Source organism: Balaenoptera borealis (assembly GCF_965194805.1).
Source record: "Balaenoptera borealis genome assembly, chromosome: 13".
In the NCBI taxonomy this organism is placed as follows: Eukaryota; Metazoa; Chordata; class Mammalia; order Artiodactyla; family Balaenopteridae; genus Balaenoptera; species Balaenoptera borealis.
Genome location: NC_138870.1, coordinates 95916570 through 96054803, shown reverse-complemented (window position 1 = coordinate 96054803; position 138234 = coordinate 95916570). Strand labels below are relative to the sequence as shown.

The window sequence follows — 138234 nt, the reverse complement described above, 5'->3', positions numbered from 1 at the left end:
GCATGAGAAAGGCCCCAGGGAGGAGCTTGGCCGCACCCTCACTGTATGGGTGTAGGGGAGGTGCTGAGCCCAGAGGGTGACAAGGGTTTTTCCAGGGTCACGCAGCAGGTTTGGGGCATCCTTACCCCGGTGCGTCTGCGACAGCTCATAAAAGGCCCGTAGGAGGTTCTTGGTGTGCTCTGTCATCCCTGTGGGAGAGACCCAACCGAGGGGGCTGGGGGCACATGGTGGGGACTACACTGGCCCAGGACACGGCCTCCAAACACCCACCCCACCCCGAGGCCCTCACTGTTCCTGGGTTTCAGACTCTTCTTGCTAGGTTTACATGTGCCATTATTTGATTTTTATGGGCATGTATTACTTTTACAATCAGAAAAAGTATGTCTTGGGCTTCCCTGGTGGCGCAGTGGTTAAGAATCCGCCTGCCAATGCAGGGGACACGGGTTCAAGCCCTGGTCCGGGAAGTTCCCAAATGCCGCGGAGCAACTAAGCCCGTGCGCCACAACTACTGAGCCTGTGCTCTAGAGCCCGCGAGCCACAACTACTGAGCCCGCGTGCTACAACTACTGAAGCCCGCGAGCCTAGAGCCCGTGCTCCGCAACAAGAAGCCACGGCGATGAGAAGCCCACGCACCGGAACAAAGAGTAGCCCCCGCTCGCTGCAACTAGAGAAAGCCTGCGAGCAGCAACGAAGACCCAACACAGCCAAAAATAAATAAATTTATTTAAAAAAAAAAGAAGTATGTCTTAAGATTTTTTTTCCTTAAGAATATTTAATGGCCATGGTCCTAGAATTGTGTAGGCTGGCACTCTGCCCCCACTGCCATCATCTTTAGAGCAGGGCTCCAGAGCTCCACACCAGGGCAGAGCCAGTGCCAGGCACTTCCCAGATTGGGATACCCAACCCACCACGGGGCTGCCAGCCAGAGGGTGCGCCTGCCCACCTTTATACAGCTCGGCGGTCCGCTCCAGCTCCTCAAGCCTCTTGACAAGCCCATCTGTGGGGATCAGAGAGCCACAGGGTCAGGCGAGAGACCCACAGGTCACCTGAGCCAGGCTTGGGAGGGGCAAGGTCGCCCCCAGAGGAGCAGCACAGGACGTGGTCCCAGGGAGGGGGATTTGGCACCTCAGGGTCAGCTGGGCTCACTGGTGTTCTGCAGAGAGCCCGACACGCCCAGACAAGTGGGGGCAGGCAGGGCAGCCCTCAGGATGCTCCTGAGATAAGCGCCACCCCAGCAGGCTGGGACACAGCAAAGGGGCAGAAAGGTGAAGAGGATGCGGGTACGTCCAGAAATCAGGAGTGAAAACCAGTTGGGCCCTCCCCAAGGCCAAGCCCGCGGGTGGCTCCCCACGGCCAGCAGAAGGCAGGCCCATGCCTGGCAGTCAAGGCCCTGGGACTTCTAACATACTCCCTGCTGATGGCCGAGGAGCAAGGCAGTCAGAGACAAGCAGGAGAGACGGGACGCCTTGACAATAACTCTAAGGTAGGCTCAAAGGCAGCCCCTACCACCACCGGCCGGCTCAGAGGCGAGAGCAATCCGGGGAGGGGAGAGAAACTCAGCGAGGGCTTCGAGGAAGAGCTTGCACGGGAGTGGGCCCTGGTGATCATCTTCGCTGGCTTCACAGGTAGTTTATTGAGCGCCCACTGTGTGCCGGACCCCGTTAGGCCCAGGAATGCCCGTGGTGAGTGAAATCTGAGTTGTGCCCTCAAGGCTCACAGTCCAGCAGCGACAGTGGCCAGGCCGTGACTGGCAGGGACAGTAAGGGCTGTAAGCTGAGGGGCAGGGGCAGCTGCCTCACCTCAAGGGCTCAAGACGGGAGCAAGCGGATTGCCAGGGAGGGGGCCGCATTCCAGATCGGGGTGGGTGGGACTCCCACCAGCACCGAGTGGCACCCTCCTCCACTCCAACAGGGCTGAGGTCCACCCCCGACTCCCCACCGGAAGCACCGGCAGCAACTGCAGGGCAGGGCCCATGCTGGTGGCGTCCTTGCCCGGCACCTCCTAGACAGGGCCTGGCCTTACTGAGTGCCCTCCACGCAGCTCAGTCCTTCTTCCACATGAGCCTTGGAGGCAGAGACTACTTTGCTCATCTTGTAGAGAAAATCGAGGGACAGAGAGGTAAAGCAACTTGCCTAAAGGCACACAGTGAGGGCCGTGCAGGCTGGGGTGCCCTCTGCCCCCCAGTCTCCCGTGCTGACCTGGGCCAGGGTTTTCAGAGTGGCAGGAGAGAAGGGGAGTAGCAGAAGCCGGGCCTGGGCCTTTCTCTGGGCAGAGAAGGCGGCTGTGTGTTGGGCTGTCAGGGAGGAAGGCCCGGGCTCTGGGGGCTGGAAGGGAGCACCTCAGAGGTCTTCAGGAGGCTTCGGCCACCGGGCTGGCCTCCAGGCCCTGGCTCCCCAGAGCCTTGGCCCCTGGCCAGCCTGGCAGGGAAGGAGCCACGTAAGTGCCCTGCTGTTGTTTTTAGCTGGGTCATGGGACATCATGACAGCTTCAATTTTAGAAACCCTATTTAAGGCTGGGGAAATTGCAAGGTCTGGGGGGAAAAACACAACAACCAGTTCTAATTTCATCCCAACGCATGGTAACTACAGTAACAGGGATTTATAGACACCAAGAAGCTGGAAATAGCAGCCGCCACTTTTGTACCCCATTTGGAACAAGCTCAGACCCCACCCCCCAACCCCGCACCCCAGCCAATAAAGCCCAGTGTGCTCAGCTGAGCCTACAATGTATGTAGGTATTTATATCTGTCCCCACACGTACACAGCAGAGCTGCTGCTATTTATAAACTCAGGCTGGTGACAGCAGGAGCAGGACCGAGTGTTTCACTGGCCCCCTGGGGAGAGAGCGCGTGTGTGTGTGTGTGTGTGTGTGTGTGTGTGTGTGTGTGTGTGCGCGCGTGTGTGTGTGTGCACACATGCGTGGGCGCGAATGTGCGTGTACGCGGTTTTCCCCCAGCCCGAGGTGGGCAGCCACCTCCAGCCCTGGGATGCGGGCAGCAGCGCCACCTCCTGGGGAGAGGCGGGGCAGAGCGGGCAGTGTGGGAGCAGCGCAGTGCATGCTGGGGTGACAAGAGGGCACAGGGTGGAACTGGGCTGGCGGGGGGTGGAGGGGGTGGGGGGTGGGGGGGGAGGCCTTGGCTGTGTGAGAGCAGCTGGGGGCAGTGGCGAAGGCACCAGCCTGGGGAGCTGGAGGGAGGCACCTCCCCACCATGAATTTGTCTCATCTGTGACCTGGGCCTGTGAACCCTTGCTGGGGAACGGAGGACACTGGCTGTAAGACGCCTCCGCTGACTACTGTGAATGCTCTGGGAGCGGGAGAGGCCTCCAAGGATGCAGCCTGGTGGGCAGCCATGGTGCCCCTGCCCCTGAGGCCTGGGCCTGAGTCCCCCGCGACCGAGGGTCAGGGGGTGGAAGGAGGGGACTCACCATTGCACAGGATGGCCCGGCTCAGGCCCAGAGCATCTGCGGTCCCCGAACTCATGTTCTCGACCAGCCGATGCTTCACCTTCTTCAACACTGGGACCAGGTGAGAAAGGGACTCAGTGAGGTAGAGTCTGGGCCCCCAGGCCATCCCTGCCCCATCGCGATTCACTGGGAGCGACACTAGGGGCAGAAGGGGCTGAACTGGGGTTTGGTGTGTGGGTGACTGTGAAGCAGGGAGGGTCCCAGTGAGGGGTTCTGGGCCCCCGCCCTGTTCACTCTCTACCTGAGGGAGGCACTGGGAGCCTGGAAGGGGTAAATATGTAAAGCGCTTAACCAAAGGCCTGGACTCAAAGTGGCTACTGGCTACCACTGAGAGCCCAGAGCTGCCCAGGCTTGATACGAACTGACAGGCCGACCGCGGAGAACCTCTCCTCCATCTCTCCTCCACTTCCGGGAGCAGAGGCGCCATCAGTGACAGCTGGCCTCAGGCTCCAGACTCGGTTACTGCATATGTGGTCACACACTCGGTCCTTGGAAGGGGACTAGGATGGGACCAGAGGGTTTTAGAGGAAGAACCTCCAGGACAGACCTGATCTGCCCTTAGCCTCTTTCCTTAAAAACCAGGAGGAGGCTCTGGCCCAAGGGTGTAGGAAAAGGGTGCTGGATCCCAGAGCCAAGAGATCTGGGTGTGCCTTCACCCAGGGGACACAGCGTCTCTCTGGATCTCGGGCCTTGATCTGGAATGAAGTGGCTAGCCCAGAGGACCTTGAAGCTACTGTCCAGCTCTTGAGCCTTGAAGCTTCCACAGAACCAAGGCCCAGACCCTCTAGCAGGAGGCAACATGTTCCAGGGCATGCTACGGGCAGAAGGGCTGGCTTCTGCCCCAAAGCTGAGGTCCAGTTCAGACCCTGAGCCTTTCTGGGAGCAGGTGCGTAGAAGGGGCCAGGGCTGAGGAGGGGTATGCAGGTGGGCATGAGGTACCAGGTCCAGGCTGGGCTGCCCTCCCTTTCAGAAGGGTGAGGGACTGGGCCTGGTGAGCTGGAGGGCTGCCCTACAAAGGACAACCCTAGGGCAGCAAGGTCCCAGAGGAGGTGGCTGGGGGAAGCGGGGTAAAACACAGGGCAGGGAGAAACCAGGGACAGGTTCCTGGGACCAGCTGCAGGGGGAGTACCCCTGGGTCCTCCCAGGCCCTTTGGATCGGCTTGGTCAGAAGAGTCAGAGACCACAGCCATGTGAGTACTGATGCATTGTCATAAGAAGGCAGGACAGGGGCTTATGGGGCCACTGGACGCCACTGCCCCAGCCCAGCTTACCAATGTCCAGGGACATGCCCTGCTTGGGGTCTGCCTGCAGCTTGTTGTAGTGGATAGTCACCTCCCCCTGGAAAAGCAGGACAAGCAGAGTTGTGACGGAGTCCCCCGGACCCCAAGCCCCTTCCCGGGGGAGGCCTGTTTGCCCTGGAGTTTGTGGTCATGAAAAAATCCTGAGCCCTGGAAAAAGGTCCCTCCTTCTCTCACCACCCGCCAGGCCCTGGAGAATCAGCAGGGACAAGGGCAGACAAGGTCCCTGTTGACACTGAGCTCGCAGCCTGGCGATCTCTGATGTCCTGTGCCCCTGCCACCCCCATGCCATGGCCACACTCCAAACCTCTGCGACATCATTTTTCCTGCCACACAGAGGATCTTCTCCCGCGCTCTAAACCATCCCCATCCTCCCTCCATTCACTCCACAAACTGTCCCGGCACGTTCTCTGTGCCTGGTGCTGGGATGGAGGAAGCAGGTGCAGGGGCAGCCCCAGCACCCAAGGGCCTGAGGCCAGCAAGGGAGGCCGATGCAATTCAAGGAAATTACATGAATTGCAGTCTAGTGACTGGAAGAGAGGTGGCGCTCCTCCTGAGAAGCCTCCCCTGACCACGTGAGGCCACCCAGGTCACTCTTGTTCTTGAAATCCTAAGACCTTTGAACTTGGGACAGAATCCATTCAAATGCAAAACAGGATTTCAAAATTGCCTCCTAAGTGACCCGATGCAGTGAATCAGGGGTAGATGCAAAAGGCTCAGCGCAGTGTGCTCAGGGCCGCCTTGGAGAGCAGCTGTGGGGAAAGGAAGGAGCGCTGCGGTGGCAGTCAGACCTGGGCTCTGGTCCAGCTGTGTGACCGCAAGCAAATCCTTCCCCCCACTCTGGGCACCAGTAAAATAGGGGCCGTATCTCTGCCTGGCACCCAAACGTGGGAGCTGGGGAGTCTGGGTGCAATGGCAAGGCTGTGCTCACACACCAAAAGCTCCTGTTCTCGTGGGCAATGTGAGGGGCTGGCGCGACACAGGCCTGGGAGGATAAGGAGGGTTCTGGTGAGTAGAGATGGGGGGAAGAGGGAGGGGATCCAGAGGGGGCACATGCACCCCACTTCTGTACCAGAATGAAACACGGTACAGAGGACACAGAGGACAGATGGGAGGTGAGGAGAGGTTTGGATGGATGGGGTGAGGGAGCTCAAACACTCGGCCAAGCTCAACATACAGCTGGGACGCTTGACTCTCAGACTTTTAAATCATCCTGTGGCTTTGCACCTCCTTCACTGTTTTGGATTCCCAAGAGCTACTAGCAGCAAAAATCTCTAGGAAATGGCAAAAGGGCTGCATGCTTCCGGGACTGGCCGGAATGCTGCCTGCCATTCAGGGAGAGAGGGGCCCTGTGGGGAGAGGCCTTGGCCTGGAGCAGCGGCGGCAGGGAGGGGGAAGCCGGGAACAGGCAGAGTGCAGTGTGGTCTGCAGAACAGGAGACCATCCGCTGGACCAGGAGCTGCCCAGGGCCCAGGGGACTGGAAGTTCCTACAGGGACAGGGGTTAGGGGGAGGGGTCCCTCTTTCCCTCTTACAACTTCCTGGGCCCAGCATGGCCCCTGGACATTTACTGGATGTCTACTGACCCAGGTAGCTTCACCTCAGACTTCCAGCTTCGCCTCCGGCCCTGACTGGGGACACACTGGCCCTCCCTGAGGTGTGGTTCCAAGTCTGACAGCTCCCCTGGGAGCTCGAGGACGGGGACCTTTCAGTCCTGGTGCCCACTCTCTCACCAAGGCCCAGCACAAGTCCTGGATCATAAATAGTATCTACTGAATGATCACGGAAGAAACCCAGGGAGCCGGGGTGTGACCCAGACCCTGATGCACCGAGGAGGGAGCTGTGAAAGGGCCAGTCCCCCCTTCCAGGCCCTCTGGCAGGCTGGAGGTCTCAGAAGGGCCTCTGTGTCCCCAGTCCCGCAGCAGCCCTTACCTTCACCTCCTGAATCATCTTGGCCACCTCCACCTTAGTTTTTCCTTTGATTGACCTGCCATTGACCCCGGTGATCTCATCGCCAGCTGCCACGGTGCCGTCCAGCGCCGCTGGGGTGTTGTCAAACACCTGTGGGTGCATAAGGGGGGGTGGGCGGGGGAGAAAAGGAAAGCTGGGAAGAAACCTGGTGGGGGACAGTCATTCCCTCCACCCCAACCGGCACCTGGCTCCGTCCTGGTCTCTGCCCTCTATCCCTTAAGTGGTGCTGGAGAAGGGCAAGGGGAGAAAGCACCCTAACAGCCAGAAACAAGTGACCCACATTCTTGGGGGAGGGAAAGGGGGAACTGGAGGTAAATGCGACTGATGAGACTTTCCTCTTCTGGTATCAAATACACCAAACCTCACACGACCACAGGAGTGTTTGCTCCTCCCAAGCCATTTCTTGAGATTTTTTCCAACAACGCTGCACTGAGCTGACTCGGAGCCCCAAGGCACCACTTATCAGTTCCTGCACTTCATCTCTGTCTCCAAGGAGCAAGGGCCCCACCACACACGTAAGCCCCTTCTCCCAAGATAACCCCTAACACAGGGTCTGCACTCACTGGCTGAGTGCAGCTGAATGTGTCTGTTAAAGGACAGATGTATGGGGGACGCTCGGGGCGAGGGGTGAGCAGGCTACACAAGTGTGTGCAGAGCCGGACCCAAGAATACAAAAGTCCCATCAGGCAAAAACCGCTAGGAGAGACGCCAAAATTATTAGCTGTCTCCCCTATACCTTATCTTTAGTTTCCAAGTTTTCTATGCAAAGCACGTAGAAAGAATATTTCATGATGTTTCATATACGTTAATATTATAAGAAAATAATGAAATAATTAAGACAAACGTTTCTTTCTGCTACCTTCCAGAATCACAATAAAAACATCATAATTATTTGAAAAAGAATGGTAAAGGAGATCACAACAATAAAAGATATATAGCTGTTTCTGGAAGATGGAACAGTGGGGATCCAAGGGCCTGCAGAGGGGGTTGATGAAAGAGAGCTAGTCTTTGCTGGAAACGGCCAGCAGGCCAGGAAACAGACCTCTGGGAACATCCTTAGGTGGGTGGAAGGCAAGGTAGAAAGTAGGGGGACAGACTCAACTCCAGGCTCCCTCCCCACCCACACAACCCTCCACGACCCCTTCTCTGGGGAACACGGAGGACACGGGAATGCCACTGCCTCAGCGCCAGCCACTGGCTCCCTGCCCACATCCTGCTGGAGCTTCAGCAGCGGACGTTTCCCAGACCGTCACGGATTTTGGCAGACAATCTGCACTGAAGCCTCTGGGCCCCCCGAGGCAGCCGCAGGGATTAAGGCGGGGGGGCGGGCAGGGACCAGCATTTCTAGAGTCTTCAGGCAGTGCCATCTGGTACAGCAGGAGAGCACGTGGATGCTTTGGAGACTGTCAGATCTGCTTTCTAACTTGGCCTCTACCACTTAGCCGGCTAGGGACCTGGGCCAGGAGCCTGGGTCTGCTCACCTATAAAACCACACGAGGGCTTCCCTCGTGGCGCACTGGTTAAGAATCTGCCTGCCGATGCAGGGGGCACGGGTTCGAGCCCTGGTCCGGGAAGATCCCACGTGCCGCGGAGCAACTAAGCCCGTGCGCCACAACTACTGAGCCTGCGCCCTAGAGCCGGCGAGCCACAACTACTGAGCCCATGTGCCACAACTACTGAAGCCCGCACACCTAGAGCCCGTGCTCTGCAACAAGAGAAGCCACCGCAGTGAGAAGCCCACTCACGGCAAGGAAGAGTAGCCCCCGCCCGCCGCAACTAGAGAAAGCCCACGTGCAGCAGCGAAGACCCAACAGAGCCAAAAATAAATAAGTAAATAAATAAATTTATTTTAAAAATAATAATAATAATAAAGTATACGGGAGGATGTGCAGAGGTCATATGCAAACACTATGCCATTTTAAAAAAAAGACAAAAAAACAGCAATGTTACTAGGCTCCAAGCTCTCTGAGGGCAGGGTCTCTGTTTTCTTGCTTTCTTTTCTCTAGTGGCTACGAAAAAGCCTGGCCAGGCCCTCAGAAAATATTTCCCGAACATAATATCTGTTGTACTGATACTGATTTAACCAAAATTGACACGATAACTATGTTGGGAAGATAGAGTGAGAAGAAACAGGTTTTGGAAGGAAGCTAAATTTTTATCTCCTAGACTGAGAGAAGCTGACAGATGTTTACAAGCGATAGACCAAAAAATAACAGGGTAAGCATCTTACTGAGAAAAATGGGACCTCATACCTGAATCAACAGCTAAAAGGGTGGGAAGCGGTGTTGCTTCTGGGATTGGGGTGGGGGTAGGATTGAGGTGGGGGTAGGATTGAGGTGGGGGAAGGGCGGTGAGAAGGCGTCGAGCAGAGGGGATTGCTTATTTGACACCGGCCTTTTAGTACTCTTGACTTGTTCAAAGCAAGTCAGTCTTTGAATAAAATTAAAATTGACTTTTGAAAAAAATCAATTCTATTATTTTATAATCACAGTTCATATTAAGTACAAACCTGGCCCCCCACAGGTGGCAAGGGGGAGGTGGCAGGGGAGGGAGGCTGGGCAGGGAGACGGCAAGGAGGCCAGGCCTGGGGGAGGCCTCCCTAACACCTCCTGGACCAGAGAAGGCCAAAGCGCTCGTAAAGGCCACACCCTAAGCAGGCAAGACCAGATCCAGGGAATCTCCATCTTCAAGGCCTTAGAAGTGATTCTTTTGCAAGATCCTCAGAGAAACTGCAGTTTCCCATCTGCCACCAATGGCTACATAGCTGAGAAGGTTAAAACATAGCTGGAATCCAGGTCAAGTTTATGTCTGAGTGGGGCAAGCTTCCTTCCAAGGCTACAGAAAGATCACTGACTCTGACCAGCCACATAATAAACGAGGCCTGTCCCCACTCCTGCGTCACAGCTGACAGAATATCACCAGGGCAGCCCTTCTTATAAGGACCACAGAATTGTTCAGTATCGCTGGCAGATCATCTGGGAAAGTGAACTGTCATAAAAATAATAGCAGCTGCTATCGAGGGAGTGCTGCTTAAGGGTCGGACATTGTGTGATATCATTTTGTTTAATCTTCACAACAACCCAAAGATGCCCAGACCTACATATTTTATATCCCCATTTTCCAGGTGAGGAAACTGAGGCCCAGAGAGCTTAAGTAACTACTTAATAAGCAGGGAAGCTTGCATTTGAACTCAGGCCATTATTATTTCATAGTCTTTTAGTCTTCCCACTATGCTTCACTTGTGTTAGTACCAAAGGCTGATGATTTTATTGATTCACTGATGACATTTTTAGTGAAGGTCCGCTATTTGCCAGGCATTGTACAAGGTGCTGACTGCAGTGAAAAAGCAAACTGGGATCCTGCCCTCATAGTGCAGAGTCTGGAAAAGAAGTTAGATACAGAACTAATGAGCAAATCCATGAGTACAAGATGGCGATAAGTGCTGAGAAGGAAAAGAACAGACTGAAATGACAGAGAAAAACAAGGGCGGACCTACTGACAGTGGGTGTTTGGGGAAGCCCCTCTGAAGAGAATGAGGAGTCAGCTGTGCAGAGGGGAGAAATGAACCTTTGTCACGCCCGAGCAGGGAGGTGGCTCGCCCCCTCCAGCACCTCCCTTCCACCTCCAAAGCACTCAATACCTGGACAATATACAGGCAGGGACAGTACTGGGCTCCTCCTCCAATGCTGATCCCAATCAGGTTCTGAGCATCCTTCTGCAAGGTCACCTTCCCAGGTACGGTAGGGATTCCGCTGGAGAGAGAAGCACGTGCAGCTGAGTCTCCTGGAGAAAGGATGACTGGAGGGGACGGGGACAGACAGGCCTTCTAAAACTCCCAAGAGCCTCCAAGTGCTGCACAGCTTTTCTCTTTCTCACCTGGCCAAAAAGACAGCATTTTGTGCTGGAACGTCACAGAGCTCTTGGAGCCATGCTGATGGGGGATCAAATCCCAATTCAGCCATTTATCAACTGTGGGACTTGGGTAAGTAAGTCACCCTCTCTGCATCTCAGTTTCCTCATCCATAAAATGGTATGGATAAAAAGCGGCCACTTTATCAAAGTTCTTAGAAGAAAGTACATGGAAGGCACTTAACACCAACCCAGCCCAGAGCAGGCACTCCGTAAAAATAGGTCCCCCTTCCCTTTCCTTCATTCTCCCTCTAAGATTTGAGTCAGACTCTATCCTTGTCACCTTCTCAGGCACATATGGAACATAACGGCCACCTCCTCCAGGAAGTCTTCTCCTGTTAAACTATCCATCACCCATCTGTCAATTGCTGTACTCAATTACCTCTGAGTTTTCACTATACATTAGCACTTATTTATGTTTTGTGGTAAATATTCTCATTTATTCTCTTATTCACTTGACAAACATTTGCTAACAACCTATTGATGCTGAGCACCATACTAAGTGCTGAGGACACAGAAAGGCATTGGACCCAGTCCTTGCTCTGAGAGAGGATATATTCTATTAAGGAAACTAACTTAATTTTTGAAAACCTGCCCCACTGATCATCTACGCTGGGGAGGAAGGTATGTTTATGATATTCCTATTCATCCTTCAAAATCTGGCTCAACTGTCACCTCCTCTATGAAGCCTTCCCTGAACACCCCAGCAGAGGCACTGCTTGGCCTGCTCGGTTCTCCTCGTAGCCAGGTCATTCTCCATTAGCACCCTTATGGCCCTGACTGTATTTATCCATCAATGTGTCCACAGCCCCCTACAGATGGTGAGCTCCTGGAAGGGCAGGATTCATTTCTGCTACAGTACAAGACCTAATCTTCTGCTGAGAAGCAAGGGTCTGTGGAACTGGTAAGTCCAGGCACCTGAGAGACCTGGGGCTCCTGCACTAGTGGGACTTGGGGTAACAACATACTCACAGTTTATCCTCCTCGATGTCATAATCCAAGTCTGCAAACATGGTTCCGAGAGTTCCAGTGGGCTGGCTAACTGCCCAGCTCGGCAGGGGAATGGGGAACTGGATCCGGGAAAGAAAAGAGCGCAGGGCTTAGGGAACCAGTGCCTAAATGCCAACCCCAACCCCGGCGATGTGGGAGAGCCGGGCCCTCCCCTCCCTTCCGGACGATGGGGGTAGTCCCCGGGGTTGGGGGTGGGTAGGTGATTCTTACTAGGTACAGGGGGGACTCCAGGCCAGGGCGGGGCCTCAGATTCCAGAGCCCGCCCCACGGGTCTCCAGGCCGTTGGGAGCTCGCCTCTGTCGCTCACCGGAAGCGTCAGTACCACAGCCGGGTCCGGGCCAGGCTGGCACCTGAACCCACCTGCCGTTCCACCTGTCGGCGGCCGCGACTGTCGCGTCACTTCCGGGTGGACGCGGAAGTCCCGTCTTCCCGCACTGGGTATTTGCCCGGGTCCCTATAGGCAACCCTTCCCTCCCTGCCTCCCGGCGCTCCCAGAACGAGGAAAAAGAACAAGTACTGACGGAAGCTCCCCTTTAGCATGAAAAAGCGGAAATAGAGGAAACGTCCGGACAGGCCGACGGCGCTCAACCCCGCCCCTTGCCCTGTGGTCGCCGCCATCTTGGTAAGGTCAGGGTTCTTCCCAGCTTCCTCAGCGGGACGCCGGGGGACCAAGCCGCCTGGCTGGTTGCCGTGGCAACGGAAGCATCCTTAGGCGGGGACACCTCCAGAGAAGTTCAGCGGACTACAAACCCCGACACTTTCCCTTTCACATTTTCAGCACCCCCGTCCTAGGGTGCCGTCACTCCTCTACTAGAATGACAGTGTCCGAGCTGGAAGGATACTTCGAGATGCCAGCCTAACAGGAGTTTTGCAGGCCAGGAAACTAAGCGCCAGAGAGGGGAAGAGATTTTGTCCAGAGCCACCCACGGTTAATATAAGATCCAGATCTCGACCCTGAGACTCCTGCCACCTAGTTCAGTGCCCGTCTTAACACCTGCACACCTGTGGTCAATGGCTCTATTAACAGATTGGATTCCCTTCCCTTTCCTTTACGAGCCTCCTTTCTCCAAATGCAAACTAAGAGCACTGAGGCAGATGCTTTCTGTGATACTTAGTGAAAGACTCCTCACACCCCCACTCCTTCCTTAGTCTTGAGCAGCTCCCCTGGGGTCCCCTTGAGAGTCACAGCGCCTGTGTACCTGAGGTTCAGGGAACGCCATCAGTGCTTCCCAGCCGAAGGGTCCAAATCTCATCTCCCCAACAACCTCTGCTGCCACTGGTATTGTGTAAAGTAAGTTCCCTGGAGAGGGTTGGTACTCCCAGAGACCCAGCGCTGGCATCTGCCTCATCCAGGCAGCATGGGCCCAGGCCTGTCCAGTTTCCTCCCAGGGGCAGCAGAGGAAGGAGAGATGCAGAAGGATGATTATCCACATATCCCATGGCGTGATGGGAGCTGCACCCCACCCCCTCCTTAGGGAACTATCTGAGTTTCGGCAGTTGTGCAGAACGCCACAACAGTGACGACTTTCCCACGTACCCACTGCTCCACTGTTCAGATCACTTTCACAGGATTTCAAAGTTCACCTCGACCCTGTGAGAGAAGAACAAGTATTGTCAGCCACATTGAACAGGTAAGGAAACTGAGGCTCAGAGAGGCACTTCCCCTTGTCTCCCAGGTGGTCAGCGGCAGAGCTAGGGCTGGGACCTCCAAGCCCTGTTTGCAGGCCAGAATTTCGACGCTAAAAAATCAGCAGTCTCCAAACCCAGATAATTTAACAAGGACTGTGGTTCTTCCACCTCACAGTAGCCCTAGATCAAGCCCAGATGCTGCCATCTTGTAGCTAGGGGATCTTGGGCAGGTCACTACCTGACTCTGAGCTTCAGGTATCTGTAGACTGGGGACAATGACTCTCCCAAACATCAAGATAAAAAGGAGAAACAGGTATGAGTGCTTTGTAAACAATTCACATGACACAGATGTCCCTCAAGCCTCCTGACCACCCCCCACCCAGCCCACTCCAGTCCCTCTTCTCAGGTGAGGGCAAGATGCCCAGCCTCCTCTTTTCTTCCTTGTTCTCCCCATCTCCCAGGCCCAGCTCTAATCCACCTCTCGCAGGCAGAAGTAGTGCTGCTATGAACATAGGGGTACATGTATCTTTTTGGATTCTAGTTTTGTCTGGATATATGCCCAGGAATGGGATTGCTGGATCATATAGTAATTCTATTTTTAGTTTTCTGAGGAACCTCCATACTGTTCTCCATAGTGGCTGCACCAACTTACATTCCCACCAAGAGTGCAGGAGAATTCCTTTTACTCCACACCCTCTCCAGCATTTGTTATTTGTAGACTTTTAAATGACATCAGAGGTTTTTATTGTCATTCCTCATTATAATCATTTTGCCCAGCTACTTCAGAGGGCAGGGCTGATGGCACACTTCAAGGGCCTTAGGATGCTCGGGCCCCTGCTTCAGACTCACCTGGGAAGTATCTCACACGTAGGCTCCTGGGCTCTATCTCGGACCTATTGGATCAGAGTCTCCGGGGAAGAGGGGAATCTTGGAGGCTGCATTTTCACAAAGCTCCGTGGGTGGCTTCAATGTCTCCTGCAGTTTGAGGACCACTGTGTCACAGGCTCAGAAGGTACAGTGTCTGTGCACCCTCAGGGTGGGCCTGTTCAGCTACACCAACGATCCCTGCCCTGGGGGCCTCACCATCTAGGAGGAGCCCATAGGAGGGGCTTCTGCCCAGGACAAAGGCCAGGGAAGGCTTCCTGGAGGAACTGACATCTTAGCTGAGTCCTGAAGGAGGTGCTGGTGGGACCCGGGTCGAGAAGAGGGGCAGGGTGACCCAGGCAGAGGACATAGCTGGTGCAGGCGACAGTGGGTACAAGGCACAGTCCCCTGTCCTCAGAGAATCACAGTGTGGCAGAGGAGACAGACAGCAAGGGCAGTGACAGGCACGATGAGGCTACCACCGAGTCCTGGCCAGAGCACAGGGAGAACTACTCCTCCCCCTCCTGCTGCTCCACAGTCCATCCAGGCAGGAGGGTGACCCCTGGCCTGGCCCAGCCACTGAAAGCTGTGTGACCCCAGGCAAGTCCTCTCTGGGCCTAGGTCTCCTCCAAGATTCTAACCTTTGTGTTCTGAGCCTCAGATTCAATCAGGAAAAGCTTGCCCCCCACAATCCCATATTCCTGGGGAAGTGCTGCCACCCAGTGGCCATTGGGAGAAAAACCTCCTGGGGCACCTGAGTCCCCCCCCGCCCCATTCCTGTCACTGTCACTGCCCCGCCTAGCTCAGGGCTGGCTGGGGAGCCTTTGGAGTCTGTGGGCAATGGGTGCTGACCTGTGCCTGACGTGCCCACCCCTCAGTGCTGCCATGGCCCCAGAACAAGGCCTGACTCCTTACTGACTCACCCCTGGCCTCATGGGCCCTTGTAAAGGTCAAGGAACCAGAGGTGGGTGGGTGGAATTCAGTTCAATTCATCATCAGCATAGAGATTTAGAGCATGGGTTTTTTGTGTTTTTTTTAAATGTCTTTATTTATTTTATTTATTTATTTTTGGCTGCGCTGGGTCTTCCTTGCTGTGTGCATGCTTTCTCTAGTTGCGGCGAGCGGGGGCTACTCTTCGTTGCGGTGCGTGGGCGTCTCATTGCGGTGGCTTCTCTTGTTGCAGAGCACGGGCTCTAGGCACGCGGGCTTCTGTAGTTGTGGCTCGTGGGCTCTAGAGCGCAGGCTCAGTAGTTGTGGCGCACGGGCTTTGTTGCTCTGCGACATGTGAGAACTTCCCGGACCAGGGCTTGAACCCTTGTGCCCTGCATTGGCAGGCGGATTCTTAACCACTGCGCCACCAGGGAAGCCCAGGGCATGGGTTTTTAAAGCAAACAGATGATAGCAGTGATACTAGAAGCTAACACGTATTGGCCATTTCCACATCAGGGGACAAGAAAAGCAAGGTCCTGCCCTGCCAGAGGTCACATGAGTGGGAGTGGCAGGCATTGACCCAGGTAACATTCCCCTCTTCAGAGCACTGGGCAAGACCCCAAAATAAAAGGGGAGCCCAATGGGAAAGGGTGTAACTGGACTCGTGGGAGCTGGTGGATGGGCTGGACAGAGCACTGGCTCCATGGCAGCTGTGTGACCCCGGAAATGTCCCTTGACCTCTCTGAGCCTTAGTCTCCATGGTTAAAATGGGTATCATAAGAGCCTGAGTGTTGATTTTAAATTGAAGTCAGACCATGACACCCCCTGCCCAAACCCCACTAATGTCTTTCCATCACAGGCAGAATAAACTTCAGGTCCTTACCTAGAGATCTGGGCCTGGCTGCTCCTCCCTGGTCACATTCTGTTCAGGGCCTCTGGCGGCTTGCTGTTCGTGGAACATGCTGGAATGTTTCCACCTGAGAGCCTTTACTCTTGTAGCTCCCTCTGCCTGGAACGTTCTTCCCCCGGGTATGCTACTCCCTCACTTCATCCTCATCTCTACTTCCGTGTTACCTTGTCGCTTTCTCCAGGAAGCCCTCCATGAGCACCAGCTAAAGCACAGCCCTTGGCTAGTCTCTTTCAGAACATCCATTCATCTCCCACCTCACATGGAGCACAGTTTGGGTTATGCATTTGTTTGCTTCTTAACTGGCTTCTTGTCTTTCTCTCCAAACTGCAAGTTCCCTGAGGGCAGGAACCTGGCCTGTTTTGGTCACACCTCTATCGCCAACACTTAGCATGGCGCCTGGCAAGTAGTACATTCAATGCATACCTGATGAATGAATGAATGAATGAATGAAAAACTGTGTCACTAGGATCCCAGAGACCAGGCAGTGGTCAGAGGTAGTGGAGGTCTCCAATTTCAGAATCAGAACCCCAGACCCTCTCAGCCTGGCACTGAGGTGCCACAGGAGACTAGCAGAGGAGGGAAAGAACAGTCAGATCTGTGCGTTGGCTGGAGTGCACAGGCCACTAGCGACAGCTTGAGGGAGCCAGAGACGCCTTTCGCGGAGGCGGGGGCATTGCCTCCCCCTCCCGGAGTCTGAAGTGAGGTGGGGAATCAGAGTGCAGGGGTGGCCCGACTGGGAAGCTGGGCTGGGGAGGCAGAAGGGAGCCCTGGTCTGGTGGGGGCCAGATCCCCCTAGGGACAGGGAAACGTCTCCCACTAGGGCGGCAGTGGGTGAGCAGGGGGTTAGATTGCATCCTTCCAGAGGCCCGTTCCTAGCTTTGAGGGAGCCATGGCCCTCATTCCGTGGGCAGCTCTCGCCTCTCTTCTTGACCTGCCTCCTCTAATCGGCTGCCTCTGGCCAGAGGTGGGATGTGGGCTCCCGTGGGGCCCCAAGTTCCCCCAGCCACCCCCAAAGCAGCTCTATTCCTAGTTCTGCTTGGCATATAATGGGCTGACCCCTGACCTTCCCCTCTCGCCCCCGCCTAGTGCTCTGCCCCCCCGGGTTAGGTCAGTGATGAAAGCCAGTGGGAGCCCGGGGGGCAGAGGGAGGCGGACAGTGCCTGATTGTTCCCCGCCCCTGGCAGCGCAGCCATGCTGGCTGCTGAGGGACTGACTTTTGCTCTCTCGCTCTTTCTCTCCCCCTCTCTCCCCCTCTCTCTCCCTCTCTCTCCCTCTCTCTCCCTCTCTCTGTCATTCTCTCTCTTTCTCTTTCTCCAGGTCAGGGATTCTCAGACTCAAGTGGGAAGTTAATACCCATGTAGTTCCAGGAACCCCCCCCAGAGATTATATGAGTCATCAGGCTCAGCACGGGGGCCCATGATTCAGACACGGGGCTGGGAGGTCTGGTAGGACCCCGCTTTGGAAAGAGACTGGGACCAGAGCCAGAAGACCTTGGGCATCCCTGGCCCTCTTTGAGTTCCAAGTGTGAAATGGCATCTTGGGATGCTAAGAGCAAAGCCAGCCCCACAGGAAGGTGTGGGGATGGCATGTGACACAGCTGTAACTGTGTCTTCTCCCTCTTTCCCCTCTGACCTGCCCCCCACCCCGCCCTCAGGATCCATACGTGTCAGGTCTGTGTCAGGCTCTCTGTTCTGTCCCATCGGTCTAGCTGTCCGTCTTGCACCGATAAATACCACACTGGCCAAATTACTAGAGCTTTATAATAAGCCTAGCTAGTTGGCAAGTGCCCCTACCTTATTCTTCAGGAGTATCTCAGCTATTCTTAGTGCTCTGCCCTTTCTTACTGCTTTTAGAATCAGCTTGACAAGCACCACCAAAACCCTGTTGGGGTTTGATCAGGACTGAACTGAATCTAGACATTAATTTGGGAAGAGCTGACATCCTTAAGATATTGAATCTCCTTATGCAAGTTAGTGGCTGTCTCTCTGCATTTATTTTAGTTTCTTTATTTTACTTCTTATTAAGGAAAATTTTCAATGCACAAGATTAGACAAAAAAGGATAACGAAGCTCTTTTTACCCAGCACCAAGCTTTACCAATTAAACCTCTCAGCCACTGTATCTTCAGCCATAATCCTGCCCACTCCCATCCCAGCATTCATTTTTTTTCCAGCCAGTCTTTGGGGTCTTCATTAATGTCTTCCAGTAATTTTTTTGTCTTACTTTTTGTTTTGTTTTCAAAGGATTATACATTGACAGGAAGTTGCGAAAATAGTACAGTTTCCCCCAATGGTGACATCTTACATAACCACGGCGCTTTACCAAAACCAAGAAATTGACATTGGTACCATCCACAGATCTTGTTCAGATTTCACTAGTTTTCCACGCATTCCTCTGTGTGTGTGTGTGTGTGTGTGTGTGTGTGTGTGTAGGTCCATGCAATTTCATCAACTGCGTGAATTCATATAATCACCACCAAAATCAAGATACAGAACTCTGTCCCACAAGACCCCTCGTGCTACTCATTTATAGCAACACCCATCTCCCCCCTTCCCCTCCCCAGCTCCTCCAGTCGCTAATCTGTGCTCCATCTCTACAGTGTTGTCATTTTCAGAACATCACCCCACAGCATGCAACCTTTCGAGACAGTTCCTTTCACTCAGCGTAATTCCCTTGAGCTCCATCCATATCCTCACATGTATTGATTGTTAATTCGTTTTTATTGCCAAGTAGTATTCTGTGGTCTGGAGGTACCAGTTTGTTTAATAATTCACTCACTGAAAGGCATTTAGTTTGCTTCCAATTTTTAACTATTACCAATAAAGCTGCCATGTACAATCATGTACGTATGTCATTGTGGATATGAGTTTTTGTTTCTCTATAATAAATGCCCAGAAATGGGTCATATGATTAGCAGATATTTTCTTTTTTAAGAAACTACCAAACTATTTTCCAGCGTGGCTATACCTCAGTAATATTTTACGCTTTTCTCTGTAAATATTTTGTTATATTTAATTTCTGTTATTATCATAAGTGGAGGATTTTTTTAAATTATATTTTGTTTGCTCTGTTGTTTATAAATGCAGTTACTTCTTATTGATATGATTTACACACTAGAAAATTCACCATTTTAAAGTGTACAATTCAGTTTATATTCACAAGGTTGTACAACCACCACCTCAATCTAATTTCAGAATATTTTCATCACCCCAAAAAAGAAACTTACATCTGTTAGCGGTCACTCCCCATCTCCCCCCTCTCCCCTGCCCCTGGCAACTATTAAGCTACTTTCCGTTGCTATGGATGTGCCTATTCTAGGTGTTTCATATCAATGGAATCATAATATTTGGCCTTTTGTGTCTGGCTTCTTTCACTTAACATCGTGTTTTCAGGGTTCATCCATCCACATGTTGTAGCTGCAATTTTTTTTAAATTAATTAATTTATTTATTTTGGCTGTGCCAGGTCTTATGTGGCACATGGGATCTTTGTTGTGACATGTTTAGTTGTGGCATGTGGGATCTAGTTCCCCGACTTGGGTTCAAACTCGGCCCCCTGCATTGGGAGTGCGGAGTCTTACCCGCTGGACCACCAGGGAAGTCCCTGCAATTGGTTTTTGATATTGATTTGATATAGGAATATCCTATCTCTAGCTCTGTGAAATTTCCTTCATAGTTCTAATAATTTGCCTGCAGATTATTTTGGATTCTCTATGTAGTCAATCGTATCACCTGCAAATAATGCCAGTTTTACTTTTTCTTTTCCAATCCTTATACTTTGTTGTTATTGTTTATTTTTTTCATGTCTTACTGCCCCAGATAGAACCTCAGGTGCAATGTTGAATAGATGCATGGATGAGGGCAAACTTGTCCCTGATTTAAGGAATGTATCTGTTGGCCCTTTAAGAACTATGTTTGTGCTGGTTTCTGTAGGTAATCTTTATCAGTTTAAGGAATTCCTTTCCATCCCAAGTTTGCTAAAATGTTTTTATCAGAAGTAGATGTTGAGATTTATTGCCAGTGCCTAGATGATCATATGAATTTTCTCCCTTAATTTATTAACGTGATGAATGGCATTATAGACTTTTGAATGTAAAGCCACGGTTCCCTTTCTAGAATAAACAAAATTCTGTTATGAGGTATATATCCTTTTTATTCATTGCAGATTTGTTTTGCTAATATCTTACTTAGGGTTCTCACATTGAATTTCACAAGTGGGACTTGTCTGTAATGTCCCTTTGAATGTTCTGTGTAAATGGAAAGGAGCCATCCCTGAGTCTAAAGTGTGTCTCGCAGAATCTCTCCGTCCCTATCCCTGTCTCTCTCTCAGGGTCCCTGTCTGTCCCTCCTCATACACACTGCTTTGGCTCGAGGGTACTCCCGTGGGTGGCAGAGGGAGGAGGCACCACCTGACCCCCAAGGTGGCCACAGAAGATGGAGCTGGAAACCTGGGACCTCAAGTTTTGGGAGGGACACAGAGCTGCGACTCCCCAAACCAGCCAAGGGGCCATAGCTCCTGGGCCCCTCATTGAAGAGGGAGGCTTAACAGAAATCCTCCCCTCCCTTCTCCGTGGGGAGGGGGAAAGCCCTCCAGAGGAAGTGGCTAAAAGGGGGCAGGGGGCAGGGGTTAATGGCCGCATTGTGCTGCGGGCTGACGGATGGCCGGCTTGTCAGTGGCAGTGGCCCAGCCTTAGCAGCCCCAGGGAGATCCCCTCCCCCTCCCAGTCATCTTCCGAGGGAGGGGGCCCTGCTGGCCTTTGATAAGTGCTGGGGGCTGCCCTCCCTGATGCGGGGACACAGGGCCAGCCTCTTTGGTGGAGTCTGGTCTGCTGAGGCCCAGAATGCAGCCCTCCACCCCAACCCGGTCCCTACCATTAAGCGCTGCAGGTGACCGCAGGGGACGTCCATCCTGACCGAGGGCCCCTTGCCCCACCGGATCTCGGGCACCACCAACAGCCCTGCCTTCTTAAGGATGACTGGGTCTCAGAAGGGACCTGGTGAAGCCCAACTCCCCCACATTTGGGGCAGGGAAACGGGGCTATGACTTGTCAAGGCTCCTGCAGGAGCAGAGGGAGAGCCAGTCCTATGACTTCCTGCTCAAATGCGCCCAGACTGGGGCCAGGCCGATGCTGAGATGAATCAGACACACTCCTCCCTCAAGGGGCTAGAGGCTGGTGGGGAGGGGAGTCAGCACGTGAACAGAAAAGTATAACCAAGTGCGGTAGAAGCAGCAAGCACAGTGTGCTATGAGTGCCAGAAAAGGGACCACTAGCCCAGCCAGGAGGTCAGGAAGGCTTCCAGGAGGAAATGATGCTGGGGCTGATTTTCAAAGGGTGAGTAGAAGTTAGACCAAAGAGGGTGGGGGCAGCAGGGAAAGGCATTCCAGGCAGAAGGAACAGTATAAGCAAAGGCTCAGAGTAAAACCGGTGAGGTGTCTGTGAGCCACAGCAGTTCAGTGCTGAGTAAGTAGGTCCGCAGGGCCTGGTTTTCCAGGTCCTCATGTGCCACGTCAAATGGTTCGACTTGGCGGTTTGGGGAAGAGCCATGTTCTAATCCGGCCTCCATGTGACCATCATCCTTTGGTCATTCAGCTCACTGAGCAGCAGTGTGACCTTGGACAGGTCACTTCCTCAGGAACAGCCTCCCACAAGCATACCCTGACCTGGGCTGCCTGGTCCACCTGAGGTTCTCTAACATCCTAATGTTACTGGTCTGGGGTGGGGCAGCGTGTGCATAAGCTCTTCTCAGTCCCAGAATATTGAAAAACAGCATGGTGGACAGAAGCTTGAAAGAGATGGTTTCTGGGTGGAAAACAGGAGATCCGCTTCCACAGTGGCATCGCTGAGCACATCAGCCCTGGCTGGCCTAACAGGGACTGCCTGTTATGGGGAAAAACCAACCCCCTCTCTGTTACTTGTAGTCAAATGCATTCCTAAACTGATTCAAGCTCCTTACCTCAAGCTGAAAAATATAGATTATTAAATACAGTCCAAGATCTTTCACATTCACATAAAAAGATTTTCCAGAGAAATGAGACTCTTTCTTAAATACAGGATACACTCTTTGCCTTTATTTCAAATAACTTTCAAACTTGAAAGTGTTTATTGTAGAAATTTGGAAATACAATAAAAGACAGAGTACTAAAAATTTAAAAATCACTCAAAATCCCACCACCCAGAAATAAATAAGGTGAGCGTTTTTGTCTGTTTTTTCCTTATATGTTGTGAAATGAAGTCGAGCTCACAGCAGTTAGTTTTTCCTTTTCTCTTTTTATTGATGTAATATATATGCATATACCATTGTGTATCCTGGTTTTATACCAAAAGCATTTCCTATGTCATTACAATTTTTCATAAGCATCATTTTTAGTGGCTGCATCGCATTCTGTCATAGGAAGGTGCTGTGATTTGTTTCACCAAGCCCCAAGCCCCCACTGCTGAACACTGAGGCAGTGGCCAGTTTTTCACTATTCTGTGAGTTGCAATAGACATCTGCGGGCATAAGTCTTTATTTATACCTAGTTTGCTTTAACAAAATGTCCTACAAATGCAGCCTCCACTTGTATCAAGGCATTCAGCAGTGCCAGCCAGGACAGCAACCATGGGTCCCGTGACCAGCCGCCTGGCAGTGCCCACAGGTGGCCTGTGGTTATACAGTGGCTCTGGGTCCTCCCTTAGAGTGCGCTACAAATGTTGTTAAAGCCAACTCAGCAACTGTGGTTTGTGTTTGTTTTATGATAAGAATACTTAATATAAGACAGACCCTCCCAGCAAATGTTTGAGTTTTAGCAACTATTTCCCTCTTTCTGGACCCTCCCTCCCTCCCTCCATGCACGTTTCTAATGATCTTCTTCTATTCTCCTCTGATCTAGGAAATCAAAGCACCACAACTGCATCAAAAAGGAGAAGAAATGGGCTCTGAGTGGGGCCATGAGGGGCTCCCCAGGGAGAAGTGCCTGATGGGGGTGTGGGGACTCCAGCAAGACCCCTCTGAGCCTCAGTCTCCTGAGAGGATTAGGCGTGATCCGCCCCCCTCACGGGATCCTGGCCCCATGGAGGTCCTGAGCGCAGGACTAGCCCAGTCTCCCCGCCAGCCTCCCGCATCACGGAGACAAGTCCTGAGGCATGGGGCGGGGGTGCAGCGGTGCTGAATGGACCCTGAACAGAAGGGGCACGGCGGCTGTGGCCACAGGAGGCCTGGGGAGCTGCCCAGAGCCGCCTCATCTCCTGCTCTTCAGATGCCCCACGCCTGGCTCATGCCCAGGGGGCCCCTCGAGCCTCTGCACGCATCCCCATCCTTGGCTGGGACCATGGGTCAGTCACAGCCCTGGGCACCAGGGCAGTTTGGACTCCCATTCTCAGTCGGGAGGCCTGGATGTGATCCTGGTGGTGACCACCATCAGTGCCGGGAGGGAGGGGGACCGCCATACCCCAGCCTTCACCTCACACCCTCCCGTCCTCCTGGACTCCCAGCAGACTCCGGGGCCCTCTTGTGGGAGAAGCTGAGGTGCGAAACTTCTGGGTGAGCTGTTGACTGGGGGTCTCGCTCTTTCAGGAAAAGCAACTGAGGCATTTTCCTACCCTCATTCCTCCCCAGCCTCCACCCAAAGTCAGGGGCAGCGAGCCTCCAAAACTTGCTGGTTGGGGGTTTACTGCTTCCTGAGGTGGAGAAATCTCCATCCAGGGGCAAGGATGTCCAGGTCCCAAAGGATGACGCACTCCTTTTGTGATCTCCACTGCCAGAAGGGCCCGTCCACCCACAGGGCCGGGTCCCCAACCAGTGTGGACCAGGTCACCAGGGAACCTGGACTGACAAACCCCAAGGAACGTCCCCGTCTCACACCCTGGACCAGTTGGGAGCGGCTGATGCTGCAGACAGCATCCTGCCCCAGCTTCTCACCCAACCTGCCTCTGCACCTCTGCCCTCCTTCCCGCTTCTGAGGCTCCCCTGCCCCTCCAAGCCCTGCTTCCCTCTACTGGCTGGGCGCCTCTCTCTCCCCCAGCTTTATTGACATGTAATTCACATACCATACAATTCACGCGTTTAAAGTACACAATTCAATGTTGTTTAGTATATTTATAGAGTTGTACAGCCATCACCACAATCATTTTAGGACACTTTCATCACCCCCCAGAATAAACCCTGTACCCTTTAGACATCATCCCTTAACTCCCTTAACTCCCCAGCCCTAGGTAACCACCACTCTACTCTCTGTCTCTACAGATGTACCTATTCCGGACATTCCAAACGGAACTTCTCTTGCCTCAGTTTCCCCATCTATAAAATGGGGATGGTAATGGTTTTCCTTCACAGAGTTTGTTGGGAGAATTTAAATAATACCAGGGCTTAGGATCATGTCTGGCCCAGAGTCAACGCTGTGTAACGTCTGCTGTCGACATCATCTCCAGGGCTGGGGCTCCTCCACCCACCCACATGCCTTCCACTTGCCCTATGAGCTCATTTCGCCCTCATCCAGACCACCCCGCCTAGACTCCAGACCTCCCGGACATCCCCACCCAGACACCCTAACAGCCCCTCAGACTCAGCGTGTCCTTCCTCCCCAAGCCTGCCTATCCTGCTGTGTCCCTCACTCAGGAAATGGAATGACCTTCCACCTGGTCATCCAGGCCAGAACCTAGGGGCATCCTTGATGCCTCCCTCTCCCAGGCCTGCCCCCACCATCTGGTCCATCAGTCTGACTCTGTCCCCCCACCTCTCCCTCCCCTGGCGGCTGCCCTGACCTGTGCCCTGACCTGTCTCCATCACCAGCTTAGTGGTCACAAGCGGGGCTCTGGTGTCCAGTGCAGTTCTGTCCACCACTCACCGGCCTCGGGGCCTCGGGCCAGTCACCTCACCTGTCTGATCCTCAGTTTCCTGGACGATAAAATTGGGATGACCTACAAAATACTGCCTTCTCCATTCACTTGTCTTGAAGATTATATGAATAAAATATGTGAAGAACTTAAGCCCTTTTTTTTTTTTGGCCACACCACGCGGCATGTAGGATCTTAGTTCACCGACCAGGGATCGAACCCACGCCCCCTGCGATGGAAGTGCAGAATCTTAACCACTGGACCACTAAGGGAGTCCCAGAACTTAAGCCCTTAATAAACATTATTGTTGTTGTTAATATTATTCTCTCACCTGGGTGACTCCACCACTCCTGACCCGAGTCCCTGCTTCTGTCTTGCCCACAGCACATGCTGCCTGGGTCGTGACGGGCTGACCACGTGCAGGACACCGAGGGAGGCCTTGCACGTGCTACTTCCTTTCACCTCCCAAGAGGCAGGTGTTGTTACCCTAGTTTTACAAGTAAGGAAACTGAGGGCCCAAGGTCCCACTGCTGGAGTCAACCACAGCCTCAGGGTACACTGTTGGCATTCGTGTATTGATTGAAAACATTTATCGAGCCCCTACTGCGTGCCAGTTACTGAGCTGGGTGCTGGGAAAACAGTCATAAACCAGACTGGCATAGATCCAGCCCATAAGATCTTTCTAGAACACAAATCCGACCCCTTTAAAATTCTTCAGTGACCACCCCACTGCCCTCAGGATCCAGTCCAGTCTTCAGGAGCCCTTCTTCCCTGCCCTCTGCATCCCACACGGCTCTTTCCCTCTGCCCAGCTCTCCCACCTTCCCTGCCCCAGCTCTGCTCCAGCACACGGGCCTAGTGGGGCCTCCCCCCACCAACACATACCGCTCGCCGTCTTCCCAGCCTCACCGCCGACACCAGCTCCGTCCCCACCTTCTCTCTCAATTTCTTTGCCTGGTGAACTTTCACTCATCTTTTGAGGCTCCATGCACGGTCACCTCCTCCAGGAAGCCCTCCTTCCCCACCTCCCAGCCTGGTGATGAGCTCCCAGGCTGCCTGTCTTGCAGCATGCTGGCTCTTTACTGATATGTCACTCCTCCTGGACTGTGGCTCCTTGAGGGCAGGACTGGGGGCTTCCCTCTCCCTCTGGCCCCCTTGCCCCCCCCCATCCCATCCATCACCATGTCGACCGATTTTACCTCTTCTTGCCATGGCCCGAAGGCCCCAGCCCAGCACAGGTGAGGAGGTTACAGGTGACCGCACACTGCTAGCCCCGTGCGGGTGCTCCCCGAGCGGTCTCTTTGCTCTGCTTCACGTCACTGTAAATTCGGGGACAGCATGAGATGGAGGAATTGGTGAATATTTGGAGCATCTGAGCACAACCTCCTCAGGCCTCTGGCTTCTGCGATTCCAGACGAGGGAACCAGCGTTGCTGGGATCTGCCTAAGTCCCCTCCCCAAGGCCCCAGACCTCTCAAGGGGTGCGTGGGCAGCAGCGCTGGAGAGAGATGACCAGGGCAGGAGTCACCTGGGTGAGCCCCCAGTCCTGGCTGGGCAGCCTCTCTGTGCCTCAGTTTCCTCATCTGAAAGATGCGTCGTCAGCCCATCCTCACCTGCCTTGCAGGGCTGTCAGGAGGGGAAAAGGAGGGGACAGTAGACAGAGACTGTCTTCCCTGAGAGCAGGCACTTCAATACCGACTGGCTTCCTGACACTCCCATCTTGGACACATTCTGTTTCATTTTCAAAGGAATTCCAGAAAACTTGGTTTTAGGTTTTCGCTGGAGGCTCAGACCCATCTCGGTGTTTCCCGTGGGACGGGGTGCATCCTGAGGGCTCTTTCCCGGGGAGGTTTTGGGGGGAGGGGCACACGGCTGGGTCCAGCCGCAGCACCTGGTTAGGACACTCACCCTCCGAGCCTCAGCCTCCGCCTTGGGGGGAAGATGGGTCGTCACTCCCACCCCACGGCTGCTGTGCCGTTGGAGCGGGATGGTGGATGGGAGGGGCAGCTTGTCTGGGAGCAGGGAAGAGGCCTGGGGTGGGGGCGGAGGGTCCCCCCTCCCTGGGGACACGAGGTGCACCACAAGAGCTCACATGGTGCCCCAGGCACCCCGTACCCTGCCCCCCATGGCCTCCCAGAAGCCACCTGGCCGCCCGCAACGCGGTCGCCTCGGCCACCAGGCCCTGCGCCCGCTCGCGGGGCGCCAGGGGACGGAGGGCGCCACGGCCAGGCCACGGTCACTCCTGGCGGCCCGGGGGTGCAGCGCAGGGCGGGAGGCGCGGGCAGGAGGGAGTCGGAGCGGGTGGGTGTGTGGGGGGCCGGGGAAGAGCCAGAGAGAGGGGCAGGGAGGGGAACAAAAGGTCCCTTTGTGGAGCAGCCGGGAGAAGAGGAGCACATTACCCAATGCCCAGAAGCCATGTTGGTAACAAGAGAACCATTCTCTGCCTCGCTTGGAAAACAACTTGGAGCAGAGAGAGACAGGGAGAGAGTTAACCCCATGGGCGCGGGGCGCAGGAGCCTGAGGCCACTTTGGGAGGCGGGAGGGAGCGAGGGCCCACTGGGGGGCCTTTCCGGCCCTGAGCCCGCAGTTTCCTGTCTCCCAGGCCTGGTCTGCGGTCGGAGGGCCCAGAGCCCCAAGATGGCCGCTTGGCCGAGGCCCAGCTACCTTTAGACGGGGGACTGGAGCCATGGCTTCTGCTGCCTGGGCCTGGCCAGACGTGTGACCCCTGCCTGCTTCCAGCTTCAGGGCCGGCCCACCCCACCCCGAGGGCACCCCTCCACTCTAAGTCCTGAAAGTATGGCCGCAGGTCCTAGGGCTGGTCCCGGCTCCAGGGCTGCCCAGCCTCCACCAGCCTCCCTCTGCTGACAGGCGGTATATTTCCTCCTGAGGAAGTCCCTTCCATGTTTGCATAGTCTTGCTGCAAGTTTTTTCTAAAATTTAATTCAATCTCTTTCAGCCCCACCCAGCTTTCTCCCCTTCCCACTTCTACCCACGAGCCCTGGTTCTCAGGCTTCTAGAGACCACATCTCTTATGAAGGCAAAGGATACCGGAAGAAGTCACTGTGCTCTGGGCTCTTCACGTGCACCTTGGGGCCAGCCTGGCTGAGGTGAGCTGTGGTCCCTTCTGCTGATGTCCGTCGTTCTAAAAGCACCTAACACTGGGCCACGTGTGGGAGGCACCCCATGAATAAGCAGAAGAAAGAGGTCCTTCCTTCCTTCTGCCTTCCCTTCCTTCCTTCCTCCACAAATACACACGGAGCCCTGTGCCCAGCACTGACCCGGCTCTGGGGCTCAGCAGTGGACCAAACAGACCACCCTGCCCTCAGGGAGCAGATGATGAACAAGTAAACAGGCTAATGGCAAGTGGCTACAAGCTCGATGATGACAAAGCAGGACAAAAGGAGAGAGTGACAGGGGGGGTTATTACATTAGAAATGGTGGTCAGGGAAGGCCCCTGCAAGGGTGTGCCATTCGACAAAGATCTGAATGGAGAGAGGAGGAACATCTGGGCAGAGAATATTCCAGTCAGTTGGTACAGCACATGCAAAGGCCCTGAGAGGGACTGTGCTGGTAAGTCTCAGAAGAGCTAGGAGACCAGAGTGACTGGAGCAGAGTGAGCCGGGGGTCAGACCACCAGGAAGGCTGGAGGAGCCCAGGTGTGAAGGGCCCACAGGAGCTTGGAGCAGGGCTCGTGTCGTCTGAGTTCCATTTCAACAAGGACCCTCTGGCTGCCGTGTGAGGGATAAACTGCGGAGGTCAAGGGCGAGAGCTGGAGACATAGCAGGACTTTTGCCGCAGCCCCTAACCCTGCGCGCTCCCCTCCCTCGCACTCCTCCTCCCCAGCTTCCCACCCTCCCATCAGAGATGCAACCATTCTCTGAGTAAGTGCTGGCCCAGCACCTTCTAGGTGCTAAGAATGGCGCACATGGTCCTTGGGCCAGGCAGGGCCCTAAAGAGAGCAAGGTTCCCCACCCCCGGGGGGGGCGGTTCACAGATGGTGGGGTCCCAGGCGTCTGAAGGGGACCCACTGGAGCACGATCCTTGCCTGTGGACCTGTGGTCGAAGAACGAAGCCTCTTCTTCGGGCAGTTTTTCGAGCTTCACAAAGGGCTCTCGGGAGCCCCCTCCCCCCAGCCCCACTGTGTTGTGACATCAGCAAACAGCCCAGAAAAGCAGGGGCTCAGCACCCTGCCTTCCACCTCAGGCAGGTCCCTGGCCTCCCAGAGCCTCAGATTCCTCATCTGTAACGCCACATGCGCCTCGCAGGTCTGGTGGGTACAGATCAATCCTCAGGGGGTGGAAATAGGCTCTAAGAGGTGAGAGATGGCACATGGTCACCAGCTGAAGGGGCAGTGCCTCCTGACCCCTAATGCTAGGCCCTTCCCTGCACCTCTGCGTGTTCCGATGCACCTGTGACCCCAGCTCAGCCCTGTCAAGTGCCTGGAGCTGTGAGGTGGGGCGGGGCAGTTGCTACAGAAAGTAGTGACAGTATCAGGGGGCTTCAGACAACAGAGGGGCCAGTGGGTAGGAGAGGGAGGCTGTGAGGCCCAGAGGGACAAAACAGGACAGATTTGGGGGTTCCAACTGAACAGAAAGCACCCCAGCCATGGTAGGCACCGTGGGACAGGTGAGAGAGAGACCCCTGTGATCCTGTCTGCCCTCACTGACTTTCTGTAGGCAGCCCAGGCCTCTCAAGCCTCTTCATCCTCATTTGTCAAATGGACCTCATCCTTTCTGGCCCGAGAGGGTGGTGGTGAGGATCAGATGAGGTGAGAGCTGTGCACGCACTGGGGTGGGTGTAAAGCTGGCAGGGAGGCGCTATTGACGGCGGTTAATGGTCACGGGGTCCTGCTGGGTTCCAGGCCTGTGCACCACTTACAAGATGGTCTAACAGGGTGGATTTGTGCAACAGGCAGGGCTGCAGAGAAGTGAGAGAAAACAGGAGCAGGAGAGAGAGGGAGTGGGGGAGGGAAAGGGGCATGACCAGGGCAGGGGGCCCAGAGGCTTCCTGGAGGAAGCAAGTTGTAGTTGTACGTATCATGGGGGATGGGTAGGGTTTGCATAGGCCCAGAGGCACCAGGAGGGCTTGTAGGTGGAAGGACCAGCATAATAAAGGCACGGAGCAGGGAAGCAGCTGGGAGAGCAGGAAAGATGAGGGCAGCGCCCTAGCTGGCAAGGTGGGGTGGGGAGGCTGGGGTGGGATCCTGGGTAGCCCCAGCCCCTCCTAGGCCAGAGCTCCGAGTCTCACCTCCACCTCTTCCAGCCTCGGGCTTAAAGCTCCCAGTTTCCATCTCCAGCCTCTGCTCAAGCCCTGCCCTCCCTGTGGAGCACCCCCCCCCCCTTGTCTTTGCGGCTGATTCTGACCCACCGTTCAGAGCTGTATGGCACAACTCCCTCTAGGGAGCCTTCCCTGAGCCCCAAGCCAGGTTGAGAATCCAGCCTGTGGGAGTAGTTCATTCCGTCCCAATGGGAAGGAACTATTATTATACCCATTTTACAGAGGAGGAAACTGAGGCTCAGGGAGATGTCATCATCATTGTTGAGGGGTGCACAGCTGGTGTCAGAGCTGGGATTCTAACGCTGGGAGAGGCCTGGCTCCTTTGAACTCTTGCGTTACCTCCCTCACCCCACCCTGTGCCAAGCACCTCTATCTCCTTAGATCCAGCACCAAAGCACAGAGAAGGGCTGCAATTCAACTGCTGCCACTCAGCCAGGAGGTGGCGGAGCGGATCCTGAAGCCAGGAGAAGCTGACCCCACTCCTCGCGCCACCAGTCTGAGAAGGTGCAAATAGGCCCAGGACGCAGGGGGGAATGAAAGGGGAGAGGCCAGGCCTGAGGCCAGGGACCGGAGCGAGGGCAGCCCCGGAAGGCAGGAAAGACAACCAGTGGGGACGTGAGCCCAGGGTGGCCAGGCTGGGGCAGTCAGGGACCGATGGCCCGTGGCAAGGCAGCGGGAGGAGGGGGAACTGGCCATGGAGCTGAGAGGGGCAGCTGGAGAGGTCGGAGGGGAACTGGGAGAACTGGGGTCCTGGGTGCCCGGCTATGGGGTTGTGCTGTAAGCGGGGTCAGGTGGCTGTCGCAGGCACTCACAGTCTAAGGTTTGGGCCCAGTGGAAAGAGCACTGGAGACGCTGCGGGTCACGCGGGAAGTCACCAAGCGCGGGCCCGGTGCCCTGGCCCACGTCACACCCTCGCCAGGACGGAAGCCTCGAGGCGCTTCCACGCGGCACTGTCGTCAGTCAGGGGAGTCACGTGGGGGGCGGGCAGGGGGGCCGTGGTGCCTTCCGGTGGCCTCCTGCCTCCACCCCGCCCCTGGGGATCCTGCCACCGCTCTTGGAAAACAACTGAGGAAATCAAGTGGAAACACAAATCCGCCACCCAGTCCCTCCCGCTTCCTCGGGCCAGACCCCCGCCCCCAGCGCACCCCAGAAGGGGGCTCAGTGGCAGAGGCCGCGCCAGCCCAGCATGGTTTGCCCTGGCGAGACCCAGTGGGCACGATCCTCGGTCCTGGGCTCCCAGCAGCTGGACCCATCGGCCCATCTAGTCCCACAGAGGCTGCCCCTCCCCAGGAGGACCTGGGGCACCAGGCTTGAGCCCCCTCCCTTCCTCCCTCTCTTCCCAGCAACCTCTAGACTCTGGGATCCAGGACCAGGGAACTTCCAGGCCTGACTCGGCCCAAGACCAGCTGGTCACCCTGGGCAAGCTCCTACCCCTCTGTGGGCCTCAGCTTCCTCATCTGTAAAATGCGAGCAACAAGCCCTGTCCAGTCCCACCTCACAGGAAAGAAAGACAAGGGCCTAGGGAAGGACAGCACTGTGTAAACTGTAAAGTGTCAGGCCCACAGATTGTCACTTTGATTTTTTTACAGAGGAGCTGCCTCTGTGGCTGGGGGAGTCAGCTCCATTCAGGGGACATGAATTACAGATGGCGATAAGGGGTCCCTGCCGTTGCTTGCCCCTGAGCAGCGGGGAGCCCGTCCCTGGCCCACCCGGTCCCTCTCAGCACTGGCCACGCCAAATGCCTCCCAGCCCCTCTACCCACGCCATGGGCAGGCTGCTTGCCCCGCCGGAAACATCGTTCCTCAACCGAACTCCTCCTCGTCCTCCAAGACCCAGCTGAGCGGTCCCTCCTCTGCGAAGCACCCTGATTCCTGGGGACTGAGCAGCACACACTGCCCCTGGTGTGTCCGGCCGGAAGAACGTGATGGGTGTGGCATCAGCCATCTTAGTGTCCCAACAAGTGCGTGAGCTCCATGGAGGCAGGGCCCGTGTCTTAACCATCCTGGGGTCCCTGCCCCACGCTCAGCACTAGGCATAACAAAGAGCAGAGTCAACAGATGTGACTGAGCCAATGTGTGCGTGGACATGTGTGTGCGAGCCAGGAGGGCTGGCTCGGGAGGTGACCCACTCGGGACATGACGGGGAAGGGTCGGCGTTTACTATGTGCACCCCCAGACTCCACCCGGGGCTACCTCTAGCCCCAAGACCGAGACCCCAGTCTCCCCCCGGGCCCACTCAGCCTGAGGGAGCAGGCCGGCTCGTTGCTGACAGAGTCAGGGCAGCTAATCCCATGCCGGTCACAGGGGTGCGTTCCTAGGAGGAGCGTACTTGTGGCATTTCCGGAGCTCTGCTGGGTGTGATGGAAGGTGAGGGGACGCTGGCCAGTTAGAAAGTGGACGAAGTCATCCAGACTTCAGACAGAGGGGACTAGACTACCAGGGAGGGACAACGGATGTGAGCAGCGTTTTGAAGGCAAAACTGTCGTGGCTGATGATTAGCTGCAGGGGGATGAAGGGGCGGATGAGTCGAAAATGACTCTGAAGTTTCACGCCCGGGTCGCTGGAGAACAGTGGAGCCATTGATGGGGCGGGGAAGCGGGGTGGGGGCTGGTTTGGGGGCAGGATGGTGACTTGGGTTTGGGACATAGACTCACAGCATTTGGGGCTGGAAACAACCTCAGAGATCATCCAGGTCACAGGTGAGGAAACGGAGGCTCCGGGAGGAGCAGCCACTTGGCCGGGACACTGCGTGGGTCGATGTCACGGCGGAGGCTGGGGACCTGGCCAGGATTAGTCCCGGAGGCAAATCAGACCCAGTCCCCACCTTCAGGGGTTCGGTGTCCCCTGGAAGAGACAGACATGGCCATAATTGCAACCTGATCGAAGGGGTATCCACGAGGCAGTGTGGGGACGCAGAGGGCATGGGGGAAGGGGGAGTAACAAGGAATAATAATATCACGGTTATCAGAAGTGGGGCCCCTGTGCCATGTGCATCTCATGTAACCCTTGCAACCATCCTACAAGCTACTAGCCTCCTTGTCCCCATTTTACAGGTGAGGTTGAGAAAACTGAGCAGATGGTCCAGGGCCTCATAGGTCTGATGAAGCCCAAACTCGTGCTCTTAAGCTCTGCTTCTTGGTAGAGGTGTTCTGGAACTGAGGCCTGATGGGTGAGTAGTTTTCCAAGTGACAGAAAGGGAGGCGGCAGCATCAGGCAGAGGCACCAACATGTATCAAGGCCCAGAAGCCCACCCTTCCATTGTCAGGGTTTGAGGTGTTGGTCTGTAAGCCCACCTTCATACCTCTCTCCCAGGGCCTCCTACCCTGCTCCCCACCCCCCTTCCCAAGCCCCTCACTACACAGGACCTCACCTGTGCCACCCCCTACTGATGATCTGATGGATTTGTCAGGCGAATGAGCTGGGGGTAGAGGGGTTGGGGGTGGGGCTGTCCCCTATCCCCAGGGAACCGTTGCCCCTGCTCCCATGGCCTTCACAGCCCAATCCTGCCCCATCCCCTCTTCCCCACTGTGCCATCTTCCCATCCCAGGAGTGATCCTGCAAAAGCGAGTCAGCACAGAGGAGGGAGGGGTTGGCCTGAGTCACCCAGCATGTGAGCAGCTGAGCTAAGGCTCAAACCCACAGGGCCTGGGGTCTCAGACGGTGGCGGAGCCCCCTGAGCTTGGACAAACCACAGAGTGCTCCCTTTCCGTACTTCTCCATCCTTGGGCTCCCATTTATGGTCACCTTGGGAGTGAATCAGGAGAGAAGGAGGGCTGAGGGTGCAGTAGTGTGCTGGTGTCAGCTCCTACCAGCTCGTGAGAGCCAATTGCTAAATCTTCTGGAATTTTCCAAGCCTGTTGATGTCACCTTGGAAGCTTGAAATTGGCCCCGGTGGGAGTTTTTACAGTGTGAACACTGGCAATTCATCCCTCTATGGCCACCCCCTCCCTGACAGAGCTGGTTGTTAAGCACTTACCAGCACACCACTGACCAGGAGTCCCACCTCCGTCTGGGTTCTCTCAGCCCAGTCTTGGGCTCTTGAGGGAGTTGCTCTTGTGCTAAATCCAGTGGGATCTCCTTCTTGCCACAGGTCAGTCCAGTCCCAGCATCAGCCAATCTTTCCTGTTGCATCTTGGACTGCTCCCTTCCTGCCCCTGCACTCCAGCTACAGAAAAGCAGATGATGCTTGCTGAATAGGCATTTGCTTATGTTGTTCCCGTCTTCTGGAATGCCCTTCCCTCATCTCTGCTTCTTGAAATCCTCCTTACTCTGTCAGAGCCTGGGGCTCTGGGAAACCCTGAATCCATTCCCCTGCCTCAGGACAGAAACACACCAATACCCTCCTGCCACCCCCAGCCTGCTTGTGGTCTCCAGCGGAATGGGGTGTTAATGGAGGACAGACTGGTTGCTGCCCTCAGGGGTGGCAAAAGCAAGAATCGACTTAAACCACCCAGGTTACCTGGAAACGAATCCCTTCATTCCCTGTTCGGCCTTTTGAACTCCTCTTCATCCTTCAAAGCCCAACTCAGATGCTACCTCTGCCAAGAGGTCTTGCCCAGATCACAGTCCTCCATCACCCCCTCACCCCTCTGCCTTGTACATGCTTTGATGGTTGCGCTCATGGCGCTGGGCAGGGCTTATCTGTCTGTGTGTCCATCTTTCCACTGAACCACGGCCAACTGAGGCATGACAGGCCCTTATTTAAGGCTGAGCCCGCAGCCTGGTGCCCCACAGGCTTAGGAACTGCTTGTTGAATTGGCTCCGTCGCTGTCTTGGGCAAGTCCCTCTTCTCCCTGGGCCTCAGTTTCCCCCCTGTATGAGCTAGACTTGAACGAGGTAATCTCCAAGGACCCACCTCTCACATTCTAAGGGTCTGTGAATATATCCCCCTCCCGCCCCCCATCAGTCTCTCACCTTCTAGTTTCCTTCCCTAATTCCCCAGTGGGTGACACCCCTTCCTCTGCTGCCTTCACCTCTCCCCGCAAACACCCTGCAGCCGACACACCGCTCAGGCTCAGACCTCTGGACTCCATCTTCCTGGGTGCTCTTTTCCGTCAGACCAGGGGTTTCTCCGAAAGGGCAGGGGCCTTGCGCGCCCACCCCTGGCCCTGCCCACAGGCCAGGCACGCGGTCAGCATCCACAAGTGCCAGTCAGCGGGCCGTGATGGAGCAGCCAGGACTTGCAAGGCCTTTGGCTAGTTTCAGCGTCCCTGTTCAGACAGGCCCGGAGCCGCCTGCCCCTCACAGCCGGGCCCCCCCTGGAGCCCCCGGGGGTCAACAGCCGCATCCCGCTCTCTGCCCGTTGTGCTCCGACCTTCATAGGGTGCGTGCGTCCGGGAGTGCGTGTGTTGGGGGGGTGGGGTACACGACAGCCCCTTCCTCCCCAGCCGGCACAGAGGACTCAGGTGGCTGTGGGGCCACTGTCCCTCTCACTCTCTGCCCTCTCCTCCCCTCCCGAGAGCGCGCGCACACACACACACTCAGAGAGTCCTGAAGCGGCAGAGCGGTCAACCTGCGCCGGCGTTTGGAGCACAGAGAGGTGTCACTTGTGCCATCGGGCGTGTTGAGCAAGAGGGGACCAGATGGGATTGTTAGAAGGGGCTCTGAATCCCTTGTTGGTTCCGAAACCCAAGGACCAAAGGCTATCCCCGCCCCTCAGGCAGCACTGTACAGCCAAGCCTCCCACCCCGGCCCTGCCTCCTTGTCTAAGTCACCAAGCCCCTCACGGCTCTCGTGGGGCGACACCCTGAAGCTCAACGCAGGGTCTCACAGTCTCTCACAGGCACACGGGGCAGAGTCAGGGCCCAGGGATGAAGCGAACAGAGCAAACCACAGGACGTGGGAAGGAGAACCCAGTGTGGGCCAGTCCATCCCGGAAGGCTCCAGGGAGCGGTGGCTCTTGGGCGACGCTGGGTTTACAGCCCAGACTCTGACGGCTCCTCTCCTGGGAGCTGGACGATCTTTAGCAAAATCCTAACCTCTCCGTACCTCAGTTTCCCCATCTGTAGAACAGCGGTAGGTCACAGCTCCTACCTTATGTAGTTGTCACAGCTGAGTGAATTGACAGATGTGCCTGCATCTGGTGTCTGGCACGCAGTAAGTGCTCAGGAAACATTAGCGCTGCCGTTAGAAGTATAGCAGAGGGGCGCCCAGCCCTCCTTGCTCCATTCCTGAGCACGGCCCCTGTGCTGGGTGCTGGGAAGACACCCAAGGCCATGGCCTCCGTGAGCTTCTGAAGGTGGGGGAGGGTGCAGACAGGGAAAGAGCGGCTCTCGGGCTGTCTCTGGGTGTGCCGAGGAGACAGACCAGGACAGCTGAGGGCCCAGCCCTGATGGCAGAGGGTCAGGGGCCAGGAGAGGTGTGGTCTCAGAACAGAGGAGAGTGCGAGGAAGGAGTTCCAGGTGGAGGAACGGCCTGAGCGAAGGTGCAGATGGTGCACTCTGGTCAGGGAGGGCGTGCTGCAGAATCCCCCGGGTTTAGAACCATCACCACCAGCACAGGAGGCTGCTCTTGACCCCCTGTGCCCCCATACGCACAAGGCCCCCATCCCCATGCAGGACGACACACCTATTTGCATGCCTCTGCACCTTCGATCATGAAGCCCCCTCCCACAGGTGTCACCTCCTCCAAGCAGCATGTGAAGTTAGTGCGCTTCATTGTAATCATCGGGGCCTCTCTATCCCTCTGAGACAGGCGCACCCGAGACCTGCCCATGGTGGGGACTCAATAGTGATTAGTTGAATGAATGAACAAACGAATGAACGAGTGAACAAAGCAGTGACTGCCGTGTCCCCCTACACACTGGCGATTCACCCGATGACGGACACCATCATGCACCCTGTAACCATAGGGCATAAGCCGCAGGAACTCTGACACACACCCCGCCAGGCCATCACCACCCCAGCGAGCCACGTGGAAAGCTGCTCTCTCCCCGCATGCCCCCGCCCCATCCATCCTCCCACCCGCGCACACTTTCCCTCTCGCCTGGGGCAGCTGGTGGGAGGGCGGGGGGCGGGGGAGGGGCAGGGCCAGAGGGACCTCAGAGGCAGTGGGGGCAGGGGGCTGGGGGAGGCTGGGAAAGGCCAGGCTGTCTCTCCTGGGGGGCGGTGGGCGGCATGGCGGGGCGCTCGCAGTGATGAGGGAGGGAGGAGGGTCTCGGCCCGGTACAGCTGCGGTCCCCTCCCCAGCAGCCTGCCCGGGTGCAGAAAGGCCTCTTTGTTCTCCGCCTTTAAAGGGTAAGAGAAACACTTATGCATGGCAAATTAGCCCCAAAATGTATTTCTCTAAAACACCCAATTGTCTCACCAGGCCTGCAGCTGCAGGGAAGTTCCAGGGAGCCGGGGGAGGGGGCGTCTTTGGGGTGACCCTGAGGGACAGGGAGAGGTGGTGGGGAGAGAGGGGCCATCGCTCCTTACCGCCTCTGCTCTCAGAATCTCACAGTCGAAGAAGGGCACAGCTGGGGAGGGCCCGAGGGTCAGGGAACCCCCCTCCAGTGGTACAGAGAGGGAAACTGAGGCCCAGAGAGGTGGCTGGTGGCAGAGAAAGGGCTGATCCCAAGTCCCTTGGACTCTTGCGTCTGTACCCACTGCCTTGTCCATGCTGGAAGGGAAGGGGACCCAGAGAAGGGGCCCCAGGTCCCCAAGGTCAACCAAGCCAGCTGCCCTAGGCATGAAGGAGAGAAGAAGAAACTGGGCGGCTCTGCTCGTAAGCTGCCCACTCGGGGCTTCAGTGCCCAGGAGGATGGCCAAGGGCACCCACCACGCCCGCCTCCTCCCCAACCTGGTGCATCTGAAGGCAGCATGCCTGGGGCGATGGGGGATTCAGGCAGTGGCACCTGTAGGGAGGCCTCCACCAAAGCCTTCCCAAGAGCAGGCAGGAGAGCCCCCCTTCGTCTGGACCTGAACCAAATGCATGTTCGGAGAAGGTTCGGGATCCTGCGTCGTTCTCCCACTCGAGGCACATCCCCGAGGAGCCTGATCTGTGTGGCCCACAGGAGCATCTGGGCTCCCACAGTTGAATCAGAGACAGCCCTGTCCCCAAGGAGCTCCTAGTCCCATGGGGGAGACAGATGAGCAAACAAACAACTAGCATGAAAGAGTCCCATGGGGAGGTGAGGTCCAAACTGAACGACGCAAACATGGAGGACGAGGATATTGAGGGGCTTCTCCCGACGATGGCCCCAGGGCCGGGCCCTGAAAGGGAGTCTGAGAGTGGGATGGGGGGACATTCCAGGCAGTGGGGACAGCACAAGGACACAACTGAGGCTCCTGAGACCACCCCTTGACATCAGAATTCAGAATCATTGATTTAAGAGAATTTATTTTTGTTTGTTTGTTTGTTTTTGGCTGCGTTGGGTCTTCGTTGCTTCACTCGGGCTTTCTCTAGTTGTGGCGAGCGGGGGCTACTCTTGGTTGCGGTGCACGGGCTTCTCGCTGCAGTGGCTTCTCTTGTTGCGGAGCTCGGGCTCTAGGCGCGTGGGCTTCAGTAGTTGTGGCTCACAGGCTCAGTAGTTGTGGCTCGCGGGCTCTAGCGCAGGCTCAGTCGTTGTGGCGCACGGGCTTAGTTGCTCCGAGGCATGTGGGATCTTCCCGGACCAGGGCTCGAACCCGTGTCCCCTGCGTTGGCAGGTGGATTCTTAACCACTGCGCCACCAGGGAAGTCCTAAGAGAATTTATTGAGCATCTTCAGAGTTCCAGCCCACGTAGGAGAGACAAGAGGAGAGAACGTGGCTCTGACCCTGGGGTCAACTCGACAAGGTGAGTCTATGACAGGGAAAAGCTCTGATCTGGCCATGAAAAGTGCCACAGGGAGGCTGCAGAGTTCGGACCCGGCAGCTCCTGGGGCACCATCAGCTCCCCAGGTGTTTGTGCACCTGTACGATGCGGGGATGGTAACCACCCAAGAAGACCGTCGTGAGGAGACGTGGGAAGAGCCAAACCCGGTGACTGACACCCGTGGTTTCTCAGTAAATGTTAGTTCTGCCCCCTCACCCCCCACAGAAGTCTGGAAATGAGAGAGATGGGAGGAAGTGGGGGAGGGGAGATTGTGTGTGTGTGAGTGTTGCAGTCACATGTGTGCACGCGTATGAGAGAGTGTGTTTATGTGTGTGTGTGACTGTGTGCACATGTGCACATAGGAGTGAGGGGCGTTGTGAGTGTGTGCACGCACGTGTGTGCGTGGTGCTGTGGTTGTGTGCAAGTGCACAGTGAGTGTGCATGCACATGTGTCTGCAGAGACAGAATCACATCCAGAATGCTTCTTGGGGAAGGGGACTGAGCTAAGACTGGAATGTCAAATGCGTGAAGAGGTCAAGCAGCCGGAGAATGTCTTCTCAAGGCGGCCGGAGAGACCAGAAAGGAGACCAGGCCCCTTGGGTGGGCAAGAGGCCGGGAGACACCAAGAAGGGAGAAACCTACTGTGGGGCAGAGGCCTCCTCTCCACCCGGCCTCCCCTGGTTCAGGGAGGCACCTGCAGTTGAGCCTGACCTTGGGGTGGAACAGTCTTACCTAGGTCCCCCTCCCAAGCTTATCCAAGAATCTCCCTGGCTTTCTCTTCCCTCCAGGAGAAACCCGGGTTCTTCGAAGGGTCGGCTACACCCTCCACGGCCTCGTCCCCGCCCCCCTCTCCCCACTCTTCAGCCAGGTCGATTCACGTGCCCTGCGCAGATGCACCACCTTCCAGCCACCCTCCGAGCCGCGCCCTCCCCACACCGTCGGCCTGGGGAATCCCGAGTCAGCCACCAAGTGCCTGTACCCCCCCACTTGCCCCTTCCCCTGCCTTCCTGCGGCCCCATAACGTCTTGTGCTCCCACATACAACTGAGACCGTCCTCACAGCATGCTGTAATTTACAAAACTGTTATCACTGGACCCAGAACCACGGGAAAACTTGTCAAAGAATCCTCTCTGTAAAAGGCACCGGGATTTGAAAGCAGGGATTCAAACAGGTATTTGTACCCCTGTGTTCATAGCAGCATTATTGACGATAGCCAGAAGATGAAAACAGCCCAAGTGTTCACTGACACATGAACGGATAAACAAGGTGTGGCCTATACATACAACGGAGTATCATTCAGTCTTATAAAGGACGGGAATTCCGACACATGCTACAACGTGGTGACCCTTGAGAATGTAATGCTAAGTGAGAGAAGTCAGACACAAAAGGAAAAGTAGTGTTAGCTTCCACTCATATAAGATACGTAGAGTAGTTAAACTCATAGAGATAGAAAATAGAACAGTGGTTATCAAGGGCTGTGGGGTGGGGGGAGAATGGGAAGTTATTGTCTAATGGGTAGAGTTTCTGTTTGGAAGATGAAAAAGTACTGGAGGTGGATGATGGTGACGGTTGTGCAACATTGTAAATGTACTTAATGGCATTGAATTGTACAGTTAAAAATCGTTAACATGGTAAATTTTATGTCATGTGTAGTTTACCACTGGGAAAAAAAAAGGCACCAGGCACAGACAGTTTTTCAAGGAAGTTCTTTTTAGATTTTAAGAAACCATTTTCTTAAAGGGAACCCTCCTACACTGTTGGTGGGAATGTAAACTGGTGCAGTCACTATGGAAAACAGTATGGAGGTTCCTTAAAAAACTAAAAATAGAGTTACCGTATGATCTTGCAATCCCACTCCTGGGCATATATCCAGAGAAAACCATAATTCGAAAAGATACATGCACCCCAGTGTTCTTTGCTGCACTATTTACAATAGCCAAGACATGGAAGCAACCTAAATGCCCATCGACAGATGAATGGATAGAGAAGATGTGGTATATATATATATAGACAATGGATGGACCTAGACATTATCATACTAAGTGAAGTAAGTCAGACAGAGAAAGACGAATATCATATGATATCACTTACATGTGGAATCTAAAAAAAAATGACACAAATGAACTTATTTACAAAACAGAAACAGACTCACAGACATAGAAAACAAACTTATGGTTACCAAAAGGGAAAGGTGGGAGGGAGGGATAAATTAGGAGTTTGGGGTTAACATATACACACTACTATATGTAAAATAAACAACAAGAACCTGCCGTATAGCACAGGGAACTGTACTCAATATTTTGTAATAACCTATATGCGAAAAGAATCTGAAAAAGAATTTATGTGTATATATATATAACTGAATCACTTTGCTGTACATCTGAAACTAACACAACATTGTAAATCAACTATACTTCAATTAAAAAATAAATAGGGCTTCCCTGGTGGCGCAGTGGTTGAGAATCTGCCTGCCAATGCAGGGGACACGGGTTCGAGCCCTGGTCTGGGAGGATCCCACATGCCGCGGAGCAGCTGGGCCCGTGCGCCACAACTACTGAGCCCGCACATCTGGAGCCTGTGCTCCGCAACAGGAGAGGCCGCAATAGTGAGAGGCCCGCACACCGCGATGAAGAGTGGCCCCTGCTTGCCACAACTAGAGAAAGCCCTCGCACAGAAACGAAGACCCAACACAGCCAAAAATAAATAAATAAATAAATAAATATTTAAAAATAATAATAAATAAATAAAATTAAAAAAAAGAGAAACAGTTTTCTTTCTGTGTAACCTGTCAAGAACAATAGAAATAGATGAATAGACATCACCGACTCCCTTCAGGCAGATGTTGTGTCTCCTCCTTGACACCTCAGACCCAGCACAGGGTGAGGGTGGCACAGATGCAGAGTGAAGTGTGTTGGTAACCGACGGCTTCTATGACTAGGTTCCCTCAGACCCTCTGGGATAACCACTCTGGATGCATCCTTCCCCCTCAACACCCCTCATTTCAGCCTAGGGATCTTCCAAGAGGGGTAAGGCACCCCAGGGGAAACACAAAATGACCCAGTGGGGTGCAGAAAGAAAATATTAGCATTTCTTTCCATTTAAATTTTGACTCTCTTGGGCTTCCCTGGTGACGCAGTGGTTAAGAATCCACCTGCCAATGAAGGGGACATGGGTTCGAGCCCTGGTCCGGGAAGATCCCACATGCAGCGGCGCAACTAAGCCCGTGCGCCACAACTACTGAGCCTGCGCTCTAGAGCCCATGAGCCACTATTACTGAGCCCGCATGCCTAGAGCCCGTGCTCTGCAACAAGAGAAGCCACCGCAGTGAGAAGCCTGCACACCACAACCAAGAATAGCCCCCGCTCACCGCAACTAGAGAAAACCTGCATGCAGCAACAAAGGCCCAATGCAGCCAAAAATAAATAAATAAAATAAATTAATTTAAAAAAATTTTTTTGACTCATTTTTTTGGAAACTTCTACTTTGCATATGTTTAATATAGAGTACACGTATATAATTTGTAAATAAATAAACAAACAGGTACGCCTTGAGATCTGACTTAGGAACTGAATAGATTCTGTTCTATCTGTTCTGTTCTAATAGATTCTGTGATATCTTTCATACCCCAAACTCAGGAACCAAACGTATTTCAATAATGGCCTCAGTAATCAAACTTGGCATCGGATTCTTGCCATTCAAACTCAGGAGCCAGACAGATTCTGATAGTGAGGAATATGTGTACATATTTGGGACATTGTGCCCCCTACACTTTTACTGAGAAGGACACACAATCAAAAAAGTCAGAGACAGGGACTTCCCTGGCGGTCCAGTGGTTAAGTCTCTGCACTTCCACTGCAGGGGGCACATGTTCCATCCCTGGTCTGGGAACTAAGATCCTGCATGCCGTGTGGTGAGGCATGGAAAAAAAAAAGTCAGAGACAGCTGCTTGGACCATTAGAGTAGTGAAGTCTGTGGCCCCATTTAAAGGATGGAAGAGGTGAGACTATCATTTTCACACCTCTCCCAGGAGACAGATGCCATTATGCCCTTTTATAGATAATGAAACTGAGGCTCAGAAAGGTTCATTAGCAGGACTTCTCCAGTGGTCCAGTGGTAAAGAATCTGCCTTACAATGCAGGGGACGTGGGTTCGATCCCTAGTCAGGGAACTAAGATCTCACATGTTGCAGGGCAACTAAACCCGCGCTCTCTCAGCTAGAGCCCACGTGCTGCAAACTACAGAGCCCACGTGTCCTGGAGCCCGCGCGCCACAACTAGAGAGAGAAAACCCGAACACCACAACTAGAGAGAAGCCCGCACACCACAATGAAGAGCCCGCACGCTGCAACGAAAGAGCCCACGTGCCGCAAATAAGACCCAACACAGCCAAAAATAAATAAAATAAATAATAAATAAATCTTTTAAAAAAAGAAAAGAAAAAAAGGTTCATTAGCTTCTCTAAGGTTACAAGGCTAGAAAGCATCACCTGGGTCTAACCCTTGAACTATACTATTTCTTCTGGAGTTCCTCCCGAGGAGCCATGAGGAGGAGCTTGGCAAAGCAATCCCGAGGCCAAGTTCCCTCTTTATCAGCAAGTTCTGGGCCACTCCCCGACAACACATACACCCTGCCTGCCCTTTTCCTCCTTATCTGCACACCTGAATAAGGTTCAAGGTCGCCTTTCCCCAGCTGGGCAGTCCCCTAGCCTAGCCCTCCCTTGCTGGCTGTTGTCCCCCAAGGTGGCAGTGGGCTCCCCGAGGACCCTCCTCTGTGCCCTGGATGCTTGGCCGGGGGCCTGGTACACGATAGGGCTCAGTGAATGGTTGAGTGAAGGGGCAGGAGTGACATACACAGAGCAGCCCTCTTACTCGGGCCGCACGTGTGGTTGTGGCACTCAAGTCCCTTCAGACAATGACACCCTATAATGACCCTGAGGTAAGTGAATGTGCAGCCGACCTTTGGATGAGAAAGAAACCCCAGAGATCTGGGGGTAGGGGGGCTAAGAAAAAGGAGAAGGAGAACACAAGAGGATGAGGGCATAGAAACGTCCAGGGACCATATTCCACCTATTCGGCTCCTGGATGGTGACGGCAAAAAAGAACCAAGAAAACAGTGGCAATGTGGTGGGGGGGGCGGATAAGCAGGAGACCTTCAGATCGCACCTGACCTTCTCAAAAGGCACTGAAGATCCCGGCTGCAGTGAGCCGCCACACCCACGTGATGAAGGGATGCCGCCTTCCTCCCTGACAGTGGCCTGGCCTCAGCTGGTGCCCCCACTCTGTGCCCACCCTTGTCCTCCCATAGGACCCCCTCTGTTTGCCTTGGGCTGGTCTATTTCCCTCGACAGGTTCCTGTGAATTTAGGTTGAGCTTGGGTGATCTGGGAGGTGTGTGGTCCACAGGCTCATAACCAGGACCCATAAGCTGAGAGTCTCACTCTCCCACCGCCTCCTGAGGATGCTCTCGGCAAGGTCATGGACTGTTCCAGAGAGGGCTGCTCCCGGAGCGCCTCCTGCTACCAGACAGTGGGTCACGGGCTCTCAGCTGATGGGTTGTCAAGGGCTCAGATGCCAGTCATGTGGGATGGCCAAGACCCTCGGGGGATGCAGAGGCTGAGGGCTGAAGAAGGGGCACCAGCAGCTTGGGGATGGAGGGAATGTAGAGGGTGGAGGACAGTGTCACCCTACCCCCATGTTGACGCCACCCACAGCCATACACGTGCCCCCCAAACACATGCATGCTGTTACCATCATACTCCCAGACACAGGCACATCCATACACACAAGCCCACAGGCACAAGTATTTCCCCATCGACACACTCCCAGCCCACATACCTGCACACATGTCTACACACACATTCACGATTCACCATGCAAGGCATGTCTGCACAGAAAGAAGGGCCAGATGCGCCTGAAATTGCGCTTTCTCTCCTGTTCCACCCCGCCCCACCCTGGCCATTCTTCTCCACATCAGCCATGTTTCCCAACCCCAAACCACCCCCAGGAATCTGTTGGAAATCCTGAGGGCAGTGGCCTGGTTCTCACACCTCTGGAGAGTCTGGAGAGGATTTCACCTGCCCAGGCCATCTTGACCCTGACCCGTATCTGACCCGCAGCCTCCCCTGCTCACATGTACCGCACTCTGGTCTTCTCCCATGGGCTGCATGGAGAGATGTTGCCTCGCTGGCAACCCTTGTGCTGTGCTCTCCTGGCACACCCTGGTGCTGCCAGCTCTGGTGACGGCTTCTGGAGATTGGGGTCTGCCATGAAAAACCTTGGTGAGCTGAGCCATTGGAGAGCAAGATGCAAAAAAAAAAAAAAATGCATGTTCAGGAGTTCAGCCCCAAACAATGTCACCTAATAGTAAAAAACACAACCTCCGACTGAGTCCTGACCCATATCACAGCGGAGCCCTGATCAGCCACAGACAGAGCCTTGACTCCAGTTAGAGATTGTCCATCAAACCTGGGTGATAGTCTGAGCCTCGACCCCAGCCTGCGCCTGAGGCCTGACCCTGACCCTGACCACAGCCAGAGGCCTGACCCTAAACCCAAAATGAATGCTAGTAAGCCTTCTTGGCCACAGAGTGGATCCTGATCCTGACACCAAAAGCGAACACTTCCCCTGTTCACAGCCTGAGTCCTGACCCCAGACTGAGCCGTTACTCTAGCTCCAGGATAAACTATCTCAGACACTATCTATAAACTGAGCCCTGTTCCAAACCATAAGGATTCTGATCTTGACCCCAGAATGAACCCTTATCCTGGGTCAAGCTTGAATCCTGATCTTGACCCCAGACGGAGCCCTTACACTCTCCCAGAATGAACTCACCCCAGCTACAGCCTGAGCCCTGACCCTGGCCCCAAACTGAGTGCTAATCTTGACTGCAGCCTAGCCCGGATCCTGACCAAAGCCTGGGGCCTCACCCTGAGCCAGTCCTCTCAGAAAACTCTGCCTTTATTCACGGAAGCAACGGCCCCACCTTCCTTTCCCAAGGACAGGAAACCCTAGCTGAAGTCTAGGAAAATCTGGAGAACTTTCCACAAGAGCCACATGACAGCCTTTGCCACGTGGCAGGAGGGCAGGGACTATCCTTCTCATTTTACAGGCAAGGAAACCCGATTCTCAGGGAGGCTTAACTTGTTCCCTGTGGTTCCAATGAATAGAACTGGAACCAAAAGGCAGAAGCTATAGGGAGACACATTTCAGAAAGAACTTCCCAAAATTCTGGGCTGGGCAAGGACAGAACTAGCCACGTGCAGAGGCCTGAGCTCCATGTCACTGGAGGTGTGCCAGCAGAGGTGGGTGACTTGTTGGCTGGTGCTACGGAGAGGCCTACAGGAAGTGGAGGGCCCCTCCAGCCCCGAGATGTCAAGGAGGCTTCATGCCTCATTCAGATGCTCTGAACTCTTCCTCCCAACCCAGCAGCCCCCTAGATACAGCGCAGGTGGCCATACCTGGAAGGCCCAGAGTCCCACCATCTGAGGAGGGAGAGACCCAGCCCAACCAGGTGGGACCAGAGCTCCACCGTCCCCTGCTCAGGCTCCTCCCACCAGCCCTCTACATTGTCTGGACCAGGCGTAGATGGGAGCTGAGGCCCACCTTCCCAAGCTGGCATCAGGCACTGTCACTCTCGGGCAGTGCCAGGCTCTCTGCCCCAGTGTGAGTCCCCACTCCGCCGCAGGCTCAGAAGTACACACCCAGGACTGGGAGGACATGCCACCGTTTTCAAAATGCCAGAGCAGCCTTTCTCCCCCATCATCCTCATTTTGTAGACCTTGGACACCAAGACCCAGAGAGGCTCAGTGGCCTGCCGTGGGTGGCACAGCAAGGCAGGGGCACATCAGGATGTGGACCCCAGACCCTGGCACCTCTCCCACTCACACGGCCCCACAGCTGCCCCAGGAGGATTGGAGGATGGTGGGGGGACCTGATGCCAGGCGGCAGAGGCTGGCATGGGGGGCTGCATGGCCCCTTGCGCCACCGCCCCCCAGGCACCCCGGCCTGGCTCCATCCACCGGCCGCCCAGCTGCCGGCACATCCGCCCAAGCCCAGACATCAATCCACACCAGGGCCCTTGCTCCCTCTTTCTCTTCTGCCCTCCTCTTCCCTCCCCAACTCACGTCTTTTTTTCCCTCCTCTCTCTCTTCCAACATGTCATTACAGTAGAAACAAAAAGCGCGGGAACAATGCGGGCATTGACGAGGGCCCCCTCCCGGCCCCCTCCCCCCACGGTGCGTGCCAGCACTCTTTCCACCCGCCCAGGGCTGGAACCACTGCCAAAGGAGCCCTGCTAATAAACAAGAGGAACCAGATAAACCAGGAACACAATAGAGGGATTTGTTGCACTTAGAATGGTGGGAACAATGTCAACGTCGCGCGCAGCTGCTTCTAAGCCCCCACCCCACCAAGTCCTGCCAAGCAGCCCCCTCGTCCCCTAGCCCCTCTGATTTATGAAAGGTCAGAGGGCATCATGGCTAAAGGGCCCCTTCCTCTCATCCCTCGTTAACCCTTCGGACACAATGGTCCCTTCTCTGGGAGGTGGCGAGTGGGGGCGGGTGTCATGCACAGCACTTCCTGGAGCATCCTGGAGTTGGCTGGCGCAAAGGGAGGAGGAGCAGACTCCAAGATGCCTTCAGGCCAGGGGCTTCATCTGGAGTCACGGTCTCATTGGCGGAGGCCTTCTTCTTAGTGACCCCCCAAGGGTGTGACCAGAGCCACAATTGGGTCTACAAGATGGCGACCTGGGCTGCTGCCTGAGCAGTGCATTCAGGGCAAAGGATTCATTCTCTGATGTCTTAGTGGGTGCTGAGCTCCTCACTGGATGCTGGGATGTGAGGATAAGCCAGACATAGTCCCTAATTTGGGGAAGCACAGGTGATGAGTGTGTGGGAGCCCTGGGAAGTGGGCCTGAGACTGCTGGTGCACGGCAGGTAGTAAGGAGGACAGTCAAGGGAGAGTTCCAGGAGGAGGTGATGCTTGAGCTGAGGAGGCAGCACCGGCACGACAGAGAGTTCCCAGCGGGTCTCAGGAATCAGACACCCTCCTGCACCACTTTACCACAGCTTTTTCATTAGCAACTTGGGGATAAGAAAAATACCCATCTCACAGGGTACTTGGGAAGATGAATTGATCCAAATAAGGTACTTAGAAAAGAGCCTGGCACAAAGTAGTAAGTTTCAATAGCTGTGGCCATTTTTATTTTTGTTGGTGGTGGTGATGGTTGTGGTGCTCACAGCCACCCTGAGCTTCATAACATGGTCCCATAGACGGGGCAACTTAGGCTGGGACTCCCCTTGGATCACAGCTGGCATTTACAGAGCCAGGATTCCAACCCAAGTTTCCATACTCCAAATCCAGGAATTCTGCCTACTTAACTGCTTTGGGATGGACACTTAAATTAGGAATATGGGATTATGGGACAGAGGAGTACTAAACGACCTATTTGGGAGCTAATCCCACAATGAACTTCAGCCCGTCTTCCCTCAAAAAAAAAAAAAAAAAAAAAATCACATGGAATCCTCTTAGTCCCTTCACATTTAAGCCCAAACTGGAAGAAGTAAGCTGCATAGGAAAGTCTCCTGTTCACCCACCTCTCACCTCTGCTAAGCAGGGACCTCCTGACAATACCCTGACCATTCCTGCCCCCACAACCATCCCTACTACTCCTGCTGGGGCCTCAGGCTCCTTCTGTGGGCACTGACTATTCCTCCAGCAGAAGAAAGCCAGTGTTCATAATAATCACTAAATATCAATCCTTTAGGAAATCACCTTAGCTTTATCTTCAAAAGATATCCAGAATGCCCAATCTCACTTCTATCCTACATTGTACTAGAAGTGCTGGCCAGTGCAATAAAGCAAGAAAATGAAATAAAAGCCATACAGAGTGGAAAGGAGGAAGGATTACTACCTTTATTCACAAGCAACATAATCATCTATATAGAAAATCATAAATACTCTACAAAAAAAAACTACTATAAAAAAATGAGTGAGTTTAACAAGGTTGCAAAATACAACATCAATATACAAAAAAACAATTATATTTTTATATACTGGGGAAACAGAAATTAAAATTTTTTACATATTATTTAAAATAAAACCATAAAATGTGAAATACTTAGGTATAAATTCATATTACAAATGCATGGGACTTCCCTGGTGGTCCAATGGGTAAGACTTCACACTCCCAATGCAGGGGGCCTGGGTTCGATCCTTGGTCGGGGAACTAGATCCCGCATGCATGCCGCAACTAAGAGCCCACATGCCACAACTAAGAAGCCCAAATGCCGCAACGAAGATCCCACATGCAACAACTAATACCCAGCACAGGCTAAATAAATAAATAAATAAATAATTTTAAAAGATTTTAAAAAGAAAATGAGTACTCCATTAAAAAAAAATGCATGATATAATAAGACTTAAGAGGCTAGAGAAGAAAAGACCTGACCTAAGTAACTTTGTACAATGGTATATTTACTAGATACTGTAAAGCAAGAAACAAAAGGAACTGTATACAAATACTATACGTTGGTAAATTAGTTTTTCACAAGGCATGGGTTGGCAATTCTGAGGCAATTTTATATGTACACTAAGTTTGAACAAATAGGTAAATATGCTACAGATAATGAGAGCCATATTTCTCACTGTTAGAGAAAGAAATTACAAATAAGCAATGAGGAAAGCCTAGAATAAACCCTGTGGTGCTGGAAGAGGAGCTTAATTTCCCTCTCCTTGTCTGTGAGCCGGACTTAGTGACTCACTTCTAACAGATAGAGTACGAATAGGAAAAATAGTATCTTTACAGTGAAGGAACCTGGCAAACACAACCTTAACCAAATGGTCAAAGTTGACATCACCATTAATAGGGCCTATCAATGTCATGTTCCCCTTAATATGATGTGATGAGAAGGAGACATCCCCTATGCAGTGGTTTTCCCCAAAATTCATACCCTCAGATTAATAATGAGAAAATATCAGAAGAACCCAAATTGAGGGACATTCTACAAAATGCCTGACCAGCACTCTTCAAAAATGTTGAAGTCATGAAACACAAGGAAAGACTCCTGAGGAACTGTCACAGATGGGAGGAGACTAAGGAGGCATGACAACTAAATGCAATGTGGGATCCTGGCTTGGACCCTGGAACAAAAAAGGGCATTAGAGGAAGCTGGATGAAGGATATATAAGGACTCTTTGTACTGTCTTTACAACTCTTCTGTAAGTCTAAAATTATTTCAAACTAAACAAATTTTTTAACCTTATCACTTAATATAGCATAAAAATACAAAATACTTAGGGATAAACTGGACAAAAGGTGAAACCTGTAAGACATTGTTGACAGAAATTAAAGAAGGACTTCCCTGGTGGCTCAGTGGTTAAGAATCCGCCTGCCAGTGAAGGGGACACGGGTTCGATCCCTGGACCAGGAAGATCCCACGTGCTGCGGAGCAACAAAGCCCACGCGCCACAGCTACTGAGCCTGCGCTCTAGAGCCCAAGAGCCACAACTACTGAGCCCGTGTGCCACAGCTACTGAAGCCCCCGCGTCTAGAGCCCATGCTCCACAACAAGAGAAGTCACTGCAATGAGAAGCCCACGCACCGTATCGAAGAGTAGCCCCTGCTCGCCACAGCTAGAGAAAGCCCGTGTGCAGCAACGTGACCCAATGCAGCCAAAAATAAAAATAAATAAATAAATTTATTTAAAAAAAAAAGAAGTTAAAGAAGACATAAATAGAGGGATATAACATGTTTGTGGATTAAAAGACTCAATATTGTTAAGATATCAATTCCCCCCCAAAATTACTCTATCGGATTAATTGAATCCTAATAAAAATCCCAGCAAGCTATTTTGGAGAAATTAACAAGCTGATTCTAAAATTTATATGGAAATGCAAAGGATCTAGAATAGTGGAAACAATTTGAAAAAGAACAAAATCAGAGGAATTATACTGCCTGATCTCAGGACTTATTATAAGGCTACAATAATCAAGAGTGTGGTATTAGCATAAAGAAAGACATATAGATGAACGGAAAAAAACAGAGAGCTCAAGAATAGACCCACACATATGGTCAATTGATTTTCAACAAAAGTGCAAAAGACAAGTCATCAGGGAAAGGAGAGTCTTTTCCACTCAAACAATTGAATAGCCACTTGCAAAAAAACCCAAAAAACAAAAGGCAAAACAAAAAAAACAAAAACAAAAACAAAAACCTTGACACTTATCTCACACAATGTGCAAAAAACAATAAACAAAAATCAACATCTCATCATCTCCAAACAGATCACTATAAAACTTCTAGAAGAAAATATAGGAGAAAATCTTGGGGACCCTGGTCAGGCAAAGATTTCCTAGATACAACATTAAATGCACAACCCGTAAAAGAAAAAATTTATAAATTGAATTTCTTCAAAATTTAAAAATTTTGCTCTTCTAAAGGCACCATTAAAATAATGAAAAGACAAGCCAAAAACTGGGAGAAAAATATTTGCAAGTTGTACATCTAACAAAAAACTCTGATCAGAATAATGAAGAATGCTCAAAACTCAATAATAAGTAAATAAACAACCTCATTTTAAAAATGGGCAAAAGAGTTGAAGAGACACGGCACCAAACAAGATATACAGATGGCAAATAAGTACATGAAAAGATGTTCAGGATGATTCGTCATTAAGGAAATGCAAATTAAAATCACTACACATTTATTAGATGGCCTAAAATTTAAAAGGCTGACCATACCAAGTCTGTGGAGGAAGTCGAACTCTCATACACTGCTGGTAGGAGTGTAAAATGGTACAACTACCTTGGAAAACGGTTTGATAGTTTCTTTTCTTTTTTTTTTTTTAATAATTCTTTACTTATTTATTTATTTTTGGCTGTGTTGGGTCCTCATTTCTGTGCGAGGGCTTTCTCTAGTTGCAGCAAGCAGGGGCCACTCTTCATCGCGGCGTGCGGGCCTCTCACTATTGCGGCCTCTCTTGTTGCGGAGCACAGGCTCCAGACGCGCAGGCTCAGTAGTTATGGCTCACGGGCCTAGTTGCTTCGCGGCATGTGGGATCTTCCCAGACCAGGGATCTTCCCAGACCAGGGCTCGAACCCGTGTTCCCTGTATTGGCAGGCAGATTCTCAACCACTGCGCCACCGGGGAAGCCCTGATAGTTTCTTAAAAAGTTAAATATACACCTTGCATACAACCCAGACATTCCACTCCTAGGTATTTACCTTCTAGAAATGAAATCATATGTACACACCGACTTTACATGAAAGTTCACAGCAGCTTTATTTGTAGTAGACAAAATTTGGAAACAACCCAAATGTCCATCAACAGGTGAACGGATAAACAAATTGTGGTCTATCCATACAATGGCATATTCTTCCATAATAAAAAGAATAAACTGTTGATACACACAATGACATGGATAAACTCAAAACAATTATGCTGAGCGAAAGAAGCCAAGCCAAAAAAAAGAGAGTACACACTGTATGATTCCATTTAGATATAACTCTAGAAAATGTGAATAAATCTACAGTGAATGAAGCAGATCATGGTTGCCTGGGGATGGGGTGGGGGTGGAGGGAGGAATGACCCAAGGGACAGGAGGAAAGTTTAGGAGGTGATGGATATGTTATTTTCTTGACTGTGGTGATGTTTCACACGTGTATGCAGGTGTGTCAAAACTCATCAAAGTGCACATTTTAAATATGTGCAGTTTATTGTATGTCAACTATACCTCAATAAAGCTGTTAAAAAATAGTAATTTTTAAATTTTTTTTTTATAAATTTATTTTTATTTTATTTATGTATTCATTTTTGGCTGCACTGGGTCTTCGTTGCTGCGCACAGGCTTTCTCTAGTTGCAGCGAGCGGGGGCTACTCTCCGTTGCGGTGTGTGGGCTTCTCATTGCGGTGACTTCCCTTGTCGCGGAGCATGGGCTCTAGGCGCGCGGGTTTCATTAGTTGCAGCACGTGGGCTCAGTAGTTGTGGTGCACGGGCTTAGTTGTCCGCAGCATGTGGGATCTTCCCGGACCAGGGCTCGAACCCGTGTCCCCTGCATTGGCAGGCGGATTCTTAACCACTGCACCACCAGGGAAGCCCCAAAAATAGTAATTTTTAAAAAGGAGAAACAAACACAGCCAGGAATCTGCCTACCACTCACAGCCACGCTGGCGCCACCCTGGCCATTGCTGCCACCACCTATCCTCTGAATTACCTCAGCTGCTTCCTCACTGGTCTCCCGGCTCCTGCCCGGTCCCTCAGGCGGTTCTCAGGCCCCCTCACTCACTGCTCTTGTCCCTCCAACACCCCAGACACACTCCCACCTTAGGGCCTGTGTCCTGATTGCTCCCTCCGTCTGGAATGTTGTTTCCAGACACCCCTACGCCCAACTACCCCAAAAACCTCAGGTCTTTACTCAGTGAGGCCTACCTTAATCACCCTGATTAAAGCTGTGAGCCACCCTTCCCTCCATTCCTGACACGGCTTTCCCTGCTTGACCTCCCCCCTTATCACATCATATACGATTAACTTATTTTGGGTTTTGTTTGTTTCCCTCGATTGGAGTTTGTATTTTTGTTATTGTTCACTGATGTAGCCTGAGGGCCCCTAGTAGGTGTTCCATAAATGTTTGTTAAAGGAATGTGTATTGTATTCCAAGTGTTCTAAGTGCTTTTCATAGCTCACAGTGAGCTCCAGAAGGGGCACTGTAATTCTCCCCACTTTACAGATGGGGAAACTGACGAACAGGGAGGCTAAGCGTGCCCAGGGTTACTCCAGAGCCTTGCTCTTAACCAGTGTGCTCTGCCATCTCCTCCCCAGGGACTGGGTCACCAGGTCTCAGCTTCTGGTCACACCTGACAGCTACACCCCCATCCCTCCCAACCACCGGAATCCAGGCCCCGCCCCTACCCCAATTCCAGAGGTTGAACCAGATCTTATAACAACAACAACGAGAGCCTTCCTGGTTTCCTCTTGATGTTCTCTCTGCCTTGGTCCAAGAGAGACAGTAGAAGGGTCCATAAAATACAAATGGCTTCATTAAAAAGGGGGCAGGGGGGACTTCCCTGGCAGTCCAGTGATTAAGACGCCACACTTCCACTGCACGGGGTACAGCTTCAATCCCTGATTGGGAAACTAAGATCCCGCATGCTGCGTGGCCTGGCCAAAACAAAAGGGGGGGAGGCAGAGAGTTAGAGAGAGAGAGAGACAAGGGGGAATGTGGCAACACGCAGACCGCACTCTGAGTGGGGCATGAGCCTGCCAGCGGGTCACAGGGAGCCGACAATACTGTAATTCACAATGTTCTCAGGACAGAAATCGGCCTCGGCTACAGCTAGTTTTAGTTCCCTCTCTCCCTCACTCAGGCATTCATGTGTTCACTATTCATTATTCAGCAAGTATTTCCAGGGCCTGCCGCGTGTGCACGGCACCTGTAAGGAGCAGAGTGCCCCAGGCCCGCCTTCTTGGGAACCAGAGGCCCCGTGGCCCCAGCTCTGTTGTTTGCCCCCCACCAGAACCCCCAGGAGGCATCGCTCCCACCCTCATCTTGTAGTCGTGGAAGCGGGGCTTGGAGGCACGGCGGCTGCTCCACAGTTTGAGCCCAGCTTGACCCCCCGCCTCTGACCACCAGATGCTTCGGCTTCCTCCACCAAGCAGGAGGAAACTACCACGGCTACCACGGCTCCTGCCCCTCTCCCCACCTCCTCTGAGCCCAGGGCCTTCTTTTTTCTGGCTCATCCTCACAGGTTAAGACCCCGGTGCCTGCAGCTGGGCGCCCCCTCCTGCCCCGCGGCCACCCTGCCACCCCTCAGGGTCTGCTATGTCCCCGAGCATAGGTCTGCCTGCTCCCCTCCGCCCGCCGCCCTCTCAGGAGGTGCCCCTACCCCCAGATGCAGTCTGGGGCAGGTGCTGTCAGAAGACCCAGTGAGGAAGGGGTGGGGGCCGGCCAAAGACACAGTCACTGCTGTCGTACTGCTCCCCGCAGGCTCGCGGGTGCCCGGCACTGTGTGCTGGACCTCAAGTCAGGAGTCAGGTTCAAGCTCCCAAGCTGCTGCTCACCACTGGCGACCTCAGGCTCGTCCCTGACCCTCACTGGACCTCTTGGTTTTATTCACTGAAAAATGGAGCTCTTGTTACTAGTAAAATCCAAGTTCCTTCCAGATTTTTCGAGCCTTCCCCAAAGACCTTTGGGCTTCTTGTCTCCATCCTCCAAGCTCCAGCAGCCCTTCTCCCAGCCACTTGTGTAGAAATCGGGTGCCCCACTTGGCACTGTTTTCAGTTCTGCATAGGAAAGTGCTCTCAACCCAGGAACACTGTAAGCGGCTACTCAGAAATCCTCGAATTGGGTTTCCCTGGTGGTGCCGTGGTTGAGAATCTGCCTGCTAATGCAGGCGACACAGGTTTGAGCCCTGGTCTGGGAGGATCCCACATGCCGCAGAGCGACTAGGCCCGTGAGCCACAACTACTGAGCCTGCGCGTCTGGAGCCCGTGCTCCGCAACAAGAGAGGCCGCGATAGCGAGAGGCCCACGCACCGCGATGAAGAGTGGCCCCCACTTGCCGCAACTAGAGAAAGCCCTCGCACAGAAACGAAGACCCAACACAGCCAAAAATAAATAAATAAAAATAAATTTTAAAAAAAACTTTATAAAAAAAAAAAAGAAATCCTCGAATTCCCCACAGCACAAGGCCCTGCAGACAGCGGGTGCCCACTCGTAACAATCTTTTATTTTTTTATTGTTTTATTTATTTATTTTTCCTTATTTTTTTCGCTGCATCAGGTCTTAGTTGCGGCACGCGGTCTCTTCGTTGCGGCACTCGGGGTTTCCCTCTAGTTGTGACACGCAGGCTTCTTTCTAGTTGTGGCGTGTGGGTTTTCTCTCTCTAGTTGAGGCTCGAGAGCTCAGTAGTTGTGGTGCGTGGACTTTGGTGCCCCGCGGCATGTGGGACCTTAGTTCCCCGACCAAGGATCGAACCCGCGTCCCCCGCATTGGAAGGTGGATTCTTTACTACTGGACCACGAGGGAAGTCCCTATTTTTTTTATTGTATTTATTTTTTTATTTTTTGGCCATGCCGCACAGCGTGCGGGATCCTAGTTCCCTGACCAGGGACGGAGCCCGGCCCCCTTTAGTGGAAGCGGGGAGTCCTAACCACCAGGGAAGTCCCAACAACCTTTTATTTTTAATGCAAGACTTTTCTCCTCTAGTCACAATAACGCTGTGAAGTGGTTATTAGTCTCTTTCATTGAAAATGAAGATTTAAAATATTAAGGGACTCTCCCCCAGCCACACACCCAGTGAATCTCAGAATCAGGATTCCAACTCAGTTCTGTTGGCCTCTGGAATTCAAACGTTTAAACATCTACAGTGTGTATTTGTTTGCTGATGGTGAAGGCATACCAAGAAAACACTGATGACCAGGGCTTGCAACCTTATGATCTGACGAGGTTAAATTTAGGTCAAAAAGCATTAACAATGATGAGAAAGTGAAATTTATAAAGCTAAAACTGAACATAATAAGGATATAAAAATATAAATATTTATGCACCAAATAACATAGTGTCAACATCGATAAAGTGGAAACTATAGAAGATTCAAGGAGAAATTGAAGCCTGCTAAGAATAGGCGACTTTAGCCAGCTTCTCTCAGTCCCTGACAGATCCAGTGAGCAAAAATAAATAAGAACCCATGGGATTTCCCTAGTGACGTAGTGGCTAAGAATCCACCTGCCAACACAGGGGACATGGGTTCGATCCGGGAAGATCCCACATGCCGCGGAGCAACTAAGCCCTTGCACCACAACTACTGAGCCTATGTGCCACAAATACTGAAGCCTGTGCACCTAGAGCCCATGCTCCACAACGAGAAGCTACTGCAATGAGAAGCCACATGCCTCAATGAAGAGTAGCCCCCGCTCGCAGCAACTAGAGACAGCCCGCGCGCAGCGGCGAAGAACCAACACAGCCAAAAATAAATAAATAAATAAGTAAATAAATAAATTTATTTTAAAAAATAAATAAGGACCAGAACAGCTTGCTGCCCATGAAGCTGATGTAAACCCAAACTCTCAGATACACACATGTACACAGATAAACCCCAAACATCTACTGTGTCCTCCACCTAGAGGCAAGCTCATCTACTGTGCGCTGAACTGTTCACACAGACACACAGGCACATTCAGATGTACACATAGCTGCACACACACAGGGATAAAAGTGTGGAAACATTTACGTCAAACTGTTACCACTCTCTGAACAATGGGATTAAGAGTGAGTTTTACTTTCTTCTTTTTGTTTCTCTATATTTTCTAATTTGTCTGTATCTCAGTTACATGTTTTTTTGACTTTTTTTTTTTTTTGGCCATCCATGCTGCTTGCGGCATCTTAGTTCCCCAACCAGGGATTGAACCCTCGCCCTCAGCAGTGAAAGCACAGAGTCCCAACCAGTGGACTGCCAGGGAATTCCCCAACATTTTTTTAAACGCAGGGCACCTAGGACTTTGGTTAGTTGAAGGATCACACAATGCAGATTTCCGTTAAGTGAAGCCTGTCTCCTGTTATGAGGATTCAGCCAGGAGATACATCACGAAAGCGCCAGGCCCACAGAGAGCACTCGGGGGAGAGCAGGTGTTGGTATCACCACCTGTTTCCAGCAGCATCTTTCACTCCAACCACTGCCTGATTAGTTCTCAAACCTCTCCTCCCCTTCTCTCTCCATCTTGGCCCTGTTCCAGCACAGGTCCTCATCATCTTTCACCGGGATTAACACCTCAGCCTCTCAACTGGCCTCCCTGCCTCCAGTCTCTTCCAGCACCTCCCTCTCCTCCCCCGCAGCATGCATCTTCCATGATGCTCTGAGAGTGAACTTAAAGAGTCTGACTGTGTCACCACCCCCTCTCCTTCTTAAAATTTCTCCATGGCTCCCCACTGTCCTCAAGATAAAGTCCCCTGCCAACCTTTCTAGTGTCACTCTGGACCCTCCCCTGTTCTCCATACCCTAAGTCCCAAACATCTTGCTCTTCTCCCAAATTCTCCATGTGCTTCCCTTTCTCTCTCCCTTTGCTTCAGTTGCCACTAGGCTGCTTCTACTTCAATTGCCATTAGGCTGCTTTTCCCTCTGTTCAACCCCTTCTCTCTCTTTAAGGTTTGCCCCCCAAATATCACCTCCACTGAGAAGCCTTCCTTGATTGCCGCAGGCAGAGCTCCCTTTGCTAAGCACCCTCAGTCCCTGGTGTGTAGAACCATTTCATAAGAGGGTACCAAACTGACCCCACATCATGTCAAACACATTAAAATGTATTCACATCACATACTATTGGGTTGGCCAAAAAGTTCATTCTGATTTTTCTGTAAGATGTTAGTTACGGAAAGACCCAAATGAACTTTTTGGCCAACCCAATAAATATAATCATTTAGCTTTAAACACGTTTTAAAGGACTTTCGTGATTCTTCATTTGAAATTTTGATTAATTTCTATTTTGCCGCTTTCTTCACATACTTTGAAGCTAGTGATTTTTTCTTTAGTTCTCAAACTTTATTTGGGTCAACAAAAAGCCTTCCCTGCCGAAAGTTAAGAAGATACCCCCTGGTATTGTCACCCCCCAATGCTGACCACTATTGGGTACAATGAATTAGGTGTTTATCTACCATCTCCTCCTCAGGATCATGAACCTCAAGGTCAAGGGGCAGTGCCTGATTCCTCTCTGTATCCCTGGTGGCCAGCAGACAGGCAGCACGGAGCAGGCACTCAGGCACTGTCCACAGAATGAGTAAATTCATGAATTCCCCTGAAAACCTATCTTTCGTCGCTATGAATCTAAGACAATGCAACTTGTGTTTATTTCTGTATCTGTCAACTGTGTCTGTGTAAAATATTTCTATAATTTACATCCGTTCTCTCCAAAGACCTCTGTTCGTGCCACACTGTGTGAGTGCCCAGCGTGCATGCACTTGAGAACCTGCATGTTTTACCCCTCCTGAGTCTCAGGACAACACCTTGAAATAGATCCTATTATCCCTATTTGACAGATAAAGAAACTGAGCCTCAGAGCAGGGAACTAGCTTGCAAGTAGGAGGTCACAGAGTGAGGACATAAACTCAGGACTGCCTGACTCCCTGTCCTCGACCTCCGTCACCACCCTGCCCTCACCGGCCGCAGGGCCCAGCCATCGCTCCTCACTTATTCCACGTCCATTGCTCTGCTTCCAGGCAAGACGCGGACCTTGCCTCCATCTGTACACTTCATCTTGCCAGCAGCGGGGTTGTCTCAACCATCACCCCATTTGATCCCATAAACGTTTCCTTAGTACCATGTCCCAAGCGCTAGGCTGAGAACTAGAGCTAACATAACGAGTGCCAAGGTCACCAGGCTATGAGCTCCTCAAGGGCAGGGACTGAGCCCAGAGCAGAGAGACAGTGGGACCTCATCAGCCTGCCCTTCACTTTGAGGATGTTGGCGAATGTCACCTTCCAACACGGGGCCCACCTCCCAGGCTGGGCAGGGAACTCCTGGGCTGTCCCCACCTCTCACCCAAGGTGACTTTGTCCCTCTGGGAGGGGCCTCAGTCTAGCAGCCTCTGGACCTAGACCCCTAAACGGGGTTTGTAGAAGAGCACGGGGACAGGCCTGGCCAACTGCTGTTCTCCTCCCAGGGCCTCTAGGCCAGCGAGGTCCCAAAGTGGCCCTCCTGATAACCCCCCAGATAACAAGCACTTTACAGTTTGCCAAAGGCTCCTTCTCCTTTCTTTCAGTTGATCCTCTCTCCATCCCAGCTGGGGGTATGGAATTTTCCAGGCCCACTTGGCTCCTCAAGGCAGAGTTTGGACCAGGACCCAGGAGTCTAGACTCCAGCCGAGTGCAGAGGGGCTTGCAAGCTCTGCTCATCTCTCAGTACCTCAGAAAAGCCCCTCTTTTTTCTGGATCTCCGTTCCCCACCTCTACCATAAGGGGATCTGACTGGACAACCTCTAAGTCCCTTCAGCTTCAACATGCCCAGAGTCTACCACGGCGAGGAGGCTGGCCCTGTTACAGAGGAGGAAACGGAGGCCTAGAGCTTTCCAGAGCTCCCAGAACGGCTGCACAGTCTGTCCCTGCACCAGGCTGTCGGGGGAGAGGCACCAAGTTCCATAAGGACCAGCAGGATGAGTCACCAGGTGTGGAAATGATGCTGGCACCAGGAGGTTTGGGGGCTGGGAATCTCACCCCCACCAAAACCACAGCCCAGGAGCTGTAACCATGGGATTCCTAAGATTCACCCAAGAGGACACAGCCTGCCCGGAGCGGATTCAGGCAAATGGTGCGCAGGTGTGCCTTTCAGTCCAAGGGCAGTGGATGCTGCCCAGACCTCCAATAATAATGACAATCGCGATACAAATCACAACAGCACTCAGCAGCCTACCATTGTGTCAGGCACTGCACACCTGTTACCTTCTCTTACCTCACAACAAAGCTGCCAGGTGAGTGTCACATGACCTCATTTACAGATGAGACCGACCCCCCCCCGCCCCCGCGGGCTCAAGAAACTAACGAGCTCCACTCCTGTCACACAGGCAGGAAGCAGGAGCCCTGCTCCGATCGCCCCAAAGCCCCCAACCTCTGCCCAGTGGCCTGGGACGCCCTCAGTGGGGCGGAGTCAGGGCACTGGGCTGAGAGACAAATGACCCGGGGGCAGGCAGTGTCTTCCTGGGCCTCAGCCTGCAGGTCTGCAAAAGCAGGAGTTGGACCTGGAGCTTCTCCAAGGCCCTTCCTTAGGCCATGACATTCAAGATGTCTCGGAGGCCTGCAGGACCTCACCCAGGGGCTACAGCCGAGGCTGACACAGAGAGGGGAGGCTGAGGCCTTGTGGTGGCTGAAGTGTCCCAGTGCCTACCACAAGCGCACAGCTGAAGGTGCCTGCTGTCACCAGACAGGAATGTGTCTGAGCTGGACCTGGAGCCAGGCCACTGGACCCTGGGACAGAGGGTACAAGTCGGGAGCCCAGGCTGGCAGTCCACAGCCTGGGGCCTGTTTCCAGAGGGAACACCAGGGACCCTTAGGCAAACACGGACTCAGACTGGGGACGCCCAGGAGAGCAAACCCGATGGTCCGCCCTGACAGGCCCATAGCCCAGGCTGAGTTCCAGGCCTCAGGGAAGACAGTCACGTGGGGATGGAGGGTGCAGCCATTCTGGGAAAGAGGGAAGACAGAAGGAGGAGACCCTTGGTGAGGGAATGACGGGAGGGGGTCTCCATCCCGAGTGGGGCAGGGGCACAGCTGTGACGAAAAGCCAGACTCCCATTTTAGGGCCATGGACCCACCCGCCAGGGCGGGCTCCTGTTCCCAGCCGGACCCTGATGCCCTTCCTCTGACATCTCTGCCTCAGGCCCCTCCCCCCACCCCCACCCCAACTCTTTTACTCTCTCTCTCTCTCTCTCTCTCTCTCTCTCTCTCTCTCTCTCTCGCGCGCGCATTCCTCTGGGAGCCGATCAGGGCTTGAATGACACCCCAGATGACTCTTTGCTATTAATTCCCACACAGAGAATGGGCCCCTTGTTCTCCTCTCCCGGAGGAATAGCCGTGGCCAAAGCCATCCCAAGAGTTCCTGACTTAACCCTTCTCCTGGCCGCTCCTCTGCATGTCCCCACACCCGGGGCCATGGGGCCATGGGGCCAGCAGGCGACGAGGTGCAGAGAGGGCATCCAGGAGAAACAGGGGCTCCTCCAGCCCACAGCACCTAGAATGAAGTCTCCATGATGGGAGAGTAGGACCACCCCAACCTTCCGGGGGGAGCCTGACCCCAGCTCCGCGCCTGAGGCTCTCGCCAGACCCTGGTGGCCAGAAGGCCTCTCCCCCGAAGTGTGGGAGGCCCAGGATCTACAGCCTTCCCCCCGGGCCAGCCTGATGTCTCTCCCGCTGAGAGGCTCCTTCAAGGGGCAGCTGGGAGGCTTGGACCCTTGGCCCCGCCCTGGCCCCGAGGGGGTTAACAGGACCAGAGGCCCGACACCACCTGTCTGGGCAGGTCACTGAGGAGAGACAAGAGGTGCCCGTGGCCTCTTTTGATCCTCTGAGCCTGGAGGACAGGGAGGAACTGGCCTGTTGAGTCAAAACCCACTGTCTCTTCACTCCCTGTCCTCACCCCCACCCCCACCAGTTTAGACAATGAGACTAGGAAGAGCTTCACGGGCCATTGAGGCCAGCCCCTCACTGCTCAGATGGGGAAACTGAGGCCCAGAAGGGAGAGAGCATGGCCCCCGTCCCTCCACAAGTCTGTAGCACAGCCCTGTCCCCAGGTCCCTGGCTTCTGGACCAAGACACTGTCTCCTTCCCCAGCTCCCCTCCATTTCCACGTTCCACTCTCCCCCCTGCTGCTGTCCAAGTCCTGCAGGCCTGCTGTGCGATCTTGAGCAAATCATCTTGGCTCTCTGGGCGCTGGAAAACTCATGCACAAAGGGAACCCAAAGACCTGCTCTGCCACCAATATCTGCAACCTTTGCCTCTTGCCCCAGAATAAGGTACAGATCCTTGGGTCTGACTCAATGAGGAGCGTCCCAGGGAGGCTTGAACTCATCCTCCGGCCTCATCTCCTGCCTGTCCCCAACCCAGACTCAGAGCCGTGGGAGCACGGGGCAGGGGGTAGGGGTGGGGCGGAGGGAAGGCCTCAGAGGCAGCGGCAGTGATGCTGGAAATAGAAAGAGGGAGACGGGGTGCCGGCACAGGCCCGAGGGAGCAACAGGGGGACCAGGGCATGGCAGCGGACCGGGCAAGGTGGCCTGGGGTGAAGCAAGCTGGAGAGGTGGGCTGGAGCCAGGCGGGGAGGACCCTGAAGGTCGGGACAGGAAGCTCAGCACCCTCGGCGCCGAGAGCTGCTCTGCAGCGTTCGTTCGCACGAATCTCGGTCTCTCTAAGTCGCCTCTCCCCACCTCTCCCATTTTCCCAGGGCCCTCCGCTCCCTGGCAGCCTCCCCAGACTTCCCGGTAGACAGCGATAGGGCAGGTGAGGGATGGAAGGGGCGTGAGACAGAGATGTAGAGAGAAACAGAGAGGTAGAGACAGACAGAAAGATGAGATTCTGAGAGCAGACCCAGGGGCTGGAGAGAGAGCGTGAGGACAGAGACAACTCCAGCCAGGGGCAGAGAGGGCCGGAAAGGGAAGGACACCAAGACAGAACCACCAACTGCAGGGTCAAAATGACGGAGCTTCCCAGAGGGGGCGGGCTGCGGACATAAAGAAGAAAAGTGGAAGTGATGGAGAGAGAGAAGGAAGTCAAGGCAGAGAGAAAAACAAGGCCGTGGACAAGAGGCGGTGACAGAAGAGGAAAAGGGAGAAAGCGAAGGTCAGGAGGAAGGAGAGGGGCGGACGAAGTGGGGGCAGCCCTGGCTGCTGCTCAGGCCCCTCCCAGGCCCCTCTGCGTTTCCAGCAGGTCCACACAGCCCCCATGGGCCCCTGCAGCCTGCACACCCACAGCGCTCCAGCGCCACGCAGGAGGACTCGGCCATTGGCTTTGGAGGGCCCGAGCCGAGCCTCTCAGGACACAGCAGGCAGGAGGGCACCACGGAAGTCCAGAGGGGCGGCCTGCCCAAGAGGCTGGAGACTTGAGGCTGAGGATGGGGGCCTTAGAGACCATCTCTTCCAGTAGTTCCCCCACCAGCTGCTGCATAATCACAGTGGAACTTTCAAAAAGAAATCCCACCCAAATCTACGACTTGGAATAAGACCTAGGAATCAGTATTTACAACAAGCTCTCCAGTGAGCTTGCAGCGACGCCAGGTTTGGACCTCACTGACAGATGAGGAGGATGCTGGTGGCCAGAGCGGGGCTGTGCCCCACCCAAGGTCACACCACAGTTCCCTGCAGAGCCGGGCCTCACAGTGAGGCCTCCCAGGTCCCAGCCCGGGGTCACAGGGTGGTCCGCACAGTGCCAGGCACACAGGAAGGGCTTAAGTGGGCAGTGCCCTCTCCCTTTCCCTCTGTCCCTCTAGCCTCAAGGTTCTGGATCCAACTCTCCAGGGGTAGCCAGGGCAGTCGCCATCCTGAGACCCAGAAATCAAATGGGGGAGAGGAAGGCATTGGGCCAGAATGGGATTTCTATCCCCCATTTCCCTGCCCCCGTCCCCCTAGTGCCAAGGCCTGGGGCTGCCAGCTCTAGCCAGAGATGGGGGTGGAGGGTGGGGCAGGAGGGAGGGGGAGAAGACCCGGGTGCTTCCTGTCCCCCAGTCCCCCACACACACACCCTCCGCTCTTTCCCTCAGCCTCCTTGGGCTCAGGGCTGGGTCCCCCGGGGCGGTGGTGTCTGAAGCTGACAGATCTGCCCTGTCCTTCCTGCCTGCTGGGGGAAGGGGTGGAGCTGGCTGGGGAACTGGCTCAGATGCCCCATCCCCTCCTCCCCTTCCCTACGTCCTCAGGGGCTTGGTGTCCCACTAAACCCAGCCTGGCCCTCCAGGCGCCCCGCGTTCCAGAAGGAGGAAGAGCACTGGACCGGGAATCAAGACACTTGCCTCCATCACATGAGAGACCCTGGACAAGTCTCCTGCCCTGGCCCTCAGCCCCTCTCCTCTCGTCACCTCTCCAGCCCTCCCCCCACCCATCCTCCCCATGAGGCTATGTTTGTTCACTCATTCATTCATTCATTCATTTACTGGGCACCTCTGGTGTGCCAGGCACTCAGCTGATCACCAGGGGTTCATGAAGCTGACATCCTTGTGGGAGGAGAGACAATGAATAAATAATCTCGGGAATTCCCTGGAGGTCCAGTGGTTAGGACTCTGCGCTCTCACTGCCGAGGGCCCAGGTTTGATCCCTGGCCAGGGAACTAAAATCCCGTAAGCCGTGGCACAGACCAAAAAAAAAAGAAGAAGAACTAATCTCACAATAAATATATAATCATAAGTTGCAGTGAGTGCTGTAAAGGAAAAGGCCAGGGGGCTGCCAGAAAGAATAACTGACACTGGAGGATTGGGGAGGTGACTCTGCAGACCGTTAGGCTGAGCCCAAAGGAGAAGCCAACGAGGTGACGGTGGAAGCGCATTCAGCGGAGGGAGAGCATTCATGGGGGCTCAGAGGCCTGAGTTTAGGGAGGTGGAGGATGGCCACTCTGGCTGGAGTCCGGGGGTGAGAGTGGGGCCAGGTCATGCCAGACCAGGCTAAAGATCTGGGATTTTGACCCTAGGAGCCATGAGAAGGAAACATTTATTTGATCCATCTGCAATCTGAGGCTTTATTCCCCTACATGCATGTGTGTCTGCGGCATCTATGTGCATTAGAACACATGGGTGAATGGCTGACCATGGAGAGTGAACCGAGGGTCCCGTCCGCAAAGGGCTAACAGGGTGCTGTGACGCAGGCCAGCGGACAGGCTCTCTGGGGAGAGGAGACGTGGGGCAGGGCTGTCAGTGGGTTCTCTCCCTGGTCAATGAGATTCAACTAGCACTCACTGAGCACCTGCTATATGCTCACATGCCCAGACCTTAGCAGCTGCCTCAGGGAGACAAAACCAGATACTAGCATTTTCCTATAGAACCCCAAAACCCCTGACAGTAAGTCTGAAAGCGCCCCCAGATATCTCAGAGGCCAACTCCTGCATTGTACAGATGAAGGAATGAGAGACCCCAGAGAGTGTGGCTGACCTGCCCAACGTCACACAGCAAGAGTGGAGACCTTGGCAGAGTCAGGAGCAGCTCCTCCCACTGCACCTGCCGACGCTGAGGCACGGAGACTTCCGCTCAGGGTTCTAGCCCCAAACAGGAGATCTTCAAACTCTGACTTCTCAACCTGCCACCTGGATACAAAATCCCCGTGCCTGGCAGCCTCAAGGATATATTACACATTCTGTTTGAATCAAAGCACCCCCAGGGCTGTGCCGAGTCCTGTGCTCTTATTGCAGTAAGTACAACTCTCGCCCCTAGAAAAGGAAGAGCTTTTCCTGGGTGCATTATACCCACGGCATTATTTTACCTGACACGACCTGGAAAACGCTGGGCATCAGCCAGCAGTTGAGATGGGTAGAGAAGGCAATGACCAAAAGGCCTGCCTTTTGTCCCAGGTACTGTGCTAAGCTCCTGCCTTTCCTTGTTTCTTTCACCTTTGCATTCCCATGAGGCAGGTAGCGTTATCCTCATTTTACAGATGAGCAAGTTGAGGCACAGGAAGATTACAGGACTGGCGCGAGCCCACTGCTGGTTAGCGGGGCAAGGACTGGATTTGAACCCTGGTCTCTCTGGCTCTGGGTCTCAGGCTTATCGTCACTCAGCTCCTTTTTTCATTATAAAGTGAAAAAATTATATTTATATATATATATAATATATATATTATAAAGTGACACCGACGAAGGATAAAGTAATCTCATTGTGGGGAGGCTGTCCTTCAAGCTCACACAAACACTAAAATCCCACTGGGTCACCCATTTCCACTTTCAGGGAACAGAGGTAACCTTGCGGGAGCAGGGATGCACTCACAGCACCAACCTCAAATGGGCGTCCTTGGCTCCATTTACACCCAGCCCAGTCCCCTGCCATTCGGCATCCACAGCCTGGCCCTGGGCAATGCCCTGGATGACAGAGAGAAAGGACAGGGAATCCAGAATGGGAAGACTCGGGTTTTTCCAGTCACCCCCTAAACTGGGAAACGTGGATAAGCCCCTCCCCGCAAGCTGCCCCGCTGTTGCTCAGAGCAGCAGCCCCCTCCAGGGACAACACCAAGGGTCCCATCTGATAAAGGCCACCCTCATCCCTCCTCCCCCATCCTTTCTTTCCTCCACCATCACCACTCTCTTCATCCTCACTCAAGTCTGCCTAATAGGTGTGTGGGAAAGTCCGAATGAATGAACCAACTCCCAGCTCGTCCACAAGCTCCCTGAACACAAGCTGAGCGCTCGCCTCTCTTTATTACCTCACAGACAGCAGAGGGTGGGTCTTCAGGAAACCTGGGGCAAAAAGTTCTGGCAGAGAGGTCAAGTTCCAAGACCAAACAGTCATGTGATCTCAGCCAATCACTTCCCTTTCTGCTTTTGTTTAGTGGGATGATGAACCTGCCGATGGGAGAACATCTAATAACAGCACTTGGACGGGACAAGAAGCAGTGACTTCTATCAAACCCAAGGTCAACCGACAGCCACCCTTTGAGGCAGATCCCCGAGATGCTAATAACAATAGCTGCCATTTACTGAGCCCCATAATGTGCCAGGCACTGTCCTAAGTGTTTACACACGTTATCTGGTTTAATCCTCACCCTGACTTGGAAGGAAACTGAGATTCAGAGACATTAAGGCATTTGCCAAGGACACACAGCTAGTGAGTGGGGCTGCCAGGATTCAAACCCTGAGCTGCCTGACTCAAGAGCACCACACCTCGCTGCCTGTGTATGTCCATCGACCTGCAAGTCATTCGTTCATTTGCATCACGGTGCAGCTTCTGTGCACCAGGCACCATGGAGGAAGGTGAGAAAGACTCCGCTCACAGACCCACACGCCCGCAGGCACAATGTCCTGCTGGAAAGGTGACGGAGTCAGGACACAGGGGAGGCTCCATGCCTCGGCCAACAGGCAAGGCGTCCTGTGGGCAGGGCTTGGCCTGCGGGGTTCGGGCCACACAGGGTGGTGGGGAGAGTAGACGTGGCTGCAGTTTCAGTCAAGGGCGGGGGTAAAGGGGGCATGGGGGTGGTGGAGCTCTGTGCTGGCACTGAGGGGAGTGAGGAATTGAGGACCACGCCCTAAGGGACACCCAGGCTCCTCACGGGAGCACCGCACCTTCTTCTTGACTCTTAGGAGAAAGGAAGGAGGAGAGAAAAGGACCAGAGTCAGAGGAAAGGTGTTGTTAGGAGAAGAAGGATAAGGAGGAAGAGGAGTTGGGGTAAGTATTTTAAACAAAGATCCATTTCTTGGGGCTTCTCTGGTGGTGCAGTGGCTAAGGATCCGCCTGCCAATGCAGGGGACACGGGTTCGAGCCCTGGTCCGGGAAGATCCCACGTGCCGCGGAGCAACTAAGCCCATGCGCCACAACAAGAGAAGCCATCACGATAAGAAGCCTGCGCACCGCAACGAAGAGTAGCCCCTGCTCGCCGCAACTAGAGAAAACCCACACGCAGCAACGAAGATCCGACACAGCCAAAAATAACTAAATTAAACAAAGAAAGATCCATTTCTTAACTGCAGCAGTTAGAACTTTTAACACCCTCAAAGGCCCTGCATCTTTAAAAAGAAAAAGTGGAAAGCAGTATTTCCCAAACTTACTAGACCACAAAACTGTCTCTTCAAGAGATGCTGATCAATGTCTAAGGAACACCAAGGGCCCTGAGGCAGCACCTTGGAAACACTGGGTCAGGCACTGGCCTCTTGTTTTGAAATAAAATTCAAGGGCTATTGAATCTGGAAATGCCCTCTGAGATAACCTAGCCTGCCTCTCATTTTATAGATTGGGAAACTGAGGCCTAGAGAGGGAAGAAGGCGACAGAGGCAACACAGGACCCCCACAGCCCAGCTGGGACTTGACCTCCCTCACCCCCGTTTGGCCATGGAGGACCTCGGCCGTGCCAGGGTTCCAGGTTTCCATGCAGGTCTCTCTCATCAAACTCTGAGCTCCTCAAAGCAAGGTCTGGCCTCCACCACCTCCCTACCCCAGCTCCTGGCCCAGTGCCCTGCACAGAGGGTACATTCACAAAAGTTCACTGCAGCGTGAGAGGTTTGGGGAGACACCAGGAAGGGCTTTCCGGCAGCTGGGTTCAGATGACAGGAACGAGCAGTCTCCGCTCAGGGCTTCTAAGAAGAGGGCAGAGGCCAACTGCCCTGAGGCAGCACTGGGCACTGGCCCCGGCTTCCTTGTTCCCGGAGTGGGTGCGGTTGGGAGGGGAAGGAAGACACAGGCCCCAGGAGCTGCCTTCCTGGCGCAGGTCCTCAGCCCTCAGCTTGGACCAGAAACAGGGACGGGCGAGAGCGTTTGTCAGGACAGGCCTGGAATGCTGTCCTCCCCCCTCCTCCTCCCCCCACCACCAGCACTCAGGCTCTCCACCTCCAGGAAGCCACTCCTGCCCACCCCAGCCTTCCTGATCTTTCTCCCCTTGGAACTCTGATGGCAACTCCACTCAGGGAAGACTCCCTGAGGTTGTGCTGGGGCCTCGAGAGGCCAAGACCAAGAGGAAGGCATGGCCCTGCCCTCGGGGGAGCTCCCGGGAGGAAGCGGAGACCGGCCTGGACGCCGGGCTGTGCAGTGTGGAGGTGAGGCAACTACGAAGCCATCATCCTCTCCTCCACGGGAAAGTAATACAGGAAAAGAATTCCAACCAGGGCATGTCCGGGAGTGCATCCCCGAAGAGAGGGCCTCTGAGCTGGGCTGCAAGCAGTGACGAGGGGGAGGGGAAACGCAGAGCAAGTGCAAAGGCCTGGGGGGCGGCGGGGAGGCTGTGCCTGGGGTCCAGAGGCAGTAGAGCAGCGTGATCAGAGGCTGGGCTGCGAGGGAAACTGCGGACACCAGGCCGCGCCCTCCCGTCATTAGCTGGGTGAGCTCGGGCTCATCGCTGAACGTCTCTGTGCCTCAGTTTCCTTCCTAGAAGGAGAATAATGACAGCACCTACTCAGAGAGTTGTTGAGACTCCAGGGACAGAGGGGCCCGGATCTGGGCCGGCCCACAGTGGGGCTGTGGAAGTGTGGGCCTTCGCTGTTGAGGGGCACAGCAGGAGAGGCCTACCCATGAGGAAGTTACCACACACCGCCCTGGTCTGATGCTGGGATTCAACAGGCAGATTACAACACCTGTGCACTTGAACTGAAGTCAGCATTCCCCACCTCTCAGTCCCTAAACTACTTTTTCTAACTACCATTTATTGAGCACTTACTCCACACCAAATGTGTATGTGTGTGTGTTCTTTTTTTTTTTTTTTTTTTTAATTTCGCCTCGCTGCATGGCTTGTGGGATCTTAGTTCCCAGAACAGGGATCAAAGCCAGGCCCCAGCAGTGAAAGCGCCAAGTCCTAACCACTGGACCACCAGGGAATTCCCTGTGTATTCTTATTTAATTCTCCCATCCACTTGGGAGACGGTGATATATAAAATCATCAACATTTTATACATGCAAAAACCAAGTCCTGAGAGGTTAACTGCATAATCCACCCAAGGTCATATGGATACTAGTGGCAGGATTTCCTGACTCCAAGACCAGTGCTCTTTCCACTGCACCCGAACCCAGAAGAACACACCTGTCCAGAGGCGGGGGAGCTCCCACCACCCCCCGACCATACACCCACCCAGGCTAAGCTTTTGTCTCAGTCAGTATTGTACCCTTGACCCTGACCTGTGCCCCTCAGCCCTCCCCCTTTCCAATGCACAGCCCCTCCCCTGCCACACCCCACAATTCCCTGCACACCCCAGGGTCACTGCAGTTCTGGCCTCCAGCTCTGGGGTCCAGAGCCCAGCACCCTCCCCTCTCCCTGGAGATTTTGGGTCCTGCAGAGGGTCACCGCCGCCTCGGGGTTCCAGAGACCCCAGTGAGGGAAAGCAAGGCCTCCCAGAGAGCTTCAGAAAGGAAACATGTCTGGACCCCATGCCCAGAAATTCAGAATTAGCCAGGCTGCAGGGGGTCCAGGCTTCAGTGTTTCTTTAAGGCTCCACAGTGACCCTAACGTGGAGCGAGATTTAGAAGCGGTACTCAAGGCGATTGCTGGGAGCTGGTCAGAAACGGGGAGCTGGGCCCAGGCCTGAGGAACGAGTGAGAGGACAGCCTGGCCCACGCAGGTCTCACCCCCACTGTGCCTAGAGGTGGTAAAGTGCCTTCCCTGCTCGGCCCTGGCTCGGCTGAACAGGAGATTTCCCCATCTCACCTTGGGGTGTTCTGAGAGACAGGCCAGGCGAGATGATCATCACCCCAGGGGACAGATGAGCGACTGGGACCCAGGACGGGGAGCCAAGGGTGGGCCTTCCACAAAGCAGGACCAGTGCCCCAAGAAGAGGACTCGGGGAGCTAAGGGGTTAAGGGTCACGGCAAACCCGAAGCAGCTCCGCCAGGCAGGGGCATCAGCGGGCTTTGGGCTTTACGTTTGATTGACAGAATTTCATTTGCTCTCCTCCTCTCAGGGGCCCATCTGAGGAGTAAATCTGGGACCAGCTTCACAGAGCCCAGGTTGGATTGCAGAAAAACCCTGATACTCCTGAAAGGCCTCTGCCCAGGGGAGGAAGCCTGAACCTCACCATTCTACTCTCATGCTGGGCCCTCCTTGCTGGGGAGAGAAAACAGGCCAGAGAGTCCACCAGGCACCACACCTCACCCGGAATGGGCAGGTGGGATTCGGGGTGTGGCAAGGGGGTCACCAGCATCCTTGGGGAAGGGTCAGGAATGAGGGGGAAAAGGACCCCTCCCAGCCCGAGCAGGGAAGGGAGCAGAAGCGGGCGCTGGCCAGCAGGTTGTTCTGTCAAGGGCGGAGGCGCCGGTGTCCTCATCCAGGAGCCCTGCCCCTCTCCAAACTCCCTGCTCTCCAGGGATGAATATGGATCCTTCACCCTCCCCTGCTGGAGAGAGCTGGGCCCCAGGGGCCTGCAACAGATGGAGGGGATCAGAGTTGCCCGCGTGGTGGGCAGTGTGTTCACAGCACGGGGTACCCCACCCACGCACAGCCTTGGGTATCTCACGGCACTGTACCCCTGACCCCCTGCAGGCCCACCTGCCTCATCCAGCACCTCTCAGCAGAGAGCCCACACAGCACTGTGGAAACAGGAAGAGAGGGACAGAGAGAGACAGACAGAGGGAAGGGAAGAGAGAGGCCCCTTCTGTCCAGTGTGGCTTTTCTGCAGACCCAGAGCACCCACTGCCACCCCCACCCCCATCCTGGCACAGCTGGGCCAAGGAGGGTAGGGGAGGAGGCGGGGAGTCGAAAGGGGAGCTGTGGGACCCCACACCTGGCTTCCTACCCTCCACAGCCGCCTCTCCCTGCCCCAGGGGGTCTCAGGCCAAGTCACAGACGCCACAGGCACCACACCTCCTCGAGAGGAGGAACCCAGGGGTGGAAGGATGAGCGGGGACCCACCGGGATCGAGAGATGCCAGGCAGGCGGGCAGCAGCGGGTGTCGGAGACTGCTGAGGGTAGCCAGACACGACCGGCTGGAGGCTCGTCCCTCTGTCCCTCTGTCCATCCAGGGCGGCTCCTCTCTGGGCGGTTCTGAGGCCAGGCGGGCGCTGTTAAAAAGCTTTTTATGTGTGTGTGTGTTAATCACATGATTGCCGTTCACCTGTATTTCGAACAAAGACAGCTCACTGTTTCAAGGCCCCGAACAAGAGTCTGGGCACAGGGAAGAGAAGGGAGGCGGGGGGTGGGGGGGGGGACGGGGGGGAGGAGGGTTGGCAGCGCCGGGGGTGGCGTCGAGGAAAACTGGGGGGAGATTGTCCAAGGCCGGCGAGCGACAGAAAGAGAAAACCCTTATCAAACTCCTAATTCACTGGGCTCCGAGGGCCCAGACACACTGGCCCGATTGTCTGGCTGGTTGTGTGTGTGCGAGTGTGTGTGTGTGTGTGTGTATGTGTGTGTGTGTGTGTGTGTTCCAGTGTCCGCTCCTCCCACCCCCAACATGCCTTCGCCTCGTGTGACTACCTCATTGTGTCCCACTACCCACCCCCTCCACCCCCTTGGCCTTTCCCAAGCATGAGGCCTTGCCTAGACCCCCTTCCCAGCCCCACTCCAGACAGGACTCCCTTGGGGTGGGCCTGGGGCCTCGCCCAGCTGCTGAGGAGCTCAGAACCGTCCATGGTCGCCAGTGCGGCCCCGGCTCCATCTGTCCTCCACACACACCCTCACCTCTGCCTCAGCACCCACCTTTTGAGAAGAGAGAGGGGCTGCGATCTTTGGAGGAGAGGCCTGGGAAAGCCTTAGGTGATGAGCAGGACAGAAAAATGGAGAGGTCACCCTGCTGGGGAGGGGACTGAGGGGAGAAGTGAGGAGAGAGGCAGGGCAACTCCCCACTCTTTCTCAGGGTGGGGAGGGGGAGACATGATAACCAGGATTGGGACTCACCCTACCAGGGTGGAGGGAGTTGGGTGCCAGGAAGTGGGGCCCCAGAAGCCTTCCAGACCTACTGGAAGAGGACCCCAGCCCAGCTGACGGCCAGCCTCCTGCACATGTTAGTCCTGTCTCTCTACCTTGAGCCAGCCCAGCCCTTGCGGTGCTGGGTGTCCAGTGAGAGGGGACCAGGGGTCAAGCTGGGGCATCTGCACTGGGCAGGGGGTGTGCAGCTTCTCCCGGCCCCACCAGGTATGGACCTGCAATCTTCCTCTCTTGCTGTTTAAGGTGAGAAAGAGAGGGCAGCCCGGGTGCGGGCAGGAGGTGGGGTGAGACAGGCTGGCACTCAATGAGAGGTCTTAAGTGAAGCGACACAGGCCAGAGGCCCCACATGTGACAGAGGCTTCACCTGCCTTCTCCTCATTCCTCCCCAGTCCTCTGCCAACTGCCCATCCGTCCACCTGAGGCAGAGGTGGGGGGGTCCCAGTTGAGCCCAATTTTCCTTCAAGCTACAGGTTGTGACCCTGCCCACCTGCATCCATTGGCTTTCCTGGCCTGACCACCCCACTCCTACACCTCCCAGGATGGGCCTGGGGCAGCAGCGCAGGGAGCGGGAGTTGGGGGGGGCCTGGCGGAGGAGCCCTGAGTGTTGGGGATGAAGGAAAGCGCTGGAGGCTCCACCTTCTGCCCTTCCCTCCCTCCCCTCCCCCTCCCCCTCTCCCCCTCCTTCCTTCCCCAGCCCTCGGCAGCAGCTCAGCGCTCAGTCAGTCTCAGGCTGTCCGGCCAGGGTGGTTGGTGGTGAGGATTCAGGCTCCGTCCTGACAAGGCCGTGGCCTGAAGCTCAGGGCCCCCAGCCCCTCCCTCCCAGCCCACCAGCGTCCCCCACCCAGCCCCGAGCTGGACCGCACACCTTGGGACACGGTTTTCCACTTCCTAAGGACGAGCCCCAGACTGGAGGAGAGGTCCGAGGTGAGTGAGTGCGCAGCCCGCTCCTCCCTTCCGGGGCCCAGGCCCGGGACCCTGCGGTGGGGCGTGGGGTGGCGAGAGGCTGACACCCGCATCTGCCCCCCACGCAGCTCCTCTAGGCACCGTCGGGGGCAGGCGCAAGGGAAGAAGGAAAGGTGAGAGAAAAGGTGGGAAATTCCAGGAGCCAGGATTAGAGCAGAATAAAGAGTCCGTTTTTCTTCCTTTCCATCAACAAACCTCCACCCAAGAGGAGGTTTTAAAAAAAAAAAAACCCAAACCCACCCACACCAAGAGACGGTTGGGACCAGGTGACGGGAAGACACGGAGGCGGGAGCTAGGAGGCCGAGCCAGGGTCTGGCATGTGCGCGGGGCCCAGGGTCTGCGGTGGGTTTAGGGGGAGCCGGGCAGACGCCACCTCGGGGCTGTGCCTGCGTCGCGTCCCGCGCCGCGCCGTCGTCGGGGCTGCGCGCACGGCTCCCATCGCACCCGCCTTCCCGTCCAGGTGGGCGTCGGACTCTTCGCGAGGACCTCGGTGGCGGGCCCCGGGGAGGCGGCCGAGGCGGCGGCGGCCGGGGGCGACATGGCGGAGGAGCAGGACCTGTCCGAGGTGGAGCTGAGCCCCGTGGGCTCCGAGGAGCCGCGCTGCCTGTCCCCGGGGAGCGCGCCCTCTCTGGGGCCCGACGGCGGCGGTGGAGGCGGCGGATCGGGCCTGCGAGCCAGCCCGGGGCCCGGCGAGCTGGGCAAGGTCAAGAAGGAGCAGCAGGACGGCGAGGCGGACGATGACAAGTTCCCCGTGTGCATCCGCGAGGCAGTCAGCCAGGTGCTCAGCGGCTACGACTGGACGCTGGTGCCCATGCCTGTGCGCGTCAACGGCGCCAGCAAGAGCAAACCGCACGTCAAGCGGCCCATGAACGCCTTCATGGTGTGGGCGCAGGCAGCGCGCAGGAAGCTGGCGGACCAGTACCCGCACCTGCATAACGCCGAGCTCAGCAAGACGCTGGGCAAGCTCTGGAGGTGAGCGCCCCCGACCCGCCTCCGGGGAGCTCCCGCGGGCCCTCTACCTGCGGGTGGATTCGGGCTAGACGGGCACTGCCTGAGCCTTTCTCCTGGGGCAGCCACCGCCTTGATGGTGGGACTGGAAGGCCAGCTGGGTGCATCGGACCCGCCCTTCCCCCAGTACCCCTTTGTGGTTGCGCTTGCTCGGATCTCCAGCGGCCTAGGCCCGGCTCCCCAGCCGGGGCAGTGGGCTGGAAGGCGCCCCCTCGCGGTTGGAATTCTGTCGGTGGCAGGCGCTCGGGCCTGGGTTTCTTGGGGCGAGAGTGAAGGCGGAAGGGAGGGAAGACTGGTGGAGGACTCCACACCACAGGGCTCCACTAACCCCTTTCCTACAGGCAAGCCACTCAAGGGTGCCACTGCCACCGGTCAGGGGGATTCGAGGGAAACGCTTGGGAAAGAACTGAAGGCCAGGCTGGAGAGGCAGGGAAACTGAGGCAGCCAGGTGGAAGGCTGGGGGAGTGAGATGGGGGGCGGGGGGGCAGACAAGGAATTCAGATCCAGGTCTTTGAAAGGGTGAGGGATGGAGAACTGCTGAGGACAAATCGGCCACTGCAGGATCTTGTCCTACCCCAGCTGCCTTCTCTGTGCCCTTCTGACCACCCCTCCTTCAGGCCAGGGGCTTCTTCTTCCCCCAGGGACAGGGACACATGCAAAGAAGCCTCCCCCTCCCACCCGGCCCCAGAGCTGCCAGGCCCGTCTCTTCCCCTCCCTCCCTCTCCCAGTCCAGGCGCCATCTTCTTTTCCAGGGCCCCACCCAGCAGTGAGTAACCTCCTACCACTCCAGCCCTAGACCTGAAAGCTCTGGCCAGGAGGAAACGTTGGTGCCTTGCCTACCCAGGGTCCCTCAGAGTCCCAGGTTCTCTGGAAGCAGCCCAAACCTCTGGGGAAAACATCCCTCGAGGAGGAAGTCGGCCTCACCTCAGGTCTGGGGCTTAGGCTGGCCCCTTGGGGATATGTTGTTGACCAGGGCAACCCCACGCCCCAAGAAGTCCTGGGCAGCTCAGAATGAGAGCAAGGGCTCCAGAAGATGCGCGTCTGCAGAGGTTACCTGATTCCCCACTGGACTGCCCAAGAGATAGGCCCAGAGAGGCAAAGGGACCACCAAGGCCACGTAACAGCTTGTGGCAGAGCCAGGGCCAGAACCGAGGTCTCCTGACTCTCCGTCCAGTGGTCTTCCCACACACCATCCTTGGTGACAGAAGTGGGTCACGCCTCCACTCTAAGACATGGTCAGGAGGTTGTGAGGGTGAGGGCAGAGGAGAGCAGGAGTGAGGAGCATCTGAGTTGCAGAAAGTTTGGGTTTTGTCAGAGGAGCCTGCCACCCTCCTGCTGCTGCCCTCCCCTTGCCGGCCCCAGCACAGTGGAGACTGGCCTAGAAGGCCAAAGGCTTAAGGTGGTGGAAGGAGCAGGAGGGCCCCCAAGAGACCCAGAGGAATTCCCATCCAGCCCCCTGGCCCCGTCCTTGGCCATGTGTTTGCTAAAGGCCTGGTGCTCCTGCCCCTCCCGCTCTCAGCGCTCTGCTCACCCCAGGAGGTGCTGGGCTCAGTGGCCAACCTGCTGCGTGGACTCAGAGGGTCTAACCCTGCCCAGGAGCAGAAGTCAAAGCTAGCTCCTCTGCCCAAGGTCCACCCACACTGTGGCAGGGCTCAGCGAGGCCAGTACCCTTGGTGCCATGGGACAGAGAAGAGCAAGTGAGAGACAGACAACCAGGAGGGAGACAGGCAGACAAAATAGGCCCTGGGGACCACGAGCAGACCACAGTGTGGGCCCAGTGAGGGCATCAAAGTGAGGATGGACACCCTGCTTCTCCCCCATGCCATTGCCAAGGATTTAAAATTGGACCCTCCATTGTCCCTGTCTGTCCCTGTTCCCTTAGCCCAGAACTCCAGGCATGGGCTCCCTCAGAAGGATTTGTTCCTGGCCGCCACCCAAGCTGTGCACACAGGGGCCCAGGATGCCCCCCAGGGGCCAACCTGGGGTGGGGCAATGAGGAAAGCAGGCACTGCTTACTCAGGACCCAACCCCAGACGATGGCAAGGATCAAAGGCTACGCCAACAGGGGGCGGGCTACCTAGATCCTGGGTGGGGGCCCCAGGAAACATCTGTATATGCGCTGGGCTGGCCAGTCTCTCCAGGGGCTCCTCCTGAAATCCTCCCCCCGGCCCAGGCTCATGACTCCCAGGCTGTCAGGAAGCGGTATGGTTATCTGGGCAGAACTGGAAATCAGGGGCCCTATACCTGAGAAGAGAAAGACATGCATACAGACTGTGTGGGGTGCTGGAAGGGGGTTGGGGTCAGACACACCAGCGTCCAGGTCCTGGCTTCTAAGTGGCTGGGGGAGCGCCGACAGTCACGCTAACCTTCGGTGCCCGCCTGGGAAAGGACTGTTAGCTGTTGTTCACGTGGTGCTGGGGGTATATAGGTTGACCTGCCCGGAGAGAATAATTACAGCAGGCTGGAGCCTCTCCCGACCCCCAGGTCCCTTCCCTGACAGGAGCAGGTGAAGTGGCAGCCAGTGCCCCACCGTGGAAGCCCCCCAGATGGGGACTCCAGTTTGGGTGGGGAACCAGCCTACCCCCTCCCCATCCCTATTCCAGACCTTGGAGACCCAGAGATGAAGTGAAGTGCAGATGAATACGAGGTTTGTAGTTAGAGCTGTGGTGACTGAGGGCTGGCACTGGAGTCAAGATTAAGTTTGGGATTGGGTTTATGTGGTGGGGCAGGGCGGGTTTGGGGTCAGGAGAGAGCCTGAACAGAGCCGAGATTGAAGGTCTGGGTGCGGCTGGGTGGTCTGGGGGTGAGGTTAGCATTGGGCTAAAGCTGGCCATCCCCCCACCCCGCCCCCGGGTTAGATTTCTATCGAGGTTAGGGTACTGCTGGGAACCAGCATGGGAGGTGCCAATGGGATACAGTGTTGGAATCTTCCCTCTCTTCTGGCCTGTGCCCCGGCTCCGTGCCCCCTGCCATTTTCTTGCTGATTCACATCCGGTTGCCAGCTGGACAGAGGGCACAGGGAAGGTTTGGGGTGGGAGAGGGAGTGCAGTGTCCCCAGCCATCCTGGGAGCCTCTGTGCCGGGGCCACAGCTGGCTGAGGCGCCCTCACGTGCAGCTTCTTCTCCCCTCACCACACACACACCATTGGGCCTGCCCCACCTACTCCCCTGGGCTGGCTGGGGTTGGGGGGTGGGCACAGCTGGGGTGAAAAATGCTGCATCCCACTCCCTCACTCCTGAGGCCTTGGTCTGGGGTCTCCATCCCATCACTCAGCTAGAGGGACCCTTGGTGAAAGTTGCACTAGGGCTGGGCCGGGTGGCCTAGGGGGAGGGCAGCCAGGGGAGGCTAAGCTGCAGAGGAATGCCGCTGCCCGCTAGGAGGTGCCTGGTATGACCACCCCCTCCCATCCTGGGCAGGGAGGGCTCAGCCTTCTGCTGACTGGGTGAAGAGGGCGCCCACTGCGGGGGGGGCGGGGGCGGGCAGCTGGAGAGAGAGGCCCTTTGGGCCAAAGGACAGAGCTGCTCCCACAGAGTCCCTTATGTCTCGGAGTCTGAGTCTGTGTTCTTTCCCCTGAGCCCCTCTTTGAGGTACCCCATCCTGCCCTCCTCACCCTGGAGCAGCCAAGCCCTGAACTCCCCTGGCCCCAGCCCTGGCCTGAGGCCGGAGTACCCCTGCCTGAAGTGGGCAGGGGTACTGTCTTCAGGGGCTGCCTTCCATTGGCTGGGCTTGGACTGGGGAGAAGGTCTGTCTGCCCCTGTCCAGGGTCTCAGAAGAGAGTCTAGCTTCCTTTACCCTCCGTCACCCCCCTGGACAAGGAGATCTGATCTCCCCCAGGAGGCAGTGGCCCCTACATAGTAAGGGACACTCACATCCTGCCCTCTAGTCCCCACCACACTGGGATTCACAAAAGTCCGGATTCTAGAGTTGAGGGGTTCCACGCCAGGTCCTCCTGTCCACCCACCCCACAAGCAGCATTAGAATCGCACCTGTTTCTCGAGGTGCCAGTCCCCCATCCCCAGGTCTGGTGCACAGCGCTTCACAGCCATTATCTTGGCCAATCCCACACCTGGTGAAGTAGGTATTATCATCCTCGTTTTATAGGTGAAGAAACTAAGGCTCAGAGAAGTGACTTGCCCACGGTCACACAGCTAGTAAGTAGCAGGCACTGGGCTCTTCCCCCTCACCATGCTGCTTCTGTTTGCACACCTCCAGTCTCAGGGAGCTCACCCCCTAACGAGGCAGCCAGCTCCACTTGCAGACAGCTTTGACGATGAGAAAGATTTTCCCTTCCTTGAGCTGAAGGAAGCTCTATGCCTCCCGTAAGCTCTATTCTAACTCCGTCCTCAGGGGCTGCCAGGAGCAGCAGGCGGATTCCTCTCTCAGACTCCAGCCCCCGAGAGATCTGGGGCAGAGATCACTGCCCTCTGAGGCTGTGGTGCCTTGGGCTCACATGTTCCAGTCCATAAATCAAACGGCACAGCCCCCTGCCCGCTGGGCTCCCCGTCCCGGGGCCTCATTTCCTCCAGGGCAGACACTCATGATGTCTCCCCCTCTGCTGCCTCCCCCAACCACCCCACCCCAGGCTGCTGAACGAGAGTGACAAGCGCCCCTTCATTGAGGAGGCCGAGCGGCTCCGCATGCAGCACAAGAAGGATCACCCAGATTACAAGTACCAGCCGCGGAGGCGGAAGAACGGGAAGGCGGCCCAGGGAGAGTCAGAGTGCCCAGGCGGGGAGGCCGAGCAGGGCAGTGCTGCTGCCATCCAGGCCCACTACAAGAGCGCCCACCTGGACCACCGGCACCCGGGCGAGGGCTCCCCGATGTCAGATGGAAACCCTGAGCACCCCTCGGGTGAGCACGGAGCTGGGAGCTTGGGTGGGGGGAGGCTGGGCAGTGGGGAGAGGCAAAGGCTGGATGGCTTGAGACCCGAGGCTCTGGGAAGGGCTGGCCGGGCTGGGTGGTTGCCCAGCTGGGGTGCAGGGGTCCAGAGGGAGCTCAGTGGGGACTCAGGTGTCAGGGGAGGCGGCTGGGCAAGAGGGCTCTGACCAGGACTGATAGAAGGGGCACTGCTTTGGGGTGAAGAGACCAGTTAAGGAGGCCATGGAGGCCAGTGGGGGAGTTACACCAAAGAAAAGTGGGACAGGACAATTCTTGAGAAATGGGAGAGCAGATGAAGGGGAGGTCACTGCCTCTTTCCTACCTCCCAGTCTGATGGGGGAGACACGGCATGTGACATTGAGCACGTGCCATGGATGAGCCAGACACAGGGTATCCTGTTTCCTTCTCATTAATGATAATAACAGCTAACATTAATTGAGTACCTACTGTGTGCCAGGCACACATTCAATCACTCTAAACTGTGATGAGGCAGTCACACTGCCTGGGGTCAGACCTCAGCTGGGGCAAATTACTCTCATTTTACAGAGAAAAAACTCTACAGACAACTGAGAGTAACTTGCCATACAGCTAAGGTCTAAGCCCAGGTGGTTTGGCTCCGGGGCCTCTGCTGGCACCACAGCTGCCTCACTTGTGTTCATAGCATACAGAACACCGTGCTTGGGGTCAGACACGTTGGCAAGTCTCAGTGAGCAGAGCTCTGCCTTCAGAAGACACGCTCCGAGTACTCCTTTGTGCCAGACCTGGAAGCAGACACCAGGCATACAAACGAGAAGCCATGGTCCCTGGCCTCAGGAGCCCACTCTAGAGGGATGAAAACAACTGAATTAAGTACAGGATGAAACAAGTGCACACAAAGCCCATGAGGGGGCATGACCTCTAGGGAGGAGTCTTCGACCTGTCCACCCAGTCGGTCTCCAAAAATACCCAGCTACCCACCAGACTCTGGTCAAGGAAAGCTTCCAGAAGGAGGCCATGTCTGAGCTGCTTGGTATCATCTTTGTTTTACTGATAAGGAAACTGATGAGAAGATAGGGGGTCTGCCCAGGGTCACACAGTAAGTGACAGAGCCAGGATTCAAACTCAAAGTCTAGACACTCTGGCCAGCCCAGGACTCAGCATTGCCTCTGGTCTGATGGAGGCACAGGCCTGCCCTCAAGGAGCGCCTGGTTTCTGAGACCATGAACATGTTCTCTCTCCGATGGGATCCTCAATCCAGCCATTCCGCCCTCACACTCCTTCAGAGCTTCAGGGACACAGACCCACCAGAAGACCTTGGACCTTGTACAGAACAACCAGCTCACTATATTACTGTGGGCCTGGGCTTTCTCTTCCCCTTCAACAGCTCAGCTACTCCTCCTCAGTGAGACCTTCCCCACGTCCCCAGGGCAGGGTGAGCAGCTTCCTGCACTGGTCCCCTGAGCCCTTCACACATCCCCTCATCACAGCACTTCGGATGCTGCCCTCTAGCCATGTGTGGGTCCCTGGATCTCCCCCAAGACTAGGAGCTTGTGCAGACAAGGACCCATTTGATTTACGTTTGTATCCCCTACGCCTGGCACAGTGCCTGGCACTTAGCAGTGCCCCCTAAGTGTTTGCTGAATGAATATGTGAATGAGCAAATGGACAGACAAAGGAACGGGGTAGAGCAGGTCACTTATCTCATTGCTCTCCTGAACAGGCAGGGAGAAAGCTGGAGGAACAATGGGACAGCGCAGTGTGTGATGGGAGTTGAGAGCATGGTCGGGGGCACTGGGTCAGAGGGAAGCTTTCCTTGAATAAGGGGCACTTGAGGTGGCCTTGGGAGGATGGAGGGGTTTGGAGGTGACACATCGCTGTTCAGGGCCCAGGGCTGGAGGAGGCCCAGGCAAGCCAGCAAAAGTGATGAGGGCGGGAGAGGTCAGCAGAGGGAGCGGCCAGCAGAGGCTGAGTGTGCTTAACAGAGAACAGGCAAGCCCAGACCTACAGGCCAGACCCCATCGGACTCAACAGTTAAGGAACAATGGGAGCAGGGAGGGAAGCCAACTTCAGCTGGTGTGAGGAAGAACTTTCCAATGGGAAGGGCTTCTCAAAATGAAGCAGGCCTCTCCAGGAGGTGGGTGACATGTGGGAGTCCTATTTTGGTAGGAGACAGGACTCATTCCTAAGATTGGGGAATTTCATAAATAACTGGAGATCAACCCAAGATCATTACATAATTACATGCCACCTCGGGCTGCCCAGACATGTAAAACTTACAAGGTCATGCAGTGATCAGTCCCTCAGCCTCTGGAGGCATCTTGTCTGAAAGTGAACCATCAGAATCCTGCAGCCTCTGACCTCGGTTCCTGCTTTCTCTCTCTCTGTCTCCCTACCCCGCAGGCCAGAGCCATGGCCCGCCAACCCCTCCGACTACCCCAAAGACAGAGCTGCAGTCGGGCAAGGCAGACCCCAAGCGGGATGGGCGCTCCATGGGGGAGGGCGGGAAGCCTCACATCGACTTCGGCAACGTGGACATCGGTGAGATCAGCCACGAGGTAATGTCCAACATGGAGACCTTTGATGTGGCTGAGTTGGACCAGTACCTGCCGCCCAACGGGCACCCGGGCCATGTGGGCAGCTACTCGGCAGCTGGCTACGGGCTGGGCAGCGCCCTGGCTGTGGCCAGTGGACACTCTGCCTGGATCTCCAAGCCTCCAGGTGTGGCTCTGCCCACGGTCTCGCCACCTGGTGTGGATGCCAAAGCCCAGGTGAAGACGGAGACCGCGGGGCCCCAGGGGCCCCCGCACTACACTGACCAGCCGTCCACCTCGCAGATCGCCTACACCTCCCTCAGTCTGCCCCACTATGGCTCTGCCTTCCCCTCCATCTCCCGCCCCCAGTTTGACTACTCTGACCATCAGCCCTCAGGACCCTATTATGGCCATTCAGGCCAGACCTCTGGCCTCTACTCGGCCTTCTCCTACATGGGGCCCTCACAGCGGCCCCTCTACACGGCCATCTCTGACCCCAGCCCCTCAGGGCCCCAGTCCCACAGCCCCACACACTGGGAGCAGCCAGTATATACGACACTGTCCCGGCCTTAAAGAAGGCCCTGTTACCACCACCCTCGCCCTGCCCCTTCCCCCAGCCCTCGCGCCCTGTTCCTCGCCCATCTCAGGCCCGGTGGCGGCTGTGGAGGCAGCTGCAGAGGCTGACAGCTGAGGGAAGGCCTTCTGTCTGGCCCACTGCCTTTGATGACCCCACCCCGTCCTATCCAGACTCCAGCCCAGGCACAGCCCTGGGCTACTCGGCTGGGCAGAGGAGAAGGAGGTTGCTTGTTGCCCCAGACTGAAAAACGAGGGGCTGCACCTTCCCCCCAGGAATGACCCTCGATCCCAGGATCTGAGCAGGCCCCGCTCACCCTCCTCTGGGAGGAGGGGAAGCATCCAGGGTCAGATGGGAATTGGAGGCCTTGCCACTCCTGTGCCCATGTTTCCTCTTCCGTGGGCAATAAGGGGACTGACATAACCCGTGCCACCCGTGCCATGTGCCTAAGAGCAAGGCCAACCAGAGACCTGTGTCAGTGCCTGCAGCAGGCTCCGTCTGCCCCTCGGGGGCTGAGGACAGTTCTGAATAGCCTCGAGGGAGAGGGGGTGGGGTGGGAGCTCAGAGGGAGGTCTCCTCAACCCTTCAGTGCCCCCTCCCCTCCTGAACACAGGAAGGAATTGGCACAGAGGCCCCCAGATCCAATTTCATGCCAGTAACCTCATTCTTTGTCTAATGGAGAAAGAGGGCCCAGGTCCTACTCCACTACAAGTTCCCAGACCTTGAGGCACATCCCAGGAGATGAGGAGGCAGGGACCCCAGGAAAGGATTCGGAGACAATTCACAGAGCCTTCCTCCTGGCTCCCCGCCAACTCCCTCTCCCCTCACTAGGCTCTGTGGCCCCTGCTCTGTCAGCCCCAATTCCTAGGGCTTCCCAGAGTTATAGGCTGCTCAGGCCCAAACCCTCGGCTCCAGGGGGAGACCCAGGGCCCAGCACCCAGGTTGCTGGCAGCAGGCTGAAGACACTAAACTCCTGACATGTACATTCTGCCCTGGCCTTTTGCCCTTTGCCTCCCAATGGTATTTGAATAAAGTATGTAGCTCTGTTCTGCCCCTATTTTCCTGTTCTGCAACCCCCCAATCCACATGTAACTCATTACTGCCCCCCCTCTTATTTATCTCAGTAGCTCCCTCTCCCCCTTCCCCTCTGCTAGGTACTCTAGCCCCTATTAACTCTGCATTAAGCATTCTACATAATAAAATTAAAGGTTCCAGTTACCTGCTTGGTGGGCCTGACCTGGCCTGTCTCTTGGTCTCTTATCCCTGTACCTGTGCTTTTTCAAACACTTTCTGAAAGTGGCTAGGGGTAGAATGCAAAGAACAGACAATCCAAAGGTCTCCTCTCTCCCAGTGCAGCAGGTTAGGACAACTGGCATCGCAGTGGGGTCAGTGTGTGCTCCGAACTGAGGCCTCAGATGGGAGCTCTGCCCCCAGCCCAGCTGTGCCCACATTGCAGGTGGGCCACTTGCTGACCCAGCTGGAACTCAGCGAGAGCGCCTTCCAAGCAGCCCTTTCTCGCCCAGCAGAGAGGGGGTCTTGCAAAGAATTCAAGGAACAAGTATTTGAAAGGTAGATCAGGCCTGATGTCTTGCTGTCTGCAGCCAGCAGGCCTCGTCCTTTAGGATGGGTGGATGGGCCTTCTCTCACTGTACCCTCCACTTGCCACCTCCCCCAATAACACACACACACACACTTGTCCAACACCAGGATCTAGCCGAGTCCTCATAGCAGCTGCCGTCTAAGTATAAACCAGGATGGCAGACGTGCCATCTAATCCTTCAGGGCTTCCTCCCCAAAAGCTCTTTGCTCAGCGGAATTCCAACCTGCACTCTGGCGCCAGGAGCTCCTCCACCTCAGGGACAGGGGAAACCTCTTCCCCTCTTCCCCGTGCTCCATTGATAGACACCTCCAATGGCTGGAAGTCCTTCCTTACACTCAGCTCATAGTAACAGTAATAGCTACCATGTACTGGGTGCTCCCTGGCCAAGTGCTTTATATCCTTCAGGCCTATGAGGGAGTGGGTCCAATCGTTATCCCCATTTCCCAGACGGGGACCTGACACTTTGAGAGGTGGGTGCTAAGAAGTGCTGGTGCAGATTTTGAAGCCAGCTGACTCCAAAGCTTGCACCCTTAACCATCTCTTCCACCTGCCCTACTTCCGCTTGTAATCTGAAGCGATGCTTCTTTCACGGCTCCAGACCAGCATCCCCAGATCTTGTATCTATTTCTTCTGTCTGTGGGCTCCAGCCCCTCACCTCCTAGTCAGGACCTTGGGCGGGGTAGAGAGCACCAAGAACTAGCCCAGTCCTCCCGAGTGGCCAGACTGCCACCTGGAAGCTATGTCATGCAAGCTCTTCAGGCCACTTCGCCAAAACCGCTGGCTCCCATGAAGCGGAGTGGTAACTACAAACCCCCGCTCTTGTAGATAAAACCCACGGCCAAGTCAGACCATCTGTATACAATAGGTTTTCTAGTGTTTTGCTGATGTTGTTGTGTTGTAGATAAATGCAGGATTTTATATTGATCTTTAACAGATTTCATCTTGTTGCATCTGACCATTTCCCCACCTATATTAAATCCTTCAGAATTCTGAATCCAACTTATAGTTCTCCTGAGCTTTATGTCTGAAACTTGAATATCCTCATTCAGGTCACTAATGAAAAAAGGTTGGAATGAAGAGGGACATGCCCTGTGTACACCACTAAAAACCTCTCCATCTATTCTATTATCTATACTCTTAGGGAAAAGACTGTCCAATCAATTCTGAATCTAATTTTATCACCTTGAAGTACACGCTTCTCCATCATAGCCGCACAGAAAGACTGCCTGATGCCTTGTTAAAATCAAGGTTCACTGTATCTGTGGCATTCTTCCAACCTACCAGACCAGTAACCACTGAAAAAAGAAAATTTGGTTCACTTGCTGATATTCTTAGAAACCCTATGCTAGCTCCAGGATCTTTTTATTATCCAATTGTTTTCAAATATGCAATAGCCTATTCTAGAATTTTGTTAGGGATCAATCAGTACCAACCTTATGTGCTCTTAATTCTTACAACCCACCCTTTCCCTCTACTGACAAGCAGGACATTAGTCCATTTCTAGTCTGTTCAGTATTTCCAGTCTTCTCCTGTGCTCAGTGGGATTGTGGACATGGAGCGGGCAGGGCAGGTGGGAGGGACTACATCAAGAAGATGAAATCACCACCTCCAGGACCTCGTGAGGCTCACTGGAAAGTCACTGGGGATACGGGAGAAGGGGAAATGGCCCAAAAGAACAAATAACCCGACAGAAGTCGGGAGACCTGGCTTGTGCTCGTGCCTTAGACCTGAGATTCTGGATGAGCTCAGGCCTCAGTAAAGTAGTGGCTCCACATGTAAACAGAGAAGGCACAGGTGTATCTGGAGAGGGTTGAGGAGACTATGTATGCCCTGGCCTGGCCAGCTGAGCAGGAAGGGGCTGACTCCGTGAAAGAGTAGCAGAATGGGAAGGGGGAAATGGGAGGAAAAACACCCCTTTCTCCAACTCCTCTACACCCTATCCCCTAAGGGTTAACCCCCTCCCTCTCCCAGCCGCTTCTCTCCTCCTCCACCCAAGCCCCATCTCCCTTTAATCACATCTGATACTGAGCGGCCCAGCAGGAACAAAGAGACCATTTAGAGAAACGGGGCCAAGAAAGTGACCCCCACACTCTGGGGCGGCCTGCTGGATGCCAGCACAAAGGCGGCATTTCAGAGCTGAAATTTCAGCACCCAACTTGATTAAAGGATTCCACAGGCTTGGAGGAGGGTGGAAGGGGGTGCGAAGTCCACGGCTCCCTAAATTAACCCTTCTCCAGAGCAGCAAACACCCCTCCTGCTCCTGGGGATGCTCATCACTCCCACCCTGTCCAGGGGGCACCCACCCCCAGGGTCCCTGCCTCTTGCAGAGGTCAGGCAAGCCCAGCTCCTCCTCTTCGTGGAAGGGGAGCTGGCAGCAGAAGGGAGGTCAAGAATGGAATATTCAGGAAGCCAGTTTTCCCTTCTATCCCTGTTGGTGTCAGTATACACCCTCTCCCTGTCGTCTGTTCCCCCCACCCACCAACTCCGAGAAAGGGAGGAACCAGCATGATTGATTGGGTAAGCAGAGTGAAGAGAACAGGACCCATTAGAACCTAGGGCAGAGAAAGGGGAGCTCCAGTCCTGATTTAATGTCACGCCTTGAACCCAGAAGCCCTGCTCCCCTGCCCACCACCATCCCAGCACCCATCCTAGTGAAGGCCTCGGAGGATCAGGGGCCCCACACAGAAGGGGAAGGACATCTTCCAGAAGCTGGGAAGGAGAGGGTATGGGTGTGGCAGACCAGAGAGGTGGGTCATGAAGGACGGTGTGTGGGGAGTGGCCTGACGAGTGGGGACTGGGGGGGGGGGGAGGCAGGGGTGGGCAGGTGCTCGGCCCTTGGTCCAGCTGCTGACTTGCCCGGCAGGGCTCTCTCAGGGAGGGCAGGAGATCACTGCATCCCCAAGCTTCCTGCTGGGGCACTGGCTCCTGAAAGGGGATCCGAGCCCACGATAAGAGGCTCGAGGCAGGTCCTTAGGAAACAATGGGTGGCTTGATGAGACCTGCTCTGTGATACTCCTGAGAAGGGAGAAGCCCCTGCAGCCAGTCCCCACTGGAAAGGAAATTGGGGGTTTCCGTGGCAACCAGCTCCCTGGGCACAAAGGCTCGTCTGTCTGCTGGGAAGGCAGCTGAGGTGTCTCCTGCAGCAGCCTCTGCTCTGGTGGACTGCGAGATGGAGGGAGGGACGTGGGGGAGCCACAGGGGGTCAGGGCCCCTGGTGCTTCCTAAAGAGCTGACAGTCGCAGGGCCACTGGGATGGGTGCACCCTCCAGGCAGCAGGGCAGAAGTGGGTAGGCCTCCCAGGCAGCTGGAGGCGGAGGGGTTGAAATGTTGAAGAATTTATTATTTACACGTATAAAGAACATGAGACTAGACACTGGGGCTGAGGCACAGTCAGGAAGATGATTCCGGCTCAGTCGGTGATGATAAGCTCGTCTACCCCCCAGTCTTCATAGCTCCCGTCAGGCAGGTAACGGCGAATGATGATGGGAATCTTTCGGGCCCTGTGGCAGGGGAGAAGTCAAGGTACACGAGGGCTGGTGACCCCAGCCCTGCAGCAGAGGGACAGAAGGTGCAGAATGCAAGGCAAGAGAAGTCTTAGCAGCATCCCCTTGAGACTATGAATGCACTTTGTAGGAAAGGAATTACAACAAAAAAAGTTCCTGCATCTCTGAGTGTGGGGACTTGAGTCTGGAAGGGCTCTGCCATCCCATGGCTGAAGGGAGGAGGGGGAAAAGTAGAGGGATGTTGGTAAGGCCAACTGCAGTAGGAACAGGGAAATTCGGACAGACAGCAAAGGTCCATGTCTCATCAATGTCCTCCCCTCCCGCTTTGCCTGCCCCCTCCTCCCCCTCCCTCCTCCTCCCTGCAGGGCTGACTCCCAAACAAACTAAGGGTCTACAGGAACAAGAACCACACTTCCCCAGGAGGGAAGTGGGGGAAGGGAGTGCAGCAGAGAACCCAAGGGATGCCTCCCAGGGCTCTGGAGCAGTGAAGCATGATCTGGGCGACTTACTTGAGCTCTTTCATGGCGATGAGCAAGGGATCTGTCTCCCCCTCCAGCTCCACCATCACGGGGGCACACATCCTGTAGGTACAGGGACAGGTGTTGGGCGAGACTACAAACACAGGGAGAAGGGCCCAGCATGAAGTCGGGGGTAGCTTCACAAACAGGATCAGATCAGCATCCCAGTCCTCACCCAGAAAGGGCACCTTCCAGGTAGGTGGGCACAGCGGATGCGGAGCGGCAGTTCAGGGGCACTGACAGCGAGGGTACGCGAGTGGGAGCCTGCAGACTAGACTTAAACTTTGCCTCCAAAGATACTGAATTTTTTCCCCAACATCTCACTATCCTCATTTGAAAATGAAGACAAAAAGCCCTGCCACGCCTACACAACAATGATGCTAAAACACTACTGGCTAACAAGCAAAGACTAAGTGCCATAGCTGTTCTCAGCCCTTCACAGAGTACTGTATCTGAGGTAAGTACTCTTGTTACTTCCATCTTACTGATGAAGAAACCGAGGCACAGACGGGTCAGTAACTTGCCTAAGGTCACACAGCCAGTAAGTGGTAGAACCAAGATTTGAACCCCGAAGGCTCCTCCCTACTGTGCTACAACACCTCCCATTATTTTTAAAAGCTGGTGATTCACAAACTGAAGACCGGTACTGTGAACGGGACAAGTGTGAGCTTTCATCACTGGGCCGTGTGACATGCGTCATGTCAGCTCCCCTGCCAAGGGCCTTCCCCAGGGCCCATCACAGACTCCTGAGCCTGCAGCCACAGCAGAGTGTTCCAGCACAAAGGACCCGCACGTGCACAAGCTCACCCTTCTGACCACTCTAACTCGACCCCCCAGCCCTGCCTCAGGGCCCAGCTCGCCTCATTTTCCTTCTCTGTCTTGGCAATACCCCCTACAAGGGTCCTGGCTCCTCCAGCCTCTACACAGGGCCTGTGGTGGGGCGCTCACCTGCTTACCACCCTTCCATGACACCCCACAGCCATCAGGCAGGCAGAACCTCACCTGGCCCCTGCTTACCTTTCTAGTACCTTCTCATGCTACCTGCCTATATTTACCCCACATTCCAGCCATACCAAATTACTACAGTTCCCTAGACATACCCTGTTGTTTCCTTTTTTGCATCCTCGTACAAGCTCTTCCTCTCCCTACATGCCTGCGAGAGGCTCAGATGTCTCCACTATGGAAAGCACTTGCTGAAGCCTCAGTGCCCTGACTCATTTTACATACACTTCTCTCAGCACCACTATCACTACACTGTGACTACTTGTTTGAAGTTTTCCAACGAGACCTGGTGGCCCAGGACCCCAAGCCCTAGCACAACACTTGGCCCACAGCAGAGGCTCTAGAAACAAACAGGCCAGTTCTAGGCCACCTCCTCTAGGAAGCCACACTTATTGATTCCAGCTCAAGTTTACACTAATGGATCCCAAACCTGATAATCATCAAAATTACTGGGAAAGTATGCTAAAAATACAGGTTCCCAGGTCCTTCCCCAGACCCTTCCCCCTCACTCTCTAGTGAAGGATCCTGAGAACCTGCATTAGCAAAGCTCTCCAGGTGATTCTGATAACCAGCCAGTCTGAGAGCCACCAGTTCACACTAAATAATCTGCTAATTTCATTGCTAAATATTCTGATGTCTGTTACTCCCCAAAGCCTGAAAATTTCCTAAGGGCAGAGACCAAGTTCTTTAACTTTCTCTATATCCTCTCTCAATAATTATTTGAACTTCCCCAAAATGTAAAGCTTTAAAGAATGGGGCAAAATGCTTTCCCTGATCTGCATATGCCTTATTTCTTTCAAGACACAAATAATTCAACAGCATTCATTCATCCAGCCCTACTATGTGCACAGGAAGTGTGACAGTGCGCCCGGAACATCTCCACCTGTGGCAATCATTCAGCCGCCAGGTGGGGCTAATGAACCAGAGAGAGGCTTCATCCACAAATATCCAATAAACATCTGTTCAGCATCTGCTAAGTGCAGGATTGCAGGCCTAGTACTCAGGATAAGCTCCAGCCCTGGCTGTCCAAGGGCTTACAGCAGCCGGGGAACCACCAGACAGCACCCTAGCCCTCAATCGGAAAGAGCACTATAGACCAGACTAAGCTAGACCGAGTCTTGCTCCCCAAGGAAAGCAGGACGCTGGGCCTCGGTAGTGTTTTAAATGCCTGCTCCATACTGTCCACCAAATGCAAGCCCATCTTCTGAACTTCTCAGTCAATGAACCAGTGACATCTTTTCCAGTCTTGTGCCCCAAGCTACTTGCCATTCCCCCACCGCAATCCATACATGCCTGCCTCTACCTGGACTTTTCCTAGTGCTGTTTCTGGTGCCTGGGATACCTTCAAAACCACCTCGCTTTAATTCTAATCTCTTCATGAGGCTTCCCCAGTCACCCCTGCCATTACTCCCTTCTCTCTTTTGTTTCTCCTGTAAAGCAGCAATCCCATCCACCTTGGGTTCTGGATATTTAGAACGGGTCCATCTCTCCCACCAGACTGTAAACACCTAGAGACCTGGGGAATTGTGTCTTTAATCATCTCTGCATCCCCAACAGGTGCAAGCACAATATCTTATTCGATGCTGAAAGACTTTAACTTGCATACAGTCTATTTGTTTGAAAAATAATTTATGAATTGCTCTTTCTGCTTGATCATGTTTAGCAGACATAAGCACTGCCCAGTCAGCGCTCTGCAACGATGGAAATGTCCTCTATCTGCACTACCCATTACGGCAGCCACAGGGAGCTACTAGGCACACGAAATGTGGCTAATGAGACCGAAACACTGAACTTCTATTTAGTTTTACTTAAATTTAAATGGCCAAATGTAGCCAGTGGCAACCATAACTGCGGTGCAGGCCTAGAGGATCCTGACCCCAGTGATACCAAAATCATCATACTGAGTGCAGCTCTCATTTCACCCAGACCAGCAAGGAGTACAACCAGGCTGGCAGGAGGCCTACTGCTGCCGAGCGGGTGAGGAACGACGCTGCCTGCCCATAAAGCCCTCTATCGAGGTGAACACGGTGGTCACCTTCACTCCACAGACTGGAGGAGGTGAAGCCCAATGCTGTTTAAAAACCTGGGCGGGGTGGGGACGGATGGATGCATAGACTGAGCGTCACCACTCCGCCAGCACGCATCGCCCCACAACTCTGGCCCCAGCTTTTCTTTCAAGCCTTGTTTCCACTACTCCCTACTTGAAGCACCCCCTCCTCCAGGTACCCACCATTTCCCACAGCAGCTTGTAAGAGGTCTGGGGTAGGGCTCCTTTCCCCGGCCTCACGTTTCCCCGCGGAGGACGTTCCACAAGAGCCACAGTAACATGCCCGTCCCGTCTCTGTCCTCCCACTTACTCTCGCCACAACGGAGGGGGAACTCGTCTGACAAGGGAGCCTGGCGGGGAAAGCACGCATCTGTGGTCCAGCCTCTTCAAGAGTCCCTGCTTCCTCAAAGCCGCCTGATCTGTCCTCCACGATGCCCACAAGCTTAGCAGGCAGGCTGACGCCTGCACACAGGGCCTCTGGTGGCTGCCGTGCCTGCAGCTGTTGGGGTGGACGCGGAAGCATCGCACGTTGCAATCCCCACCTGCCTACTGCTAGCTCCTGAATCGTGTTAGTCTTCAACTAGCTCCAAGCTTGGGAGACAAAGGAAAGGCTGCTAATTTCAAACCCCCAAACCCCCGCCACTGCTCTGTGCTTTCACATTTCTAGCGGGACCTCTGCATGGAGGGCTCCCCCACTCCTCTGGGCTGGCCCTCGTCTATCGACGCAAGAACCACCTTAAGCCCAGGGGGTGCTGCCGCAGCACCCCCAACTAACCAGCCCACAACGGTCGAGGGCTGATCTTATTTTATTTATTTATTTATTTCTGCTTCCCTAACTGACAGGCACTCGTTACACTCTGTATTCTTATCACTATTCTTCTACTGTACTGTTATTTGACTTCTCAGATGTTTATGTCCCATTTCTCCACTGGATCACAAACTCTCTGAGGGAAGGGGCTCTAGCACAGTGCCTGGCACACAGGGACAGCACCACCCTTGTTTAGCGTGTGAGAAGAGGGAAGGTCTGTGGTCAGATGCCAGGCTGAGCCGCATCAACAGCTTGTAGGTTCCCTGTAGCCTGTCTGATGGAAAAGATGGTTAGGAGGCTCATACTCACGCGATCTGAAGGGCTCGGGTGCCCAGCACACGGGCTCGCTCATACTTGGTCATATATGGTGTGGTGATTCGCTTCTGGTTGGCCTGTGGTCGCTCTCCAGAAGGGAGGATCTCAACGTTCTCCTGGCCCTCCTGGACACCAAGGAAGAAAAGAGGGAAAAATCTCAGGATGCGTTATCGGGGGTGAGGGGCAGGATGACGACGACAACGATTATAACCACCACTATGCTACTGCTTACTACGTGCCAGTGACCGTGCAACTGCCTTATTGACACCTCATTTAATCCTCACAATAACCTTATGCGGTGGGGATTACAATGCCCATTTTAGAGGCTTGGAGAGTTAGCTAACTTGGCCAAGGTCTCAGACCTAGTAAAAAAGGACTCATGATCAGGGAGTCCAAAGCCAGCTGCCTCATCCAGAAGAGAAGTCCTTGAGCATCCATACAAAGAAGTCCTTGAGCACAGACAACAAATCACCCTAAGCAGGAAGAGGAACAAGCACCCCATCTTCGCATATTCATATATTTAACAATCACTTATTAAGCATCTGTCATGTGCCAGAAAACATAATAGGTGATGAGACAGAAAGCTAAGAGTTTCTGCTCTCAAAGAATACATAGTCTGGGGAAAAAGACAAGAGTAAACAAAACAAGTGCTATAAAAGTATGCAAATGTGATGTAAAAGAATGAAATTAGAACACTCCCTAACACCATACACAAAAATAAACTCAAAATGGATTCGAGACCTAAATGTAAGACCGGACACGGGGGCTTCCCTGGTAGCGCAGTGGTTGAGAATCTGCCTGCCAATGCAGGGGACACGGGTTCGAGCCCTGGTCTGTGGGGATCCCACATGCCGCGGAGCAACTGGGCCCGTGAGCCACAATTACTGAGCCTGCGCGTCTGGAGCCTGTGCTCCACAACAAGAGGGGCCGCGATGGTGAGAGGCCCACGCGCCGCGATGAAGAGTGGCTCCCGCTTGCCGCAACTAGAGAAAGCCCTCGCACAGAAACGAAGACCCAACACAGCCATAAATAAATAAATTTAAAACGCACCTCATTTAAAAAAAAAAAAAAAGACCGGACACTATAAAACTCTTAGAGGAAAACAGGAAGAACACTCTTTGACATAAATCACAGCAAGATCTTTTTTGATCCACCTCCTACAGTAATGGAAATAAAAACAAAAATAAACAAATGGGACCTAATGAAACTTAAAAGCTTTTGCACAGCAAAGGAAACCATAAACAAGACGAAAAGACAACCCTCAGAATGGGAGAAAATATTTGCAAACGAATCAACAAAGGATTAATCTCCAAAATATACAAACAGCTCATACAGCTCAATATTAAAGAAACAAACAACCCAACCCAAAAATGGGCAGAAGACCTAAATAGACATTTCTCCAAAGGAGACATACAGATGGCCAAGAAGCACATGAAAAGCTGCTCAACATCACTAATTATTAGAGAAATGCAAATCAAAACTACAATGAGGTATCACCTCACACCAGTTAGAATGGGCGTCATCAGAAAATCTACAAACAACAAATGCTGGAGAGGGTGTGGAGAAAAGGGAACCCTCTTGCACTGTTGGTGGGAATGTAAATTGATACAGCCACTATGGAGAACAGTATGGAGGTTCCTTAAAAAACTAAAAATAGAATTACCATATGATCCAGCAATCCCACTACTGGGCATATACCCAGAGAAAACCATAATTCAAAAAGACACATGCGGGGCTTCCCTGGTGGCGCAGTGGTTGAGAATCTGCCTGCCAATGCAGGGCACACGGGTTCGAGCCCTGGTCTGGGAAGATCCCACATGCCGCGGAGCAACTAGGCCCGTGAGCCACAATTACTGAGCCTGCGCGTCTGGAGCCTGTGCTCCGCAACGGGAGAGGCCGCGATAGTGAGAGGCCCGCGCACCGCGATGAAGAGTGGCCCCCACTTGCCACAACTAGAGAAAGCCCTCGCACAGAAACGAAGACCCAACACAGCCAAAAATAAATAATAAATTAATTAATTTAAAAAAAAAAAAAAAAGACACATGCACCCCAATGTTCATTGCAGCACTATTTACAATAGCCAGGTCATGGAAGCAACCTAAATGTCCATCGACAGACGAATGGATAAAGAAGATGTGGTACATATGTATAATGGAACATTACTCAGCCATAAAAAAGAACGAAATTGGGTCATTTGTTGAGATGTGGATGGATCTACAGACTGTCATACAGAGTGAAGTAAGTCAGAAAGAGAAAAACAAATATCGTATATTAACGCGTGTATGTGGAACCTAGAAAAATGGTACAGATGAACCGGTTTGCAGGGCAGAAGCTAAGACACAGATGTAGAGAACAAACGTATGGACACCAAGGGGGGAAAGCCGCGAGGGGGTGGGGATGGTGGTGTGCTGAATTGGGCGATTGGGATTGACATGTATACAGTGATGTGTATAAAATTGATGACTAATAAGAACCTGCTGTATAAAAAAATAAATAAAATTCAAAAATTTAAAAAAAAAAAATAAGAAGTTCCTGTGGAAGTAATCACACCTTATGTACTGTTTTCTGTATAGCTTCTTTCACTCAATGTTATATTTGTAGATTTATCCATTTTGTTGTGTCTACCAGTACTCTGTTCATTTTCATAGCCAGCTAGGATTTTATTGTTGGAATATACCACAATCCATATAATCGTTCAATTATAATGAGCATTTGGACTATTTTGCTATTATGCTATGAATTTTCTTGTACATGTCTTTTGGTCAACGTAAGTATGCATCTGTGTTGGGTATACACCCAGGAGCGGGATCACTGGTTCATAAAAAATATACACATATACTCCCCTTTAGTACATAACTCCATAGAGTTTTCCAGAGTGCTGGCCCAATTTACACTCCAACCAGAATAATATAAATGTTGCTCCAATTGCTCCACATCTTTCTTCCTACTTGGTATTGTCACTGTAAGATGTTTGTTTTGTCTGGTTTAATTTTAGCCATCTCAGTGGGTGTGGAGTGGTGTCTTCTGGTTTTACTTTCCAGTTTCCTGATGACTAATGATGTTAAGCATCTTTTTTATATATTTATTAGCTATTTGGATATTCTCTTTTGTGATGTGCCTGTTCAAATCCCTTGCCCCTTTTTGTATTGGATTTTTTGCATTTTTATGATTGATTTGTAGGAATTCATTGTATAGATGTACTTTCTTAGTTATATGTTTTGCAAATATCTTCTTTAACTCTTTGTCTTTCCTGTTCACTCATTTACTGGTTGTAATTTAATTCATCCAATGAGTGCCATTTCACTAATTTACAGAGTTGTAATTGTGTGTGTGAGTGTGTGTATTTAAATAAATAAAATGGAATATTAAAGCACTTCAAAAACAAAAAAAATTAACAAGAAAAAAAAAAAGTATGCAAGTGTGCCACAAACTTAACAAGAAAGTGAGAGACATCTACCTCATACTGGGGGTTACAAATACAGTCCAGAGATGAGACTTGGGCTAGTCTAGAAGCATGAGTAGGAGCTGCCAAGCTAACGAGGAAGGAAAGGGCATTCCAGGCAGGCTAAAATGCATGCACACAGGCACAGAGGAGGGAGAGAATGTACTAGGTTTGGACACCTAATTGTGGAGTATGATTAGAGCAAAAGGTGTGTATAGGCTTATAGGCAGAAGAATAAATTCTGTAATAAAGAATTAAGTCAACAAATATTTACTGAGTGCTTACTACACGTCAGATAGTATTCTAAGCACTTGGGATAGTGCAGTAAGACAGATAAAAATTCTTTCTCCTATAGAACTTACATTATAATGAGATGAGATAAACAATAAACAAAATTAGTTAAGTACAATGTGTAGTATAAAAACAGAGAAAAGACAGGGAGTGCCAGGGTGGTGATGTTGGAGGAAGGGGTTAATGCGGCAATTTTAAACAGGATGGTCAGGAAGGCCCCACTGAGGTGACATTTAACAAAGACCTGACGAGGCTGAGGAGCAGGTCGTGTGCGTATCTAAGGGAAAGGAAGAGGGAATAGCACCGTCAAAAGTTCTGAGCTGGGGTCTCCCTGGCATGACAGGGACAGCGAGAAGAGATAAGGTCACAGAGGGAGCAGGTGGCCGGATCATGGAGGACCTTGTACATCTTTTTTGGCATTTACTCTGAATGAGGTAAGAAGCCACTGGATGCAGATTCTGAACAGAGACAAAGTGACTTAAGATTTAAAAGGATCACTCGATACTTTGTTGAGAATATTCTGTAGGTGGAAAGGGCAAAAGCAGAGAGACCTTTTAGGAAGACTAACAGTAATCAATCATGTGGGTAGGTGAAAAAGACGACTCTGGCAGCAGAAAGGCAACAGCAGACTGAAGGCAGGAAAACCGGTAACACATTTCTGCAGTAATGTGGGTGAAAAGCAATAAAGATCCAAACCAGGCTGAGGCACTAGGAATGGAGAAACAAAAACAGGACCGAACCACATATAGGAGGCAGAATCAATAGGACAGAGATGGAAAGGGATCAGAAGGATAGAGAAGGAGGTTTCTGACTCAGAGAACATATAACCTCAGAGTGCCAGGCAGACAGGAAATCCCAAAAGAGGGCCTTCAGTTTCCTAGCCTTAAAAAAAAAAAAAAAAACACAACAACGGGGGCTTCCCTGGTGGCGCAGTGGTTAAGAACCCGCCTGCCAATGCAGGGGACACGGGTTCGAGCCCTGGTCCGGGAAGATCCCACATGCCATGGAGCAACTAAGCCCGTGCGCCACAACTACTGAGCCTGCGCTCTAGAGCCTGCGAGCCACAACTACTGAGCCCACGTGCTGCAACTACTGAAGTCCGCACGGCCTAGAGCCCGTGCTCAACAAGAGAAGTCACCGCAATGAGAAGCCTGCACACCGCAACGAAGAGTAGCCCTCGCTCACCACAACTAGAGAAAGCCCACGCACAGCAACGAAGACCCAATGCAACCAAATATAACTAATAAATTAATTAATTTAAAAAATAAATAAAAATCTTTATTAAAAAAAAAAAAATCGAGGGCTCACTCTCTCTCCAAGAGACATAAAGCACTTCTCCCTCCATCAGTCACAAGAGACAGAAAGCCCTATTTTATCTATGACGCTAGTAACTCATTCACCTAGTTGCTCAAGCTAGAAACATGGGAGTCATCCCTGTCATCTCCCACTTTCTCAGCCCCATATCCAAACCACCAAAATATCTCTTTCATCCGTTTTCCCATCACCGACACTACCAGCACCCAAGTGCAAGCTACAGGTCTCACCTGGAGGTCTATGAGAGCTCCCTAGTTGGGCTCTCTTTTACCCTTGCTCCTCCCCAATTCACTCCTCACTGGATCATGCCACTCCCCAGCTCAAAACTTGTCAGTGGCTTCCCGATACCGTCACACTACAAAATCCTGCCTGATCTTGGCCCTTACCTCTCCAGCCTTATCCCAGGTCACTCTCCCCCTTGCTCTTTATGTAGCCCCACCTTGCAGAGCTCCTGGTACGTAATAAACATTCAACACGTTTGCTCAATGAATGAAGGGAATATTTCAACTGTCTGGGGCTAACTGCCCCAGAAGCCATGCGCTGTGCTCCAAGTGGACAAAAGCCTTCAGGCCCACCCTGAGGGGCTCCTCCACTACCCAGGACCAGATCTCTCCTCACTCTAACTGGCGGTGCCCTGACCACAAACAGGAGGCAGATGCATTCAGTCAGTCATCACTGGCTGGGCTATGTGGCAGCTTGGGCTGCAGAGAGGGGAGCCCAAGGCTAAATACTGACCTCCTCGGCATTCTCCAAGTCATCTAGCCCTTCATCCTCCTCCACGTCATCAAAGTCGTCGCCATCAAAACTGTACAAGAAGAAGAAGCCAGTTAGAGCACCACTTAGTAGAATCAAAGAGGGCAGAGATCTGTGTCTCATCTGAGTTACTAGCATAGGAGGCGCTCAATAAATATCTACTTAATGAGTGAATCACTTAATAAATCATTAAGTCATTTGATTTCCTCGTCTAAAAAAACAAACGGAGCTTACTTTTCTACTCCCTCCTCACAGAGCTCTATTTCCATGCTCCCCTTGGGAGCAAAATTCTTGCAAGAATTGTCCATCTTCACTGTTTCCGATTCTTCTCTTCCCATTCTGTCATCATCTCACTCCAAAAACTTTCACCTCCATGATTCCACCCAAACCATCCTTTCAAGTTTGCTAATGTTTTCCACATTGCTAAATGTGGTGGACTATTCTCGTTCTCATTTAGCCTGATCTGTCAGTTGGCCCACAGGCCACTCCCTCTCACTCAAAATACTCTCCTCACTTGACTGCAAGGACACCTCACGCTCTCGGTGTCCTCCCACCTCACTGGCTACTCCTTCTCAGTCTCCTTTGCCGGTTTCTCCTCTCTTCCCCCGAAGCACTCCACGTTGGGATGCTCTGACACGCAGTCATCTCCTCTCCTCTACTGACACCCGCCTGATGATCTCCTCTGTTTCTCAGCTTTGACTAATATACTTATGCTGAGAACTCCCCTATTTTTATCTTCAGGATAGACCTCTCCTCCAACACCACACGTCAGGTAATCTCCTGGGCTCTAGCTTCAAAATAAATCCAGACTTCAAAACCACTCCTCACTACTTCTACTACTATCACCCTAGTACAAGTCACTACCTTTTCTCGCCTGGATTACTGCAAGCCTCCCAGACCTCTACCACCTCAAAGTCTCCCCAGACCCTCCTCTGGATTACTTCTATACTACAGACCTACTACGCAATTCACACGACCCCGCATTATGTCTATGGGCCTGCCCCCTCTTCTAGAAAGGGACCCCACCTGGAGAGCAGAGACTATGCCTAATACACCTCAATATGAGGTATTGACACAGAGCCCGACTCAGCGGAAGTTTGCTGAAAGATACCTTTTTCAGTGATCCTCTCTGGACCCTCGAGCCGGGGTCTTTCTGTGCCCAGCCTCTGGCCGGGTCTATGCTGCCGGCTCACCGCCCTACCCTTCTCCAGCTTCGCGGGCCCCCTCAGCACCCCCAGTCCCCTCAGACACTGCCCCTCGACGCCTGGCTCCTCAACTTCCTTCGACTCAGGCTCCCGCTTCACCCGCCCCTTGCGAGGCTCCGCAAAAGTCACTTCGCTCCCGCACTCACTTGTCCTCGTTGTCTGACATGACACCCGCGCCGCAGCTACCGGGTTCTGCGCCCCAGACCAGAGCGGAGACCCGCAAACTGCGCGCCTCTGCCTCGCTCAACGCCACGCGTACTCTGCGCCTGCGCCGTGACCTAGAGGTAATCACTTCCGGGAGGCAGGCGGGGCAATAAATGTGCGCATGCGCCGAGCGGCGAGTGCGCGTTACCATGGTAGCCAGACTGGCTACCTGCGGGCTCTAGTAGCTGAGATCTCAAAAGTATTTCTGAGGCGCCCCGGCGCGGGTGCTGCTTCAGAGCCCTGGTTACGATCTGCTGAGCCCAGCCTCCGCTCTCTGTGAGGAGGGGCCACCCAGCCGGGGTCTTACTTTAGGGTGAGGTTTCCGTTTGGGCGTGTCACCCAGAGGGCACGGTTACCCTAACGCCCCTTTCCTCCCGAGGGGACTTCTCTGACACAGGCGCCAGGTCAGGTTGAGGTCTCTGTTCGCGTGTGGATCTGCCAGTGGATCTGTTTGGGGTGGGAGGATCGGGCACTGTCGCGATGTTCACAGACGGCATCACGATTCTCATGCGACCCGACCCCTGCTCCCAAACTATGAGTGGTGTTGGGGGTGTGGGAGCAGAGGTTGGATCTGGGAGACAGGGGGTGTGTCGTTGCGTTTTTCCCTCCTCAGAGCCCTCCAATGGCTTCCCAGGAGAGGGTGGAGACAGTGACCAAAGGAACAGCGTTCTGGCGCTGCCCCAAGCCAGCCACTTACGCCCCAGAGACCTGCGAGCTGCTCAGAGGTCAGTGCGTTAAAGGACACAAGAAGAGAGGTGGTCACAGTTACCCTCTGTAACTCAGTTCTCCCCTACATGACTTATGGTTTAGCAATTGCTGTTTCCATTTTACATATAAGGAGCCTGGAGTTCAGAAAGATTCAGGGGTCCTACAACTTGGAAGTGGCCAAAAGTCAAAGAACTAAGAATTTTAGAGTAGTTAACTCCCGTGCGTCCCTTAGATCACACTTTCAATTTCTCCAGGGAAGCTTTATTTCCTCCCCACCCACCACCACAGTGCAACCAACTGTTAGGCGCCAGCACTCTACCAAATACCTTTTCCTTTGTGGGCTTAGTAGTCAGATACTTAGTAGTCAATTTCCTTCATTGGCAACCTGTAGTCAGATACCTAGTGTGTCCCGTTGAACTAACATTGAATTAACAGCCATCTGCCCCTCTAGTTCATGAACTCCATCAGGACAGGATGCCTGTTTTAGCTACATTTGTAGCTACAATTGTAGCTCCAGCCCCTGGCACATGCTTAATGAATACTTGTTCATTCATTCCTTCATCCACTCAACAACAAAAAAATTTAAGCCCACTATGTGTTTTAGACATTGTTCTAGGTGCTGAAAATACAGCAATAAAAAAGAGAAAAAAAAAAACAAGCAAAAATTCTTGGTGCCATGGAGCTAATATTCTAGAAGGAAGGTAACAAATAATAAGTAAGGTACATAGAACTTAGGTAGTGATGAGTGCTATAGAAAAAAAACAAAGCAGGAAAGGAAAGGAATTCCCTGGCGGTCCAGTGGTTAGGACTCGGTGCTTTCACTGCCAGGGGCCTGGGTTCAATCCCTGTTCCAGGAAACTAAGATCCCACAAGCCGCAGTGCGGGGTGGCCAAGTCTTTCTCAGGTGCTGAATGGGGGCAGGAGGTGATACAATGTTAAATTTCAGTGGGGTGAGATGAAGGCATCTGCCTGCAGCTCAGGAGGCCTCACTGAAGTGCTTTGTCCTGCAGTGATGATGAAGGAATCCAAACTGACAAACTTCCAACAGCGCCACATCATGGACACCATGAAACGTAAGAGGCCATCCGCAGAAGCTTCCAGGGCAGAGGGATTCTGGGCCACATTTTTCATGCTTCTCCATATTAAGGAGTAGGGGACCTCATTTTAAAAGAGAAAAAAAAATTGAATAGTATTTCTGACTCTTGCTCCTGGGGAACTGACTTGCAGGGTCTTTGCTTCTTCCCCAGACATGGGTCACGGCACATGAGCCCCTCCTGCAGTCTGGCTCCAGCCAGCCTTCCCAACAGATCACAGCCCATTCGAGACTTCCTGCCCAGCCAAATACTCTGAACGCTGTCAAGTCTACAATCTAATCCCGCCCTCTTACACACATACCATACGAGCTCTCCAGAGGAGAGGACTGTGTGTGTCTCATTCATAGTTTTATTCATTCATAGCTTAGCTGGCAGGAACAAGATTACTGGCAGGCTTCCAACTTAGGAAAAATATGCAAAACCTTTCCACAGCTCACCTCTGACCACACATTGTATTATTTATTTTTAAGGAAAACAAAAAAGTGGATGTACATGGGCACAATAACAAGGTGCTCTCTAAGATCTTAAAAACAACCTTGCTTTCTGAGATTTAACTGAATCAACATGTAGTGGATCAGAACAGAGATCTGTAAAGTTACCTTTAAGAGGATGCCAGAAGGTCAAAACCTGCCAAATTTCACTTGAATTTACCAATAGCTATTGCCGTCTCTCTAGAAAGAAGGTACCTATCAGGAGGCATCTGGTCAACCACAGAGGCATAGGGATGGGAAAGTCAGAGAGACAAATATTGACAGTGCCTGCCCAGCCCTGGCAGGGGGAGGGAGGCTCAGGCCAGTTCAGAAGTCAGATCTCCTTCCTCATTGTAGACAAGGAAAACTCAGGCTGCCATTGCCTAGCACCACAACACAGCTGAGTCACATAACTCAATCTCCATACTCAGCAATCTACTAATCATTTTGTGTCCCCTATAACATGACTACAAAGAGAATATGCTAGAAATTCCACTAAAAGTAAATACCAGGAGACCAAGAACTGGGTCTGCCTTGTTCACCATGGTACCTTGGCTCCCAGGCGCTCAATACTAGTTGAAGGACTAATTGCATTAGTGGTTAGGGCAACACAAGTCACCGGTTTGCCTGGCAGTTTTGTTCTCCTTAAAAGGTTTGTCTTTAAAATATTGCCTCCAAGCATTGGTGTTGAGTCTGGTTTCTTCTCCTAGAATCATCTCTCTATTCCTCTCTTTTTTTTTTTTTTTTTTAATTTATCTTATTTATTTATTTTTGTCTGTGTTGGGTCTGCTGCACGCAGGCTTTCTCTAGTTGCAGTGAGCGGGGGCTACTCTTCGTTGCGGTGTGCGGGCTTCTCATTGCGGTGGCTTCTCTTGTTGCAGAGCGTGGGCTCTAGGCGTGCGGGCTTCAGTAGTTGTGGCTCGCAGGCTCTAGAGCGCAGGCTCAGTAGTTGTGGCGCACGGGCTTAGTTGCTCTGCGGCACGTGGGATCTTCCCGGACCAGGGCTCGAACCCATGTCCCCTGCATTGGCAGGCGGATTCTTAACCACTGTGCCACCAGGGAAGCCCTATTCCTCTCTTCTTAACCAAGTCCTACTTGTTGGTTTGAGGCTTAGTTCAAATTCTGTTGCAAGCCACAAATTCCTCTCCTTCACCTGGACTCCCAGAATTACTTGGGCCATAATTATCTGCTGAGACTGAGCCAAAGGAAGAGGTAGCATTTGGTACTGGACAGGTAGAAATAGCAGAGAGAGTAGGAGGAACATTCTAGAAAGCACAGCATCTCTTCAGAGAAGAGAGATAAACCATGGTGTGGCCCTAGGTAGAGGGCGCGAGAAGGGAAAGGTAGTGGGGAATAATGGCAGCTCTATCCTTCCGGTTCCTCAGGGCAGACACCTCAGAGACATCCTGTCTCCTCTTTCTCTTTCTCCCAGACCCCACATCCAACCCATCAGCAGTCCTGTCTGCTTGCCCTTCAAACCATATCCTGACTCTGACTACCTCTACCCTCGACCCCCAACGCTGTATTTTTTTTTTTTTTTTTTTTTTTGGCCGTGCCGCGCAGCTTGTGGGATCTTGGTTCCTGGACCAGGGATTGAACCCATGCCCCCTGCAGTGGAAGCACAGAGTCCTAACCACTGGGAAGCCAGGGAAGTCCCAACGCTGTATTTTCAAGGGCAGCTAAAGGTCTCATGTCACTCCTCTGCTCAGAACCCTCCGATGGCTTCCCACCTCGCACACAGTAAAAGCCAGTCTTTCTAGAGGCCTACGAGGCCCGGTATGTCTCTTGCCCTCTGTGACCTCTGACCTCTATTCCCATTACACCCCACCCCTTGCTCAGTCCACTCCTGGCACCCTAACCTCCTGGCTGTTCCTCAGACCCTCCAGGCACATTCCCACCTCAGGTCCTTTACTCTTGCCATTCCCTCTGCCTGGAATGCTCTTCCCTGAAATAACTGCAGGGCTGGCCTCTTACCACTTTTGGGTCTTTTCTCAAATGTCTCTGTCTCCGTGAGGCCGTCCCTGGCTACCCTATTTATAACTGTAAATCCTGCTCTGACACACCCTGTGCTCCATCGCTGTACTGTCCCCATCACCATCTAACGTACTATATATTTCACTTGTTTTATCATCATCTACATCCCAGATGTTAAGTGCCATGAGGGCAGGGCTTCATCTTACTTACACTTTACCCCCAGTGCCTTGGGCCTGGCACAGAGTACACGCTCAATACATATTTGCCAGGTGGATGATAGAAGAAGGCTGGAAATGTAAGGGAGGTAGACAGGGGCCAGAACAAAACAGTGGCTGGGCACTGTGCTGAGCTGGGCTTTAAGGCAATTGAGAGGAGGGCCCAGTCAACCAGGTAGGAGGTGACACATTTGGCTGGCCGGGGGGAGGAGCCCCAGATCTGGGTCAAGGCAGTGGGGGTGGACAGTAGGAGGGATTGATGTCTAGCACCAGCCAAACCATCCCTCCCTGCCCAGGGACCAAGCAGGTTTTAGGAATCCATCTATAGAAACAAAAGCACCAGGACAAAGGCTTGATGTACAAGAATGTTTATTACATCATTGTTTGAAATAGTTTAAAAAAAAAATAAAACTGGAAATTGCCTGAATTTCTGAAACTAGGAGACTCATTGAATAAATAATGTGTACATTCTAAAGACTAGTATATAGCTATAAAAAATAAGTTATATGTAAATGGAGTGATCTGGAAAGATGTCCATGATAGATTGTTAAGAGTCTATTACTGAATAGAATACAGTATGATCCAGTGTTTGAAACATGAATCTTATATATGCACACGTATCTTTGAACATGTTTATGTAAGCATCAGAAAGAATGGGCTGAGACCACCAAATTGTTATCATGGCTTATTGCAGAGGGGGGCTTGGAGGGGAGAAGGGAAGACCCTTCTGTACTGTTTGACTTGTTATAACAGGTAGGGACCACTTTTCTAAATTAAAAAAAAAAAAGCCAGGTGGCCCCCTCCCCCACCCTGACCCTTCCTTCCCCAGGAGGAGACACTCTCCCCCTACAGTGCAGCCCAACTTCCAGCCAGAGGGTGTTGCCTTCCAAGCAGCCGGCCTCAGCCATCTACTTGCCTCCCATCCTGGCCGTCCGGTCCCACCTCCGGCCTGCCAGCAGGTGCCAAGCCAACGGGGCCTACAGCCGGGAGCAGTTCAAGCCTCAAGCCACCCGTAAGTGAGGGGCCTCCAATAGAGCCCCTCTTCTACCTCCCTCCGAGGGGGTGGGGGGCAGGGAGACTCGCAGCCCGCAGAGCACCGAGCAGGCAGCTAATCAAATTCTCACGTTGTTTATACCGATGCTCTTGAACCTCAGCACATGTTAGCTTGGGGGCTGCATGGGAAACCAGTTCGGTGTTCGTTTTCATACATTTTTCCAGAACTCTCTGTAACAATTAACTGGTTTCCGCCCATCTCTGATGAATGTTTGGCAGTCAGGCATCACGGCCACTGCTCTCTCAAGCTCAGACGGTGCCTGGAACCCAGGGCTCTTCTGCGCTCCAGCCTATTTCAGGGAGCCCTTCCCCCGCACCCGTTTCTACTTGGCACCTGACATGGCTCTTGGCCTAGCCCCTCCGACAGCTCCACGCAGCCTCCCCATCCCGGCTGCACCGCGGCGGTCACTGAGTGTTCTTAGCCTTGCTCTGCACCCAGGCAACGTGTGGGTTTTGACGAAGCTCTCTTGTGGGTTCTTTCAACCCCTTCCTGCCTATCATGACATGACCAGCTCAGGGGCACCCAGGGTAGAAGGTGCTGGGTTTGCAGAAGCCCTACCCATGTTACCCTGGAGCGAGCGTGCCCAACTGGGAACACAGACCATGAATGGGGGTGCTCTTCACGCCTTAACTAGGCCACGTCCGGGCCCGACAGGAGATCTGGAGAAGGAGAAGCGAAGACTTCAAAATATTTTTGCCACCGGGAAGGAGCCAGCGGAACGGAAAAGAAAGCCCCCTCCTGTGCGGCAGGAGAACCCAGCCCCTGAGCTGGACCGGTTTGAAGAACGTGAGCCCCTGATGGGCCAGTTACGCTGGGGAGGGGAGTGTGTGGAGGGGGGAATCCCTGAGGGGCAACGAGTGAGAAACTGACCGCAGAACTGCTTCCTGTTCCCGAGAGAAGCAACCTGCCGTCCCTGCCATCCCTCCTGGGAGCCTGAGGGCCCCCGTTGCCCTGTACACTGACGGCCCTTTCCCTTTCCAGTGGTAAAGGAAATCCAGGAGAGGAAAGAATTCCTGGCTGACATGGAGGCCCTAGGGCAGGGCAGACAGTACCGAGGGATCATCCTCACTGAAATCTCCCAGGTAGGAGAAGCAACAGGGAAATGGAGTGGGGGGGGGGAGGGGGCGATGCACCCCTATGAGTGTGGAGGACGAGATGTGAGCGGGAATAAAGGGTCAGCTGCGGCCGTTTCGGGAGTCCAGCTCTACCCTCACATCTGTGGTGGCTCCTGGAGTTCCTTCCCTGATCCCCAGCTTTCCCTGATGCCCTCTGCAGAAACTACAGGAAATGGAAGACCTTGACCACAAGAGGAGTGAGGAACTTAGGAAGGCTCTTGCCACCACTTAATCTGCCTCCGGAGGGGGGCGGGGCAGCCCAACCTCTACCACTGGAGCCCACCCCCTTGCCAAGCAGGGTCACCCCCAGGTCAGCCCACCCACCCCGGCCTTCAGCCATGTAAATGGTTATATAGCACTGCCCCCACCTAGGGTACCCTGGACATAGCACCCTAGAAAATGGACCACGTCTCAGAAAATGAGCTGATTCTCCTTGAGACTCTGCCCAGGGATCCTCGGTCAGCTGAGCCTCTGAGACCAGTCACAGATACAGACACAGACACACATACGAGTCTCTTCTTGGGGAAAGAGCCCCACACACAGTGAAAGCAAGGATCCAGGTCTCACCATCTTGGGTGTATGTCTAAGGGCATCCACTGGGCTCCCTTCCCACGGCCTCACCCACTGCGTGTCCCTGTGTCCGGCACATTAGGTTTTCCGAACTTAGTAATGAATATGATTCCTTTCTTCCTACCTGTCTTAGGACCTACTTATTTGACTTCCTACAGCTTTAGGCAAATATTTGACCACTATGATTAACAGGCTAATAAGACACATTTAACATAGGTCATTACGCACACCATTTTGTTTTCAGAGGGATAAACCTTATTTGTTCAAGGAGTTAGAATTTTTCAAGCCCAGTTGGTTTCTAGCTGTTTTGCATATTTCAAGTGAAAATGGAACGAAGGCTCCTGGAGCACCCCATGGCCGGGCGCTACGGTAGGTGCCGGTGTCACTCTCGGCTGATTCTCTCAATAAACGCCTGCAATGGTTCATTATCCCTATGTGAAAACCAGAGCTCACCAAGATGCTATGACCAGAGTCATTTAACTAGCAAGTAGCCTACTCAGGATTAAAAGTTAGCTTTCTGTCTTTCCACCGAACGCACAGCCCATAGAAAGAAACCCAAAGGGGTGGGAGGGACCCAGACTGAAGGGGCCCTGCTTTGGAAGTCCACTCCCAGCCCGTGCAGTCTGAGCCCGGCAGCCTCGTCTCCGACGGCTCGCCTGTACGGCCTGCCTCAAAGGGCTGCTGAGGTGACATCCGCCCACAGGAGCAGTGCCCCAGGCCCGGTGCACAGCGCATGGCGGTCCCCACGTCTTGACAACCACAAGCCTTATGGTCTCCAGTATTCTGTCATTTTCCTGTCCCCATAAATCAAAGTATTTCAGAAATTTCAACCAACCATCCCACTTGGAGGGATTCATATAATCCTCTCGGGCCACATGACCCAAGTTTGGGTTTGCAGAATAAACATGGCCCTGCAGCCTCAAACAAATAAACAGAGAGGACCAGATCAAGGGCTGGGCTCTGGAACATTCCATGAGAAGCCTGTATCCACACACCCTCCAGAACCTGAGGGCCAAGGGTGCAACATGACGAGGACAGCCGCCCTCCACCTTGAAGGCCCCAGCACGTGGCCCAGGGGCAGCGAACCAGAGAACCCAGGACAGCCCAGGACAAAGTCAGCCCACCCGTGACACCACAGCAGCCTACCCTAGATTTAAATTCGGATTCGTTGCCAACATTTACAAAGTACACACACGCACCATCTGGATTTCCAGTTTCTCTTGAAAAATGGAAAGATCTGGCCCCACTGGGCCCACATCCCACAGGCTACAGTCGACTTAAATGAGGGAGAACTTCCCCTCTAGTTGCGGCGTATCCGCCCCCATTCACCCCAGTTCCCACCACCCGGGTGTCGGGGCCGTCCCTCAGGACACACCCAGCCCGGTTCACGTGTGTCACCTGCCGCTGGAGTTGGTGACCCCAGCTGCAGGTCAACAGGCATGTCAGGAAGGAGGTGGCCGGGGGCTGCACAGGCGCGGGAGCCACCTGTCCCTGCAGAGGAAGGGGTCCTGCCTGGGGGGCAGGCAGTGAGGGCCAGGGCCCCCGGCGGTGGACAGCCCCTCCACGCCCTCCTCGGCAAGCAGAGATGCCGGCCTCGAGGCCTGGCAGAGGCAGGGAAGAAGGCAGGCCTGGCGAGGGGAAGGCACCTCGAGGCTGCAGGGCACTGGCGACTGAGATGGTCTCCGTTTATTGTCGGTGAGGAAAACCCTCTCAAATTAATACAGTGCGATCTTTCCCCATAGGTGTGCTGAGGGAAGGGGGCCCTAGAGGCACCCCGGAAATAGCTTACAGCAACAGTGCTTTGACCAAGAGCTGCTGGGCACATTCCCTGGGGGGAAGGTGGTGGTCCCCATTGGCTCCTCCGCTCCCACAGCCATCCCAGGGGGTGAGCGACCATGAGTCCTTCGGTAGCAACAAGTCAGGAGAGAACAGACAACAGACGAGTGTGAGAAGACAGGCTGGCGATGACCGCCCGGGAGTGGGTCCACTGCGCCCCAGCCCTGGGGTGGCGGGGAGAGCCTAAAGGAGGGGCCGGGCTGCAGTGCCGTAAAGGACCAGGGTTGGCGCCTACGGCAGTAGCCCCGCCTGCTGCCGATCTGGCTGAGGGGCAGGGGCCAGAACTGCAGCTGGGGCCTGCCTCCCTGGGACCCTCCCTGCGGGGGCTCAGCACTCGGCTCCCACCCACCCCAGCACGGTGTCCTGGACAGGGAGACCTCCTACAGAATAAGCGGAGACGAGGGAAGCTCCTAGAACTCTGAGGAACAGAGGGAGGGATCTGTCCCGGCCCACTCGTGTCTGAGGACACAGTAACTACCTCAAACTTAATTAAGAGACTTCATAAATAGAGGTCCTGAGTGAGGAGAAAGAGAGTCAGGGCCGCCTGCACCGAAAGGAAGACAGGGACTCAGAACCAGGGCAGGGGCGGGAAGGCGCCAGCGTGGCCGAGCCCGGCTCACTGGCCTGCCAAGAGGGCAGAGCCCTGGGGGCAGGAGACCCAGGCCAGAGGTCCACCCAGGGCAGACCTCGTGGGCAGAAAGACCCAAAGACTCTGAGAGGTAAGGATCCCCTCTGCACGTGGTACAGAAGGGAAGAGGGACCAAGGAGCTGCCCGGCACGGCAGGCCAGGTGCTGGGTGGGACGAGGGGCGGGTGTGCTCGGCTGCGGCCGCTCCCCGGACCCAGGAGCTGGCTCGCTCCCTGGGTCAGTCACAGCATCTGGGGTCATCACAACCAGGCTGGGCAGGGCTGAGGCGCAGCTGCCGGTGGCTCAGAGGAGAGGGAAGAAAACTCTTTGGCCCAGACCAGCCAGAGGACCCTGAGGAGGGAGAGGCCATCACCCAGAGGCTCCCTCCCCTTAAGTCATCTTTCCCCTGGACTGATCCTGAAGGGAAGCTGGGCGTCCCTGGCAGAGCACAGCCCGGGGCCGAGCCAGGAGCGGTGGAGTCCCCAGCTGGCAGCCCGCACTGTTAGCTCTTGTCTCCCGGGGACTTGCTCTTGGTATCACGCTTGTTTCCTAGCAGCTTCAGCACCTTCATGGTCTTGAACTTCCCCTTCTTCTTGCCCTCGGGTTCAGCCTCCTTCTGGAACTCTGCAGAAGGGAGAGGGAAGTCGATCGGAGCAGGCCGGGGGTGGTGGTGATGGCCTAGGAGCGCCGGCCAACAGGCTCAGCCCACCGCTACCACCTCGCCTGGAACCGTGGGCACGCCCCTTCACCTTTCTGAGCCTCCGGTTCTTCGTCTCTAGGACGGAACCCTACCCCTTCCCAGTGTTTCGGCAGGGATCAGGAGACGAGCGCCGTGAAAGCAATGGGGGAGCCCTACAGCGTGGCAGACAATCATCTCTAAAAGGCTTGGTTCCCCTAGGCTGGTGCTCACAGCTCTGTGGGTTACAACACGAACACTGACTGTCAGAGGTAGAAGAGACCTCAGAAATCATCTGGCCCAGCCCCTAACTTATTACGGACGAGGAAAATGTGAGTTTTGAAACAGACTAACACCAACCGAGCTTTTTGCAGGTGCCAGGCCCTGGACTAAGTGCTTTATACACATTACCTCAGTCATCCTCAGCACACACCCGGGAGGTGGGTGCCTCCATCACCCCCATTCCACAGACAAGGAGAGCGAGGCCTAGAGGGGTGAAGTGGCTGGCTCAAAGCCACCCAGCTGGGAAGTGCCAGAGCTGGGACTGGAATCCAGTCTAACTGGAACCCAGACTTAACCGCAAGGCCACAGAATGAGTCACTGGTGGAACCAAGATTAGGCCCAGGGCTCGTGCCTCCCAGTCCAGTGCTCTCTTAACCATTCTAGGCACTATCGTATCTGCGGGACGGCCTGCAGTTTGGTCCCACAGACCCCTCCTAGACCAGCTGCAGATCTCAAGGAGGAAAGCACAGTTTAAGGCAGACGCGCCCTGGGAAATGCTCCCATACGCCACCGTCCTCGCTGTGGGCACCAGGGCATCCCACACCCACTCTCCTAGCCGTAGGCTGACCTGCCTTGCTATACACGGCCTTCTTGGCAAAACAGGGGCTAGGAGTTTGCACACACCGTCCCTGTAGAGCCCACTCCAACCCTCTGTTCAACCTACCCCCCACCCTCCAGGAGTTCAAGTGGGCCAGAGCCCCAGGAGGGGCCTCACCTTTCTTCTTGATCATGGCTTCCAACATCTTATCTTCCTCTTCCTCCCTGAAATGAGAAAGGGAAGCTGAGTGTCCCACAGGAGGAAGGACAAGGTAATCTCTCAGGCCCCTCCAGACTCTGAGTCCACGCAGGCTGAGCAAGCGGCGCTGGGATGACTGGCAGTGAGGGCCCCGCCCCCAGGAAGCCCCAGGGAACCCCTCCCCCAGCCACGTCACCTCTGCCGGTCCTCATCTAGGCAGCTGACAATGGCGTTGCGCTGCTCAATGAGGGTCACGAGCTCCTGCATCAGTACCTTCTCTCGGCCCCGGTCCTCTTCTGTCCAGTCCTTTTCTGCCCAAGGAGAAAAGTTGGGGACATGAGTCCCAGGAAGTGAGGAACTAACGCCTAAGTGCTAAGGGTGGCTGCGGACCAGCCCCACGCTGGACACTCTGAGGGAGGGGGCCCAGATGGGTGGGGATTACGAATTTTTGGAGAAAGGAAGGTTGTCACAGGAGAGACCAAAGATACAAGTCTGCCTACCAAAAAAACTCTCCAAGGGGGCTCCGGGAGGTCCAGCACAATACGTGTTCTGAGAACACAGACCAGCACGTGCCAAAGAGTTTCCTGCTTTGTTCATGCACTCATTCAACAAATGTTCACTAGGTGGTTTCTTGGGGGAAGGATTCAGGCTGGGCCTGCTGAGAGCCTCCAATGGCGAGCTGGCCAGAGTGGGGCAGGGGTGGGGAGATAACAGGGAACCCCAGGGGTCCTCATGCAGGAGAAGCAATGTGACCCAAGGGGCATATTGGGACATTCATCTAATGCCATGAAGGAGGGTGGACTAGAGGGGTCCCTGGGGGCAGGGAGCCCTGCCAAGAGGTGTCCCTGATGTCTCAGACACCTGCTGCCCCTCCAGCCTCCTCTCAAGAACCTGAGCCATCCTACAGAACCACCCTCAGAGGCCCACCTGCACCTTGGTATTCCTCTCACCCAGCCCACAGGCTCCCAGCGGAGGGATGCCCACACTTGACCTTCCCTCCACAACATCTGCCCCTACCACCTCCTCTCGCCAAAACTGGAACCGCTGACCCAGCATAGTTCTGGGGACAACGTGGGTTTCAGAGTCACCACCCCAGTTCAAATCCTACTCTGCTGCTTCCCAAATCTGGGGCCTGGGTAAGTTATGTCCCCAACCTACATGTGGGAAAACCGAGGCTTGCAGAAGTTAAGTCCTTGACCAGTGTCACACAGCAAGGGTGGAGCCAGTGCTTGTACCCGGCCAGCCTTGGAACGCTTTGATCCAAGCTACAGCCCTTACAGTGTCTTATGGATCTCCAGCCCACCTGGGGCCTTATAAACCAGTCTCACCCTCCAAAGGCAACAACCAGGACAGGATGACAAGCCCTGATGTGTTGCTGCCACACAGAGAGGACTGGAGAAGCAACACAAAAAGCCCAGGGCCACGCTGGCCTGGGGTACAGAGGTGCTGTCCCCAATCCGGCCACAAGGTGTCGCTGCGGCTTCCTCTGAGTGGTGGCCACGCCCCAGCCTCCAGAGAGTTGGGAGTGATTCATAGGTGGCAGCAAAGAGCTGGGACATTCTGTGACTTCCTCAGGGACACTCCTGCCTCTGGGTCACATCCAGCCTCCCAAGTTCCCTGGTCAGTGGAAAAGCAGGGCCACTGTCCCAGCCGGCAGGAGGGGCTGCGTGTGCAGGGTCATGCCCAAGTCAGAGACATGGCTAGAAGCCCAGCTCCACCCCCAATGTGCAAGACTCAGCCTCTCTGGCTCTTCATTTCCTCATCTGTCGAATGGGAACAACGATTCCTACCACCTGGGCCAGAGGAAGTGGTCAAAAGCCCTGGCTCCAGCCTCTGGACACTCCACAGTCCTGTGGTCTCTCTCAGCCCACAGCTGTGCTCACCCCATGTCATGGCCAGACCCCCAACTCAGCCACATAATAACCATCAGCCATCAGCCCCTCATAGGGCACAGAGTGTTTCCACATCCACCGGCTCCTGGGCTTTAGAATACCCTCCCAGGTGGGCACCTTCATCCTTGTCTTACACATGAAGCCACTGAGGCTCGGTGGGGCTAAGGAAGCTGCCTAAGGGCACCCAGCAAGTTAGCAGCAGAACGCAGGACTGTGTGACTCCACACCCAATCCTCCCATTGCCCCCCTCCATTCTCAGCACATCTCATCCCTCCCTCCCAGAGTCACCCTGAGCCACGCTGTGCAGGGGCACTTCCACCGGCCCTCCCCCCACCAGCAGAGCCCTGCCATGCTCTGGCCTAACGGCCATGAGCCCAGAGCTGCCTCTAGACAGGTACCTGCTCTCCCTAGCTCAGCAAGGCAGCCCTGGGCCCTGGAGCCTGACCCCTCCCTGCCAGGAGCCCACCCACACCTTCCAGGAGAGGAGGGTACCAAAACAAGCCAGTCGAGACTTCCCTGGTGGCACAGTGGTTAAGAATCCGCCTGCCGATACAGGGGACACAGGTTGGATCCCTGGTCCAGGAAGATCCCACATGCTTCGGAGCAACTAAGCCCGTCCATGCACCACAACTACTGAGCCCGAGTGCTGCAACTACTGAAGCCTGCGCGCCTGGAGCCCTTGCTCCACAACAAGAGAAGCCACCGCAATGAGAAGCCCGTGCACCGCAACGAAGAGTAGCCCCCGCTCGCCACAACTAGAGAAAGTCCACACGCAGCAACGAAGACCCAATGCAGCCAAAAATAAATAAAATTTAAAAAAATTTAAAAATATTCTAAAAAATTACTTTATAAAAAAAAAAAAAAAAGCCAGTCTGCTCCTGGTCTTGGTGTTCTCTGCAGGCCTGTCATCCCAACACCACAGATGTCACAGCCCCACACTGGCCATGCTGTTCCCTCTCCCATCTTGGCTTGAGCTTATTTTTCACCTGTTATGACCCAGACAGCACCTCCCGCCCTGTTCCCAGACTCTGCCTGTGCATCCTCATCAGGGCCCGGTCTGTCCACTCCCCAGCCCACTCCTCCATGTCACCAGGCCCCAGGGCAGGTGTCTGGGGAGTGGGTGTGGCCACACTCACCTGGCTTGTTGAGAAGGCACCGGAGCTCATACTCCACGTCGGCCTGGCGGTGCTCCAGGTTCTGCTGCTTGAAGCTGGAAGGTGGGAATAAGGTGACGGTTAGTTCTGCGGCTGCCTGCCCCGTGTTGTCACTGATAAGGGAAGAAGGTGAAGATTCCCAGTCCTAAGCTCTATGGATCCTGGGGAGAGGAGCCAGGAGCCAAGGGGAGCAAGGACTCACACATAGATGAGCTCGGACTCCCGCCGAACCAGCAGATGCTTCTCGTGGATGAGCTTGAACCAGTCCACCAGCATGTCATCCTCACGGCCCTCTGGAAACCAGATGCCCACTGAGGCCAGGGCTGGGGGCAGTCCCCACCCTCAAAGGGGCCATGGCGGCTCCTACCCTGGAAGAGAGGCTCCCCCTACCCGAGTCCCACCCGCCAGGCCCCCGGCAACTCCCGCACCGTTCACTCCACCACGCAGCTTCTCCTCCAGCAGGACCCCACGGTGTTCCAGGGTATCCAGCTGGCGCTCGATGGTGTCCATCTCTCCATGGATGTCCTCCTCGGGGATGTACTGGTCAGCCTGAACCTGCCCGACAGCGCCCAGTTACCTGAAGGTCAGCCCGCCCTCCCACCTGTTGGCTGCCAGGTGCAGGAGCTTCCCTCTTCTCTCCGGCCAGCACTGGCCTCCACAGGCCCTGCACCCTGGCTCCGTCCCACACCCCGGTGTGGCGAGGGGTGGGTGTAGGGACGGCCACGCCCCTGCCATGCCCCTGGTCCCAGCATCGACAGGCATGCCCAGAGGGCGATACAACTTCCTCCTTTTCACGGCAACTTCCTCCCCTCCTCTGCCACTCCAGAAAATATATCACAATGTGCGAAAGTGACCCTATTAGAGGGAGAAACCTGAGAACACTCTAAGCTGTTTAAGTAGAAGTATGTCATGTGAACGCTTTGATCCTTGAACTATTATTAGTAACAATTTAAATGCATCACCCAATGCTTTTGGTCAGAGCAGCGAATCTGCTCAAAATCCCCCTGGCTGCAAGTTAATAAATCTCCCAGCTGGGCCTCCCAAGCATGCCCCCTCCAGCATCTGAGGGAAGCTGCCCAGGCAGCCCATCCTGTGGCACAGTCCCACGGGAAGCCTGAGGCGGCCAAGGGCGGGGGCCCGGGCCCAGGCAGCCAGGTGTCTGGGGCTCCCAGCTGTACCTTGCGTTTGATGAGCGGGAAGCCGTGTCCTGGGGCAGGCGGTCTCGCTGGCTTGGAGCCCTTGGTGGCCTTCTTTACGGTTGGGGACGCTGTGGGTGATGCCTTCCGGTTAAAAGGATTCTCCTTGCAGGAAGACTAAAGGCAGGGAGACGTGGCAGAAGATAAGTCAGGGAGGGGTCAGTAAGACCCAGGCAGCTTGATCACATGGGACCATGGAAAGCAGGCGGTAGGGATCAGGCAGAGAGAGAACCCCACAGCAGCCAGTCTCTGAGGAACTCAGTCATTCAACAAACACTTCCACTTCCCAGCGCCTCCCGTGTGCTGCTGCCGCACTGGATACTTCTCTACGTTCCTGTTCAATTTTCACAACCACTCCACAAGGTGGGTAGTGTCGTGCCCATTTTACAGCTGAGTAAACTCAAGTTCAGAGAGGTTAAGTAACTGGCTCAAGGTCACGCTCTTCCCACGGGCCCAAGCTGCAGTGAGACTCTATTTCAGGCTGGGGCAGCCCTCCGGCGCTGGGGGCAGTGGTCAGGACGCGCAGTTTAGGGTGGGACAGAGCTACAGTAGCTCATCCAGGCCTCACAACCACGCCTTTCCCAGCGGGGATTCCGGGGTTCAGCTCCTTGCCCAGGGTCCCCCAGCCAGGAAGAGCAAAAACAGGGAACACACTAGCAGTAGAGGGAGGAGGAAGGTAGCTCCCTTCCTGCCCAGGAAAGACCCCCATCCTCTGCTGCCCTCTAGCTCTGCATTTTTCTGTCCTTCTGGGGTAATCCCTGTCCTGAGGCCAGCACAGCCGGGCAGGCCCCCCACTGGGACAGGTCTTGCCTGCCACGTGGGCAGTGCCAGCATCTTCCAACCACCCTCCCCAGCTCATCAGAAACAGGCATCACTTGAGGCCATGGAGTGTTCCCAGGAGTATTTACCGGGCTTTCCAACAGCTGGGGGGAGGAAGGAGGAGCCCCGCTCACCTCACCTGTGCCAGCCTGGGGGAGATTCCTTCAGGCTGGCAGCTGCTCTGGGATCTGAAGCAAGGAAAGTGCCAGGCCGGAGTCCAGGCGCAGCAGGGAGATAGTCTGGGCCCCACAGGGCAGCACCCGCCCAGGGGGCCTGCCTGTCTCCTGCCCCCAGTGTCTCGGATTCTCTCCGAATCCTGGGGTTAGGGTAAGGGATGGGGCACCCCAGGAGGAAGTCCACTTGGGCTCTGCCCACACCCTCCACAGTCACACCCAGAGGGGCCCAGCAGGGCCAAACAGCCCAAAGGCCCCTCAGTCCCTCAAGGGTTCTCAGCCACAGAACTCCTTCAGACCAACCTTTCACAGACCTCGGGACAGGAAACATGCTGAAAGGCAGCTGCCTGTAGGGGGCAGGGGAGGGGCGTCCAAAATCAACTCCCTCCCCCACCTCCCACCGCAAGGAACCCTGGGGCTCCTCAGAGCATCCGGAGGCCCAGAGATGGGATGGGCCTTCTCCAGGTCACACAGCAGGTGGTGACAGAGTTGGACAGGAGGCGGTTGGTTGCCCAGGCAACCGGGAAGGTTAGTGGCATTTGAAAGGTGCACAAACCAACAGCTCAGGCTCCTCCCCAGACTTATCCTCTGTCAGGTCGGTCAGACCAGGACTACAGCCGGGCCCTCAGAGGGCTGCAGAGTACGGGAAAAAATGCAGAATCAGAACCTGGTGGCGCAAAGGGACTCTGGTGGCAGGAGAGGCCCCCTCATGAACTAGGTGCCCAGAGGAATGTCCTGACCCCTGGTGACCCCTGGTTCTTGGCGTGACACTGAGAAACAAGTGCTTCACCAGCCACAGAGGTCAAGTGGAAAATGAGCTCCCAGGGATGGGTGTCCAGCAGACCCTCCTCGTGCCCACTGCAGCCCCCAGAGGGGATGGAGCGCAGGGCCAGCCTGGGAAGGGGCCTGGTAAGGGGAGCCCACAGCACGGGCTGTCCGCACCCCTGCAGTGGCACACAAGAGAAGCACCCAGTAAAGCTGTTTCCTCGGCCCTCTGCCTGTTGAGGGCCGACCCCTCCTCTACCCGTCCTCCCAAAAAACAAACTCTACACAAGGCACAGTCACCCCAGTACCCCACCCCGACCTGGCTGTGAGCACCTGGGGGGCAGGGATCGCCACAGTCATCTCACCTCTGGAGCCCAGGCCAGCCCATACACACAGGAGGGACTCAATGAACACCATCTGCCCCATTCTATAGGAGGGGAGACTGAGGTCTCTGGAGAAGGAAAATGACCCCCAGAAGGGAGTCATCCCCTCCCCTCTGTGCTCTACCCCAGGGGGCCTTGTAGAACAATCATCTAGGCCTGTCTCCCTGAGCAGCTTGTGAGCCCCTAGAGGGCAAGGACAGGGTCTCAACGCCACTGTGCCAGGGTCTGGCACAAACAGGACCTCAGTGAACGGAAGGGTGAACAGAAGGATGTGTGGGTAAGTGGTGGCTGGTGGATGCGTCCCAAATGGGCACGTGCGTGTGCTAGGCAGGTAAATAAGAGCTAGACGCCTCAAGACATGGAAGACCAGGCAAGTGGAGACATGAACAGATGGACGGGAGGTCTGGCTAATGGGTGAAAGGTTGGAGAGGTGGAGCTGTGCCTCAATGAATGGAGTGGTGAATGGGTAGATGGGCACAGCCAAGGTCACCCCACAAGTCAGGGCCAGCAACGATGGAAGGGTCAGAGACCCTGCCCTGAGACCAGGCCCATGGCCACTAGACAGGACAGCAGCCTTTAGCGAGGGTGAGGCACTCACCTTTACCTGGAGCTGCGGGGACGAGGTTCCAGGGGAAGGCGCAGGGCTCTTGTCTCCAACCAGCACGAGAGGGGTGGGAGCAGCGCCACTGCAGGGCTTGGCTGGAGGGGGACCTGGGCTGCCCCTAGTATTGGGGGCAAGGCCAGGGCTGGCTTGAGCTGTCCGGTCCACACTGGGCTGCACCAGCTCCCCAGAGGATGACAGGGAGGAGTTGGCAGAGAGGCTGGCCGAGGTCCCAGGGGTGCCAGGGGCATGGACAGCAGGCTCTGAGGAGCTCTTGGGCACAACTGGCGGCTCCAGAAGCTCCCCACTTGGGGGCTGGCTGGAGCTCTCAGATGACAGGCTTTCCACGCTGAGGGCTGGCGACGGGGTAGCTGAGGGTGGCTCCGAGTGTGACAGGCGGGAGGTGTGGAGAGCTGTACAAACAAACACACAAGTGGGTGCCACATGAGGGGGCACAGTCAGGCCTTCCGGCCTCACCTAACACGCTCCACTCTCGACAGAGCTGCAGGCCCTGGCAACCCAAGTCCTCCACGTCCAGACAGGCAAGAGCCCAGAGGACAGCAAAGGTGTGACTGGACCAAGGTCACTGGCAGACAAATCATCCAAATTCACCCTGCGCTCTTCGGGCTCTGGCGTGCGCCTCGTGGCGCGTCGTAGCCCTGGTTTCCTTACGGCCCTCGCTTCCTCATCCAGCGTGGCTGCAGCCTCCACTTCCCCTCCCACGTCTGATCTGACCCAAAGCAAAGCCAAACTGAAAAGGCCAAAAAAAAGCCTTGCTTCTGTCTGCCTTCTCTGCCTCTGACCCAAGCAGAGGTGGGAGGGAGGGCAGCAGGAGAGGGAGGAGCAGGCAGCCCTGGCGGTGGCCGGCTCCAGGCCAGGCATTGCCCCGTGCCACTTTCATCATCATGCGTTGAGGGACACCATGCTTCAGAGTATCATCTGTGCTTTCCCAGTGAGGCAACAGACTCAGAGAGGAGAAGGGCTGGGATTGGACCAAGCTGTGGCCGACTCAGAGCTCATCCCATTGGCTGCATCTCCCACCCGCCCATCACCTCCAATCAGCTGACCCACCACGCTCAGCTGGAGGGTCCCAGGGCACCAGCAGGGGCCGGAGAGGGGGGCCTGGGCCACCTGAGCACCGGCCTCCGGTCATCTCTAATGTGCTCTCGGACCCACTGTTTGAGGGGCTCCCACTGAGGTCTCAGAGGCAGCTGGACCCCAGCCGTGGTGGAAGGTGACCAAGCACAGGGCCCGAGAAGATTGCAAGACGGCGAGAGGGAGGGCTGGGCAGAGGGAGGCACAGCGCCTGGGAGCTGGCCCACCACCTCCATATTCCGGATGGGGAGACGGAGGACAGACACAGGGGAGGAACTGCTCAGAGTCACTAGCGCCCGTGTCACGCAGCCAGGTCAGAGCCCGAGCGCCTGGCAACTGGAGGAGAGTGACTAGATGGGCAGGACTGGAGCTAACCCCTGCCCAGCGCTTTCCACGAGCCTGACTCGGTGTTATGCACATCGATGGATAACACGTTTAATTCTCATAACAGCCCTGTGAGGTGGGTTACAAAGGGTTAGGAGTATAGTCAGGAGTCTGGGTTCAAATCCTGCCTCCACTGCTTAAGCGCTGTGAGGCTTTGGGCAAATCACTTACCCTCTCTGTGCCTCAGTTTCCTCACCTGCAAAATGGGGTATGATACCTACCTCACAGGTTTGCTCAAGGACTGAGGACAGACATGACACACACGGCACCTGGCCTGGGGGGGATCCTGTGGCACCACGTGCCCTTCCCTGGCCCTGGGCTGACCCAGGTGCCCAACCCCAGAGTCCCAACTGTCAGGAGAGCTCCCGAGAACGGCACTCACCAAGGGGGGATGCACTGGGTGCTCGGGGGGCGGGGCGCTTCTTTGTCCTGGGGCTGCTCGTGGGGGTGATGCCGTACCAGGGGTGCAGGGACTTGGGTGTAGATTCCGGGTGAGTCGGGGCAGGGCCGGTGGCTGGGCTGGGTGCAGCTGCGGGCTCTTCCTCCTCCTCCTCAAAGGGGTTGTAGGGCTTGGGCTCCGGGCCAGCCACCTCCGGGCCCCGTGGGGCCACCTCATCCACACCTCCGTTCTCCACCTGCCTGCTGTCCCGGCCCGGTGGCGGCGGCCTGGGGCTGCTGCTCGGGGGCAGCGGGGCTGGCTTCTTCTTTGGCTCTGCCTGCACCAGTGTGATCCATGGGGGGTCTTTCCTGGGGGCTGGTGTCCTGGACGGAGGCAGGAAGCAGCAGAAACCATTAGGAGGCAAGGGGGGCAGTGTCCTTCTCTCCCCAGACAGTCTTGAGTGCAGCCCAAAGGGGGTGGATGAGAAACTGGACACTTCTCCTCTCTCACCCCAGCCAGTGGGGCCAGTCTGGGCCCAGAGCTGAAACAGAAAGAGGGGGGCCTCTCTCTTCCCCTTCCTCTGTTTCTGTCTCTGTCTCTCTCTTCCCTGCCCTCTCTCTCATGGACCATACAGGGGAAACACAGCTCCCAAAGAACAGCTGGCAATCGATGTCCTCGCCTGTGACACAGGGTCCCAGGGCTGGAGGATCTGAGTCAGGTGTACAGCTGAGCTTTGCTGGGTCTTCTATACTCTGCTGCTGATTCGCAGAACGACTCTAGTAGCGAGGCCTAGGCCTCCCTCGTTCCACAGGCAGCAGAGACTTGGAGGGGTGAAGGGACCCCAGAGGCAGCCGTCTCCACCAGGCATTGCTGCCCACAGGAGAGGGGGTCCCAGGGGAGCCACAGGGAAGGGGATGCGGGCACAGGCTCCTGCCCCCAGAGATGAGCCCCACCCCTTCTCGGGAGGGTGTGCTGGTGGGTCACATGGTCTTGTTACCCGCCCAGACCCCAGGGCACTCCCCTTCCCCCTACCAGGGCCCTGAAACCCCTCAGGGCCAGCATACCTCTCTGACAGCTTGGGTGTCCCTCTGGGCTTGGGGATGGGGGGTTCATGCAGCTTCCCTGGATGGGAAAGGAGAGTGAAACAAGTCTTCATGCGCAGCTGTGAGCTGGGCAGCAGAGTGGGGCACCCAGGGAGCCAGCCCAAGTGCCTGCCTTACCAAGGATGCCCTTCCGTCCCACCTGGCAAGTCATGGACTCCAGGTGGCCATGGCAACCTCACCTGCACCCTCGTACCTCCCCAGCCCAGCACTCAGGGAGATTAGATAAACACCAAAGGTGACAGGTAGAGAAGGTCAAAGGGGCAAGGCCAGGACACCTAGAGACCCCATTCGTATTTCAGTTAAGAAGGGGGAACCCTGGACTTCCCTGATGGCGCAGTGGTTAAGAATCCACCTGCCAATGCAGGAGACATGGGTTCGAGCCCTGGTCTGGGAAGATCCCACATGCCGCGGACCAACTAGGCCCGTGCGCCACAACTACTGAGCCTGTGCTCTAGAGCCCGCGAGCCACAGCTACTGAGCCCGCGTGCCTAGAGCCTGTGCTCCGCAACAAGAGGAGCCACCTCAATGAGAAGCCCGCGCACCACAACAAAGAGTAGCCCCCGCTCACCACAACCAGAGAAAGCCCGTGCGTGGCAACCAAAACTAAATAAATAAATAAATAAATTTATTTTTTTAAAAAAAGAAGGGGGAACCCAAGTGCCCCTCTGACACTTCCCCAAAGTGGACAGGAAATACTGTCTCAACTCAGCCCCAGGGTCACCTCCTCCTGCAAGCCTCCCCTGACTCCCAAGTGTCCTCCGTGAATCCCACCATAGCCTCTGCTCCCCCATCTTAACAGACATCTACATTCTACCAAAATCCTCATGTCTCTCTCCATCTCTCCCTCGAGACTGGCAGCACCTCAAAGGCACAAACAGGTCTGAACAGTATCTCTATCCCCAGCGCCCAGCTCAGGAAGAGGCCTCTGCGAGTGCGAAACAGAATGAACAAGTCCCAGGGGGAGACCCTGGGAGTCTCCCTGCCCTGGGCCTCCTCTGATAAGAGTTCCCCAGCACGTCTCAGGTTACAAGGAACCATGTTTCCATGAGCTCATGGAAGCCCAGGGAGGTCATGTGGGAAGGTCTGACAATGAGGGGTGAGGCAGGGGTCTCCACTGCAGAACAGGTCAGCCTGGGGAGTGCCCCAGGGGCCCATCTGACCAGGGACACCCCCTCCCCTACCCCCAGCCCCTGAGCTGTCCCCTGCCAGACATCCAGATGTGGACAAGCACACAGGCTGGGCCTGGGAGGGGAGGTCACCTGAGTGTGGACACAGAACCAGACACACTCGGGACACAGGGACACATGATGTACACTCCCTACACCCCGAAACTGAAGCACACAAGATGGACACAAGAGGACACACATCCTGGGCACACAGAATGGGGCAGGGATCTGTGTCCTTGCAGCATGGAGAACAGAGCGTGCACCGGGGGGCCTCAGTAACTATTTGCTGTGTGAATTAATAACCTCAGCACCACGGTCGTCCCCAGCACATCCACAGCACACACAGGCACGGACAGCGCGGCCCCACGAATACTCCCAGGCACGTGTACGTTTAAACGCCAGGCACACCTCAGGAAGCGCCCAGCCCCAGTCGGGCCCTTGCTCACCATTCACCAGGCCGCTGCCGCCTCCCTGCTCCACCAAGTTCTCCTGCTGCAGGCTGGACCGGGGCCGGGGCGTGGGGAGCATCAGGGCTGTGCTCTCAGAGGCCTTCCTGGGGGCAGGTGTGGGGCGGCTGCCCGGGGGGCTGGCCAGCTCCTGTGGTTTGCCGGGAACCCGGGGCTTGGAGGGGATCTGGGGTCGGCCCTCGGGGCTGGCCTTGGGTACGTCCACCTCGGCCCCGGCAGCCGCGTTAGGGCTGGGGCCGCCTCTCTCCACATCCTTGGCTTCTTCTGTAAGTTGCTGCTGCTTTGGCTGTGGGGGGAGTGCAGGCCTGGCCCCTGACCGCCCACCGGGGCCCAGCCTGGCGCACTGCTCCGCACACACGAAAGTGCCCTCCTCTGGCCCACTCCTGTAAGCTCCGGGGAGCAGGGTGCTGGAGCACCGCCGACACCTGCCAGGGAGAACAGGGGTGGGGTGGGATGGGGGGATCAACTTAGCCAGGCAGCCCGGCCCAGGGTGCTGGCCACCCCTCCTCCCAACTGCCAGCCTGGATCCCGTCTCAGTACCCAGAACTTCCCAGCGGAAAAGAAAAAGGGTAAATGTCAGAATCACAGCACAACAATAAAACCATGTGAAATCAGCAACATAAATTGTGAAACACGCCTTCAGTTTCTGCTGCAAGAGGAAGCAAAGGTTCCCCCAGCTCCACCGGAGGTTCCATCCAGCGTGCGGGCTGCCACTCATTAGTGGCTCAAGAAATCAATTTAGTGGTTTTCAACCAACCAGGTTTTTTTGTTTTGTTTTGTTTTGTTATGAAATAGAATAAAATACGATATATCAGAATGTATCACACTTGTTTTATGAAACTCTAATTCCAGTTGTGCATCTATTTATACAAGTTTGATTTCAGGGATGTACTTACAACTGGTCACACTGTCAAACGTATGTCACCATAAAAAGTTTTTAAAACACTGCCCTGATGGCCAGACGTGACTGTGTTTGTGCAATGGTTCCCTTCCTCGAGATTTTTCCCCCATGACACCTCAGTTCTGCAATCAGGTGCCTGGGGTTCCAGGTCCAGCCACCACACACACACACACACACACACACACACACACACACACACACACCCCACACACACCCCACAAACACACCACACACCCACACATACCACACACACACACCACACACAACATACCACACACACACCACACACACCACACCACACACAACACAAACACAGACACAAACACACACACAACACACACACAACACACGCACCACACAACCCACACACCACACACACACCACACACACCACACACATACACCACACCGCACACACACCACACACACTACACACCACACACACACAAACACACACACACCACACACACCACACGCACACCACACCACACACACACACACCACACACACCACACACACACCACACACCCCACACCACACACACACACACCCCACACACCACACACACACACACACACACACACACACACACTCTAAACCACAACTGAATACACACTATAACTCCCAGTCACTGGTTTCCATGGACTATTCAATTTTCTTTGCTGATTTTTTTTTCTAACATATAAAACGTTTTCATACATTCTCTAAGCTATTTATATTTTCCCTGCCTCTTATTCCATTTTCCTTAGACCTGGCTTCCCCTGGGAGCCACACACTGAAAGCAAGTTGTTACTATGATTTCTTTTTTTAACTGCTTTCTTTTAGAAAAAAAAAAAAAAAAGGAAGAAAAAACAAAAAATAAAAATAAAATAAGATTTTTTAAATGCTTTCTTTTTTCAACAGCTTTTAGAGCACATTCTGCCCCTTAATCATCATCAGGTACTTAGTCTCAAACAGCTCTGGCCCCATTTCTGTCTCTAATTCTGTGACTGACCAAGTCTTCTCCCCTCACTAGGCCTTCGTTTGTTCATCAGTAAAATGGGGAAAAGCAAGATGCTCCAGCATGACGAGCCTGCCAAGGGTCTTGGCACACCATGGTGCTGAATCGAGGGAAGCTCCCTGCCCCCCCAGGATCCCCCACCACTCACCGGAAGCAGTGCCGGTGGTACAGCTTGCCGTCGGCCAGGTAACGCTGCACCAGGTGCACGTGCTGCTGGCAGGCCGCACACGTGCTGCTGGGGGTCCGGTGGGCGCCCTGCTCTGACAGGCTGCCCGAGGAGCACTCACCGCCCTGCAGGGAACGGGGTGGGCAGACTGGGGGTGGGGGCGGGGTCACCAGCCATCCTGTTCAAGAACACTCCCTGTTCCCCGCTCTAACGGTGGCCACCTCCCGAGAGTGCGCGGTGCTAACACACTCCATCAGAGCCCCAGAGGGGCAGAGGGTGGGGACTGTCACTGTTTTGCACGTGAGGAAACTTTTAAGTCCAGAAAGGGGGAAAGACTTGCTCAAGGTCACTGAGTCAGGATGGAAACAAAAATCCGGACTTCCAGTTTCTGGGGCCCTCTCTGCCAGAAAGGCAGCTAGCTTCCGGCTGTATAATCCCTTCCCCTGAGCCTCTTGTCCCTCTCCCGTCCCCACAGGTGGGCCTTGCCTGACAGGTGGCTGCCCTCTTAGGCCCACCTCGTCTGCCGTCTCTGTCCCCGCAACTAGAACCAAGCAGATTTAAGTCCCAGTTTCTCAGCTTCTAAGCACTGTGACCTTGAGCAAGCTGTTTTCGTCTCTGAGCCTTGGGTTCCTACCTGCCAAATGGAATCCTGTCACCCCTGCCTGTCTCAGCCCTGCACATGCTCACTGGGCACCCACCATGGGCTGGGCTCCCTGTCCCTCAAGAGGTCCTCCAGCAAGGCGCAGATGGGAGCAGGTGGGAAAAGCCCTCTGCACACTGTGAAGTGCTGTCCAGATGTGAAACGCTGGTGTCACCCCCTAAGCATCTTGGAGCAGGGGGCTGGCAGTGCGGCCCCCACTTCCCAGCTGAGAGATCTTGAACAAATGACCAAACCTCTCTGAGATTCAGTTTCCTCATCTGTACGTCGGGACACACAATACCCACCTCCCAGTGTTGTTGAGAGGATTAAGCAGAATCACGCTAGGAAGTTTAAAGCTCTGTCTCATGGGAATCAAGGGGAGAATCTGCTGTATTGCATGGGTGAGTCCTGTCAGTCCCATGATGGAGAGTCAGTGCTGTGGACGCCCTGTGCCCCTCCCAGGCCGGCCATCCCCTGCCCCTACCGCCCTGGCCTGGTCTGTGAGAATCTAGTTCCAAAGCCAACAGGAAAGGGACCAAGAACACCCGCTGAACGCGGCAGTGGCAGCTGTCCCCCCACCCCACCTGCCCACCCCCGGCATCTGCCTACCTGAGCCCTGTCTCCTGGTTCCGCGGGAGTGGGTGCTTCGGATGGCGGGGAGGATGCTGCCAGGCCCTTTCTGGGTGATGAGACCCCGGCTGCCAAGAGACCAGAAAGAGACTCTGAGGCAGCTGGAGACCCTGGAGGTCCAGGAGGCCCAACCTGGCCTGAGCTTTGAGCTCCATGGCTACCACCTGAGGACAGAGCACCGATGCAGTGGGACCAGGCTCCCGCTTCACAGAGGCAGGGGATGCCTCCTTCCAAACTAAGTGCCGAGGGCAAGCTACCCAACCCTGCCAGGCCTCCGCAACGCGGGACAGTGACTCCCACCGCACAGAGCAGCGTGAAAAATAAGGCACCAGGGACTTCCCTGGTGGCGCAGTGGTTACGAATCTGCCTGCCAATGCAGGGGACACGGGTTCGAGCCCTGGTCCGGGAAGATCCCACATGCCGCAGAGCAACTAAACCCATGCGCCACAACTACTGAGCCTGCGCTCTAGAGCCCACGTGCCACAACTAATGAGCCCGTGTGCCTAGAGCCCGTGCTCTGCAACAAGAGAAGCCACCGCAATGAGAAGCCCACGCACCGCAATGAAGAGTAGCCTCCGCTTGCCGCAACTAGAGAAAGCCTGCGTGCAGCAACGAAGACCCAACGCAGCCAAAAATAAATAAATAAATTTATTAAAAAAAAATAAAATAAAATAAGGCACCAGGACAAGCACAGAACCATCAGCGCCCAACATGTGAAAGGACGGGTAGCTTCCTTCCCACGAGGCTGAACGGGTGAAGGGAAGGAAAGGAGAGGAACCACACGGCGCCGGCCTGAAGGTTCAGGAAGATGGGCTGGCTCCCTGGGGCCGAGGAGCTGCCCCACCCAAGCCCAAGTGGGCAGGTGCGGCCCGGAACCCTGCCTGCACGCCCTCGAACCGGAAGAAACCCATCCCGCAGCCCACCCGCCTCCTCCATGACTCCGCTCCTTCATTACTTCAGCAAGTATCCACTAAGCACCTACTCTGTACTCAGTGATTAAAATAAAACCCCCAAATTCAGAGAACTGTATACCAAAAGAAAAATCAATACTACTGTATGTTAATTCTTAAAAGTAAAATCCAGGGAATTCCCTGGTGGTCCAGTGGTTAGGCACTTCCAGTGCAGGGGGCCCTGTATTGGATCCCTGGTTGAGGAACTAAGATCCTGCAAGCTGTGAGGCCCAGCCAAAAAAAAAAAAAAAAAAAAATCCAAACTCCTTACTGTGGTCTAAGGCAGCAGCATTGTCAGAACCTCAGGTCACAATCCATTAACGGACCCTGAAATCAACTGAGTAGACTGCAATCAGCCTATCGTAAAGATGAACTAGAAGGAAATATCCGCGGGCATCTCGTGTTTTAAGGGGAAGAATCGCTTCCTGAAACCTGTTTCAGTGATGTATGTGTACATGAACATGGATAATAATGGGAAACATATTTCTTACCATTAGTCATGGTCAAAAATTTTGGGCCCACTCCCTACCACCACCACTACCCTACCCCCCCACCCCCTACCCCCACCCCCACCCTGGCCTCACCTCCTCCTTCCCCCTCACTCCCCTGGAGCACACAGGTCCCCTGCTGCCCCCTTGCCTGGAATATTCCTCCCCAGATCTTCACATGGCCTCTTTCTCCTCCTTGTTCAAGGCTTAGCTCAAATGTCACCTCCTCAGAGAGGGCCTCCATGACTACTCACCTAAAATAGCCACTTCCTCCTCTCGTTGCTTTTTATACCATTACCTTATTTTGTTTCCTTATCGGACTCATCTGCAATTATATTACTTTGTTCTCTCTCTCCCTCCCCCATCCTTTAGACTGCAAGCTCTGTGAGTCTGTATCGTTCTCAGCTCTCCCCCTAGCACCTAGCACAGTGTCTGGCACACAGTAGAGGCGCAATAAATATTTGTTAGATGAATGAATAAGTGCCAGGTGCTGGAGTCATGTAGCTGTGAACTAGACAGAGATGGTCTACAGGGGAGAGGGAGTAATCGAGATACTATGACCAGAGTCTTATATGTTCACCACGGGGCAGGGGGTTATAAGAGCACCTGGAGTATATCAGGGCAGGCTGCTTGGAGGAGGCAAAATGTGGGATGAGAGGATGAGTAGGAAAGAATGTGCCAGAGCATGGGGGGTGGGGACAGGGACTGGAGGATCACCAAGAAGAAAGGCTTAGCAGTAACGGAATGTGATATATTCAAAGCAGCACAAGAAATTCAGTATGACTACAGCTGGGGCAGTGAGTGGCTTAAGCTAAGTGGGGAGAGGCCCTCAGGGGCCCCACTAAGAAACTGGGCTTCATCCTGATGACACCACCCCTGTCACCCTGGTAGGGGGGAGGTACCCCTCCTCTGAGTCCCTCAGCCACTGGGCCTCCTTCCGTCACACTCTGGTTCCAGACTAGGCTGTGGCTCCTGGAGGTCAGGGGTCAGCTGACGTGCCCAGGGTCACCGGTCTCCACGGAGCCTGGCACAAGATGAAAGGAGAGCACGGCACGGTGTTGTCTCAGCCACAGCCAGCTTCCAAAGTTACCCGGTCCAGTGAAAGTCAAGCCTGGTCAAAATTACCCTTGAAATCCCTCCCCTCACCCAGAAAGTACAGAACAGGACCATCTCGGGGAGCCTAAGAGCCAGCTTCGCCTCCAGCGTTGGAACACCTCGCTGCGTTTCCTCTGGTTGAGCAGCAGGTGGGATAAAAATGGTTTGCATTTAGGGGCTAAGCCGTATGGAAAGCACAAGCTGTGCCTTTAGCGACAGGAGTTCCCCACAGGTCCAGGGGGTGCTCTCGCCTCGGGCAGAGCACAGGGAGCTGGGCCACCAGGGTGACCTCACCCCCAGGGTGCCTGGTGAGGACCGGGAACAAAGTGGGCACCACCGACAGTATTACCAAGGGCCCTGCCCCACCTGCCCACCCCGCAGGTTCCCGGAAGGAGGCCCTCCAGAGAAGAGCTTGGTAGAGGGAGATTGGGGTTTGGCCAAAGGGAACCCTCCAGAAGATAAGACTGAATTGTGATTCTAGGTGAGCAAGCTAAACTCTAACCAATGAAATAAAAAAGTAATAATAATAGTAACCTTGAGTCCTCAATAAGGGCCAGACACAGGTCATTATTCCTCATTTGCTCCCATCAACCCTGTGAGATGGGCGCTGTTCTTATCCTCACTACAAAGGGGACCCTAAGCCGAGAGGTGACCCTGTGGCCCACTGTCACCCAGACAGTAAATGGCAGCACAAAAACGTTCAGTCCATGCTGCCTCTCACCAGACACTCAGCAGTTGAGAAATACTTTCATTTTTATTTCTAGTAAAATATATATAATGTTATTTGTTCAATTATAATATTAATCCCTAGCATTATGGGGGGGATGGGGAGTAACAGATTATTTTAATCTTTTAATTTTTATGCTTTTTTCTATGTTCTAATTTTCTACAGTAAGCATGTTTTACTCCCAGTAAGAAAAAAAAAAATCCGTACTTCCTAGAATACTTTTTTTTTAAGAGATGGGCTGAGATTGTCCTCATGGAGAGCAGAGGTTGGAGGAAGGACTGACATGGAAGCAGAGGGGCAAGGTGCCCACCCCCAGAGGACCCCTGACAGCAGTGACACAGCGCAGGAGTCGGGACGCCCGAATTTGGTTGTCCTGCTGTATGACCTTGAGCTCCTTCCTTCCCCTCTCTGAGCCCATTTCCTCTCTGCGGAAGACAAGGCCCAGGAGAGATTCCCACATGGGGACTCTCCAGGCAGGAGGCTCAGTAGCCACCCAGTGACCTGACTCAGGGCAGAGAAATACCCTTGTAGCCTCCCATCCCCCCACCCCCACCCCCCTATCCCACCCCACACAATTCCCCAGCCTCTTAGTTCTCAGGCCTTGAAGGTCACTGCTGAGGAAGATGGTGCACAACAGCCCTACAGGACCACTTCCCCGTTGGAGGAAAAAAACCCCAGGGAGGTGTCTGCAAACAGGAAGTGAGGGTGGGTGCCAGAGAGGTGAACTCACAGACAGCGGATGAACTCGCCCTGCTTTGTCTCCTCTGACATTATTAATTTTTTTTTTGTTTAATTTTTTCCCACACCAAGTGGCTTGTGGGATCTTAGTTCCCCGACCAGGGATTCAACCCGTGCCCCCCGCACTGGGATCGCCGAGTCCTAACCACTGGACCACCAGGGAATTCCCTCCTCTGATGTTATTTCGCTTAGTTACTGGTTCACGCGTTTGTTGTCTGTCTCCCCCGCCAGACTATGAGCTCCCCGAAGGCAGCGACCTCCTTCACCGCTGCACCCCCCGGGCCCAGCACAGTGTTATTTTACTCAATTAATATTTCAGTGAGTGAATGAATGATGAGTTGCCTCCCTGTGCCTGTGTGCAGCTCAGAAGACAGTGGGACACATGCCCCGCCCCCAGGGCCAGCCTCCCTGAAGGGCTGCACCCCTCTCACCTTGGCCAGGGCTGGCGAAGTGGTTGTAATATTGGGACACGTAGGTCATGATGCTGAGGCAGTCAGGGACACTCATGGAGACCATGTCATTGGGGTCCAGGAGAGCAGGGATACCCAGCTCCTTCTCAGCCACTTCAAAGGCCTGGGGGGTGCAGATGCCAGGGTGGGGGAAGGTTTGAGGCAGGGGGGGGGAAACGTGTGGGGTGGGGGGCAGATGCAGGGGTGGGAGAAGGATGCGGGGTGCACAGAAGCAGTCACAAGCAGGAAGAGGAAGACGAGGCAGGGTCAGCGGGCGCCACTCTGCATAGACCCAGCTTTGCTCAGCGGGATGAGGGGGATGAGGGCAGGGGTGACTGTTACCTGGAGAAGGGGAAGGTCTGGCGCTCCAGGCACAAGCAGGCCAGAGGGGAGCAGGGGGTGGGGAGAGGAGCAGCCAGGGCCCCAGTGCAAGGCAGCTGCTCTGGGAGCTGGTCCACGAGCCCCTCACCTCAGCTCCTGCCCTGCAAGACCCCTGCCCTCCGATACACACCCTCCCAAAACACACAGCCTCGTGGGCTTCCATCTGTCTGGGGGACTCACCAAACGGTTATTCTCGAAGACATTGTCCTTGGAAAGTGAATCAAACTCTCTGCAAGAGACAAAGTGAGGGAGGAGCATTGAGGAGAGGGCTGGGGCAGGGGTGTGACCAGTGGAGGTGACCACATCCCAGCCAGCCTGGGTCTCAGCAGGGTTGGGGGAGGGGTCTGTGGACTGTGGAAGAGGAAACTGAGGCAAGGAACGCGTGCTAATAGAGCGGGGGCTGCCAGGTGGGGCAGAGAATGAGCACATGGCCCCGGGGGGCCTCCAAGCAGAGGCTGGAAATCACTCAGAAGGGGCGGGGTTGAGAAGCCCCAGCTTCAAGTTTATCCCCCAGGAAGCCATGTCCTGACTCAGTGGCAAAGATAAAACTAAGACCAGGACCAATGCTGGTGACAACAAGGACACCCACGGATTGCTGACCTCACGCTGAGCACTGGGCTGAGCTCCTGTCTTGAATTTATTTTCAACTCTACTTGGCAGGTATTTATCCCACTTTACAGATAGGGACACTGAGGTCCAGAGAGAGGAAGCCACCCCGGGAAGAGGAAGCCGCCCTGGGAATCCACATTTCTGTTCCTTCCACTGCATGTCACAAACCTGGAGAAGCCACACCAACTTGCTGAAACCCTAACCCAGGCCGAAGAGGAATGTTGTTTCAGTGGGGCCAGGAATAGAACAAGTCTGAACCAGCCTGGAAATAGTACATTCTCCAGAGCTGCCGACGCTGAACGGTTGGCCAACCCTGCTGCGCCACTCCTGGGGGCACCATCCTTCGGGGAGCAGTGAAGGGTGTCCCAGTTCCTAAGCTGGGACAGGTGAGAAGTGGCAGGGCCTGCCGGAGTAACCTAGCTTTTATTTATTCCCCTCCCCGCCTCCTGGCTCCAGCTGCTGGAGTGGCTGAAACCAGCAGAGGAGACCCAGCCTTCTTGCTCAGCAGCCTCCTGGGTGCACCCGCCCCACGCCTTGTCCTTCTATGGCTGGAAACTGCAGCCTGACTGCCTGAGACGTGGGCCCAGAGGCCAGAGAAGGCAGTACAGCCTCCAAAGTCTGGGTCCCAGGCCCTGTTCTTCCAGGTCAGGCTGTGTGACCTTGGGCAGGTCGGCAGTCCTTGCGGCCTTCGTTTTCCCATCTGCAAACTAGGGGAAGCCCTCGTACCACCTCCCAAGCTGGTGGGGAGGACCAGGCTTGTTAGAGGCAGGCCTCACAGACACACGAGAGCCCTCCTCCTCCTGCCCACCTGCCTGCTAACTTCTCCAGGCAGAGATCAAGGTACAGTGAACCGTGGGCCAAGACAGGAAGGGGTAGTTTGCAAACCCCAGGAGGTGCCCAAGGCCAAAAAGCCGAGTGGACTGGGGAGGGGATTGTGTATGCACTTCAGCCCCTTTTGCCACCTCTGGCCAGATTGCTTCCTTCTCCCCTCAGCTGGGTCCCGAACTCCTCCCCTCGCTTGGCCACTGCCTAAGAGTGTGACCCTGAGCAAGCTACACAACCTCTCTAAACCTCAGGGACACTGTGACACCAGCCCAGCCCCCAACAAAAGCTTGTTCTGAGGCCGAATGAGACAAAAGCAGCTTGTCTGGGCCGTTTATTTCAGTCTCCCAGCAGTGTTCTTAGAAGGCTAGGGTCACATTTTGTTCACGGCGTGCACTCCACACCCTCCACAGTGCCCGGTACTTAGTAGGCACTCCATAAATGTCTACTGAATGCATAAATGCCAGAAACAGCGTGAAAACTGTAAAGGTCCCCAAGATACTACGATTTTTCCTCCACTTCTCCCTCCCCTACCTTTGTCCCTAATCAACATCTAGGCTTTGGAAACATATTTTCTGAGAGTTTTCAAAGGCTGGGAAGTTCTATTTGGCTCTGGGGGAGATGAGGAGCACAAAAATGAAACCCACATGGTCCCTGCCCTCAAGGGAGCTTAAAGATGCCTAGATTTGGGGAGGGGGAATGACACAGCTTGAGAAGCCTGAACCACTTTAGAAGATGGTGCTTGCCCTCGCCCCTACCCCAGCCCTACTCTCATGGAGATCCTCCCTAGCCATCACTGAGGTCCTCTCTATGCCTCACATAGGACCTGGGCCTCAGTTTTTCTCCCGTGCAATGGGCTGGCAGCCTAGATGCTGGCCTGCCTTGCAAATGAATGCCTGGACCTGATTCTGGATCTCTTCTCAGGAGGGAAGCCCCCTCCGCTCGACACGAACTCTAGCCGCATCCCTCCCCGTGGCCCCATCCACCCTCCTTAGCCAGCAGGAAGCCCTAAGCACTCTGGCCCAGCCACATCTCCCAGTCCTCCCTGCCCTGTGCTATGGGCTCCAACAGTGCCGCCTGTGTCTCTGCTCAGGTGGTCCCCTCTGCCGGGAATGCCCTTCCCTCGGCCCTGACCCGGCTCCTGCTATCTCCTTGAAGACTATGTGACGGCTGGGAGGCCTTCCCAACCTAGCCCTTTGATACAGCACTTCCCACGTGGAGTTATCAGCACTGCTTATACATCTGTTACCCCCATAGGCCATGGGAGACCGTGTGGGGTTTGCCTCTTGGTTGGTTAGTAGCTATTTCCATTACCAGGCACAGTGTCCAGCACAGAGTATAACTCTGCAGACACCTGTGGAATAAATGAAGGAATGAGACACTTTCATCATCCCTTCCTGCTTAATAACACTACTTATAATACTAATGTTAATTGAATGTTCATTGTCCCATTTAATTTCTCCCAACAATCCCGTGAGGTAGGTCTTATTATCAAGCCCACTTTACTGACCAGGAAACTGATGCCTGGAGGGATCCAGTGATTTTCCCAAGGTTGCACACCTAGGACATGGAAGAGCTGACCGGAAACCAAGCAGCCTGCACTTTGTGCTGGCAGGCTCAGGTCCATTGCGTGGCTTAGCTTGACACCCGAGTCCTGTCACACACTGGCCAACCCTGCCTCACCACTTGCCCCCCAGCCAAAACAGAAGACCCCTTGAGCCCTCCGCCATAATGCGTGGGTCCAATCTGGGTGCCCTTCTTCTCCATCTTTCAAGGCCCGGCTCCTGAGCCCCCTTACCCCGTGTCACAGGCCCCACAAGAGGCAGCGGCCCACCTACATCTCCACCTCATCTCGTTCACTTCTGCATCCACGCCCCCCAAAACCCTCTCCTCCAGGGCCCACCCCACCACCTACATGGTACAGAATAAACTAAATGCATCTACACCATCGAATCCTTGAGGCAATCCTTCCCTTCCTTCCCTCCTTCATCAAAGCCTCCCAGGTGCTGTCTTTGGGGAGCACAGGTCTGGAGGTGGAACAGACACACAAAGACTCCAGACCCTGTGAGGCTTGGGGAGCCCTGTCCGAGGGGCTGTAAGCAAGACAGACAAGGACCATGACTCTTGTCCCCAATTTGCAGATGAGACCGGAAGTACAAGGAATGGCAGCTGCCAGATAAACATGCACTCAGTGTTTTATGAATGAATGAATGAATGAATGAATGGATGAATGGAAGAGGTTCCAGGGCCCAAGGAAAAGGGAGCTGAGATAGAAACACCAAGTCAACTGCTCTGGGGTCTGAATAAATTTTCCCGTGAAACCTCACTGGGCAGCTGGGGGCAAGAAGAGGCCATTTCACACCCTGGAGCAGCCCATTAGGGCTGTAGGTCAGACCTTAGGAGTCTTCACTCAGCCTCCCTGCCCCACTGAGGACAGCAGGACATGGGGCACACACCTGGGGAGACAGGTCTGTGTCCTAATGGGGAGGGGGTTACATCCATTCATCTGACCTCTATTAACCTAGGGTCTCCTCTGTGCCAGGCACTGTGCTAGTGCCCTGGAAACAAGATCGCATGGGGGAATCAAAGCAAGGGGGCCCCACAGAGGGAACAGGCCTCAGTGCCCCACGTGGAGGGGGCTGCTCAGAGCGCCTGTTTAAGAGTTTAGTGTAAGAAAGGCCCAGGGTTCCCGAGGAGGGCTCGGTGCTCCTTCAAAGAGGCAAGGCCTTGGGGGCTTCGGTGTCCCTTTGGCGGAAATCAGTGCCCTGTGGGCGGGGCCGGGGCCTCAGCAGAAAGACCAGCATGGGGGGCGGGCTGTGTTCCAGTGGGCGGGGTCAAAGAGGCCAAGTGGGGGAGGGGTGTGCTGGATCAGAGGGTCTCCGCGAGGCGTTGGGGGCCCGCGGGAGGGTGGGAGTCTTGGCCTCCGGGGGCGGCGCCTGCCGCAGCCCCGGCTCCGCGTCACTGAGGGGGGCGGGGGTCCCCAGCTCGAGCCCGCGCCGCCCTGCGCCCCGACCGGCCGCCCGCCCTCCCAGCACTCACAGCAGGTCGGGCCGGTGCCGGTGCAGGATGGCGCAGAAGGCCAGGCCGTCCCGGAAGGAGCTGCTCAGGTCGCGGATGTCCACGCCGCTGTAGCCCTCGCACTGGCGGCGGCACCAGGCCAGCAGCGCGACCCGCGGCCCCGCCATGAGCCGCGCGGGGCTCGGGTCCGGCTCCGGGCGCCGCCGGGACCGGGCTTCACCCTCGGGCCCGGCTCGGGCCGGTTTCCGGCTGCGGCTGCGGCTGTGGCTCCGGCGCGGCCCTGCCGCCGCGGCTCGGAGCTCGGGGCGCGACCAGCTAGCGGCGGGCGCGGGGCGGGGAGGAGGCGGGGCCGCGGCCTCGGAGTCCTCGCTCGGGCTCCGGAGCGGGGTCCCGGCTCGGCTGCCTGCTTCCCACCCGGACCTGCCCGGACCTGCCCGAGCAGCCGCTGCCCGAATGGCCCGGCCCGGCCGGCCGCCGCCTACTCACCGCCGCCAGCTCCCCTCGCTGTGGGCCGGCCGCGGGCGCGGGCGTCCCGCTGGCCTCGGTCCCCGCCCGCCGCCGCGGGGGAGCGGGGAGGGGGCGGCGGCCTGGCGCCCCACCCAGCGGCGGCTCCGCCCCACAGACGCGGACCCCCCCCGACCCCGCCTCACGGACCCAGCACCCCACCGCCCCTCTCCTCGGCGATCCCGTTCACCCCTTCCCACCCCCCGCCGTGGACCCCTCAGAGAACTCTGGGATGGCCCCTGAACCCCTCACCCACCGCAAACTAGCCCCTCCCCACAGTGACTTCTTCCTCCACCTCCACCAGGCTGCCCACCGGGAACTCTCCTCTTGCTCCCATCCTGAGTGCTTCCCACTCTAAGGACCTGCAAATCCCCCACATTCCCCTGGCCTGAAACTTTGCAGAGGCATTCTCCCCACCCCCGGCCAATCAGGCAGTTCCCCTGCAGACCCCAAAGCACCCCCAGATGTCCACTAGCTTCATTCACCCTGTCTCACCACTCCCAAACACCCTTGGCCTCCAGGTAGTTCTGTCTGCCACCTTCCCCTCCCCCCATGCTCCCACCCATGGGACCCCGGGGTCCTTCCCATGGGACCCCCCACCGCCACCACCACAGTGGTCCACCTGTCCACTCAGTGATGTATTGAGCCTGACAAGGGGTCCTGCAGAGTTTTCCTCACCCCCTGTGTAGGGTCAGGAGTCTCACCCCTCCCCACCGGGGCATCCTGACTAGGGTTGGCGGGGGGGGGGGGGGGGGGGGGTGGTTGGGGTCCCATGGGAAGGACCTATGGGAAGCAGGCCCTTGTCTAATGTGACATTGGGTGTCTGGCCTTGGAACCTCTGCAGCCTCATTCTCCTGCTCCCCCATCCAGACCTGGGTTAGCCACCCTCCCCAGAGGCTTCTCCTGCCCTCCAGCAGATGAATCAGCTTCCACTAGGCTGCCGTGGCAGTGACATCACTCTGACCAGTGCAATAGTTAGCTGGGATGATCCGTCGCACCACCCCCCAAAGGAAGGAGCAGGAGCCTAGTCATCTCTGTCAGCCGTCAGCCCTTGGAGGAATGGAAAGAATAGGGGTGTGTCAACCCAGGCTCGAATCCTGGCTTTTCCCACTCACTCAGCCGTGTGACCGTGTGCCTCCATGAACCTCAGTTTCCACATCTTAATAATGGGGATAATTCCTGCTTTACAAAGTGGCTGAGAGGAGTAAGATGTGCCTCACGATTAGTCATCACTCATAAATTCTAACTATTGATACCTGGTGCCTGGTAAACATGTGATAAAATGGATTGAAAACATTTTGTACCCAGCTTGTCCCTTGGACCTTTGTGAGTAAATTATGGAGGAAAGAGGCCAACTTGGGGAATCCCACCTCCTCAAAGGTTCACTGAGTCCCAGCTCGGAATACAATTATTATGACCCAGGGGACCCCAGCTTACCAGCCTGGGGCAGCCTCACCCTGGATCTGTCCACAGCTGGGAGGCCACCATCTTGGCCCAGAACGCCGACTTTCAGGTTACCTAGGAAAGGGCTGCCATGAGCCAGGCTGCCTGGCCAGCCCCCTTGGCCCCTCACCAACCCTTCGCTGCCACCTCCAGCCCTGTCCCTGTGGGAAAGCAACTCTAAGAAAGGAGGGTTCCAGGTACTCTCATTAAATCAGGGACTTGGGCTCAGGACCCTGATACCACACCCACCTCAGCCTCCAAAGCCCACCAGTACTCTTCATTAAAGCCCAGGAGGGATTATATTCCTCCCCTCACCAGCCTAAGGGGCTCCCTTCAGGTCCCTGAAGACAGTTTCAGATCTGACCTTGATCCCTTTGCCATGATAATAGCTCATCATGATAGGAGGTAAGGGCCTGCATGACCATAGCTGTGTGACCACAGGCCAGACAACTCCACCCCTATGAACCCTAATTTCTTACCCTATAAAATTGGGATAATAATGTTTGCCTTGCCTGCGTCCCAAGGTTGTGGGTAATCCGGTGAGATAATGAATGGAAAAATGCCGTGCAGACTGTAAATCCAGGGTTCAGGTGGGAGGTTGGGACTGTGTTTACAGGTGAGGTCAGAAGCTACAGACAGCTATGCAAGTCAGGTCACCAGCCCAAAATCATACCAAAATATCAGGATTAGGACTAAGGGCTTTGGGCCCTTCATTTGGTGTATTTATTTTTTAACTATCAGTTAAGAAGTAAATACACTCTCCCTATCAAAAATTTTAAAATAAAATAAAGCTAAAGTTCCTACTTGACTGTCTCCCTCAACCCCAGTCCCCTCCTAAGATGTAGTCACGCTTGTCAGTTTTTTGTTTTTGTTTTTTTAATATTTATTTATTTATTATTTATTTGGCTGCTTAGGGTCTCTAGTTGCGGCATGCACGCGGGATCTAGTTCCCTGACCAGGGATCGAATCCGGGCCCCCTGCAT

At 54.6% G+C, this 138234-nt stretch overlaps 5 protein-coding genes and 1 long non-coding RNA gene across 26 annotated transcripts in view; 2 read left to right on the top strand and 4 right to left on the bottom strand.

The window, feature by feature from the left end:
* PICK1 (protein interacting with PRKCA 1) overlaps window positions 1-12182 on the bottom strand; it is a 16978-nt gene extending 4796 nt beyond the window's left edge. The window contains exons 1-8 of one of the 4 annotated variants that reach the window (XM_082352774.1): window positions 11863-12180; window positions 11614-11711; window positions 10373-10530; window positions 6694-6822; window positions 4736-4802; window positions 3426-3515; window positions 944-997; window positions 126-188 (exon numbers count right to left, since the gene is read on the bottom strand). In XM_082352774.1, coding sequence (XP_082208900.1) covers window positions 126-188; window positions 944-997; window positions 3426-3515; window positions 4736-4802; window positions 6694-6822; window positions 10373-10530; window positions 11614-11635 — 583 coding nt within the window. In that variant the 5' untranslated portion in view covers window positions 11636-11711; window positions 11863-12180. Of the gene's footprint in view, window positions 1-125; window positions 189-943; window positions 998-3425; window positions 3516-4735; window positions 4803-6693; window positions 6823-10372; window positions 10531-11613; window positions 11712-11862 lie in introns of all 4 variants that reach the window. The other 3 variants (XM_082352775.1, XM_082352776.1, XM_082352777.1) reach the window with 3 other exon arrangements.
* An 11842-nt stretch (window positions 12183-24024) lies between these two features.
* LOC309610246 lies at window positions 24025-72067 on the bottom strand. 3 transcript variants are annotated; one of them, XR_014233796.1, is made up of 4 exons: window positions 71812-72067; window positions 34046-34234; window positions 30438-32913; window positions 24025-29101 (listed from the first exon to the last, which is right to left on the bottom strand). It is a non-coding gene; the product is annotated as an uncharacterized lncRNA (long non-coding RNA). The 3 variants fall into 3 exon arrangements; XR_014233797.1 differs by having other exon boundaries at window positions 24025-32417; window positions 32724-32913; XR_014233795.1 differs by having other exon boundaries at window positions 24025-32913.
* On the top strand, window positions 68822-83801 carry SOX10 (SRY-box transcription factor 10). Of its 2 annotated transcripts, XM_082352768.1 has the most exons (6): window positions 68822-69013; window positions 70865-71068; window positions 73517-73746; window positions 74246-74757; window positions 79376-79644; window positions 82051-83801. In XM_082352768.1, the coding sequence occupies exons 4-6, from the start codon at window positions 74324-74326 to the stop codon at window positions 82752-82754; spliced, it is 1407 nt and encodes a 468-aa protein (XP_082208894.1). In that variant the 5' UTR covers window positions 68822-69013; window positions 70865-71068; window positions 73517-73746; window positions 74246-74323; the 3' UTR covers window positions 82755-83801. The 2 variants fall into 2 exon arrangements, with proteins under 2 accessions (XP_082208894.1, XP_082208895.1); XM_082352769.1 differs by lacking the exon at window positions 68822-69013 and having other exon boundaries at window positions 70621-71068.
* Window positions 83802-87674: 3873 nt separating this feature from the next.
* POLR2F (RNA polymerase II, I and III subunit F) lies at window positions 87675-99851 on the bottom strand. 5 transcript variants are annotated; one of them, XM_082352811.1, is made up of 6 exons: window positions 99700-99851; window positions 98331-98400; window positions 92543-92673; window positions 91736-91924; window positions 88368-88470; window positions 87675-87855 (listed from the first exon to the last, which is right to left on the bottom strand). In XM_082352811.1, exons 1-6 carry the CDS (start codon window positions 99717-99719, stop codon window positions 87814-87816), a joined length of 555 nt encoding a protein of 184 aa, XP_082208937.1. In that variant the 5' UTR covers window positions 99720-99851; the 3' UTR covers window positions 87675-87813. The 5 variants fall into 5 exon arrangements, with proteins under 5 accessions (XP_082208937.1, XP_082208936.1, XP_082208940.1 ...); XM_082352810.1 differs by having other exon boundaries at window positions 88368-88439; XM_082352814.1 differs by lacking the exon at window positions 99700-99851 and adding an exon at window positions 99460-99595 and having other exon boundaries at window positions 88368-88439.
* A 45-nt stretch (window positions 99852-99896) lies between these two features.
* On the top strand, window positions 99897-107399 carry LOC309610231 (UPF0193 protein EVG1). 5 transcript variants are annotated; one of them, XM_082352818.1, is made up of 7 exons: window positions 99897-100070; window positions 100371-100482; window positions 101476-101538; window positions 105048-105230; window positions 105927-106058; window positions 106254-106354; window positions 106548-107399. In XM_082352818.1, the coding sequence occupies exons 2-7, from the start codon at window positions 100380-100382 to the stop codon at window positions 106617-106619; spliced, it is 654 nt and encodes a 217-aa protein (XP_082208944.1). In that variant the 5' UTR covers window positions 99897-100070; window positions 100371-100379; the 3' UTR covers window positions 106620-107399. The 5 variants fall into 5 exon arrangements, with proteins under 5 accessions (XP_082208944.1, XP_082208945.1, XP_082208942.1 ...); XM_082352819.1 differs by lacking the exon at window positions 101476-101538; XM_082352816.1 differs by lacking the exon at window positions 101476-101538 and having other exon boundaries at window positions 99908-100070; window positions 106254-107399.
* Window positions 107400-108160: 761 nt separating this feature from the next.
* Window positions 108161-135863, bottom strand: MICALL1 (MICAL like 1). Of its 7 annotated transcripts, none has more exons than XM_082352731.1 (16): window positions 135326-135863; window positions 131036-131084; window positions 130457-130598; window positions 126007-126095; window positions 124740-124882; window positions 122671-123116; window positions 121020-121077; window positions 119959-120338; window positions 118101-118510; window positions 115339-115473; window positions 114589-114715; window positions 114363-114471; window positions 114143-114216; window positions 111311-111425; window positions 111094-111140; window positions 108161-110044 (listed from the first exon to the last, which is right to left on the bottom strand). In XM_082352731.1, exons 1-16 carry the CDS (start codon window positions 135469-135471, stop codon window positions 109923-109925), a joined length of 2592 nt encoding a protein of 863 aa, XP_082208857.1. In that variant the 5' UTR covers window positions 135472-135863; the 3' UTR covers window positions 108161-109922. The 7 variants fall into 7 exon arrangements, 6 of the variants coding, with proteins under 6 accessions (XP_082208857.1, XP_082208856.1, XP_082208859.1 ...); XM_082352730.1 differs by having other exon boundaries at window positions 118095-118510; window positions 135326-135862; XM_082352733.1 differs by having other exon boundaries at window positions 114363-114453; window positions 135326-135862.
* Window positions 135864-138234: the final 2371 nt, after the last annotated feature.

Coding starts and splice junctions, on each gene's coding strand:
- SOX10 (XM_082352768.1), top strand. CDS start 74,324: ATGGCGGAGGAGCAGGACCTGTCCGAGGTGGAGCTGAGCCCCGTGGGC. Junction 74,758..79,375: donor ACGCTGGGCAAGCTCTGGAG/GTGAGCGCCCCC, acceptor ACCCCACCCCAG/GCTGCTGAACGAGAGTGACA. Junction 79,645..82,050: donor AAACCCTGAGCACCCCTCGG/GTGAGCACGGAG, acceptor CCTACCCCGCAG/GCCAGAGCCATGGCCCGCCA.
- POLR2F (XM_082352810.1), bottom strand. CDS start 99,719: ATGTCAGACAACGAGGACAA. Junction 98,401..99,699: donor ATGTCAGACAACGAGGACAA/GTGAGTGCGGGA, acceptor CTTCTTGTACAG/TTTTGATGGCGACGACTTTG. Junction 91,925..92,542: donor ACCCGAGCCCTTCAGATCGC/GTGAGTATGAGC, acceptor CCACCCCAACAG/CTGCAGGCACGGCAGCCACC.
- LOC309610231 (XM_082352815.1), top strand. CDS start 105,476: ATGAATGTTTGGCAGTCAGGCATCACGGCCACTGCTCTCTCAAGCTCA. Junction 106,059..106,253: donor GCTGGACCGGTTTGAAGAAC/GTGAGCCCCTGA, acceptor TTCCCTTTCCAG/TGGTAAAGGAAATCCAGGAG. Junction 106,355..106,547: donor TCCTCACTGAAATCTCCCAG/GTAGGAGAAGCA, acceptor TGCCCTCTGCAG/AAACTACAGGAAATGGAAGA.
- MICALL1 (XM_082352730.1), bottom strand. CDS start 135,471: ATGGCGGGGCCGCGGGTCGCGCTGCTGGCCTGGTGCCGCCGCCAGTGC. Junction 126,096..130,456: donor CTTCGCCAGCCCTGGCCAAG/GTGAGAGGGGTG, acceptor GTCTCTTGGCAG/CCGGGGTCTCATCACCCAGA. Junction 120,339..121,019: donor ACACCCAAGCTGTCAGAGAG/GTATGCTGGCCC, acceptor GCCTCCGTCCAG/GACACCAGCCCCCAGGAAAG.